This window comes from Prionailurus bengalensis, chromosome D3 (genome assembly GCF_016509475.1).
Source record: "Prionailurus bengalensis isolate Pbe53 chromosome D3, Fcat_Pben_1.1_paternal_pri, whole genome shotgun sequence".
In the NCBI taxonomy this organism is placed as follows: domain Eukaryota; kingdom Metazoa; phylum Chordata; class Mammalia; order Carnivora; family Felidae; genus Prionailurus; species Prionailurus bengalensis.
In genome coordinates this window covers 81,384,049-81,528,227 of record NC_057356.1, presented here as the reverse complement: position 1 = coordinate 81,528,227, position 144,179 = coordinate 81,384,049, and the positions used below count along the sequence as shown (strand labels likewise).

The 144,179-nt window shown below is 42.2% G+C and overlaps 3 protein-coding genes across 6 annotated transcripts; all 3 read right to left on the bottom strand.

Moving 5' to 3' along the window:
• Nucleotides 1–31,449: 31,449 nt before the first annotated feature.
• LOC122470845 (serpin B8) lies at nt 31,450–52,318 on the bottom strand. Of its 4 annotated transcripts, none has more exons than XM_043559053.1 (8): nt 51,995–52,318; nt 48,525–48,577; nt 43,992–44,169; nt 42,350–42,487; nt 40,790–40,907; nt 39,063–39,205; nt 37,550–37,702; nt 31,450–35,785 (listed from the first exon to the last, which is right to left on the bottom strand). In XM_043559053.1, exons 3-8 carry the CDS (start codon nt 44,157–44,159, stop codon nt 35,381–35,383), a joined length of 1,125 nt encoding a protein of 374 aa, XP_043414988.1. In that variant the 5' UTR covers nt 44,160–44,169; nt 48,525–48,577; nt 51,995–52,318; the 3' UTR covers nt 31,450–35,380. The 4 variants fall into 4 exon arrangements, with proteins under 4 accessions (XP_043414988.1, XP_043414987.1, XP_043414989.1 ...); XM_043559052.1 differs by having other exon boundaries at nt 48,525–48,683; nt 51,995–52,282; XM_043559054.1 differs by lacking the exons at nt 43,992–44,169; nt 48,525–48,577; nt 51,995–52,318 and adding an exon at nt 41,288–41,372 and having other exon boundaries at nt 42,350–42,463.
• A 5,190-nt stretch (nt 52,319–57,508) lies between these two features.
• SERPINB10 (serpin family B member 10) lies at nt 57,509–81,583 on the bottom strand. The gene is made up of 8 exons (XM_043559051.1): nt 81,481–81,583; nt 77,457–77,633; nt 75,324–75,386; nt 74,502–74,639; nt 72,658–72,775; nt 63,902–64,044; nt 60,828–60,983; nt 57,509–58,591 (listed from the first exon to the last, which is right to left on the bottom strand). Exons 2-8 carry the CDS (start codon nt 77,622–77,624, stop codon nt 58,187–58,189), a joined length of 1,191 nt encoding a protein of 396 aa, XP_043414986.1. The 5' UTR covers nt 77,625–77,633; nt 81,481–81,583; the 3' UTR covers nt 57,509–58,186.
• A 4,492-nt stretch (nt 81,584–86,075) lies between these two features.
• SERPINB2 (serpin family B member 2) lies at nt 86,076–101,908 on the bottom strand. Its single transcript, XM_043559050.1, has 8 exons — nt 101,794–101,908; nt 97,678–97,854; nt 93,496–93,615; nt 91,846–91,974; nt 91,220–91,337; nt 88,685–88,827; nt 87,650–87,814; nt 86,076–87,068 (listed from the first exon to the last, which is right to left on the bottom strand). Exons 2-8 carry the CDS (start codon nt 97,843–97,845, stop codon nt 86,664–86,666), a joined length of 1,248 nt encoding a protein of 415 aa, XP_043414985.1. The 5' UTR covers nt 97,846–97,854; nt 101,794–101,908; the 3' UTR covers nt 86,076–86,663.
• Nucleotides 101,909–144,179: the final 42,271 nt, after the last annotated feature.

Sequence of the window (144,179 nt, the reverse complement as noted above, 5' to 3'; positions counted from 1 at the left end):
AGCAATAAGAAATCAATAAGCAGTAAGAATTCTCAAACCACCTAGTTGGCTTCTCTAATTAGAAAAGTAGACAAAATACCACTATTTTGAAGAAAGGACAGTATTCTTGACAGAAAAAGAAAAAGAAAAAAATTCTAGGGGCACCTGGGTGGCTCAGTCGGTTAAGTATCCAACCCTTGATATCGGCTCAGGTCATGATCTGGCTGTTTGTGAGACTGAGCCCTACATCGGTCTCTGCACTGACAGTGCAGAGCCTGCTTGGGATTTTCTCTCTCCCTTTCTCTCTGCCCTTCCCCTGCTCACATTCTCTCTCTCAAAAACAAATTTTAAAAAAGAAAGAAAAAAGAAAAAATTCTATGTTACACACATGCTACACTGAAAAAAATGCACTGAAAACTTTTTGTCTTATTAAAGCAACTCTTGAAATCATTGAACATTCTTTGGCTTCCAGGCTTCTTTGCAAACGTTCCCCCTAGGGCTATGTCTCTGTCCCTACAAAGATCCCAATTCCTAAATAGCTGTTTCAGTCAGGGTTTATTTTTCTTAATGAGGCCCAACTCAGATGCAGTGCTCTCTACCCTACAGATCAGTCTTTACAGTAAATCCCTTTAACTTCCTTAAGTGTTTGCATGCCAGAAACTGACGTAGTTAGTGGCTCTCAAAAAGCACATTTAATACAACCCGAAATTTCACAAAAACATTAGCGCCATATTGTTTTGCTTCCCCCTTTTGTTTTCACGGGGGGGGGGGGGCAGGATGTCTACCGTCACTTTCTGGTAGTAGAGAAAGCAGAGAAGCCAAGGAGTCTACGTGATTACAGCAGATGATGGTTATCTTTCCAAGGGGGGAGCCCTGGGCGCAGAGGACAGCACACAAAGGTGAAAAATCAAAGCCCATCCTAGAACTCACCTTTCGTGGTCTTACACCATATGGCTGGACTCCTGATGTCAGAGGACTCACACCCGCATGGAGTGAAGAGTCCAGCTGGACAGAGTCAACATCTGGGCAGAAGACAATCAATCATGAAAAGGATGTTGAAACAAAGCACAGTCACCTACTCTGCTATTCTTTGCAGAGAAAGGTGAGCGTATGGGATGAGCACTAAATCATGTTCTTCCTTCTCCAAATAAGTAAATCCTGGAGCTTCACTGAACCCATAATTCATGCCCAGTGCTCTTCTTCACCAAGCTGGTGCCCGGCTTCATTCACTTCTACTCTTTGCTCACCCACCCTATTTGCACCCATCATTTTATAACTTTTTAAAAAAATGTACTTATTTATTTTTGAGAGCACTATAGACAGCATGAATAGGGGAGGGGCAGATAGAGGGGAGAGAGAGAATCCCAAGCAGGCTCTGCACTGTCAGCACAGAGCCCAATGCAGGGTTGGAACTCACAAAATCGGGAGATCATGACCTGAGTCAAAACCAAGAGTCAGATGCATAACTGACTGAACCACCGAGGAACCCCTAACACCCATCGTTTTAATCATCAAGCACTTAGAAAAATCATTGAAATCATGTAAGACAGTCTAGCTATCACCTCCTCTCCAAATCTTTCCATGTGATACTACCTTTTTTATTAAAAATTTTTTTTATTTTTATTTTAGAGAAAGAGAGAGCATGAGTGGGGGAGAGGGGCAGGGGGGAGAGAGAAAGAGAGACAGAGACTGAGAGAGACAGAGAGAGAGAGAATCCCAAGCAGCATCCATGCTCATCACAGAGCCCAGTGCGGGGCTCCATCCCATGATGCTGGGATCATGGCCTGGAAGGAAATCAAGAGTCAGATGCTCAACCAGCTGAGCCACGCAGGCACCCCACTACCTTTTGATTTTTTAATAACTTCCAGGAGTTTACTGCTTCCTGCCTTGCACTCACACGTGAGCCTCCCACCCACCAAGGTCCCCTTTTCTGTTCAGATCTACCCTGTAAGTGGCCTCTCTTCTCCTGGCTTCACTTTGTCAATCTATCAGCAATCCTGCAGCATTAGCGACTGTTGGAGATGGTAGGGTGACCTGTCACACATCCATGAATGAGGCCGGGAGCCATACACGGAGTCCAAATGAATTTAGACAGTTTATTAGCCATGGCACAGAAGACCTGGGCTTCATGTTTACACTGGTCCCCCTGGCACGCCAAGCCCCACGGGGGCAATGCAGAGGCAGCCCAGGTGAGCCTGCACACATAATAGACTGGTGTCACACTCGAGGAACTCCAGATAAGAACACCTCGATCTCATACAGGGCCCACAGGCAAACCTGCCACTCTTCCCCTCCCTATGAGAGACCTTAGCTTTATTCCCTGTAACACCGCTAGTGAGGGGACAGAGGCATCCCCAGAGAGAAAGTTCTCCGTGTCTCTGTGGGGAATCACTGCCTGTATCTTCCCCAAAGCTATCTTAATACGCAAAATCCTTGAGCAGAGTTCTCAACATCCTTTGCTCAGAAGAGTTCCAGCAAGGCCACATCATGGAGAGTCCTCTCCCAACATACTTCCATGTCCAGCTTAGACCCCGTGGTTTATCTAGCAGGACTTTTCTGGACAACATCCTCAGCTCCCTCTGCACCTGAACTACCACACACATCTTGCCAACCGTCCACACCTATTGTCTCGCAAGGTGCATTTTCACTCTTTCATTGAATTCCTTGAGCAGTGTTGGAGGGAGGAACGTCACAAGGGTACAGATTGATAACATTTCAAGTTAGTTATCTCAGATTTAGCTGGGTCCTCAAAACCCCACAGGGATACTTTTCTTTAAAATTTTTTTTTACATTTATTTATTTTTGAGAGACAGAGAGAAACAGAGCACACGTGGGGGAGAGTCAGAGAAGGAGACACAGAGCCCGAAGCAGGCTCCAGGCTCTGAGCTGTCAGCACAGAGCCCAATGCGGGGCTTGAACTCACAGACTATGAGATCAGGACCTAAGCTGAAGTTGGACACTTAACTGACTGAGCCACCCAGGTGCCCCACACAGGAAACCTCTCCTGTCACCTATCACTTCTTGCCCCTTCCCCACATGGCTATTTCAAACCTTCAGAACCTTCTAAGCCTTCATACCTCCCTGCAAATCAACCTGCCTCCAAACTGTGAACAGCTATCTACACCCCGCACCCAACCTAACTGCAAGGCCTGTCTTTTTTTTTTTTTTTATGTTTTATTTTATATTTGAGAGACAGAGCGCAAGCAGGGAAAGGGCAGAGAGATGGAGACAGAATCCGAAGCAGGCTCCAAGCTCTGAGCTGTCAGCACAGAGCCTGATGTGGGACTCGAACTCACAAACCAGGAGATCATGACCTGAGCCAAAGCTGGATGGAGGCTTAACCAACTGAGCTACCAGGCACCCCCAAATTTTGCAATTTTTAAAGTTGAATAGTTGAAATTTTGATGATGTCAACTAAAATGTAGAGTGAAACATTTTTAGAGGCAATGGTACATTCAGCTTTCTCACCTCTTGCCAATTTATTTTACATAAACTTCTTTTAGCTCCATGTTTTATTATGACTATTTTTAATGTTTATGTATTATTTTTAAGACAGAGAGAGAGAGAACACAAACGGGGGAGGGACAGAGAGAGACAGAGACACAGAATCTGAAGCAGGCTCCAGACTCCGAGCTGTCAGCACAGAGCCCGACACGAGGCTCAAACTCACAAACCATGAGATCATGACCTGAGCTGAAGTCAGACACTTAACCGACTGAGCCACCCAGGCACCCCAACTTTACATGACTCTTAAAAGTTGGGGTCTACTCATGACATTTACTCCTCTTAGTATTCACTCACTCTGCTGCCAGAGACTGAGTTACTACCTCTATTGCTTCTAATGCCATAATTTTTTTTTCTCATCTGCAGGTCTCCATGGATTTCTGATCATTACTGGACTTACGAATCCGCAAGTACCATAGCACCCCAAATCCAGCAAGTTTAAAATTTACCTTACAATACCTACACACCCCTAAGTTTCCTCCATTACCAATGTTTCCAAACATAGTGGTGCCACACTCTTCTCACTCGCTCAGGCCAGAACCATGGGACACACACATACACATATTTTCGGTAGGTCTCTTTGGACTCAGCCTACTGACCATCCTTCCATCCTGTCCCATTTCTATTGCACATGACTGTCGTAGTTGAGTCGATCATCGTTTATTGCTCGGAATATCACAACTGCTCTCCCTGTTCTTATCCATTGTCTACATAGCATCTAAGGTGATTGTTTTAATAAGACAAACTTAATTGGGTCAAAATTCAGCTTTAATTTCTCCCTACTGCATACAGAATACAGTGCAAACTCCTTAGCATGCACATGTGATCCTCCTTATGCTCTCGGCTACAATTCAGGTCAATTCTGCAAATTCATTCCATGAAAAGACTCACTAAATCATGTGGACTTCCCCTCATGCAATGACACTTTGCTTTGTTTTTATTCTCTTTACTTGCATACCTTCTTATCTTTGTGCGGTGAACTCTTACTCACACCCCAACTCAAAATGACACTATCATCCCTTCTGTGAATGGGCCACAAGAGACAGAAGCTCCCTTCTCCCTAATGCCTATTTTATTATAGATATACGTGATCACAGCAATGACTACTCTGTTTTGTAACTCTTTACGTATCTGCATCCCCCTTATGACCTGTTACCTTTGAAGGAAAGCAGATTTGGCTTCTACGTCTTTGCATGAGGAGTAGTGGGACACGGTGGAACATCTTTTGAGCCAAACAGATCAGAATTTATCTGCCTGCTCTTAAACAGCTCTGAATACTTGTATTAGAGACGTAATTTCTCCAATCCTCTGTTCTTTAACTGTAAAATGGGACCGGAACAAAAATGGAAAAAGCTTGGTCAGTGCCTGGCCCATTAAATGCTCTCAATGGATGGTAGTTACCATCTTTATTAGTATTATCGTTATTGTGATTGCTGGTTCCCCAGTGCTCTTCTCACTTTAGAAAAGAGGATACTCAGTAAGAGGATTACAAGTAAATAATTAATAGCTGTGATGTGTATATATGTATGAGGACTTTAAATGGCTGTCTTGTTGACAATGGCTTTATGTTATTTATTGTTTTTCCTCTAACAACTTCTAAAGTGATTTTTTCAAGTAGTTATTCATTAAATGTTTATTGACTGAATTTCTCAGGGGCCCGTTACTTCTGTGGGAAGAGAAAGAATAATTATATCTCTTCCTTTTTAGTTTTATATATTTGTCTTTATTCGATTTCTTCACCACTGGCATTCACAATTTTATAGACAGTAATAAGTTTATAAAGAGTCTATGTTTGGATTCAACTAAAATTTCCTTGCTATTTAAGAGACTTTCAAGAAGAAATTAAAGCTTGAACTTTTGGAAATAAGCCGAGTTTAATATACTCACACCTCACGATCACTTTTTAAAGCTCTCGAGAAACAGGCTGAAAATATCATATAGTATGTAGAGGCTAAGATTAAAGCCCCGGTGTTTCATTCTTGAACTCTCCTGGATTATAAAACATTCTAGATTTATTGATAAAAAGTAAGTGGCATATTTGAAAATTTAGTTAATTAAGAAAAAGATTATAAGAAGCCCTAAGTGTGCTAATATTGCTTTGTGTTTTGTAGATGTAGTGAAGTAACCATAATGCCCTCTAGGTTATTTGAGAGAACACATCAACATCCTCCTGTGGTTCTTATGGCATCTCCCACCATGCTGATTAACCAGTGCTGTGCTGGTACTTGCTATAGCTCCTGTACATGATAATGATGATGATCTCTTGGATGATTATCAGTAGACTCATACATCAAATTGTCAGACATTCTGAAAAATGCTCTTTTCTTTTTTTTTATTTTTTTAATATTTATTTATTTTTGAGACAGAGAGAGACAGAGCACGAACGGGGAAGGGTCAGAGAGAGGGAGACACAGAATCTGAAACAGGCTCCAGGCTCTGAGCTGTCAGCACAGAGCCCGATGTGGGGCTTGAACTCACTGACCACGAGATCATGACCTGAGCCGAAGTTGGCCACTTAACCGACTGAGCCACCCAGGTGCCCCCAAAAATGCTCTTTTCTAAATGCCTCACAAGTGCCCACTTTTGATCATAGTTTCCAAGCAAAGTCAGCCAAACAATGCCAAAAGACCTCTACTCACTCGAACAAAACCACCACAGACTTTAATGCCTGGAAACTGTTGAGGCCAACAATTTCAAAACCCACTCTTTTTTCTCTGGTTTTATAAAAGCCACTTTTTAAAAAAATGTTTATTTATTTTTAGAGAGAGAGAAAGAGAGAATGAGAGTGGGGGAGGAGCGGAGAGACTGAGAGAGAGAATTCCAAGCAGGTTCCATGCTGTGAGCCCAGAGCCCAATGCGGGGCTTGATCTCCTGAACCATGAGATCATGACCTTGAGCCAAACTCAAGAACCAGACGCTTAACCAACTGAGCCACCCAGATGCCCCTGAAATCCATTCCTTTTAAGGGCAACTTTTAAAAGTTGTATATCCTTCTAACCCCCAGGGCATCATCACAGTAATGAGCAAGAGTTAGAAAACTCAAAGTTAACTGATACTATTTCACCAGAAATAGTCAACAATTAGGGGAATGTGACTATCAGAAAATTTTATTAACAATATAGCTATTACTTTGAAGGTACAGATATTTTCTTTATTTTGCAACATGTAAAGAAAATACCCTTTATCTTTATGGCTTTCTGACATATTCATCGTTGTAATAGAACCCAAAGGACTCTGAGAAGAGAAACTTTGCACGTGGAGGTAACACCTGTCCTCTGAAGGGGAAACAACCCAGACTATTCACTCTGCCATTCATCGCACCGTTGTCCATTTTCGTGTCACACCAACTATATTCTCATCCCCTTCAGCTACACAATGGATGGCACTCAGAGTTTCCTAATTTCAAAGGCATATTGAGTAAATAAACCTTGACAGGCTTTCAGTGCTTTAGAAATAAGGCAAAAGATTGCTATTGTCAGAAGATTAATCTCATCCTATAGCTGGAGCTCAGATCCCATGTGCACTGGAGTCCCTGAATTTAAACCACGGGGAACATATATACAGTCAAACTTTGGTTTGCAAAAATAATTCATTCCAGAAACATACCAAAGCAATTTTTCCTATTAGAAATAATGGAGGGGCGCCTGGGTGGCTCAGTCGGTTGAGCGTCCAACTTCAGCTCAGGTCATGATCTCACAGTTCTTGAGTTCGAGCCCTGCGTCAGGGTCTGTGCTGACCGCTCAGAGACTGGGACCTGCTTCAGACTCTGTGTCTCCCTCTCTCTCTGCCCCTCCCCCACTCGTACTCTGTCTCTCTCTCTCTCTTTCTCTCTCTCAAAAATAAACATTAAAAAAATTTTAAAAAAAAGAAATGATGGAAACTCAGATGATTAGTTCCATAACCAAAAAACATTCATATAAAAATGATTACAATACTGTAATATAATAAAATAATAAGGAAAATACAAAATATGAAGAAAAACGAACAAATTAACCTGCGCGTACCTTTACAACCTTTGTGGCTGGTGTAAGGGAGGCAAGAGAGAGATGGGTTATTGTATAGGACGCCGTGCACTATCACTAATGGAATCACTGCTATCTATTGGCTCAACGGAATCTTCTTCTTTTTGTGCTTTAACAAGGAACCTATCCAATGACACTTGCTTTTGCCTCCTTTTGAGAATTTTGCAGAAATGTGACATTGCATTGTCGTTAAACAGATTCGTCGCTTGCACTGCTACAGTCTTATTTGGGTGGTGCTTTTTTTACAAAAGTTTGCACTGTTTCCCACGTTTTACACATCTCCCTAATCTCATTTGAAGTGAGGGATTCCTCTGCCTTTTTTTCCTCCTTCTTCTCTACAGACGAGATACAGATGTAGACTTCTTATAAAATCTTGCAATTTCAGCCACTCGCAAAACTCATTTGTATTTCTCGATTTCCATAACTTCCACTGTAATCATCTCCTTCTTCTTATCTCTTTTTTTTCAACCTTTTTCTGCATGGGGGCCATTGTCTACATTCACATGAATGTTCACTACAGTACAGTATTAACAAACTCTTGTCATATACGGTATTGAATGTAACTGGCAACAAGGCAGCAGAGGAAAGGGTCTGTATCTGCAGGCGGCCTGACCTAGAATGAAGCAAAGCATTCCTAAGCTTCCTCTTGTACCGAAATACAAAGGACAGTCCATAGGTGCTTTGAAGTGACAAAAAATATACCAGTGCCAGGTGTGGGCACCTCCCAACGTTCCGAAAAATCACTGATTTCTGCCAAACACCACAGCCTGAGACCCAGCATTCGAGAATGGGAGATGATCACCCACAATCCAGAGAGAGAGACAGAGGGAGAAGAACCATTGGCTAGTTGTGATCATGTGACGTTCCACATCACGTACTACTTGAATTGTAAGACATCACTCACTTATCAAGTTGAAATTTACTGGAAATATTTGCTCATCTTGCGGAACACTCCCAGAACAAGTTCCTCGCAATCCAAGGTTGTACTGTATATATTTGTAATGGTGACCTCTGGTGGTGATTTTATTTTACTATTTTTTTTGCTTGTCTTTTCTATATTTTATACTAATTATTTTTGCAATTACAAACACAAAAACATTTTTAAAGTCAGTCTGAATACCAAATAAGACCTTCAACTGTACACATGAAACTGGGACAGATGACCTGGCAACATACTGTCATTTGCTCCTTACTTAACCTCCAGCCACCCGCTAAAAGTATTTTTACTGTCTTTTAACTCTAATCACCATGCAAAAGATTATAACAGTGGATATTGATTATGCCCGGTGTGGCCCATTTAAGCATCTCCCATAATCATTTTAAAGCAGTTGATTCATGTCTATTTACCTATCCACAGATAGATTGCCATTAGTGAAATGTGTTTGTCAAGCATTTTCCTTCCCATTCATCTTTGAAACATTCTAACATTAAAATTGTGCCAGCTGGTAAAATCTGGTGACTACAAAATACATTTTGTTTGTTTGTTTGTTTGGGCATGCCAGTTAGAAAACACAGTCCCAATTTTCATATTAAGTTTACGTTTGAGGTATTAATCGAGTCTGTGTCCCATGGTTTGCAGAATATGAAACATAGTGTGAAATGCAAAGCTCTACCACCCATATTTAATGACAATTGGTGACCCCAGTGGCAGCTGCATTAGTAAATTTTCACTCAGCAAACCTGGAAGTGGGCCCTTCATACATTAAAGAAATAGAATAGTGTTAATCTATCTGAATCTAATCTTAAAACACACACACACACACACACAGAACCTCTAGGTTTTAATTTTTTTATTGGAAGAAGAGAGATTTTTCTCATATCAATTTTCTTTTTATTTTGAGGGCATTCTAATTTCTACTGTTTCAGTAATTTTGGACAAGTCACTAAACATCTGTAAGTCTTAGGGGTAAGAGATACAGAGTTCTTCCAGGTAAAAAGAGGTATGTTTTGGGCAGGAACTACCTTCCTAGTATTTAATATTTGTACAGAGACCAGAATGATGACAGAACCTAACCAAGGGGAGAGAAAGGAGAAAGGCCCAAGGCAGGATGTGTTATTAGGGGGCCAGTAGGTCAATGGCCTATAGCACAGGAATAAGAATGGTCAGGGAAGACATTGAAGAAGGAGGCAGGAGTCAGAACAGAAGAGTTTCTGTAGACCACACAAAGAGTTAGGATCTCATTCTAAGTTTAAAATGGAAGCCATTGGAGGGTTCGAAGCAAGGGAATCATGTGATCAGATATAATTTTTAAAGTTTCTATCCTGGAAGCAGGGAGGATGGTCAGGAGTTTACTGAGGTAGGTCAGTCAAGAGATGAGGGTGGCTTGATCTTAGCTGCCATGACATAATTAACAACTAAGTACGGTAAATAATTAATAGCCAAATTTAAAATTCATTTTCAAATGAATTACATTATTGCCTGCTCATCACAGTCCCAAAGCAAACTTCTCATATCATTCCCAGTTTTCAGATGACCAACCTAAAACTTAGATAGTATGCGATGTATCCAGTGTCACACAAGCATTTGGCTCAAGATTCAGAATTCAGATCTAGGCTTTACGGCTCCATGACTACTATACCTGTGGCTCTATAACAACACCTAATAGTATTGATTTAACATTATCAGGGGTCCTGGGTGGCTCAGTCGTTTGAGCGTCCGACTCCGACTCAGGTCACCATCTCACGGTCCATGAGTTCAAGCCTCACATCGGGCTCTGGGCTGACGGCTCGGAGCCTGGAGCCTGCTTCCAATTCTGTGTCTCCCTCTCTCTCTGCCCCTCCCCCATTCATCCTCTGTCTCTCTCTGTCTCAAAAATAAATAAACGTTAAAAAAAATTTTTTTAAAAACATTATCATTGGGCCATTGGTTGCTTTACAGAATTATATCATTTTTAGTTGGTAGGGACTTTTAAGACTGTCTCTTTTGACACTGACTCTACGGATTGAGGAAACCAAGAGTTTTTTTTCAAGTTTGCTCAACAAGTATCTGACAAGGATGGCAGTATGTTCAAGTATCTTGGTTCTTAGACTAACATTCTTTCCACAACAGAGTAATAAATCCACTCTAGGGTGCCTTCTGTGACAGGAAATAAATAGGAATTTTGAGAGTACAGAGAAGATTTCACTTAGTTCCCAGGTGTATCTGATCTACCTTGTTCATTTTTCATACATCTGTTGAATATCCATTCTAAAGCATTATAATAGATTATGGATATTTAGAAATTAATGTTACAGTCCCAGTTCTCCAGAAGATTATAATCAAAAAAGAAAGCCAGAAATAATGTAAAATATATTTCAATACAGCATGGTAAAGGCCAAAACACAAAAAGGGATAGAATTATGGGAGCACAGAAAATATAACAATGGATACTTGTGTCTGGAAGCATGAGGAAAGATTTAAAAAATGTAATTTCTTCTGAAACCTTCACCAATGAGCCAATGACAAGATTGGGAAGGGTGTTCTAGGTAGAAGAAAAAGCATGGACAAGGCTTGGATTTATGAAAGCAAGTAGAATGTCCAAGGGACAGTGAGCCTGTCAGTGAGGACCTGACTGGTGTATAAGGGTAAGAATGACAAGAAGTTGGGGTAGACTTTGCAGCTTTCTGTAACGAAGCCATGGGCTTTGATCTTGCCCTATGGGCAGTGGGTGCTGGAAAAACAAGAATAAATCCCCTCTCTTGACTTTCTCAAAATAGAAAAACAAAACTGCTTCCAAAAAAGTTGAAGGAATAAAGGAATAAAGCTTATCTAAAGCCTCTTCTACCAATCACATTGGAAGGTCATGACAGCAACCTTCTCAGGTTATATAATGGTAGCTCATTCTAGATTCTTTTGTGTGTTACACTGAAAGTAGCAACTTAAGAATTGTGGTTTGCATCCCCAAAGCTGTATCATTCTACAGTCAGTAGATACTTTTCTACCCTTGGAAATAAAACAACCTAAAAGTACATATGGACCAGTGAGTCCCTACTATTATTGACTATCGTTTGGTTCTCTTTTCTCCATTTTATCTCCTATCCCAGAAAAAGCCCACCCTTTCTCATTATTCCAACCCCACCTACACTACTAAATCTCAAATAGTATCTACAGGTAGACTTACTAGGGGAAGTCAGTTTCCTGTTGGGTGGCAGTGAGGAGTGTCCTTTCCCCTTGATTGCTATTTACAGACCTGATATCCAGAACTGGCCCAGAAAAAGCTAGTGCCTGAATTAGAATGTTCAAAACCAAAGAGTAGGCCAAATAACAAAGAAATCAAGCTATTAAACCAAAACAGAAAGCACGAATTACCTCCATGAGTGCATATAGAGTCTTCCAACATAACATCAGTCAAATTTTATTGCCTTTTCTATTTTACATGTGTCCTCCCTTGTCAGACTATTAGCTCATCGTGAGGAAGGAATATATCTTACTTATATCCCTAGTACTGCTTAGGCTAGGGCCTAGTAGACACACACACACACACACACACACACATACACACACACGCGCGCACGCACACACACACACACACACACACACTAAATGAATGAGTAGTATGTAAAAAATGCATCCTGAGGTTTTTGGCTCCTCCATGGCACCATTAAGTCTTAGCAGATTCATAGGATCTCTGAAGCATAGTGTCTTAGCACCAAGAGAGTTATTAAAAGTCTTTAAGTGTAACCCTGTGCAACAAAGGACTTCTTTCTTCCCTGTGCACCTGAAAACCTAGGATGATAGAAGATTCACTACCTTCTGAGACTGTTGTTCACTCTTTAAACAGCTTAAATTGTCGGTGAGTTGTTTCTTTTATTGAGCTGATATCTCTGGCTTCCTCCCACACATTCTAGTCGTGCCTTAGGGCTTTCAGTGAATACATATAATCTCTCAGAAGATTCTTTACCATTGATTTGAGAGCCATGTCTAGGTCATATATGATTTCAGACTGAACTTGTTATTAGTCTTAAGTATTTTCGTTCACAAATCCCAACAAAGGATTAATCGAAACCCAATTGAAATGTGCTCAGTGCAACAATAGCAAAGTGATGTCTTCTTTCTTAGGATCTTACCCTTGTTTAATAAAGAAGGGAGAAATGGCCTATAAACCAGTTAGTATCAACAATGCTCAGCGAGTTTCCACATTCTTCTTACTTCAACTCAACTTGCCTCACCAATTATGGTACAAATAGTATCATTATTCTCCTCTTACAGATATGCTAATAGATATTGTTAAGGGAGCCAATTGTCTCAGGTTCAAAAATATAATGATCTGTATTTGATTTTAGATAGATCTGACTGGAAAATTATCATAAATTAATGCGTTAATTTAAAAACATGAATCCATCATTGGCAGAGAAATTGCCTTCCTCTGAGTAGGCACCATGGATTTCAGAATCAAAGGGATCTTGGCTCCATTTCCTGGCTCTGCCTCTTCATAGCTAAGTAATCCGGAGCAAGATGTGTAACTTCTCTGGGATGTAGTATCCTCATCTGTGAAATGATGCTAATAACATCAACCTGGAAAGGTTGGAGTCGGGATACATTGGCACCATGTGTGTAAATGTTGAATACGATGCCCAGGATGTAGCAATGAAGATTATGATGAAGATAACGTCAAGATCCAGCTGAAGAAGAACCCATAAGTTTTCAGAGCTAGGTAGCACTTTAGCAATCACTTAGCCAAACTCTTTCTCTCTGTCTCTGTCTCTGTCTCTCTCTCTCTCTCTCTCTCTCTCTATATATATATATATACACACAAACATACATACATACGTATGTTTCTATACATTTCTAATAAATTTTAACTTGATAAACAAGCAACGTCTTGACACCGAATGGCTCATGATCAAAGTGAGCCAATGGTTCTTAAAATGTGCTTTGATATATGAGTGCTTTAGATTACAAGCATGTTTCTAGAATTAATTATGCTCACAAACCAAGGTTTCACTTGGAGATATATATATATATATATATATATATATATATATATATATATATAATGCAGGCTCCATTCAACGTCATTGAGCAAGTCAGTATGGGTTGCCTGTTCCCCAGATCTCTGCTCCTCCCTGTAGTCCACAGAGTCCCCAAGGCTTAGCATCTCCTCACTAAGTTAGGACAGAAGCCAGTCTGCAAGGCAGCCCCTGGCACTCAGCTTGTTCTCTAACCCTCGTGAGGGGTGCAGGAGAAAGAGAAGCCCGGCCTCCTCCCTTCCTCACACTCTTCCCGGTGTTCCTTTCATGTGTAATCACTAAAGACAGTCACATGAAAAATAAATCTTCATTTCTATGGGGTCCAGATGCCAGCTCATGAATGCATCTCAATTTTAAATGAACAGTCAAATAAAATGCTACCATCAAGGCTGTCTCACGGGGGGGTTAAAAGTCACAATGACGGAGCCCCTCCTGAGGCACCAAGCTGATGGCTCCCTCATGCTGCAGCCCTGCTCCTGTTAGCGAGAAGGGAAAAAGAGCCTGTCAAAGTTGCTTCCCCAGGACATGGGGCCCTCAGGCAGACAGATGTGCTGAGTCTGAAAAGTTTTCAAATGAATTCCTTGCTCCTAGCCTGGGGCAGAGCAAACAAGGCTGGGGAGCAACATTACCAGAGCTACTGGCCTCCAGGGCAGATGCCCCAGATCCTGGATTTTAACTTCGCCTTCTGACTTCCCCTGCTGCAGTTCATTTTGTTTATGTTTTTTGTATTACATTTTAATACATTTGTAAAATTATTTTTCTTGGATCCTCCCCATCAAACCTATGTGCGGCCATGACATAGAATCAAGAAGGTAGGCTCCAGTCTCATCATGACTGAGTGAAGAACACATAAGATTGGCAGGGAAGGGCTGGAAAGAGCTGAATCCTGGAAAGAGCTGGAAAGTAGCTCCCACTTTTCATTATACCACCATTTACTCTGCCCAATCTAAACAGCAGAGTGATGGGTGGAAATCATTCCTCTACTATTCTGAATTTTCTGTGGGAAACCACATCTCCCCCATTTCAACCCATTTTTAATGCTATGGTGGACAGGTGACTCACATCTGGCCCATCAGAACAGACAACGTGGGCACAGCAATGTGATCCAGTCACGATCCATTGGCCACACCAGGCTTGTTCTGAGACTATTGGAAAAGAATTCTGTTCCCACATCTACAAATTTTAATCTGAAAATGTATAAGCCTAGAAATGTTGGGAGCCACCACGAGAAATCAGAGAATGAAGGCTACTCAAGAGAAGTCAGAGCCCAGAAATGGAGAAAAAGTCTATTCTGATGAAGTCAATTGAAAGCCTAGATCAAACAACGATTGAAACTATGATTTTCCTTTTTGCCAGTTTCTGCATTCTGTCATTAGTGAGTGAAAGAAACCTGACTGATACTACTTCATTTGATAATCTACATTAATAAAGATTTTGGTAAGACAGGTGCAGTGTGAAGGTAGGTGAACTTGTTAGCACAAGATGTTGAAATAAAAACCTCATGGGTTACTTCCTAGCATAATCTGATTTCTCTGGCAAGCACAACACAAGAAGAAAAATATCCAGGGAAAAGTTTGTTTTAGTGATTTAGTCACTGATATGTCTTGAGCAGTACAATACAGTGCCCACCCATTTACTACTCTGATTAAATTTTCTGAACTCCAACTCCCACCTTATAACATGTCTTTCTTTCTTTCCTACACAGTTAGCACCTTCCTTGGGTTCCCTCAAATCCAGTGAGTCGATCTGACTGATGGTCCTCCAAGCAGAGAAAATGAACACATGCCCAGTGCCAGAGGATCATGTGTTCCCCAATTACAGCTGTCACCGACACATGGGGCTGGCAGTTTCAAGCCCTATAGGGACAGAAAGCCACCCTGCAACCTCTGGCTTGGGAACAGTTTCTCTAGATGTCAGAAGGAGAGAATGGTCTTTCTTCCTCCCATTGATGCTCAAATATGGCCACTGAATGCCAACATCGGCATGAGCTTCCCATGATAAAACATGCCAGAATCTTGATCCCCTTGGTGTACACATAGTCATTGTTTGAGGCACACCCAAGTTGCCAGGATGCCTGGATTAGATAGAATTTGACCACGAGACTCATATTGTGTCTAGAGATAACCCTCTTTTAAGATACACACACACACACACACAAGAGACAGAGAGAGAGAGAGAGAGACCTAGGGAGTGGGGGAGAAAGGTACTTTACTTGGTTCAAGAGGTCAGTTCTGGGTCCTCTCACTGATCACTGAAAGGACTGGAATTCTCTAGGCACATGGTGGGGTGACTGTGAATGGAGGGAGGCTGAGAGGTTCTGGGCAGCAAAAACAATACCTTTTCCAATACCCCCCCCCCCATACACTACCACACATTCTCATTCTAGCCTGACATATATATTTTTCCAAGGCAATTGTCTTAGAACTAATTCAAGTTCTTCTTATAACCGCCAGAGCAGGATATTATTTTCTATAAGGAGTCAGCTCTCTACCACACTATACACTGGTTTCCACTAACATTAGCCTCTGCATCTGGTGGTACTTTGTGCTTCATCACCAATAGTGCATTCCTATTTTAGAACAGCATTGACATCCAGGATGTGCATGAAAGTACCTAACCCACTTTCCACCCTGTGGTATCTATGGAAATAACACATCTGCCAACCACTCTAAGATATTAATAGCAATAAAAAAACATATCCCTGCATGCCACCCTAGGCATGCTATTTACAATAAAATAAGTATTCAAACTTTCCCAGACCACACAGTCCTTCCCCACTGTCAGGAAAGGACTGGGCTTGCCATGAATTGCTCTGATTCTATATGATAAACAGACACCCAAAGGGTCAAACCCCACTAACAACCAACTTGGATCAAAATAGCAAAACCTACATGCCCTAGAATGGGGGCAGTGGGAGTCACTGCCTCCACACCAAGGTTTTCTGAGCTCCCAGATGAAATGCTTCTGATATAGCATAAATGACTATAAAGTTTCACCCAGGATTCCTCATTCCACGTTTGGGAAGTAAATGGAGAACATGGATCTGACAACCAGGCAATAACCAGCCCTCAGCAGCAGTGGGACCATCACAGATTGGCCGACCCTGAGGAACTGCAGACCACTCGAAAGTATGAGGAGAAGGGAGAGAAAACAGCATAGGGCTGGCCACAGACCCAGGAAACCAGTGACAGAGAACTGAGAGTTGTCAAGGAAATCGGTGAGGGGAGCTGGCCATCGCTCCCTACCCAGTAACTTCTGCTTCTCTGTAGAAGTGACAGAAATACAAGAGCAAACAAGAGACACCCAGGGGCACAGAAACATATGCTCCATTCAGATGGCCTCACTCTGGACATCCCATGTGCCCTCAGGACTCTATGACTAAAGGTGTCCTTGAGACTGTGCCATCCTAAAGAATTGGATTGGAGAAATGGGTCAAAGGTGATTCTGGGACTATGGAAAAGGGGGGAAGGGTATGTGTTTAAATCACAGCAAAAAGTTGAGCGGCTGTCGAGTGAATGAGAAGACAGTGAGGGCTTCAAGTGTCCTCATCCCCGGCTAGGGGCGATGAGCGCACAGCCTGCAGGAGAAAACACAACGGGTCCAACATGCAGGAGAGGCTCGGGTATGTCCTGCGTGGTGCTCTATGAGGAGATGTATTTCGTGTGTGTTCATTTGTTTTGTTTTTAGTTTGGGGCTTTGTTTGTTTGTTTGTTTTTAGTGAAACTGACAATTCTCAGAGAAGCTGTGAGGGAAGCAGAATCTGGTCCTCCAGATGGAAAGGCAGGAGCCCGCACCAGGAGATGTGTGGGAGTGAGAAGAGAGGAACAAGGTGCAAGTTGGAGGGTGGGGGAGGCCAGATGGGCAAAAAGGACAGGTGTGTGCTGGAAATAGCCAGTACAAATAGAAATCAAGGGGTCCTGGGTGTTCTGGCGAAAGCACTGAGTAAGACCTACCTTTGACTTGTAGCAACAAGGAAAGTGAATCTGGGACCCCAAGATGGAAGGAGTCTTGTGCAGGAATGCAGAGCCTTCCACCCAGGCTTGAAATTGCAGGATGGAGACTGGTCCCAGCCTCCTCATTCATGGTCGATGCAACGTAAAAATAACAAAGGAAAAAAAATATCATTTTTAGCACTATTATAAACCTCATTGATTACACACCAAGACTTAATAGGGTTTTCTGGAGACAATTATTTGATGGATTTAGGTATTCAGACCTTGCCCCCCTACAATGTACAAACTATAAGAGAAGGTATTTTGCAAGGTATCTATCAAATTCAAAATATTCTCTTTTTTTCATATTAGAATGCATTCTGGATGCAAATATTAAAATAGAGACAGGGGCGCCTGGGTGGTTTGTGGGTTGGGGCCCTGCTGTGGGGCTCTGCACAGAAAACGGTAGAGCCTACTTAGGATTCTCTCTCCCTGTCTCTCTCTGCACTTCCCCACTTGCAAGCACTTTCTCTCTCAAAAGTAAGTAAATAAACCTCCTGGGTGGCTCTGTAGGTAAAGCGTCTGACTTCAGCTTGTGGATTCGAGCCCATAGCTTGTGGATTCGAGCCCCATGTCGGGCTCTGTGCTGACAGCTCAGAGACTGGAGCCTGCTTCGGATTCTGTGTCTCCGTCTCTCTGCCCTTCCCCCATATGACTCCATCTCCCAAAAATAAATAAATATATATTTTTTTTAATTTTTAAGTAAATAAACGTTTAAAATAAAAAAAGTAAAATAGAGACAAAGACGCAGATGAAAAAATTTTAAAACACCAAAGACCAAAAACTTTCCATGAAGACAAAAAAAAAAAAATTGTGAGTACTTTGCATTTGTTTGTTTGTTCTTTCTGTTTGCCTAAGTACTTTCAAAGCATTACAACATCATTACTCAGGACCACATTTTCTAGATGGGTGGTAAGAAAATCATCTAGTATGGAAGCTAGAGTAAACCATCTTGGTTTGATTGGTAGTAAGATATATTTAAAACAAAAGCTAGGTGAGTTACTTTTAGTTATTATATGTTATGCTAAATACACATAAAGTATTTTTTTTAGCTGTTCCCAAAACGAAAGGCAAAATATACTGGAATAACTTAATTCCTGCAATAAACAAAGGATATAAGATACAAAAACAACTCTAAAATAGCAGGGAAAATGAACTCATTTTAAAATAGGTCTTTAGCAGGTATAATGAAGAAGATAAATTTGAACAATTAGGAACTAATGCAGACTTTGTAAAAATTGCTATTTTCAAAGAGTAAGTGAAAAAATGGTTGGAAAACATGGACATATATTAAGCAATAGGTCTGAATGACAAATGCCCTAGGCTATTAAGGAAATTAGTCAAGAAACTTAATTAACTTACAATGATTTTTCAAAACTCTTATAATGGATTGGATACTGGCAACATGGTACCCATCTTCAGAAAAAGATGAAAACGAATGAGCTCAGAAATTAACGGGTGGTAATTTTTCCACTAATCATATTAATCACCAGTAAAATCATAGAATACAGCGCATGACAAAAAGATGTTGGCACCAGAATCATAACAATCATGAAATCCTGAAAAAGAAAACACAAAACAAAACAATCTTTAATCTTTTCCCCTCAATGCTACTGAAATACAGAGAGGGGAGAATGAAATTGACAGTGACTATTGAATATGTATTTTTTAAAATAATTTTGGAATGTGAGAAATCAAACATTCATCTGCCAAATGACTTTTAATTGACTTATTCAGAAGTTCAGCTATGTAAAATGAAATGTCATTGGTGAGGGAAACTGATCATTAATCTTCACATAAAAGAAGTCTCTAGGGAGGGGTCGCAATAGTTGACCAGTCTCTGCCCTATACTCAAGATGTCAAGACTGAACATTGTGAAATTTGGTTATGTCTCAACACTGAGAGCAATTTTCCGATTTAAACGTTCATTGCATTGGGAATTTGTGGCTAGCGTTGGTATGGGTGGAAAGAGAGTGAATCTAAAAACCTCAAAGCCAGGGGAAAAAATAGCTTTAAATGAGAAAATTGGAGACAAGTATTTGAGAGGAAACAAAGTCTTTAATGAAGATAAATGGGTGGATAAAAGCAAGTAATCAGTGAAAGAAGGATGTTCCCCAGCCAGTGGCAATCCTAATGAATTATTCACTAGAACCAGGCGAGGGCCTGCTGGGAGCTGTCCTCTCCTCACTATGTGGTTACCAGCAAAGGCAATGGCTGCACCGAGACCTGACTGCCTCCACGCGGGGCCCAGCCTTCAGGGGAGTCAGACTGTGGCAGCTTTGGGGGGATGACCTTCATGTCGTTGACGTAGACAGTAGCCTATGTCCACATACTTAACCAGAACATTAGACACAGATGGTCCGGACTGATAAACACAGTTTTAAATCACATCCTTGTGAGGTTCAAGACTAATAGTAACTTTCTTCCCATCTCCAAACAATACAAAGTAGACTCCACAAAACAAAACGAAACAAACCCCAGTTGCAAAATAGAGATGATTTTTTGCAAGACCTACTTAACACGGTGAGAAGATCAGTTACATAAGATAACATGTGCTAAAGTTATTCATAAATTTTTATGTGCCATATGCATCTGTTACGATCCCCACATTCTGGCTAGATCATATTTGTACCCGTCCCCAAAGTATGAACATGTACATGGACCCATTTAACAAACATTTATCGTGCCTCTCAATACTGTGCTACTATAACAGGTTCAAGGATAGCGTAATAAACAGTTCTCTGCCCTCTAACTTCCCAAGGGGGAGAGTGATATTGCAACACAGTGCAACAATGGATCTAATTAAAAAAAAAATAATTAATTGATTTTTGAGAGAGAGAGAGAGAGAGAGAGCAGCGGAGGGGCAGAGAGAGAGGGGGGGACAGAGGATCCGAAGCGGGCTCTGTGATGATAGCAGAGAGAGAAGTCGGATGCTTAACCGACAGAGCCACACAGGTGCCCTGAATTTTTTTAATGGGTGTCCATGGGAGGCACACTTATTCCAGTTTTGGGTCAAGGAAGATTTCCTGGAGGAAGTGATATCAAAGATAAGAATTAATGTACACATGAAATTTAGAGAAGTAAGAGGTTTTGAGGAAGGAGCATAACCCACCCAGAATAAACAACACATCAAAGACCTGGAGGAGACATTCGCTGAAGATTTCTAAAGCTGCACACAGTCCAGTTGAGATACACTGAATAGTGTAGCCCTGAATGTCAGGAGAGATGAGACTGGGAAAGTTTATAGAAACCAAATCTTGAATGGTCTTATACAGCATGCAACAGAATCTGGACTTTTCCCAGTGGGTGAAAGCAGGTGTTGAGGGTTTTAAGCAGGCTATGGCATGATCAGATTAGCAGTATTAAGGACTGGACTAAGGATTTAAATTAGAATTGTTGCAGTAACCCAGATGAAATATCAGAGCAAAATGTTCATAAAGTTTTACTGGAACACAACCACATTCACTTACATATTGCTTATGTCTGCTTCAGCACGACAATGTCAGGGCTGGATATCATGACAGAGACTGTTCGTCCCCCCAAACTGAAAATATTTACCATCAGATACTGACCAAACATCTTTGCCACCCTTTGATCTAAGGAAAAAAATGTTAGGAATGGAGAGAAGGAGAAGGCATTGCAGAAATAACAAAGAGCTAAAATTGATAGGTTGTAACTGATTAAACATGGAGCAGGAAGAAAAGTCAAAGATGTCTAATGTGGGTTGAGTGAATAGGTGATAAATAAATAAGCTATAGGGGCGCCTGGGTGGCTCAGTTGGTTGGGCGTCCGACTTCGGCTCAGATCATGATCTCACGGTTTGTGGGTTCGAGCCCCGCATCGGGCTCCGTGCTGACAGCTCGGAGCCTGAAGCCTGCTTTGGATTCTGTGTCTCCTTCTCTCTGCCCCTCCCCCACTCATGCTCTGTCTCTCTCTGTCTCTCAAAAATAAATCAATGTAAAATAAATAAATTAATTAAATGAGCTATATATAATAACATATTTATAAATGTTCAACTGTGAGGAAGGAATCATGCTCTCTGATAATCACACATCAGGGTAGAATACACATACTATAGAATCTTCAACCTACCAAAATGTCCATTCATATGGTTCAACACATAAATGTAATAGACCAGTATTTTATTTTGAATCAAAATTGGAATGAATATTATTTTCCAAATATAGATGAACTTGTGCTTTCAAACCTGATTTTGTTTTTCTTGATTGAGTCTCATAGCTATTTGTGGCATTAACTAGGCATCTTGGGCAAACCCTTTCAAGTCTCAGTGTTTTCATTTGGAAAATCACTACTTCTATTACCCTAACATCTAAAGGTTCACACATTAATGATTCTGTATCATGATGATTTTCGATTAATTTGCAACAGAGGAAAAGAGCCGAAAGATGGTTGAGGTGGCTGTAAATCTGAGAAATAAAACATTGAGAGAGGGAGCCATATTTGAAGGGAGAGATTACTGAGCTAAAAAGGGAAAGTTCCAGACTAGACGCTTGGGAGGCATGTGTCCAGTCTAGTCTTCCCCTGGACTGGATACAGGCAATGGTTAGCTGGTTTATACTTTTAAAAGGAAGAATATGGAAGCCTTTTTAGTGGCCTATTTCTGGACTTTCTAGTATTTCTAATGCCATGATGATTCATCTCTATTGAGAAACTGAGTATAATTACTGATTTGTTTCTCTGTCTTTATGGTGTAGAATCAGTCATTGTAGTTGTTTTGTCAACTAACTAAGGGGTATATTGGAAAGATTGAGTCAGTCCACTACGATATAAACCTTGGTAAGCCACTTTGCTTTTGGATGTTCTAGAGACACTTCTGAAAGTTTTCTCTGTCTTACTTTTTCCTTTGCAAGTCCTGATGGGAGGAAAGAGAAGGGAAGGATATGTTGTGGTATGATACATACGGTTGATTCCAAAGGCGGTATTTGTCTTTCAGAAGAGGAGATTGAAGTGAAAGTTGCATATACATAGTATAAGGGTTATAGTGTCTATTACTTCAGCACTTAGGCATTTGCATTTAAAACCAAGAGCACAAATATTCTGAGTCAGGATCAATTTTTCCGTGAATCGGTTGGGTAGATCCAGAGCCAAGACACTGGCAGCCAAGGTACCTGTTAAAGGAGATGATAAATTGAGTCCTTAAGTCCTTGGCAGAGGAGCTGACTTGGAGATAAGAGATAAGAAAATGAGTTTGCAATAGAATCTCTAATCGTTCGTTGGGATGGAAATCAGAAGGTCTTCTGTAGTCTTGATTACATTTTTTTTATGATCTTGGCAACTTATTTGGTACATCAGCATATTTTACAACTTCTCCCCCCTTGATCCCTTCAGGAACGTCTTTTGCTTGAACGAGCAGTAAATAACAAGGAGAACTAGGGACAATTAACTATTATTGTAGCCCTATGACTAATGAAAACTCGTACATTGCACTTTGGGGGGAAATGTACTTATTAACATGCCTGTGGGGGGTAGGTTAATGTTGCTCTTTTAACTTTGCTTAGGAGAAACCGAAGTAGAATAACTTGCCCAAGGTTAGCCGGCTGTGGCAGTCAGAATTCCTTGAGCAGGTTTCTTCCCAGCAATGGCCAGTGAAGAAAGTCAAGGGGACCCGCAGCATCCTCCGGCAACGCCCCATACTCGAGCCACAGGACTCATCTCTGCACCGCAAAACACCACTGGCTCACCAAAAAATGTACGTATAAACTAAAAGAAAGAAAAGAAAGAAATCACATCTTGACACTCCCAAATCTTTTCACATGCACTCACACATTGATTTAATCAATCATTTTTGAGGATTTTTGAACCCAAGAAAAACTCCACGACCCAAAGAAGAAAGTTTTAATAGTGATGTGCCAACTGGCAGGTTGGGGTGCGAGTCCATTGGCCATCAAATCGCGTAGTCAGTTATTCTTTATTAATTCGACCAAAATTGATCGAACACCTGCTGGGTAGCTCAGTGTTGCTATAGCGCAAACCTTAAGGGAGTCCTATGCTTACATGACATGGAAAAAAGGATTTCATTCTCTAGTTAAGGGTTAGCTACTAGAAAATCGGAACAGGGGTTTCACTTGATTAGATTTTCTTGACTGGTTCTGGCAATAATCTGAAGCGGAGAGGAGGGGAGAAGCTGGGTGAGTAGCCCTTTTCTGAGAGAGAGAGAGAGAGAGAGATGGTGAGAACTTGAACTTGGAGAGATGAAGACAGATTATGAGAGACATCAGTGTTCACAGGACTAGGAGGCAGGGAGGCCTGAGTGACAGGATGTGGGAGGCAAAAGAAAGAGGAGGTCTAGGGTGGCTTCTGGGTTTTCCAGCTTGGAGAACATGGTTGGAAGGTTGGTGCCATTTGGTGAGATTGGAATCACACGAGAGAAATCAGGTGAGTGCTGGGTGGGGTGCAGTAGATACAGGGATGGAAACGGCTTTACATTGAAATATGTGCAGTTTGGATAACTGCGGATGTCTAAGAAATAATTTCCAATAGGCAATTTGATATACGGGTCTAAACCCCAAGGCTCAATCTGTGTAACATAAAGATTTGATAGTCATGTGGGAGTGGGCACTCATGTACCGTGGCTGACCTTGATTCTTCACCCAGCCAGGACATGATCCTCAGTGAAGGTTATCATCTTTAGAACTGAAAAACTGAACATGGTCATTCATTCGCTCTTTGACTTTGTTTTTAATTTTTTTTTTTAAGCCATGAAGAAATTGAATGATCTTAGCAAGTACTGTGGAAAATACACAGTCAAATATCAAGATGTGCCTAATAAACTCTGATATATTTTTTATGTGTAACTTATAGATGCTTCCCGGTCTTTCCTCTATTTCTAATGGTTTCCCTGAGTATTTTGACATTTGCCCTCTGCCTCATGGGCATCGTTAAGATAAAGTGACTTGTAAGCTGCAGAGCGTTTACACGAAAGTAAAAAATTTGAATGGTTGTAATGATGAAGATGATGAGACTTTCTATACTTTATAGACTTCATAAATCATTTAACACAATGTCTTCACGCCACAAATATCCAGTCGATATTATTTGTCTTAACCCATTTCAATGGACCAAGTACTTACGGCATCTCCAGCACAACAAAACTAAACTGGCACTAATAATCAAATTACTAGTTGTAAGAAATCAATTCTAAAAATTCCATTCGCTTTGCATTGATTTGCCCTTGACAGTATTTTAAGGGTTTCCTTCTGGTGCCGTTTTTTCTGTTTAGTGCACCAAGATGAGGCTTTTTATTTTTAATACGAGACTTGTTGGTTGGAATTTGTCTACTGAAATGCACCCAAAGTCGCTTGATATTAAGTTTTGAAAAGTAAAATTAAAATGAAGAATTTAAGCTGAATTCTGATAGATCTCTTCCAGTTTAGCCCCAAAGTACTTCTTTAAGGTAAACAAGCTGTCATTTGTCTACAATTCAGAAAGAAACGGCAGTTCAGTCAACTACATACAAATAGCGACACCAAGTGGTGCCATTTGGGAAATGTTTTTAGACTGTTTTTTAAACATCTGAAATTGCCTGAGAAAATGGTTGTCAGTGACCAACTTAGTCTGTAATTTGGCTCTGAAATGGATGGAGTTTTTCAACTATAATTACAACCATTGCTTCTATATTGAAAATTTGTCTCCAGCCCAGACTCAGAGTCAAATAAAAAATTCCATATGGACAACCATGATTAAATGAGCATAATAATTAGTTCTGTTTGTCGTTTTGGAAATAAGGATGAGACAGGTGTTGTGCATTCTGCAGAGGTAGCTGCTGCCCCTAATGATGAGAGATACTGATGGGAAGGTTAATTGAGTAATGTCAAGTCCTTCTTTGCTGCCTATTAGGCATATGATTTGCAGCCCATTATTCAAAATCTCTCAGCGAGGTTTTCTCTCATCTCTAAAATGGGGATACCTAAACTTACTGGTATGAGGGGAGACTGGTTACAGAAGGATCTGTTATCACTATTAGATAGACGAGCTCCTCTCAGTACCTTTACCAGGGGACCCCCTGCAAACTCCTCCAGGTTGCAAGGTGCTCCCTGGGAGGGTAGGTGATGGCAAGAAGCCGAGCAGAAGCACCTGGGCGGGTTTGACCAATAGCCACAATGCGAACACGTGAAGCAGCAAGGAATAGAAATCAAACGACGGTCTCCACGATAGTCGAACTGTGATGTGCAAGTGAAAGGGAATGGGAAGCAAAGAGCATCAAGAGGCAGTGAGGGGACAGACCGTAAAAGGCCACGTCACTTGAACAAGGTCGGATTTTATCACGAAGGCACTGAAAAGTGGGGAACGGTATGAATGTATTTGCTTGCATAAATCATGACCCTAATAACAGTGTAAGGACTAGACTCAGGAGGGAGTGGATAGTAAGCCTGGAGCAGAGGAACCAGGGAAGGGTTGGGGGCGTGGCAGGTGTGCCTGGGCGGGGCGTTTAATTGATTGACCATGGGGGTAACCAGGGTGGGTAACCAGAGAGGTGGAAACCAGGGACGGTGCCCAGCTTTCTCCTGTTGTGCGTTGGCGGATGATATTCTATACCTGGGGAAGGAGGCGCCGAAATAGCTCTCTCTTGCTTTTTCTAAAGGCGAAAGTCTCAAGTCCTAGAGCAAGACTCAGAACGGGCCATGGGAACGGAGGGGCTGCGAGCGCCAGAGACTCTCCTGTAGCTCTCTGCCTTCCCATTCTTCCGCACCCAGAATTGAGGGGCTGTCCCCACTTACCCCAAAACTGTTTAATAAACTGCTCTAATGTGTAAGGCAATATGCTGGGTGCTGGGCAAGGCATACAAACTCTCCGGTCTCAGATTCCATAGAGCGGGGGTGGTGTTTTGAGTATTCCTAAAATCGCTCCCCATTCAAATACTGAATCTCTGTGATTGCCCAATAAATCCCTTCTTAAACACTTGTCACCCTTACCAATAACAAAATTTGTTTATTTCTTGCGCTCATCACCCATAGTATTTCTCTCCGCTATCTACCTACAGGTAAGAACATGATCCTTCCTTCAATCTCCCCTTCAGAGCAGAAGTATCAGAGGTTCTGGGTTTTCTAGAACAATCTTGATTTCAAACCTATTTCTCCGACAACACGCTTGCCCCGATTCAGGATCTAGGGGCAATGACCTAAGTGGAGGCAGTTAGAATGCTTTCCTTATGCACCTCCTGGAAGGCTCTGTGACCCACGGAGTCGGCAAGGCCTCTCCCCCCCACCACGCTCCACTGGCCAGCTGTGCCGCTCGGGAAGGGGTAACCGGGTCAGCTGTCCCTTCTGCCTCCAGGCCCGGGACCCCCAGGCCTCTATCGGGGAAGATACACGTCAGATCTGTTGAATATAAATAAGCTTACTTCCACACAGCAGCACTAAAGCAACAGCAGCCCCCGAGCCCCAGGCGGTTTTTCTCCTCCAAATCCTGGTCCTCTAATTGAACGCTGCTCTATTTATGGGGAAGAGGAGACTGCCCAGAGACCTTGATTAGCACGTGAGCAGGCTTGCCAGAACCTCCTTCTCTGTCAGGAGCAGCAGCCCCGGAGGACTGTTAGCAAAGGCCTTCATTCTGTTGAGAGAAACTTCAAAGGCCCCAAATGAGGAGAGATGTGTCACTGGAAAATGTCGAAATGACAAATAGCAATATTTCCGCTGACAAAAGATAAAGATGAAACAAATGTTAGAACAGAAAACATGATTTTATTTTGCCATGCTCTCACTGGAAACTGTCATCAAAGTCTTTAGCTGAAATGAAAAAGGTGTCGAAATAACAAGCACACCAGAGCCAACTTAGATTTCTAACCACGAGAAGTCATCTTCGAAATAACAAAAGCTTACAAAGTAATGAAAAATCTCAACGAAGAAAGTAAAGCTTACGGCCCCAAATAGTCTCGTGCTGCGCGTTTATTAGACAGCGCGAGAGCTGGGAGATACTTAGGGATCTTCTGGGCAAACCCTTTCTCGTTACCAAGGAGGAGACTCTGAACCCAAAGGCCTCTAAATAACTTGCTCAAGGTCGTGCAACTAGTTAGTGGCGTCCGAATTGCTAGCAACTGCTTCCTCTCCAAGCACACAGCCAATCTCTGAAGCCTTCTGGCTGCAAATCCAATCCATCGTTGCCCAGTTATTGAGGCGTCCCTGATCTGGGCTGAAGGTCAAGGTCACCAGACGCCGGGGCTTAGTATTGGTCTCACTGTCTTTGATCCACTCTGTACCGTGCTCGTTGAGCACAGACTTGCCCAGACAGACCCAGTATTCTGAGGCAGCAGATACTGAGAGAGGTGGTTCCCGCTGGCTCCCTCTCTCCCACCTTCTCGCTACAGGGTGATCGGCAATCTAGAACTGTCCTCTGGAGAATCACTAATAGTGTGAACTTTTTTGTAAAGAAATGTTTAAAATCTGGCCTGAGAGAGAAGAGGATTTTAGTATGGATACTAGAGTCCAAGAGCAGAATTCATCTTCGTCTGAGATTTGAGAGAGAATTAAGGTAGGAGGCAGGAGGGTAGAGTTGGTGGTTAACGGGGCAACCACGCCAAGCTTCTCTGCCTGTACGCCCTCTGGCACAGATGCAGGTTGACTTGCTTTTCCAGAAAACATGAGGCATCTCAATTAAGCATGCTTTTGGAAGGGAGGCCTATTGAGGAGATAGAGTTACCTATACCCATACACAATAGTAGAGATGATGTAAGTGAGTTGCCTACACCAATAATCGAAACTTTTCATTACTAGACAGGAATGGGCAAGCCTTACAAGGAGCTTTGGAGAATATCATTGGTTTACTCTCCAAAGAATGATACTGATACTCAGAAGAGTTGACCTGGAGGAAACAATTTAAGCAAGAACATTTAAAAATTCCAATTAGTATTCGTAGCTAACTCAAGAACTCATCATACACACTCACAAACACACACACCCACACACAGACTGATACAAAAAAGAAATAATCAAAAGGCAAGAAAGTATGCTTATGAAATTTAAGACATAATCCCCCCCCCCAAAAATTAAGAGAAGGACTAAGAGAAAATATTCAGGAGATCTCTCTGGATTTAAGAATGGAAAAGTTGAGCTGTCCGTGATCAATTCAGAGGGCTCAGCTGTAGATGCTCATACGCTCTAGCCAGTAAGATAGGAAAGGAAGAAATAATCAAATCAATTGTACCACATTTTGTCAATTCTAAAATGATCTCAGCTCTAAAACATTATTATTTCACGTATCGCCAAGGAAATAAAGGCTGTGCCAATTGCATTATGAGACAATACTTTATTTCACTTGAATTCTTATTTTATAAATATGTAAAGAGTTCTTTTAGCTGTACTTAGATGTATGTTTTATTATATTTTATTCTTTTTCATATGTAAAATTAAATATTTGCAAAATAAATTTCAAAATAACCTTGAAACCAGTTCAGAAACTGTCTCAATAGTTATGGGGCTGAAAAGCATAGATGTTCATGTTTTTTGTGGGGTTTTTTTTGTCCAAGTATTATTTATTGTGCCATCAGGAAATGTGGTATGTGGGCATTACCAGACATGTGAGCAGACAGAGCGCTAGTGTCTCTAGGAATTTTTTTGCAAACTGCTGGCACCCTTTCTGCAAGCTTTGATGCTGGTGAGTGATGGGTAATCCTACAGTATAGCTTCTTCTCAGGTTCTATAAATCATGGCTGGGGCTTTGCAACAGAATAGGAAATTTTACCCCTTCCTCTAAACCCAAGGATTTGCTTCTCTAAGATCAAATTTCACATCACTATTCTAGCTTAATAATTTTTGGCATTCACAATGTTTAGCGCCAAATGATAATATCTTCAAAAATTAATGGCAACTATAGTCAACATAAAGATGTACAAAAATGGGTCTTAGTGTGAAGTATGGTGTAATATTGAGCTTTTTCACTGAGTTTTTATTTTTTCCATGTTCATTTGTCCAGTAGTGAAAGGGGCACATTGAAAATATTTTTGTCTTTTAATAGGGAAGTTACGTTTAGTGCGATTATTAAATTTAACAGTATTTGGTCTTCTTTTTCTCAGCTTATTGTGGTTCTTATCACACCATACTCTACCATGATTTCTCCATTCTTGTGTCAAATTTCTTTTTATTGTGAAATGTATCAGGCATATAACACAATGGATATACCAATGGGTATAGTTAAATGTATATTTTTAAAGATTAATAGTAAATTTAATAAACATCAAATATCCACTACCCAGCTTAAGAAACTATCATGAATAACTCTGAAGCTTCCTGTTGGCCTAGCTGATCACATTCTTTTCCTGCCCTGGATTTAATAGTAGCTTGTATTTTGCATTAATAATTCCTGTATTTTTCTTATAGCTTTACTACACGTACACATCCTTCACAGCATAATGATCAGTCTGCTTACTGTTTAACTTGGTGCAAATGTAATTGACTCTTGCTATTTTTGTTCTACATTATGTTTTATGCTGATAGCCAGGATTAATTCACTTTCCCCAATATGTGGTATTCCATACAAATTTGTACAACTTCCAGAAGATACCACTCCATGACGATCTATATGAAAGGTGCTAACAATGTGAATAGCGCCCCAGAGCTCAGCAAGGTTATGACCCTGATTCTGCTAAATGCCTACAACAGAATTTATTCATTTTAATCAGTCAGCATTTTTCCTACAGGTTTTTTTTTTCAACATTTTTTCTTGCCATGAGGAACAATATTGCTATGAGCATTATTTCACAGGTCTCTCAAACATATAGCTGCTCTAGTGGCAAACTAGGAGTGGGATATCTGATCATAGTCTATACAAATGCATGCTGTAGTAAACTGTTTTCCTCTTGCTAATTTGTCTTCGTGCTAAAGGGTCTCAGTGAAAACCCAAGACGGGTAGAGGTAAAGTCTTCCTCCCCTACAAAAGCATTAGATGGACTGGACTGCCATTGCTGGCTTGGAAAATGGAAGAAGGAGGAGGCCAAGAAGCTGGGTAATGTCCCACTGACCGCTAACAAGGAAACACGAACTTGGTTCCACAAAGAGCTCAGTGTTGTGCTCAGTAACCTGAATGTCCCTGAAGTGTATTCTACTTTAGAGCCCCAGAAAGGAGGTGGGTAGTCCTGCCGGCACTCTGACTTTAACCTGGTAAGACTGGGGCAGGCAAGTCAAGTCTACTGACCTACCAAACTGCGAAATAACAAATCCACGTTGCGTGAGCCTCTGAATCTGGGGTCATCTGTCAAGGCAGCAACAGAAAACCAATACAGTAGGTGAACTTTGCTCGTGATAATGTTGTTGGTCCAAATGCTTTAATTTTTTTCTAATTTTTTAATGTTTATTTTTGAAAGAGACAGAGACAGAGAGTAAGCAGGGGAGGGGCAGAGAGAGAAGGAGACACAGAATCAGAAGCAGGTTCCAGGCTCTGAGCTGTCAGCCCAGAGCCCGATGCTGGGCTCGAATCCACAAACTGTAAGATCATGACCAGAGTGGAAGTTGGATCCTTAACCGACTGAGCCACCCAGGCATCCTGGTCCAAATGCTTTTACATAAATGGATCAATGTTCTTTTTAGTTAACCTTTTCTGGTTGTGTTTATCTTTGACTGACGGAAGGAAGCTCAATTAAGGCCAAAACAGGTTGAGTAGGATACAGACACTTGATGATCTTCCAAGCTTCATATTATAAAAACTTTTCTCTGGTTCATCCCTATGGTTTCCCAGGGAGGCAGGATGTCGGTACATCCTAGCCCCTTTGGCCTTGTTGTTCGTTCTAGGATAAGTAAGTTACAAAATGGCCAATCCAAGACAATGGTTGGTGGTTAGAGGGGTGAATATCCACCTCGAGTTCCGTGGGGAAAGAAAAGGAAGCTGACACTTAAGAAAAACAACAAAGCCAGAGATGGGGAGTGAGCCTAAGCCAAATGAGTCCACGGTCCTAGTTATTCCTCAGGTACTTTTCTAAGCTTGACATGGGATAATAAATTACTTTTTTCTTAAGTTAGACAGAAATGTGTTTCTGTCATTTGCAAAAGAAAAGCAACAGTATTGAATACTTTATTGATTTCTTGCTGATGCTGTGATAAATTATTACAAACTGCAAGATCTGAAACACGAATTCACTATGTCACAGTTCTGCTGGTCGGAAGTCCAAGGCAGGTAGGTCTCAGTGGGCTAGAACCAGGGTACCTGTGGGGCTATATGCTCCTCTCTGGAGGCTCTAGGGCAGAAACCATTTCCCTGTCTTCTTCAGCTTCTCCATCTACATTCTTTGGCTCGGTCCCCTCTCCTCCATCTTCAAAAGCCAAAAACATTACAACTCTCTGCCTTTCCTCCATGGCCCCACCTCCCTCTGACCTCTAATTCCTATTTTAATTTGCTTTCTTTCATTAATGACATTGAGCATCTTTTCATATGTTTATTGACCTTTTCTGTTTTCTCCTTTGTGACCATAGCGCTTCAAGTCTTTACCCATTTTTCCATTGGCTTACCATTTTCTTAGATTCTTTCATGAAAAGTAATTTATTTTGGTATTTCGCTTTTAATATCTTTTAAATGTGTTACACTATCATCTCCTGGTTTGAGCCTATGTTTTTTATAATTTTTACGATGTATTTTAAAGTACATTTTTTTAAGTAGGCTTCACACCTAGTGGAACCCAGTGAGGGGCTTGAACCCACGACCGTGAGATCAAGACCTCAACTTAGATCAAGAGTCAGATGCTTAACCGATTGAACCACCCCGGTGCCCCTAAAGTACATGTTTTATTGTAGCTGATTTTGTCAGTTGTTTGCCTTAATTGTTGCTTTTGTATATTGTTTAAGAAATCTATCCCTTCCTGAGAGTCATGAAATATTCTGCTATGTTTTCTTGAAAAGCTCACAAAATTTGGTTTTCGTATTTTGGTATTTAATCGCTCAGTAATCAATTTTGTTTTCTTTTATATAAGGAAGTTGTCCCAGCACATTATCTTGGGTTGGCATTTCCCTATTGCCCTCTAATGCCAGTTCTATCCCATTTCCATTTTCATATGTGAATATGCTTTCGAGCTCTATTCTGTACCATTAATCTCTTTGTCTATCCCCGTGTAAACACCACACGGAATTATTAAAACTTTATCATAAGCTACAATATCTGGTACAGCGGTGCTCTGCAACTTGATCTCTTTCTGCAGGAGGGTGCTGGGTATTTTTGGCCCTTTGCTTATTCATATAAATCTTTCAATGTACTCGTCAAGTTCCACAGAAAACATTGCTGGAATTTGGATTAGAATCACACAGGACAAGTGAGGGAAAACTGATGACTTTTCAACTCAAGGTCTTTCTATTCATGGTATGAAATCTCTCCATTTCTTTTGGTCATCTCTAATGACTTTCTATAGCATTTTTAAAAATATTTATTTATTTTTGAGATAGAGAGAGAAAGAGAGAGAGAGAGAGAAAAGAGAGAACGAGCATGGGAGGGGCAGAGAGACAGGGAAGCAGGCTGCAGGCTCTGAGCTGTCAGCACAGAACCCGACACGGGGCTCGAGCTCACCGACAGCAATATCATGACCCGAGCCTAACTCAGATGCTCAACTGACTGAGCCACCCAGGCGCCCCTCTCTAGCATTTCTTAATTTTCATTGTAACAGCCTTACTTATCTCGAATTAATTATTATTACTGAGAACACTATATTTTTTAGTGCAAAATTAACTACATTTCTAATTATTGCTTTTTAGATGCACAAAAATGCAAGTGAGACTTGTCTAATAATGAGTCACCAATTATATGCTGTGTCCAGAATACTATGCCAGGCATGGTTCCGACCTCTTTACATGCCCAGTAAGTTCTCTCAACAACTCTATGGAGTTGGATCCTGTTCTCATCATCACTTTTCATGTTAGTTCCTGGGTGTTATGCTTGGGACACAGAGGGGCCCTCCGAGGACCTCTGCAGTTTTGAGACCCCATCTGGGCCGGGTTTCAGCTATATGGAACATCAGCTGTATAGAACATTTCCACTTTACTAGAGAGAACTCCCAAGCTAACCCCTGCCCAGAGATTTGAGGCCACTGACCTCTGACCTTGACATCCTGCTTCTGTCCCCTCTGGGGACAGAAGAAGGATCTCAACCTGACCCCTACTCCGCTTTATTTGGAAAGCAAGGAGGTCTGGGTAAAAGTTGGCGAGTCTCCCTAAGTCACCTCCTGGCCCAGTCATAGGGACTGTCAGTGTGGAGACCTTAGAGGACTGCCTGACAGGCCTCCCCTGGCCTGGTACCTGGCCATTTGTTCATTGGTTCGGTTTCATGGGTACCTACATGTGTCAAAACCTATCAACCTGTACATTGTAAATATGTAAAGTTTATTCTGTGTAAATTGTACCTCAATAAAGGTTGCAGATTCTTTTAAATTAGAGGTGTAAATGAGGTTAAAACTAAAAGATGCAGGCCTTCTAGTCCCGTGGATTAACTTTCAACCGAGTCTTCTTTGGAAAGTATAGCCCCTAAAATGAATGTGACCTAACAGAGAACATATTCTAGCTTGATGAATCGTTAAGTAAGAACTATAATATGGATGGTTCACATTACAGTAACTGTGAACTGTGAATCCAAAACAGAAGTCAGGAATAACGAATCATTTTAAAAAAAGGAAGAGAAAATGGCCATCCACAGCTAGTGGTAGTGTAAATGGTGATGAACGGGGGGTTATAAATCCTTACGGCATTCTGGAGACTAATTTGGAAGAAGTCTCAAAATGTGCCCAGCTTTTATCTTGACAGTACTTTTTAGGAACATTTCTTCTAAAATATGAAGGATGTGAGCAAATATTTAGTATGTTCACATAAGAGTACGGTATACAACATAAATCATTTCAGTTATCTAAATTGTCTAAAAGCAGATCCAATAGAAGAAAATAGAGCCTTAGAATAGGACCCATGAAATTGATGACATAATTATCCTGAGGAAAGTTTATACCAAGTAAGGGTAGGAACAGCTACCAAAGCAGATGATTAACTTGTGCTAAGACGTTTCTAAATTTGCATTTGCATACACAGAACAGGGAAGGATATATGTCACTCATCGTGATTTAACAGTGCTGATTTAACAGTGGTGATTATGGGTGACTCCAGTTTTCTTTGGGACTTTTCAACAGCTTCCAAATTGCTACCATAATACAAATTTATTTTTTGAGTCAAAAGAATACTGCAGGGAGGCCCGTTTGTAAGCTAGATGTGCTGGAGACACATGTGAGCACAGGTGATGAACTAGAGGGACTCTGCTCCTGGCAGGTGCTTCCTGCGAAGGTCCCTGTGGGGCAGGGAGAGGCAGGGACGGTGCTTCAGAACGGAGAGGACCACACGGCACAGTCAGAGCTCTGCCTCCGAGCTCAGGCCTGAAGGGTTATGGCAAGAAGATCTGAAGGTGTTGCCTTCGTGAGGGACTGTGCGAGACCACAGGGTGGTCTGTGTGACGTTGGGGGAGAGACACTTCATCTCGGCTGCTTATCTGAGACTGGCTGGCTGCAGGGTTTCCTCTGTGGTGTTGGCCCCTGGCTGTGTGTGCAGCGGGGCTGGGCCCTGGCATCTCCACGTGGGCCCGGCAGCGAAGGTGGGCAGAGGTTCGAGGTCACTGAAGGACAGGAAAGCGTACGGAGGGCTGGTTTGGGAATCCTTAACACCCACAAACAGCGAGAGCAGACTGAGAGGAGCGGGCCGTCCTCCGATAAGCAGATGTGGGCAGAGTCACTGAGGAAGAGGAGCTCCCCGAACCCTCCAGAATAAGCATGGCCTTCTCAGACCCAAATGTCACACACCTGACGCCTCAGTTTTCCCAGTGACTGGGGAATATTCGGTAAGGACGTTCACACACTTCCCGGGTGCACGCACTTTATTTTGGCATTCAGAGCACCGTACCAATTGGGTCACAAGGAATCTGCTTAAAGCCAGGTGGGCAGAAGGGAAGACGTGTGCACACGGGAACCGCCCCTCCTTACGGAGAAGAGAACCGGCCGCAGAACAAGATGCTGTTGGTGCCGTGGTGCATGATGAAGAAAAGGAAAGGGTGGTCTGCACAAAATCTTGGTTCGATTCTGCAGCACCGGGCATTCCTGACCACGGCCGTGGCCGCGGCCGCCTCTGTGCCCTCCTCATTGACCTCTACGAAGCACTTGTGCGCGACCTTGGACACAGGCACATTCTTCTTTGCTGACATTCCCGAAAAGTCTGCCTTGGCTTCCTCAAACGCATCGGTCATACCTAAACCTCGAAGAAAAGACTCCAAGTCGTAACTCTCCGCCAGCTTCAATCGGGGAAGGAAAACCTGAACTTTTTCCTCAGTCATCTTTTCCGGATTTGTCCAGGCTCTGAACTTCTCGTATGTAAGTGTTTCTTCCACCTGAAATAATGAGGAGTCAAATCTTCAAATGTAAACACAACAGCCTGGTGCCCATGTCCCCACTCAGTTCCCCTCCCCGATGCCATGAGTTCTGGCCCAAGACAATCGACAGACATTTTCCTCTTGTAAACACACCAAGATTTCCCCTCAAATTCTCATCTTTTTCCCTGTTCTATGGATATAAGAGGAAAACAGCTAAAACAAAAAAAGAAACACTTGAAACAGGGGAGGTGTGTGGGGTTTTTTTAACTATCCGTACTAAACTCACTTCAAATATGTTTTCGTTTAGAAAGCTCTCATGACCAATCGATTGTACTCGTGCGATGCACACTACTGTGAACGAGAGAGACGGTCGGACAAAAAAGAGACAGAGCTTGGGTCGGAACTCTGACGGGTCAAAGAGGGGGAAACCGGGGACGATCTGAACAGGAAGGGAGACGCGGCTTCTGGGGAAGGGGAGCGCAGAAACGGAGAGTTCAAGACCGTTGCTTCTGGCATTCGTGTTTGTCTTCTTGCCTGCCCTGGGGTTCGTTTCCAAACCTCCAGCCTCATCACTCATTCTGTTTGTCCACGATGAAAAAAGAAACAGAGGAGAAGAGAGTGAGACTGGCTGGCTGCAGGGTTTCCTCTGTGGTGTTGGCCCCTGGCTGTGTGTGCAGCGGGGCTGGGCCCTGGCATCTCCGCGTGGGCCTGGCAGCGGAGGTGGGCAGAGCTTGTCCCCCTTCTCTTCACCACCTGGAGCCCAGGTGAGTGCCCCTCTCCAGTGATGGCTGTCTGGACATCAGCTCTGTTTCCCAGACTCTCCTAATTCTCTCCTTACGCGGCCACGACAGATCTCATCCGTGACAGACGCCACGGGAATCAGCAAGTGTTAGAAAGGAAGCCTTTCCCCAACCCCGGAGAGCTAGATAACACGCTCGCGACTGGTCCCGCACCTCCTTACAAATTGACTTTCTCCCATCCTGAACTGTGTTCCTTTTCTCTCATGGGAAGACGTCCCTCTCCTCCCGGCCAAGGGAAATTCTTCGCCTGTCCTTGAGACGCTTGCTACTCAAAGTGCGGTCCTTGACCAGCAGCATCGGGGACATCAGGAATCTTGTTAGAAATGCAAGATCTCAGGCCATGCCCCCCCCCCCCCCCGAGTCAAAATCTGCATTTTAGCAAGATCCCCAGGAGATTCCTATGCACATTAATGTTTGAGAAACACTGCCCAGATCAATCCTCCTCCTTTTCTAGTCCTTTTGTTCAGTAATTATTGGGACCTCCGGGGCGCCTGGGTGGCTCAGTCAGTTGAGCATCCGACTCGTGGTTTCGGCTCAGGTCATGATCCCGGGGCTGTGGTATCGAGCTCCGCTCTGGGCTCTGCGCTAAGCCCAGAGTCTGCTCGAGATTCTCTCTCTCTCCCTCTGCCCCTCTCCCCTGCTTGCACTCTCTCTCCCTCTAATAAAAAACATTAATTTAAAAAATTAAAAAAAAATTATTGAGACCTCAACCAGCCCCTCCCTTCAGAATAGAGAACAGGGCTCTTCTGGAACTCTCTCTTCTTAGCTTCATCAGAATGTGTCCTCACCAACCATTCCATTCCTAGGTAGATACTCAACAGAAAGGCCAACACATGTCCACCCAAGACCTGAGATGATGTTCGGCCACTCCTCATAACCCTACACTGGAAATTCCTCAAATGCTATCTGGTCGACGGACATAAAGACATGAGCGCCGGCTGCCTGCATGGACGCTCAGGCCCACTGGCAAGGGCTTCCTTACCACGGCGAGATCGGTGTTGTCATCTGGCAGCAGAACGACCAGGCACATCTCCTTCCCCGCGTAGGGCAGCTCCAGGACCTGCATGGGCACCTCGTCCACATAGCCCATTCTAAATTTAGCTTGCTTAAACATCATCTGCACGGTCTTTTTCTCCTAATGAAAATAGGAAATTTAAATCAGACTACTGAAAAAAAGGAGCACAGCTTACCAAAATAAGGGAAATCTAATTTGCAGAACCCCTAGGTACGTATAACAGGATTATGATTTCTGTGCATTATGCTGATAGATGGAAGATCTTCTTTATTACATATTAGTATTGAATACAACACGCTCTTGTCCCAGCAGGTCAAATATTACCAGGCGAGAGAGGATAAAATTGGCAAATAGAGAGACAGAAACATAAAACCCTACGTTATTTTTGGAAGAAGCCGTGTTTTTCTCTTCTGGGAAGATGCATTAGAGGAGCACTCCCAGTGACCTTATAATTAAGAATTATTTATCCAAGTTAAGGGGAGGATTAACTAATATTCAGGTTTGGGGGTTGAAGGATGTGGTTAGAAAAGATATAGAGGCCACAGAGAGTTATATTTTTATTCTGGAAAGTTGCTCACTTATATAATTGGCTTTATGGCTTTGGTTTTCTTGGAGAGGGACCTTGACAAGATTTTCAGTGTCCACCTCTTCTAAAGCTCGCATCAAATGTATTCCAGACTTTCAAATCTGTGTGCAATGTGCTATCACCAAGTGGATGCACGTCAAATTTTCAGCTAATTGCTCCTGACAGCCAGACATTATCAGGCTCAAAAGGGAATACGGCCAAAAAAATTTTTTAAGTTAGGCTTTCAGTCTGAAGATCTGATATGCGGCATGGTGGCTGCAGTTAATAATACTGTAGGGAATGCTGGAAATTTGCTAAGAGAGTAGGTTTCAGGTGCTCTCATCACAAAAATAATACGGTAACCATGTGAGGGAAGTGTATGTTACTTAGCTTGACTGTGGCACTTTTTTCACTATAATGCGTATATCAAAATCATCTCACACACCGTAAACATATACAATTTTTCTTTTTAAGAAGGTCCAAAAAATAATAAAGACAAAATCAGCCTGAACATCTGCTAACATTCTTTTTTCCTTGTGTTCGGAATTGTATGGCTCTGATTATAAGGCAACACACAGGCATAGTTCTCACTGATATTGCAAGAAGGTGTCTATGTAAATAGAGACGGTGACGGTCCAACACAAACATAACTCCAAGGGTCAGAAGAAATTTTCTTTCAATCCAAATTAATATGACCCAAGACAGAAGAATCAGTCTGACAAAGGAGGCAAACACAAAACTGTCAATATAAAAATGATTTCAGCTTTTCTCTTTCCCTGTCCAATAAAAGATACAAGGGGGCATGAAATTCATTCAGAAATATAGTATGAGATACATTATTTTTTTCCATTCAATCACAATCTTTCCCGGCGTATTATTTTAAGTCGTAGTACACCTGAAAATATATTTCCTTACCTGGTTGGTTTTAAAGGGCATTCCCCTTGTGTGCTTTCTGTCAAATTGCTCGTTCCACTTTCCTTTGAAATAGATGGCATTCACGAGAACCAGCTTCGTCAGTGGGTCAACTGTCCCAGGACCCAGTATCTCTGAAATCTTACCTGCAAAGAATACGAGAGAACTTGATCGCTATTGCGGGGAGAGGGGAGGGGAATAAACATTGTTTCCCACAATCCTCTTGACATACGAAGCCTGGCTTGGTTGACAGCCAGGCCGGAATCCTGTCTTCCTGGCCACCTGAGGGACAGGGCGACGCACTGCAGTGCTGTGCACATACACAGGGTATTGCTCGTCCTTAAACAACAATCTTGAAGCAGGCAGGCCGACTATCGTTTTACCCTCACAGTATAGATCGAGAAATTCAGGCCAGAGCATTTGCCTGACATCTGTGCCAAAGACCCACAGGTGGCAAGTGGCTGAGCTGAGAAAATAACCCAAGAGCCCTGAGTCTGACGGTAAGCTTCCCAGCCATGGCGCCATAATTTTTCAACCATGCCGCTACTAGCACGTAAAGCCAGATAATTCTTTGTGGTGGGGAGTGTCCTGTGCATTGTGGGATGTTAAGCCAAACAGCATTAACCCAACTGTAACAACCCAAGTATCTTCAGCCTTTGGCAGATGGTACCCAGGGGCTGATTCTGAGAATCACTGCTCTAGGCCAACCTTCAAATCTCATTTAGGTGGGGAGAAGCTTCCAAAGGATGAAGGAATACAGACCTGAAAATGGGTGAAAGCAGTCTTCCTGAAGGCATGCATGGGGTAAAGGAATTAAGGGGTGCAATACAGGGGCCCAAACCGAGTTATCCAATGAGACCGGGGACAAAGTGAACCCCAATGCCCCCTCTGGCTCTGGTATTTGGGGGAAACATATTGATGGTCAATGTGACGAAGGGGAAGTGAGTGGTGTAAGGAGAGTAGCGTATGGAGAACCTTCCAGCTTCCCCTCGTGACCCATTACTGCTGGATCAACTGGAGAGCAAGAGACCACTGCACATACAACGTAGGAAAATGTGAAACGCTCTGCCCTTCCGACGGTCATTATTTCATTGGCTTTCAGTGTAATCATGGCTGCCGCCTCACATGCGCTGGGCACACACCAGAAAGACTGAGCTCTGTACTCAGAGCTCTGTGGGCTCCGTGGGGACTGCACCTCCAGAGTCTGCAGTAAAGTGAGAAAAGGTCGCGCTCTGAAAGCAAACTCAGCCACAGTCACATCAGCCAGGGAGGGGAGGAATGCAGAAAAACGAGCTATGCTCACTACCACAGGGAGATCACGTGAAACGTGAAACGTTGCCCTATCTCAGCTGCCACCTACACGGAATGTCACTCTACCCTCAGGGCAAGGCAAGGGTCTCCCCCTCCCCAGAAGGAAGATTAACGGGGCCCCAAGGAGGAAGCAATTTTCGGCAATTTTCCAGCACAGTCCAGCGGGGAGAAGGTCTGAGATCCTTACACTAGGTTCACGTATTTTTTAGCAATCACCACTTCGTGATCTCATAAACCCAAGAAAACTATCAGAATTGCATTGCTGGCCTGGAAATCTGGCAAACACACACAAGAAGGTCACTGGTTGCGGGGCCCCCAGGGGGAGGGAGAGGCGGGGCAACACCATGGAGGCCACAACCCCGCCAATCTCACTCTCTTTCCTGCAAAATGCCAGGTGCACTGCGGTGAAAATCTCTCACCTTCGGTCTTTTCTGTCACCCAGTCGTTTATGTGTCTCCTGCATTCTTCGGTGTCCTCTGCGAAGGACAACTCCTCCAGTTGTGCCTGGTAGAACTTCTCGCAGGACTCCCTAAAGGCCTGCAAACACAGGACACCGCGTTCACCCTGTTCAGCAAAGTGCCCACGAGGGTGAACACATTTTTTCCTCTTAGCATATTTCCAGCATAAATTCCTGCACGGACCATCCTGCATCTTAAGACTCGTTCACGCAGTTGACAAAAATGTGTGGACCACCGGCTCCACGCCTCACCCTGTGCCAGCTGGCGGACATCAGGGGAACGACAAGACATCGGACCTGAAGCGGCTCACCGTCGGCTGGGAGAAACCACATCCACACACAGACGGTTACAAACGCTTCGAGAACACGGATGGCGGCAGGCATGCACAGAACTGCTGTAAGGTAAGGTCAGCTCAGGAAGAGCCTGTACCCAGTACATGAAAACCCAAAGATAACTCACCTCACAAAAACTTGGTTTCAGATATAATGTGCCTGCAATTGGCTCCCATCCTCCGCCCATCTCCTGTTCTCAACTATTTTAGCTTCTACAGAAGAAAGAAAACGTAGAGAGAAAGAGAAGCCAAGCAACTGAGGAAAGGGGAAGGCAGCTCCCTGTGTCCCCAGTATTCCCCAACGACAATACGCAAAGATCAGGCCAACATTCAACAATGAACACCAACTAGGGGATTCCTGGGATCATCGGTGCTTGTCCTAGAAGACCCAGAATTCTCTCCAATGATACTCAAGTCCAGAGCAGGCAACTTCCATGGGGTAGCACCCAACAGCAGCCAGGGCAGGGAGGTATCTGAGTCTCACAGAAGAATCCATAGAACTGCCAGCCAGTAAGATGGCCAGGTTTGCCTAGATCACTTCATTAATCTGAGGTAGCGTCAATCTGCATGGTGTGCGGCATAATTTTTTGGACCTCACTTACCGCATTATGGCAGGCTTTTCCTGGACTAAGGAACTTGGGAATTACATGCTTCAGAAAACAAGCACCACACGGATTTAAAAACCTGTTTTATGAGCCAATTTTCATTTTAGAAAGACTACTCTGTCAGGAATGTGGAAGAACCCAGCAGGACTTGGAGAGTTCCATAGGGAAGAATTAAAATAATGGTGCAGAAGATACAGTGAGAGTCCGCACCCAGGCAGTGGTGGTGGCGATTCAGAAGAGGGGACAAAGGTAAGAGGCCTTGAGAGACCAGGGGACAGCCTAACAACCAGGGGTGAGACTGGGGATAGGTGTGTAGGCACACAAGACAGTGTGGTCACCGAAGAGAGGAGTCAATGGGGATGCAGGAGGACGGACATACTGAGTTTGACATCCGGAAGGAATCTATCGAAAATAACTTTACAAAAGGACATAGTTCAGAGGCAAACATAAAATTCAAAATTACAATTACAGAAGTACAATTCTGAGCACATTTACAAGGCAAGAGAATTATACTTTATCTCTGTTCTTTCGTAGTTTCTATTTTATTTTCAATTTCTTTAACTTCGATGTGCAAGTACAACTTACTGGAAAGAAGTCACACGTCTTCTCTCCAAACAGTCTGTTGGCAGTTCTGAGCATGTACTGAGTGCCAGGTTTGTTCACCTCCGTGAGAAGTGCCTGGAAACCTTGGTGAATATCTCCACTTCCGTTCAAACAAAGAGCCTGGTAAGAGAAAACAAGGGCACAAACTTGTAACACTGCCGCCATCTTGGTCCCCCAAAGAGCAATCTCCACACAAACGCCTGCACTGAAAATCACAAAGGATCCTATCTTGAAAGGAGTTTGATTTAATCCTCACACAGTCCTTTTTCACCTGGGCACTACTGACTTTTGGGGCCAGATACTTGGTTGCTGCTCTGTGTAAGGTATTTTGCAGCATTTCTGGCCTCTACCCACTAGATGTCAGTAGCACCTCTCATTTAGGACAACCAAGCTGCCCAGACAGTGGTGAACATCCCCTGGAAGGCAAAATCGCCCCTAGGTGTGAACCACTGCCCTGGTAGATTTCTCCACTTAGAAACGTGGGTGTGATGGGGCCTGGGGGGCTCAGCCGGTTAACCCTCCGACTTTGGCTCCGGTCATGATCTCAAGGTTCGTGAATTCGAGCCCCACGTTGGACTCTATGCTGACAGCCCAGAGCCTGGAGCCTGCTTCGGATTCTGTGTCTCCCTCTCTCTCTGCACCTCCCCTGCTCATGCTCTGTCTCTCTCTCTCAAAAATAAACAAACATTAAAGAAGAATTTTTTTAATAAAAAAAATAAATAAGAAAGGCAGGTATGATAACTCAGGAGGGAATCAGAACAGAACAAATAGTAGCTGGAATGAATCCAGCACGACCCAGGGAATACAAGAATGAGCAGAAATCAACAGAAAATACTTCATCAGCAACTTCACAGAAGTTCTCCAGACCAGACTGTGACTTCCAAGTCAAGTCGTTCCTCTGTCTCCCAAGGGCCCGGGTCCAAAGCCCCCCTCCTCCAGTGAGCACTTCCAGAGAGTGCCCGCGCACCCCTGCTATTAATGGGAAAGCGGTGTGCATTGGCAATGTTCTGGGACACTCACAAGGTTGTCGAAGAAACTTAAGGTACAAAGAGGTTAAAGACTATTCCCCTCAAGTGTTTGCCACTACTTGGTTTGCAGCTCAGATCCCACAGAACCCAGTTCAGACCAATCAGATTCTATATTCCCTCTAAATAATTCCGGAGGTAGACGTCCATGTTTGTGTTACTTTCATCTTGCACTTGTGCACGCACAATCATACACTCTTAGAAAGAACCCATGTAACAGAAAGTTGATTCACACGGCTACAATTCAATCTGATACAAAACATTAGAAAAAATTTAAAATATAACAAAGTTGAAATCCTCGGACTTCTTGGGGGACGGAATTATAGCTTATCCTACTTATCAAAGTTTGCTGTAACATATTGATGCCCCTATCCAGTGCGAATGACATAATGACTTGATTTCTCCTGTAAACGCTAAGGGTAGACGGTGGGTCTTAAATAATTCCCATTTCTGCCCATGTCTGCTCTCTTTCCCTCACCACGGTGCCCCTCGCCACCGACCAGCCACACTGGCGGCCATCAGCTGCGGTGAGGTATGAAGAAAGCATCAGGAAGCAAAGAAGCAGCCCACCGCTCTTCCTTTGCGACAGGCAGGCATACCTGGGACATCTGGGTGGCAGTGTTTCCTTTGGCCCCCATGAAGACCATGGCCAGGGCAGACGAGATGCTCAGAGGGGAGCAGAACACGTTTCTCGAGCTGTCCTCTTTACCCAACATTTTTAATAAGTTGATGGCAAAACTGCCATTGGCTTCACAGAGATCATCCATCAGGAAAGGTCTGCACCAAAAAAAGCACAACACGGAGGCACATCAGCCCAGCCCACTAGATGACCTAGATGTTAGGTCATCTAGTCACAAGAGCCCATCAGAGGCCACTGGGTGTGGTCAGCAGAATATCCGCGCCCCCACACCCATCCACATGGTATCTCCCAGCCCTTCGTCATCTTCCATGGCATTAGGGACCTTGCAGATGTGATGGACTGAACCAAGGATCGTGAGATGGGGAGATTTCCTGCATTATCCGGTGTAACTACAGGGCCCTTACAAGAGGAAGGCAGGAGGTGAGAGACAGAGAAGGAGATGACACAAGAGAAGCAAAGGCCAGAAAGGACACGAGGCCATGGAGCATGGAATGCAGGCAGCCTGTAGGAGCTGCAAGAGGCCAGGAAACAATTCTGCCCTAGAGCCTCCAGGAAAACATGAAGCTCTGCGGACCTATATTGATGTAATTTCTTATGTCTGTCTGTCTGTCTGTGTGTCTGTTTAGAGCGTGAAAGCACAAGCCAGGAGGGGCACAGAGGGGAGAGAGACTCCCAAGCAGGCTCCACGCTGTCAGCAAAGAGCCCAACGCGGGCCCCATCTCACCAACCCGTGACGTCATGACCTGAGCCGAAGTCAGGACTCAGACACTTAACCAACTGAGTCACCCAGGCGCCCCTCTGTAGGCCTATTATGGACTTGTGACCTCTAGAGCTGTAAAATAATAAATTTTACTGTGTTCAGGCAGTAAATTTAGGGTAAGGCGTTACAGCATTAATAAGACACTAATACCCTGGTTTAGTCACAAAGCAGCCAATCGCAGGGCTGAAGGATGAATGCCACCCTCAGCAACAGGACCACGGCAGGGGCTCAGAGTCCCTTCGGGACCTGACGACTCCCTCCCTTCGTGTCACAAAGGCCAACGCGTCTCAGTGCCAGGTTCTCAGGTTTTACGGGAATCTCTTAATCCCAACAATACCTGAGGTCACTACAGTTGACCAACCCTAGAGCCAGGGAGCCTGGGCGACGGCCATGAGCCTCTTCCAGATCCCACAGACGGTCATCAAGCAATCTGGGTCGGAACCTGCGATCTCAACCCAGAGCCTGAATTCATCATTACACAAACCCCTTACTGCTTACAAGTTCTCCCTCAGTTTGGTCTCTCTAGTAGAATCTATAAACAGTGTTCTGTTATAAATAAGTCTTGGTAGGAGCCTGGGGGGTTCCGTCAGTGAAGCCTTTGACTCTGGATTTCGGCTCAGGTCACGATCTCACAGTTTGTGAGTTCAAGCCCCGTGCAGGGCTTTGCGCTGACAGCATGGAGCCCTACTGGGATTCTCTCCTTCTCTCGCTGCCTCTCCCTCTCTCTCTCTCTCCATCAGAATACATTTTAAAAAATAAAGATAAATAAATCTTTGTAAATAAATACATTTCTGTCACCATGTTGTGTGAAATCAACTGGATGGATTTCTTTTTATTTTTTTTTAACGTTTATTTATTTTTGAGAGACAGAGAGAGACAGAGTGTGAGCAGGGGAGGGGCAGAGAGAAAGACACAGAATCTGAAGAGGCTCCAGGCTCTGAGCCGTCAGCACAGAGCCCGATGCAGGGCTTGAACTCAAGGACCGTGAGATCATGACCTCACGTGTCGGACACAACCGACTGAGCCACCCAGGTGCTCCCCCTTTTTTTTTTAATTTTTAAAAAAAAGTTTTTTACATTTATTTATTTTTTAGAGACAGAGAGACAGAGCATGAGCAGGGAGGGGCAGAGAGAGAGGGAGACACAGAATCCGAAGCAGGCTCCAGGTTCTGAGCTGTCAGCACAGAACCGGATGCGGGGCTCAAACCCACAAACTGTGAGATCATGACCTGAGCCGAAGTCGGATGCTTAACCGACTGAGCCACCCAGGCGCCCCCCCTTTTTTAAAATTTTTTTTAATGTTTATTTATTTTTGAGAGACAGAGAGAGACAGAGTGTGGTGGGGGAGGGGCAGAGAGAGAGAGAGAGAAAAAGACACAGATCAACTGGATGGATTTCACAACATTTTAAGGGTGGGTTTAGGATGATCTGACCTAAAATAGGAGCTACTGGGAAGACAGAAAATTCACTCTGAATCAGCAAGACTCCAAAAGACACACTATTTTCCATGGACCATATCTGGTTTGAAATTGGGGGGCGTGGCAAGCACCCAGCAACAGAGCCCATACGCAGGGAAACAAAATATGAATCTAAATCTCAAGTCATTAGGTGAACACTCTGAGTCAGAAGCACCAAATCGGAGTCCAGCCTGACCAAGCCAGCCTTGACCTTCATCCCAGCTTACTCCTTCCTGCCTTTCTGCCTTCTCTCCCTTTCCTTAGAGCATTTACTTTAAACAATGGGTCACTGTAAATTGTTTCCCTGCTCTGTTGGGATAAAAATACAGTAAGACCTTGGATTGCGAGGAACTTGTTCTGCGAGTGTTCCGCAAGATGAGCAAACATTTCCAGTACATTTCGACTTGATAAATGAGTGATGTCTTGCAATTCGAGTAGTACATGATGCTGAATGTCACATGATCACACTGAGCCAATGGTTCCTTTCTCTCTCTCTCTCTCTCTCTCTCTCTCTCTCTCTCTGCGGGATTGTGGGTGATCGTCTCCCATGCTCAGGCAACGGCATCTGGCAGAAATCAGTGATTTTCAGAACGTTGGGAGGTGCCCACAACTGGCACTGGTATATTTTTTGTCACTTCAAAGCACCTATGGACAGTCCTTTGCTTTTCCATACAAGCTTTAGGAATGCTTTGCTTCATTCTAGGTCAGGCTGCCTGCAGATACAGACCCGTTCCTCTGCTGCCTTATTGCCAGTTACGTTAAATACAGTAAATGGCAAGAGTTTATTGAGAGCCGTCCTACGCAATAACCCTCCTTTCTCTTGCTTTCCTCACACCAGCCATGTAGGTTTTCAAAGGTAAGTGCAGGTTAATTTGTTCATTTTTCTTTCTATTTTCTACTCTCTTTATGGTTTAATATTATATTACAGCATTATAATAATTTTTATATGAATATTTTTGGGTTATGCAATGAATCATCTGAGTTTCCGTTATTTCTCCTGAGGAAATTCACTTTGATATACAAACGCTTTGGATTACATGCATGTTTCCAGAATGAATTATGCTCACAAACTGAGGTTTTATTGTATTTTTTAAAAGCCTCTTTCCTGTTTTAAACCCAAGACAGTCAGTCTTTCTCAATCCCTAGAAGGCATTCCTTTAAAAATGGAATTATCAAGGGGCTCCTGGGTGGCTCAGTCAGTTAAGTGTCCGACTTCAGTTCAGATCATAATCTCACACTTCCTGAGTTCGAGCCCCATGTCAGGCACTGTGCTGACTGCTCAGAACCTGGAGCCTGCTTTGGATTCTGTGTCTCCCTCTTTGTCTGCCCTTCCCCTGTTCATTCTCTCTTTCTTTCTCTCTCTCTCAAAAATAAATAAATATTTAAAAAATGGAATTAGCAGGGTGCCTGGGTAGCTCAGTTGGTTAGGCATCCAAGCCTTGATTTCAGCTCAGGTCATGATCTCGCAATTTTGTGAGTTCCAACCCTGCATGAGGCTCTGTGCTGACAAGGCAGGGCCTGCTTGGGATTCTCTCTCTCTCTCTCTCTCTCTCTCTCTCTCTCTCTCTCTCAAAATAATTAAATAAATTTTAAAAAAAAGAAAGACATTTTTAAAACATCAACCAAGAGAATACAATAATAACACAGCTTGCATGGCAGTATGCTATACTTATCAGGTCATTAGAGGACAGAAGTGAAAGTTTCCTTCCTCTGGAAGCCTCTCCAGAACCTTCAGCTGCACAGCTTGAACCCCAGGGCTGCAGACTTGGGGAAACCGACGTGTCTGCAGCAGGCGAGTCCCACAACAGATCAGGGCCCAGCCTCCCTGCAGGCCACTCCCGGCCCCACATTCCCTCACCTCAAATTTGAGGACTTTTCAGAAAATAAACAGCTAGAAGCCAAAGGGATAGGCGACCTTCACAGCACTGGGCCGCCAAAGAAGGTGGCGCTGAAGAGACCCAAAGGAGGAGAGCCTTTGGTAAACAGGAATGTGGATGTGATCCTACCTGAGCATAAGTGTAGGCTGGTGAGTGTGAGTGCGTGTGTGTGTGTGTGTGTGTGTGCGTGTGGTCCGGCCTGAACAGGCAAAGGAGTGAACTAGGATATCACAGCAATCCCAACTTTATGTTTTAACTGCACTTAATGGCAAATGCCTGCTTCTGGTTTCTTCCACCTTTCCTCTTCCTTCACTTGCACGCCATCAGGTGCTGGTCACCAGCAGAGTATTCACCATCAGTGTCTGCCCCACGGCAATGACTCACTGGGTGCACACTCACCGCAAGAGCACCTCCGGGGCGGGTCCCAGGTCACAGCGGTGAAGAGGCAGGAGCTGGAACAGGAGAACCGAATGATTCTTTCCCCCGCTGGCTCTCGGTGCCCCAACCTCAGGTGTCTATTAAGCCTTTGAGAGGGCTGGACTTCAACCAGAGTGGAACCTGCCCAATAAACATGAAAAGGACTGAATTTCAATACAACATGCCACGACACCTCTGGGTACCAGTGCCACCACGGAGTTCAGTGTTGTGTCATAAAAACACAACAATGTGGAAAGATTTCCAGGCTGTAACATAAGTGGGCATTAAGCTAGTTTTTCTTTGATGAACAGGGTCAGGGCAATTAAAGACTGTCCTCAAGGCTCACAGTAAGAGTAGCAGATTGGGCAGCAAGTACGAGGCGTCGCTCTCCCCCCCCCCCCCGCCGGGGGACCCTGAATGCCTGTGATCCCCTCGCTCCCTCCACCTCCCCACAGACACGTCCAAAAGTGGATTGAGGCAAACAGCATTTATGCAGAACTTTCCTTATGTGGTTTAGAGAGGAGAACGAGCAGTAGATGCCATAATTCCCGACCGGGAGCTCCCACCCTAGGGACACACACACACACACACACACACACACACACACACAGAAACGTGTGGTCTCAAGCCAGCTGTGTGCTCTGAAACCGGATATTTTACAAAGTGCTAAGGAAGCCCAGGGAGAAGTGGAATGAATTCTCTCTAGAAGCTCAGGAGAAGGTGCGGAGTAGCTGGCTCTAAGGGGCTGGGCAGGGGTCTCTGTGAGGCCGTGACAGGGGAGGTGACCGCTGAGGCCGCAGCCGGGGGTGGGGCTGGCTGGGGGAAAGACGGCAGCAGGTGCATGGTTCGTGCACGTGGGGCCCAGGGAGGGGGTCTTGGGTGACAGGCAGGGTGTGCTGGGGCAAGAAGTTTGCACTGGAAAAGCCAGGTATGGTATTTAAACGAATGTCGTACAGGCGTGCCCCGGGTTTTAGGAAACTGCAGTGGCCCACCGCTGAGCCTGGGGAAGCTGCCCACCCACCCCGGCCACAGACCAGCCGCTGCCAACCACCAGGAAACGCGAGCCCCAGAGAGCGGAAGGTGGCATTGCCAGGCTGGGTGACTGATCATACGAGGGACAGGGAGCAGGAAGGGTCAGGGCCTACGCCCAGGCTGGTTAGAAACAAGAGCACAGGCCCCACGTGGAGTTGCTTATGCTCAGCCCCAGATCCGGAGACTTAACCTAATTACATTCTGGCTCTCCCAGAATCGGAATCTTAAACCAGTCAGTCGGGAGCTGCCTGACCAGCTCCAGTGAGGTCAACGACCTGACAGACCCCTGCCATCCCCTAGGGGAACGGGGCTTTTGCGATATGTCTTCCCCGTGTAACTTCCTCGTTCCCAATCCCTTCTGCTTATAAATCTTTGCTTTTGCACAGCTCCTCAGAGCTCCTTTCCACCTGCTAGATTGGATGCTGCCCCATCCAAATTAATCTTGCTCAAATACACTTTTTTTTTTTAGAAAATACTTATTTACTTATTTTGAGAGAGAGAGAGAGAGAGAGAGAGGGTGCAAGCACATACTGGAGCAGGGGAGAGGCGGAGAGAGAGGGAGAGAGAATCCCAAGCATGTTCCACAATGTCAGCGTAGAGCCGGACATGGGGCTTGAACACAGGACACGAGATCACGACTTGAACCGAAATCAAGAGTGGGACCTTCAACCGTCTGAGCCACCCTGGCACCCCTAAACGTAACTTTTTTTTATTTTATTTTTTTTTCAACGTTTTTTTATTTATTTTTGGGACAGAGAGAGACAGAGCATGAACGGGGGAGGGGCAGAGAGAGAGGGAGACACAGAATCTGAAACAGGCTCCAGGCTCCGAGCCATCAGCCCAGAGCCTGACGCAGGGCTCGAACTCACGGACCGCGAGATCGTGACCTGGCTGAAGTCGGACGCTTAACCGACTGTGCCACCCTGGCACCCCTAAACGTAACTTTTTAATATGTCTCAGTTTATCTTTTAACGAACTTGCAGCTAATTTATGCTTAGGGTGAACCACGAACCATCGGAAATTTGTATGAGGAGCCAAATGGAATGAAAAAGGTGATCCATCCCGAGTCGGATGTGTGGAACGCACCATACTGAAGACGGCCACACGTCCCAGAGCGAGAGATTGGAGCCATCAGCGCTCAGACTGCCCAAGATTCTAGGCGAATGGGAAGAAATTACTTAGGACATACAGAGAAGGCATAGGAGAAGAAACTCACCCAGTTTTTAAGAATTGCCAGAGTTTGCAGGTAGAAAAAGGAGTCAGACAGGAGGACGACAACAGTCAGGGATGCCCCGGGAGACCTGGGAGGGTGCGACTGGGGGCCCAGGGAAACAGGACAGGAAGGCAGCACAGGGGGAGGGAGGCAAGGAGTGGGAAGGCAGCTGGGGAGCACCTGGGAAGTGGGGAGTCCATTAAATTAAGTACTGTGGCTGCAGATGAGGTGGAAACAGGCAAGGAAGCATTTTCTCAAGTTGAGGAAGAGCAGCCAAAGAACAGGTGAAAGATGTGAAAGGGGGCGCCTGGGTGGTTCAGTTGGCTGAGCGTCAGACTTCAGCTCAGGTCATGATCTCACAGGTCCCTGGGTTCCAGGCCCGCAGTTGGGCTCTGTGCTGACAGCTGGGGCCCTGGAGCCTACTCGAACTGTGTCTCCCCCTGTCTCCTCTGCCTCTCTCTCTCTCTCTCAAAACTAAATAAACATTTAAAAAAATTTTAATAGAAAAAGAAAGATGTGGAAGAAAGACAAAGAATATGGAAGAAAACAGGTAACAAGAAAGACAAAGGCTACGGCAGAAAACCAGAAAACAAGAAGGAAGGAGGGAAGCCCGGCAGGAGCGAGGAGGCAGAGAGGAGGCGGGAGGGACCGCGGAGCCCGCAGGCATTCCCCCGGGAGGTGGCGCTGACCCAGCACCTCCCCGGAGCTGGCCCCAGGCTCCATGAAACTCCAGGCCCGGCTGCCCCGGGCGCCCGGGTGTCCCTGCTGCACCCCTGCGGCGGTTCCCACGCACCCTCGCAGGGGCTCCCGCCGCGCCTTCTCCCGCAACAGCACCCCAGGCTTGGGGCACCGGCCTCCCGCTCCTGCTGGCAAATCGCGGCCCGGTGGCGTCAGGCGGCCCGGAGTCACTCCCACCCCGGGGACCCCCTCCTACCCCGGGCGCGTCTGCGCGCGGCGCTCCCGCGCTGGTGCCACGGCCCGCCTCGCCGACGCTCACCTTAGCGCCCCACGCGGCGACCCCGCGGCCGCCCGGTGCGATCGGGCCGCGCCGGCAGCCCCCCCTCCCCAGTCCTCTCCTACCCCTTCTCCTGCCCGCCCGCCTCCCTCCCTCCCCGCCCGGGTCCCGCGCCGCCGCGCTCCAGTCGGGGGGACCCGCGCCGGGGGAGGGGGGGGAACCGGGGCCCCGCGCGCCTCCCAGCCCCGGTACCTGGGCCGTTCCTGCTCCTGCTGCGGCTGCTCCTCTGGCCGGCTGCGCGCTTCCCGGCCGCTGAGATCTCGGGCGAGGCTTCCGGCGGGTGACTCAGAGCCGACCCGGATTGCAGGGCTCCGCGTGTTGTCCGCGGGAGGAGCCCCAGCCTCCCCCGCGGTCCTCGTGCCCGGGCCGGAGCGCACTTGGCCTCGCGGGGGAGGCTGGCGCCGGGGCTGGTGAAGGTGTTTGCAGAACGCGTCCTCGATTGAGGCTCGGTTCGTTCGCCTGGGTTGGTTGGCGCAGTATTCGTGGTGTGTGTGTGTGTGTGTGTGTGTGTGTGTGTGTGTGTGTGTTCGCGCGCGCGCTCAAGAGCAGTTTCAAATTTGGGACGTCGCCTTGGAAATTGACTAAAAGCAAGACCGGAGGTTAAAGGTTCTTAAAGCCAGTGGTTTCCAAACCTTTTCGGTAGGACACCCATCAAGAGAGTTTTTGAGCGTGCGTCTCTGGTATCCATATGAAGTTATATGTGCTAATGTGCTAAATAGTAACATATTATAAACGCTATAGAACATAAAAATTTCCAAAACTAAAAAAAGAAATTTTAGAATCTGAAGCAGGCTCCAGGCTCTGAGTTGTCAGCACAGAGTCCCAGGGATTGTGAGATCATGACCTGAGCTGAAATCCAGTGCTCAACCTACTAAGCCACCCAGGCACCCCAAGTTCAGTTTATTTCTAAATTGGGGTTGATAGCTGTCATAAGGACATGCTTCTCAGGAAATGGGTTGATTAAAATAGATAAAGGTTGGGGCGCCTGGGTGGCGCAGTTGGTTAAGCGTCCGACTTCAGCCAGGTCACGATCTCGCGCTCCGTGAGTTCGAGCCCCGCGTCGGGCTCTGCGCTGACGGCTCAGAACCTGGAGCCTGCTTCCGATTCTGTGTCTCCCTCTCTCTCTGCCCCTCCCCCATTCATGCTCTGTCTCTCTCTGTCCCAAAAATAAATAAAAACGTTGAAAAAAAAAAAGAAAAATTTAAAATAGATAAAGGCATCATTGTTTGTATTGACTAAACCTTGACACTTGGTTTTCATTCACATACTAACTGTGCAGATTCCTGGTTGAAGTCTAAATGTTAACAATCTGTTTATCCTCTTGAAAATCGTTTGCTTTTGCAAACCAAAATTTTGCAACCTTATACTTTCAATATGTGAACAGGTAGAAGCCCATCAAATCTTTTCTTTTGGGAAGATTTTTACGAAGTTTACAAATTATATTTGCAAGTTTTTTTTTAAGTGCCCATATTTGACAGTTTTAACATTATTTTAGTAATAAAATCAGGTATCAATGGAAAAACATCCAAATAGATGTTCTCAAAATGATCACTCAAAAGCAGTTGATTTCACATTCATAGATAAAACATGCCTTTACCTAAAGGCAGCTGTCAATCAGCAGTGTTTTTTTTTTTAAATACTTCCTAGATGTTTTACTAGTAACAGCCACTTATCACAGAAAAAGTCAGCACATTTGGAACACTAGACTTTTTTTAAAAAAATGCAAATAATTAATTAACCTCACACCAATGCCCTGTGTTGTGGAGAGCCCTTAAGTTTAAATGAGAAGAGGTGAATCGAAAGGCCCAATTGGTCAGAAAGTCTGTAAATGCAGAGAAAAATCCAGGTAGGTAAGTAGGTGAGCTCCGTGGGGAGCAGTACCTGTCTGCTCTGATATCTTTTATAAATATTTACAAAATTGAGATTTTACTGTGGTAGGGTCCCCTCCCTAAGGAAAGAAATCTCAAGGCCACTTGAAAACACCCCTCCTCAGGACCTTGTAACATGAGACCACTTAATCAGACCACCCCCCCTCCCGTGGGGGACTCAGTTCTTTGGGTATGAAACCAACTGAGCCTGGGTGCCCGCAGGAATATGCTGGCAGGAATAAAGTTGCTTCCTGGAAAGAAAAGCCTCGGGGTCACGACCCTCCGACCCTCACCCTCCGTGCAGAATCCTGCTACATTGTCAGTGAGGATTGTAACACATTCGCAATGAGTCATCACAAAAGGTCAATACATGTGACAAAAAGTATTTGATTTCCACGACAAAAAGATGCCATAAAACTAAAAGGTGAATAAGAGAATAAGAAAATGTTTTAAAAACTCTTTAAATGTCGCTTAAATAGCTCAAGAGAAAAGCTGATTTAAAAAAAAAAGACAACAGACCCTAGTAGAAATCCTGTGCCAGGGACATTAGCAAATTTGTGGCAAAGAAAAACAGTGGCTCTTGTACACCTGGAACTAATGTAACGGTTTGCCAACTACACTCAAATTAAATTAAAAAGGAAATAAAAAGAAAGCAATGGCTAATCATACAAAAAAGGGCTAACCTCGAAGAAAATAATAATTTTTGAGTACATACTATGTGCTAGACCCTAAACTAGAGCTTTTCTCGCAAGACTTCATTTAATCTGGACAACTCTGGGAGGTCAGTGCCATGAACGTCTGAGCAAAGCATCGAGCCTTAACTCTTTAAGTTGCTGGTCCCTGAAGTCACACGGCTCCAAGCAACAAAGGTTTCCACCTGGTTTCCAGGTCTGTGTGACTCTGGAGTTCACTGTTTCAATCAACTGCTACATGATGGCCTTCCAAAAAGAAAAAAGTAGGGGAGAGCAGATGAAGGTTGCCTTTTTAAAACATACAAATTTGCAAGTGTAATAACCATACATTTCCAATGCTGGTAAGATAAGATGGGTGTGACTTTTTATTTAAAAAAAAAAGTTCATTTATCATGAGAGAGAGAGAGAGAGAGAAGGAGCACGTGTGAGGGAGAGGCCAAGAGAGACGGAGAGAGAGAATCCCAAGCAGGCTCCCCATTGTCAGCACAGAGCCCGAAGCAGGGCTCGATCTCACGAACCGTGAGATCATGACCTGAGCCAAAATCGAGAGTCAGATGCGTAACCAACTGAGCCACCCAGGCATCCCATATGTGCATGACTTCTTACTCTCCATCAGCAATGCTGTCAATTGGATACCAGTTACTGATTTCGAATTTCGAATTGAATTTTTCAAAAAGAAAGAAAGAAAAGAAAAGAAGGATGGGTGAAATAAGAAAGAAGACATTGCCATGAAAACATTTATACCTTCTGAATCAAAACTGGCATTTCAAGGAATTTCACTGAAAGTAAAACTCAGAGATATGGAGTAGAATATTGTGCAGAATGATGACCACTTCATCTTTGACTTCTCACGCACAGAAAAAAACCTCCAAATGCCCAACAGAGAACAGATTAGATTCTATCACATCCATGGTAGGATACTAACGTATCTTGTAGAAAAAAAACAGTATTGCCATGGGAGTGACATTAAGTGTAAATTAGGAATACCGTTACATGTGAGCATAATTCTATAGACAGACTAGAAAGAAAGAAATTCTGTAGATCACCTGTTTCTGGGCAATGGGGAAATTTTATGTTATTTATGTTTATCTTAGGGTTTCTTAACTTTTTGACGGATTAATGTGCATACACTTAGCTGAAAAAGTACAGTGCTGGAGGAGATATTTGTAAAGACAATAAGTTCCTAGCCACCCCTCCCCACTCCCCAGAAGCAGGCACTCTCAAGTCATTTGTTCTTTCTCCTGGTATCTGCCTCCGTAATTCCAAATAATATGGATATATGACCATTTTTATCTAACAATTTTAGATATCTGTTGCCCTCCTAGTTTAGGGGGTGAGGATTCAGTCCTCGTACACCACTCACACTATCTCACTTTCCCTGTTTACTTTACCACAACTAAATAGTATTCATCGCTAAGTTAAACAGTGTCCTATGAATGCATTCCTTTTTCGTATAACACCATTCTTCCTTATTTTCATATTGCCTTCTTCCCCATTTCTTTAGTTTTCTAGGTTTTCTAGTTTTCTAGTTTTCTACGGCAAATGTGCCCCTCCTAAATGTTCTACAGATCAGGCAAACCTGGTGGATGTTTTCTCACATGCTCACTCCCATTTGAGAAACTCATGAACTCCAGTTTTCCCCTCCTGGTCTGCTACCCTGCTGGTGAGGAAGTCGTTCCTTAAAGTTTGTGGGATTTTCATTGGCAAGGTAGAATTTCAGAAGCAGGGAACAACTTTCCCTACCTTTATACCTAAGTTAACAGGCGACGTATTTTTTGTCGATCGAGTAAAAAAAATTTTTTTTCTCAAACATTAAGGCACACTACCTACACAGGAAATAAATCATTTTTTCTTAATGTTTAAGGATTGATGACATAATCTGTCAGATTTTTTTAAAACACCTTTAAAAATAAACTTACAAAGTTTCACAAACACACTTTTTAAAAATATTTATTTATTTTGAGAAAGAGAGAGCAGGGAGGGGCAGAGAGAGGGAAAGAGAGAATCCCAAGCAGCCTCCATACTCAGCATGGAGCCCCATGAGGAGTCAATCTTATGACTTTGAGATCAGGACCTGAGCCAATATCAAGAGTTGGACACTTAACCTACTGAGCCACCCAGGCACCCCACAAACACACTTTTACAAACATTTGAACTTCCGTAAATCTAATCAATCAGGACTTACAAATCTAGTGAACTAGACTTTTCCAAGATTCAAACATGTTTAAAAAACACACAAAACGGGGGCACCTGCGTGGCTCAGTCGGTTACGCGACTGACTCTGGCTCAGGTCATGATCTCATGGTTTGTGAGTTCGAGCCCTGCGTCGGGCTCACTGCTGTTAACACAGAGCCTGCTTCGGATTCTCTGACCACCCCTCTCTCTACACCCCCCCCCCAACTTTCACCTGCTCTATCTCTCTCTCAAAAATAAACATTTAAAAAATTAAGTAAATTTTTAAAAATACACAACATAGTACAGTGATTGCAAAACTTATCCTACTAATCTCGTGGTCACTCATCTGAAGTTTCTAGTATCATCCTTTTTTCCTTGTTGTTTGTTTGAAAAACATTGTGTTCAATATTCTCTGATTGTCAGTCTCTGAGAGTGTTATGATGGTCTCCCTTTATGATGTTTAAGGACTTTTGATTTACTAGAACACAGACACAAAGGCTTTGTTTTGCTGCTACTTAGTGTGAGATGGATAGAGGCAAAATGTTTCATAGACATATGATAAAATGTCATATATATTACAAATTCCTGTCTTTGGAGCTATGGCTTTTTTTTTTAATCCTATATACTGAACCAGGATTTTATATCAGAAAACACATTTTCTTATACTAATGTACAGAGCTGTTCATGACAGCTCTAGTCTTTCATTTTATTAGATGAATATAAGAAAGAAACCTGGAGTATATAATCACTCTCTAAAACGAGAATAACAGCTAATAGGCTGCCCATAAGCAGTTGTGTGAATGGCTTTTGACGACGTTGGAAAAACACGGCCAATTTTATGAAGATTTAGTGTGACTAAGAACATCTTCTTATAACTTACAATACATATTATATCAATTAGAAATTTGTTCTGCTTCATAAAAATGTTAAAAGCAGGGATGTTAGCATGACGACACTTTTACACGTGATAATTATTCTTCATGAAATGTTTATTTTTGAACACTTTTCCATTCACAGAAAAGTTGCAAAGATAATACAGGGAATTCTGTGTACTACTAACACCTTTTCCCCGGTACTAACACCTAACATTATCATTATACATTTGTTCATACTAAGACGGCAATTAATTGTTAATAACTAATCTCCATATTTCGTTTGGATTTCACTGGCTTTTCCATTAATGTCAACCTAAGTATTTTTTTCTTAAACACTCTGCAGAAAGGGTGGGAGCTTCATTTTACAGCAGTAGTTTCTGAACTATCAAAATTACACTCCTGAGAAAATTCTGGCTTATCCATATATCACCTTTGTGAAGATTTTTCTTCACTCAATGAGGCATGTGAACCATAAGTGACACTGATAATACAGTGACCAAGGAGTTCCGAAATGGTAAGACGCTCAATTGAATAACATAGCACTTCTGAAATGTAAATAAAAGTCACATCAAGACAAAATGTTAAGTGGTAAAAATGGCTGTATAGGTATGAAAAAATCACTAGAATGCATTATTTCAAGGCTTATCGGCTAACATTTGACTTGTGAAAAAGATCCGAGCTATAAGCTGATTTTTATTAGAATTGTGTTTTTTCCTCTTTTGGTGCACTTTCCGCACTGTAAAATGGTCTCATTTGGTGAGAGAGATACATGGTTTAGGGGGAGCAGAATCTCCCGTAAAAGAGGATGCTATTGGTTCTGTTGTGCCTGATGAAGAAGAGGAATGGGTGATTCGCATTAAATTCAACGGAGGGGAGTCTGCTTCGAAAACTCACCTCACTCCCGGTGCCGGCTGAAGCCTCTGTACCTTGTTCATTTATTTCTACAAAAGACTTGTGGAAAACATTGGACAGAAATAAGTTTCTGTCCATAGACATTCCTGAGAAATCAGCTTTGCCCTGGTTAAAGGCGTCGCTCATGCCCATACTGCTCAGGGTCGACTTGAGGTCATAGGTCTCTTGGAGCGTGAACTTGGGGAGATACAGCTGCACTTCACACAGCTCCATCATGTCTGCGCTGGTCCACCCGCTCAGCTTCTCATAGGTGATGGCTTTTTCCAGCTGCGGGTGTGGAACAAGAAGGAGAGAGTCAAAGTAGAGGGAGGAATATTGGGTGGGCGAGGCCTCAGGATAGAACAGACATGAATTACCATCACTCCCGTTACCCCGGGTAGCAGAGCACACACTTTTGAAAATTATTTCTGTAATGAAAAGCTTCACACTGTCGACCTACAGAATCTTTGTTTTGCAACTTAATAGTTCTCAGGATACAGGGGAACTAGACTTTGATTCAAAATGGCAGTACTTTTGCATCACCTGGGTGGCTTAGTAGGTTAAGCATCCGTCTCTTGATTTAGGCTCAGGTCATGATCTCACAGTTCGTGAGCCTGAGCCCCACATCAGGTTCAGTACTGACAGCATGGATCCTGCTTGGGATTCTCTGTCTCTCTCTCTCCCTCTCTCTCTCTCTCTCCCTCTCTCTCAAAATAAATAAATAAACATTTAAAACAATGGCAGCACTTCTATAACAGTAATGCAAGACATCAACTACACATGGAAATGCAGTAGAAATATTCATTTAGATTCTGTCTACGCAAAAGCATAACCTTTGGAAGAAATTGTGTGCCAGGGTACAAAAAAAAAAAACATATTTGTTACATTAACATGGGAGACAGTTCTTTGAAAACAAAATCTGAGATAAGATAAAATGTCACAACAATATGAAATTAGTCACTATAAGCTATGCAAAAAAGAAGTGAAGGAAAAGTAAAGAAAGGAAACTCTCCACATCTTAAGAGTAATGCCTTTTATAGTGTAGTTTTGAGAGTGTTTATCTCCTCTTTGTATTAAAAAATTTTTAAATAATAAATACATATACATCCATATGCATAAGGATATATCTAAAAAATGTGCTTTTTAAAAAATTTTTAAGTGTGTTTATTTATTTAGAGAGACAGAACACAAGCAGAGGAGGAGCAGAGAGAGGGACAGAGAGAATCCCAAGCAGGCTCTACCCTGCCAGCACAGAGCCCAGTTCAGGGCTTGAGTTCACAAACTGTGAGAACGTGACCTGAGCCGAGATCGGGAGTTGGATGTTTAACCGACTGCACCACATTTTTAAAAAATAGCATGTTTGGGGGCGCCTGGGTGGCGCAGTCGGTTGGGCGTCCGACTTCAGCCAGGTCACGATCTCGCGGTCCGTGAGTTCGAGCCCCGCATCGGGCTCTGGGCTGACGGCTCGGAGCCTGGGGCCTGTTTCCGATTCTGTGTCTCCCTCTCTCTCTGCCCCTCCCCCGTTCATGCTCTGTCTCTCTCTGTCCCAAAAATAAATAAACGTTGAAAAAAAAAATAGCATGTTTGTTTCAGAACACTTGCTTTTGCTGCTCTGAGAGTTTTCTACACCCAAGCATTGCTGTCAATTACATACTCGTAGATGGTGTACGTTGTTAATCTGACAGCATATTCAGCTCAGGAACCTGCACTCTTAGGAGGAAAGGCTTATCTTACAAGGGTGTGAGCCTAATGGCTTAGTGTCCACACTCGGTCTTATTTTTACCATCCTCTCTGGCTTCACAAATTTTATGATACAATTTGGAAATCTTTTCCACCTTCTTGCAGGACTGTGCAAACGTCTAAGTGTAAAGAATCTGGCACACATGAGAAGTTACGCGCTGTGCAAAGAAAGCCAGGCCACTCATTGCACGAGAGACTAACGTTCAATTTAAATTTACAAATGGCTCAGAAACATGGTCTGACCAAAGTTCTGTCCACCATAATAGAAATTTGGCTGATAAACAACTTAAATAATGGTTGAAGGTGGTCCTGATACAGACTATTTTTCCTGAAGACTATTTACATGATTAAAAAAAATTTTTTTTAAGTTTTGGCAGTCAGTATCTTGTTTAAAAATGTATATCTAAAGCTAGATAGATGCAAGGGATTTAAAAAAAAATTAGCCTCCAATTAGGTGGGCTTTACCAGAGGGAGAAGAAAGACCCAGACTGATTGAAAGATAGATCAATGCACACAGCTTTGTGACAGGCACTCTGTTGCTCGTGTGGCTGTTTGTTTAGCTACCCAATGCTAGAGCCTGTAGATTCCTAGCCTTTCTGAGGATAGTAATACCAAACTGACAGACTTTTAGAAAGCTTAAATGACACTGTGAAGGTAAAGTCCCTAGGGCTCCGATGTGTTGGTTGCCTTCCTCTACAGGAATCAAAGAACAAGGAGATTATGTCTTATATTTACCCCCAGAGCAGTGAACACTGAAACCACCTTCACATCAGACAGACTGTACCTGATCCAGTCCTTCGATATCTTCTGGCAACAGGATGAGCAGGCTAAGGTCACGGCTGTTATAGTAGAGTTGGAGGCCCATGGCCTGTGGCTCTTCAATGTGAAAAGCTTGGAGTTTTGTTTTCATGGACATCATTTGCACTGGTTTGCTTATACTCTATGGGAAGTAAGTAGCAAAGATTGGTGTTCCACCAAATCTTTAAATTATTTTTATCATAATTCGTGCCCAGTAGTCTGAGATACTGGTAAAACGTGATTTCTCTGCAAAATGCTGAATAAAGTTATTCAGACCTTGCTTTCTGGAAATATGTGTCCCAGTGGAAACCATTATCCATAAGTGGTGTGGAAGTTTCTTTTATAACACTATTGTGGCAACCTCTGTAAATCATAGCAAGATGGATCCTACTGAACACCTAAAAAACTATATAATCTTATGTAAACTATGTAAATGTCAACGATTCAGAAACTGAATAAGGTGTATTTCACATGCAAGCCATTTGAGAAAGTAGTTTCGTGTCATAAACACTGCAATTTACTAAGAGAATAAAAAGATAATAGACTAGGATGAAATATTTGCAAAACACATATCTGATAAAGAGCTGGTATCAAAACATACAAAGAACTTTTATAAAGTCGATGATAAAACAACCCAATTTTACAATATAGGCAAAAGACATGAACAGATACCTCACCAAAGGAAGACACATAGTCTTTGAAAAGATGCTCAACCATATGTCATTAGGTAATTGCAAATTAGAACAATGAGACACCACTACAGACCCTTTAGGATGGCTAAAAGTCCAAAACACGGACAATATCAACTGCTGGCAAGAATGTGGAGCAACATGAAATGTCTTTCTCTATCAGTGGGAATGAAAAGAGCAAACCCCTTCAGAAGACAGTTCTTTTGATAGGTTCTTACAAAGCTAAATGTAGTATTACCGTATGATCCAGGTGTGCTGGTATGAGTGAAAAACTTATGTCCACAAAGTCTTGTGCACAAATATTTATAGCAGCTTTATTTATAATTGCCAAAAACTTAAAGCAACCAAGATGTCCCTCAGAGGGCGAATGGCTAAGCAAACTGCAATACCTCCAGTCAGTGGAATACCATTCAACAATAAAGTGAAATGATCTATCAAGCCGTGGAAAGACAGGGAGAAAACTTAAATACATATCGCTTAGTGGAAGAAGCCAGTCTGAAAAGGCTACATACTATACAATTCCAATGATATGACACTCCAGAAAAAGTAAACCTGTAGAGACAGTAAGAAGATCAGTGGTTGCCAGGTATTTAGGAGGAGGGATGAGTAGGTGGAGTATAGGGCATTTTTAGGGCAGTTAAACTATTCCGTATGATATTATAATGACAGATCCATGACAAAAAGCATTAGTCAAAACCCATGGAACTGTACAAGACCAAGTGAATCCTAAATGTAAACTATGGACTTCAGTTAATGAAAAGATATCAATATTGGCTCATTAATTGTGACAAATGCACCACACTAAGGCAAAATGCTAATAATAAGAGAAATTATGTGAGTGGGGGGGGGTGTAAGGGAACACTACTTTGCTCTCAATTTTGCTATAAACCTAAAAATGCTCTTTAAAGTGTCCATTTTTAGTAAAGACAACGGTAAAACAAAAACAAAACCCTGCAATTCAGATATTGGGAAATATGTCATTTATCCATTCTATATGGAGCTAAATGGCAATCACAAAGCCCCACCCTTCTGCTAATGTAGCGGCCATATGACTAGAGCTGTTCGTTCAGGATACTTCATGATACAGTAATTGTTTTGGGGATGAGCACATGAATGGCACAAAATAGAGTCTTCCCTGGGAGCCTTCTGTTAGAGCTAGCAGCAGACTTTACCTACCAGGGTTTCGAAGCTAGAAGACTGACAAAGGGGCAACCATATTCCCAGGTCGTGTGGATAAATTGTATCTTCAGTATTAGACTCCCTGGACCTCTCAATTCCTCTCAGTTACACGAACTAATGCTAATACAATTCCCATTTCACCGGAGCTAGTTTGGAATGCTATTTTTATCACTTGCAACTGAAAATCCCTTGTGGATATACTAAGCCAGGTAACTATCCAGCTCATTTCTGGCTAGTCTATTTGATTACATGTTCAGTCCCTTCCCCATCTTTATCCCAGTGATTATGTAAGAACCATCTATTGTAACACATCCACGTGATTGCTGCAATAGGTCCCTGGCAACACTGTTTATGTGAGATGAGCCACTCCAGGACCAAACAGCTCCAAACAAATGTTGGATAATCAATTCCTTTCCTGGGAATTTAAAATGAGATCTATCAGAACGGTCTCTAAAACAGAGACAGTGTTGTGAGTAGACAGATTGTGCCATTGTGGATGGGGAAGAAGGGAAAGTTAGACTTTAGCATGGTGTAAGAATGATGGGAGAAATGGAGTTGAAAAGGTAGAGACTGAGTCTTGTTTCCACTCAAGTTCCAAGGCCCAGCCACATCCCAGCCCTTGGATTCTATGAGATCTATCTGTCACCTTATATTAGTCTCCCTTTTTGTTGCCATCGGTTCCTATCACGAAAATAAGCATGATGCATCCTAACGCTAGGAGAAAACTCAATGAAAGAGAGAATGATTTTAAATTTGTATTTCTTTTACTTTTGGAAGTGTAAGAGTTTGGTAGAAGAGAGTATTTCTCCGGTAGAACAAGAACAGAACTTATAGTGAAGAGTTGGGGTTACAGTTCTGGTAGGTTTCTGACTTAGACATGACTCCGGTCATGTGACTCCAGCCACTTAGCCACCTGGGAAATAAATATAATAACTACCTTATGTACTCTATCATAGATAGCCGTAGCAAGGACTGAGTGATAAATCTGTGAATAGTCTATTTTAAGAGAAAAAAAACAATGAAAGGGGAAATCCCAAGTGTGATGGATTTGGGAACTTTTAGTTCAGCCATCCCTGTCCTGGTAAGAAGCAGAGTTATAGGAACACATAGTCAGAAAGAAGAGTGAATTTGCACTAGAATCTCCTTCACAATGCCGTGTAAAAGCTCATGCTGATTATTAAGAGATTTCTACCTTGTTTATTCTGAAAGGCTTTTCTGTGGTATTTTGGACTAAGAATTGATGTTCCCAGATTCCTTTAAAGTACAGGGCGTTCACCAGAACCATTCTGGTTGCAGAATTCACAGCATCATCAGGTAGGAGATTCGCAATTTTTCCTAAAAGAGCAAGAGGACAGATTACAAATGGTATCATTGCATTCTGGCAATATGCCACACTTATAAAAATAATAATTATGGGATACTGTTAAGTGATAATATCTCATATCCACCAATGATCGAAACTGGGATGTTAGCACTGATATAATATTACTAACAGAGCCTATTTAAATTTCGTCTATTTTTTGAAGAAAGTCCTTCTTCTGGACCAAAAATCAATCCAAGATCTCAAGTGGTGTTTAAATGTCATTTCATCTTAATCCCTTTGAATCTGGGACAGTTCTCATTCATTCTTTGTCTTTCATGACTTTAACATTTTTGAAAAAAGTTTGGTAGCATGTCCCTCAATTCTAGTTCAGATTTGTCTGATGTTTCATCAATTGTTTCCACCGAGAAAGATACGTTAGTTCCTAACAGCCAATGCCTGTAAATGCAATCTTATTTGGAAACAGGGTCTTGACAGATCAAATCAAGTTAAAATGAGGTCATACTGGATTAGGATAGCTCCAATCCAATGACGGACGTCCTCACAAGAGGAGGAAAATTTGGACATAGACACAAAGAAAGGACAAGGCTTTGTGAAAACACAGACACGGGACAGACATAAAGAAAAAATTATGTGCCAACAGAGGCAGAGATTGGAGTGAAGTGTCCATAAACCAAGGAACTTTCAAGGATTGCCAGCAACCACCAGAAGCTAGGAGAGAGACATGGAACAATGCCTTCCCTACAGCATTTAGAGGAAGCATGACCCCGCTAACACCTTGATTTCGGACTTGCAGCCTCCAGAGCTACGGGAGAACACCCTTCTATTGTTTGAAACGAACCAGTGTGTGGTAATTTGTTATGGCAGCCCTGGGAAACCATCACAACCACGGAAGTGATGTTGTGTCTTTCTCAATGAATCATACCAGGAAATACATGATGTTCATATGTCCCATTAGTAGTGATATTAACCTTGATGATTTGATTTCTATAGGTTTCTCAGTGTAAAATTATGACGTCTTCCCTTTGTAATTAATAAGTATCATGTGGGGAGATACTTTGAGACCATACAAATTTCCTGTATTCACCAAACTTTTGCTCACTGATTTTAGCATTTATTGATGATCTTGACTGAAACAAGTATTACTGCAGTTTTTGCCAAATGGTGATTTTCAATTTCCACTATTCCTTCTACATTTATTAATTGGAATTCTACCACGAGGAAGAACTTTCCCATCTCCTTCTTTTACTTAGGTATTCAATAATTTATATCCCTATAGATGCATGCATATTTGTTTTACTCTGTGTCTTAAAATTTATTACTATCATTATTTATTTTGTTTCTCAAACTCTCCCATATTTGGCTATTGGGAACTTCCTCAGCTTGGCTCCTATGTCCATTAGACATGTTCCCAAATATTTTGAGCACTTCCCTACATTCTGGTACCACAGTATATCCTACGGTTTGTCTGGTGCTTTCTAGGAACCCTGGTTACTTTTTTGAAAGGATGGCTTTTAGAAACCAAGATGTGAATGTTAGCTATGCAGATTACTACTGGGGTGTCATTGCTCAGCAGAGAAAGCTAGGAAATACATATATTATACACACATCTGTAAATATTTTCATATCTATATAATTCTCTTTCTTCTGATCTGTTAAAGATGAGGAAGTCATATTGATATCACCTGTTTCAATCCAACACTGTGGGGTTTATGCTCACCTTTGCTTTTCCTTATTTGTAATTCCTTTCTCTGTCAACTAGAAACCTGGACCTTATTATTCCCAATATATTTACTTATTTGCTCAATCCTAGAATATACGTAAAATAGGTTCAGAATGGCTAATCCATTCTCCTATGGAAAACAAATTTGATAACTAGGATACAAGATTTGTATACAGTTCCCTTTTTTAAGCCTTAGATTGATTACGTAATGAAAATATTGTTTTCCTAGGACAAAGATTTGTTCAAAAGAATAATTCTGAAATGGGATTGTAAGCCAAGAAAAGATGCTATTGAAGGACCGGAAGTTTTGAAGAGAAAATACAGATGGATTAGACTGATAGGTGAAGCCACAGTGTGTATGTGCATACACACACACACACACACACACACACACGAGGACTACTGAGGAAGTCCAAGTGTTATCCAGGGAGTTGGAATCTCAAAGGCCACGAGCAATGGAGCTTGTTGGGAAAAGGGGAATGTCAATAAGATTGAGGGAATTATTTCATTTACAGCAATTTTTCTTAGCCTTGACTGTGAATTAGAATCACCTGAGGATTTAGAAATACTGATGCTTGAGCCTCACTTCCAGAGACCTGAATTAATTCACTTGGAATTGGGCTTAGGAATTATTAGATGTAGTTTCAGTAAATTTAGTTTCACCTATAGTGAGGACTGAGAGCCACCGGTTTGAAGACTTTTGGTCTATTGGCCTTTTATACCTCCCTGCGTGCCAGCAATGGGTAGCAAATATGTTAGCTTGCAGGTTAGTGCAGTGAGTAAGGATGCTCCCATCACAGTAGGGTTAGGACATAGAGGGATTGCTGAATTGCATCTTTAAAAAATAAGGATTATATGTAACACTTGTAATAAAAGTTTTAAAAGTAAAGAATAACTAAAATTAGGGGCATCTGGGTGGCTCAGTCAGTTAGGCGTCTGACTCTTGATCTGAGCTCAGGTCATGATCTAACAGTTCTCGAGTTCGAGCCCTGCGTTGGGCTCTGTGCTGTACAATGCAGAGCCTGCTTGGGATTCTCTCCCTCTCCCTCTCTCTCCCTGCTCCCCTCCCTCAAAATAAATAAATAAACTTCTAAAAATGTTTATGAAAGAACAACTAAAATTAGGTCTACTAAACTTCTCAGTTTCCCTTTACTTTTACAAATGAAAAGTAGGTCTGGAAAACGATAGTAAGTGAGTGAAATTTAATAAAGCAACAGTGAAACGAAATCCAGAGCTCTGGTCTTCCATTTCGAGTGGCTTGCTGGTCAACTGACTCCAGGTAGGGGTGGGAGAGAAGGAGACACCCGATTTGTAGCCCGTGTCTGTAGTGTCAATATTCTCACCATATTGATATCAAGCTACCAACGTGAAGTCACTGAAAGAGGGATTGGGAAGAGATGGGTACAGACCGCCAACGGGCTGCGCGAGCCTGAACTATGCCACATGCACCACCTGCTACAGTCCTCACAGGGGGCACATCAGAAGCACCTGTGTGGCTTTAAAAAAAAAACTTCTAGAGATTCCAGTAGATCTGAGGTACGACTTGGACATGTCTTTTCAAAACAAGACAAAACAACATCTCCCTCACCTATGAAACAGACATTTCGGTTTTAACAATTAAATTTGAATTCGATTTTAAATGATAATGTCAGAACTTTCTGAAACACGTTAGCATCTGTTTTTCTATCTTATGAAACACAGCATATTAAACTTAATTTAAAATGTCTTTGATGGTTCAGGATGGGGAGGCCATCTACATCCTTTTTTTTTTTTTAATCTCCATTTTTGCACAGAAGCTTTACATTTTAAAAGTTCTGGGTCATTTTTAACCAATTACTCTATCATGTGATAGAGCCGCGGGTGCAAATAGGGAACGTATCGAGGATTGGGTTTGCACAGACTTATCTCAAGTTGACCAAGATCCAGATGATGTAAGCTGTATTGCATTGTTCCCTGGGTTCATACGCTTTCAAGGAAACTAGCCTCTTGAAACCTCTAACCACGTGTTAGAACATGTACAATATAATTATTTTACAAAGGATGTAAAAAATGTAGTTAAATGCAACTTTAAAGTAACACACAGAGCCTAATTTGACCAGGATTTTCCTACACTCTCGAGAACTAACGTCCACCTACTGGCTCACTCATTGCACGTGTCCTTGGTAGTTTTAGGTATTGGGAAGGACAATCTTCGAAGATTTTCAGGGTTAAGTCCTGCTGGGCACCGAGTTATTAATGTGACGATAGAGTGCCCCGTGTGCCAAGCAGATGATAGATTTTGAGATTACAAACACGGAGACAAACATGGATCACCAACCCCCACTTTTAAGGAGTTTATAGACTATAGGGAAGACAAATCAGAAAACAATTGCAACATGTAACAACACTATCATTGAGTGATATGTGTGTGTCCAGCGTATGTCCCAGTGATATGTGTGTGCCGTGTATGGTCCAGCAGTCCATATGACTACTTGAAAGATGACCTATTTGAAAGCAGAAGGAAAGAAGCTTCCTTCAGGTGGCTCAGAGGGAACACAGTCATGCCAGAGTTTCTAGCAACTTTTCTTTACGGATGTGCAGAACTCTGCCTCAACAAAGTTCCTGCCTAGCTGGTTAATTCCTTACCTTATCTGATGTTGAATAGCCCTCAAATAGCAGATGTTTGTGTTCAATATGTAAAGAGAAAATATAGAAAGATTACAGCTTTCTTCCTCTTTAGAAGAGTCTGCTTCCCCTCTCCCTACCGGACCACATAATTGGCACTGGGTTAGGAATTTGAGACCTCAGATTTAGTTCAGCCCCAGACTATCCTTAGGCCCACTTCTGTCATATTGAGTGCTTTTGCCTATATAATCCCATGTGGTCCTCCTGCTAACTGAAACACTGCAAGTACTCAGTAAAGACTAGCTGACCTAGAATTCGAAAAACAGGCTTACTTCTGAATGAATCCAAATCAGATGTAAGTTAAGTAAAATGGTCACTCTTGCCTCACCATGGCTTTTGAGTCACTAATACAATGAAAAAGGAACTGAGAATTCAGGGCTGCCAACTTCCTCAGTTTAGTTCAACAAACAGTAACGTTCTGAACGACTGCTGTGGGTGGGCCTGTCGTGTGTTAGTGATTCACCTCGAATCAGGCAGCATCATTGCACTTGGGTCCTTCAGTCTAGTAGGGGAGGCCTCAGCAGTTAACTTCAATAACAATATGGCGCCTGTCAAGGTAAACTTTCGCACCGAGTACGATGCGAACAAAGAGGAAGACGCGTAGCCAGGCCTGGGAGCCAGCAGCTTCTTGGAGGATATTACACCTGAGGGAAGCCTGAGGGGTTATCCCATGCCAACAGAGGGGCTGGGAGTGGCAGGGCAGGGCAGGATGTTTCAGATAGAGGGAAGAGCTTACGCAAATGCACGGGGTCATGAGGTGGCACAGGGAGTTCTGGAGACTCTGTGGCACTTGGAATTTCTGAAGTACAAATTCTGAGTCAGAGAATGACAAGGGTTGAAGTGGGGAGACAAGCAGGGCTCTAGGGGCCTGCTGGGCCTTTTATGTCAGTTTAGGGAGCTTGAACTCATCCTGTGGGTCATGGGGCACCATGATGGTATCGGGTTCAAGAGTGACATTATCTCCCTGGTCTAATTCACATTATAGGTACATCATCTGGGTGGCTGACAGGAGATGAGATGTGAGGGAAGCAAGAATAGAGGCAGATTATTGTATTAGCACAGATAAAGGATAACCAAAGCCAAAAGCAGGGGAGGAAGAAACTGGAAGGAAAGGTGAACTGAGAAACATGTAGGAGAAGGCAAAGGAAAGGGGAGGGCTGAGAGCATCTGTCAGATTTCTGGTGTGAGCAAGAGTGTGCATGCCAGCACACACAATCACTGAGCTGGAGAACGAACACACGAGGAAGACGAGGTGTGGCAAAACCATTCTGAGGTGTGACTTCAGGTCTGTTGAGTTTGAAATATGTGGGGCCCTCAGCAGGCATGTCTGGCAGGTATATATAATGAGCACCGAAGTTCCAGGGGTACGCCTAAACATTCCACGTACTTGGATGCCATGCTAAGGCTTAATTATTAGTATTCATTAATAATTACATCTTTTGCATTTCTTTGTGAGATATAATGGACCGTCAACAGTTATATCGATTTAAAAGGCAGCTTAGTCTGTTGAAATGAGTTCAGACTTTGGAGGAAACTGACTTAGATTGGAATCTTATCTTGCTCTTATCTCTGAAGATTTAAACTCTGTGATCTTGGACAAATGAATTTCTCTAAAGCCTCAGCTTGCTAATTTCTAAGATAAGGATTACGGTAAAAGACTGCTAGGTTGTCTACGAGAGTCTTTCTACTATTTCCTTTCAGAAATAGAACGCTTGTGTTGTTAATTTTAGCCATGCTGACAGGTGTGAGGTGATATCTCATTGTAGTTTTCATTTGTATTTCCTTGATGATGAGTGATGTTGAGCATCTTTTCATGTGTCTGTTAGCCATCTGGAGGTCTTCTTTGGAAGAATGTCTGCTCTCGTCTTCTGCCCGTATTTAACTGGATTATTCATTGTTTGGGTGCTAAGTTTGATAAGTTCTTTATATATTTTGGATACTAACCCTTTCTCAGATAGGTCATTTGCAAATATCTTCTCCCATTCCGTAGGCTGCCTTTTAGTTTTGTTGATTGTTTCCTTCTCTGTGCAGAAGTATTTTGTTTTGATGAAGTCCCAATGGTTTATTTTTGCGTTTGTTTCCCTTGCCTCAGGAGACATACCTAGTAAGAAGTTGCCACATCCAATGTCAAACAGGTTACTGCTTGTAGGATTTTAATAGTTTCCTGTCTCGCTTCACACCAGTCAGAATGACTAAAAAATTAACAACACAGGAAACAACAGATTTGGGGGAGGAGGTGGAGAATGGGGAACCTCTTGCACTGCTGGTGGGAATGCAAACTGGTGCAGCCACTCTGGACAACAGTATGAAGATTCCTCAAAAAGTTAAAAAACAGAACTACCCTACAGTCTAGCAGTTGCATTACTGGGTATTTACCCTAGTAAATTTTTGAATAGAAAAATATAATTTGAAGGGATACATACACCCCAATGTTTATAGCAGCATTCTCAACAATAGCCAAATTATGGAAAGAGCCCAAATATCCATCAACTGATGAATGGATAAGGAAGTGACGGTATATATACACAACGGAATATTACTCAGCCATCAAAAAGAATGAAATCTTGCTATCTGCAACGAGTTGGATAGAGCTAGAGAGTATGCTAAGTGAACTAAGGATCAGAGAAAGACAAATACCATATGATTTCACTCAGATGTGGAATTTAAGAAACAAATGATAATAGGGGAAAAGATGAGAGAGGAAAACCAAGAAACAGACTCTTAACGATAGAGAACAAACCGATGGTGACAGAGGGGAGTTGGATGGGGGGGTGAGTTAAATGGGTGATGGGGATTAAGGAGAGCACTTGTTGTGGTGAGCACCGTGTGTTGTACGGAAGTGACGAATCACTAAATTTTACACCTGAAACTAATATTACACTATATGTTAGGCAACTGGGATTTAAATAAAAACTTAAAGTATTTAAAATTAAAATTAAAAAAGAAATAGAACACTCAAATTTTAGGTGAGCATGCGGCTACACATCTAAAAACGACATCTTAGGGGCGCCTGGGTGGTTCAGTCGGTTAAGTGTCTGGCTTCGGCTCAGGTCATGATCTCATGGTTTGTGAGTTCGAGCCCCACGTCAGGCTCTGTGCTGATGGCTCAGAGCCTGGAGCCTGCTTCGGATTCTGTGTCTCCCTTTGTCTCTGCCCCTCCCCTGCTCATGCTGTCTTTCTCTCTCTCTCTCTCAAAAATAAACATTAAAAAAAATTTTTTTTGTAAAGTTTATAAAAACGACATCTTATAGGGGCACTTGGGTGGCTCAGTTGGTTAAGCGTCCTACTGGCTCACATCATGATTACGCAGTTTGTGAGTTCGAGCACCACATCAGGCTCTCTGCTGACATTTTTTAAAATGACATCTTATAGATCTTTATTACAGCAAGTCTAGGGGGCCAACTATCCCAGTTCGCCTGGGACTGAGAGACCTTTAGGTGCTAAATCCAGGAAAATCTCAGGCAAATCAGCACAGGTTGGTTACCGAAGCATAATGTACGCCATGTGACTGACTTTGGGATATGAGTGAAACTGTTGTGTGAAACTCTCAGGTCATGTCCTTAAGAGCAAAGAGGCTTTTTTCTCCCCATTTCCTACTGACTATAAAATGACAGACATAAGAATCATCTTAGACGTAAATATGAAAGCCATGTTTTCAGCATGGCAGAGCTGACCCACTAGTCTGGGTCTCCGGATGGCCTCATGGAATAGACTGCTTCTTTCCATTTTGACTATTATGTGAAAGAAAAATGAGCTTCTATCCTATCATTAAGCTACTGTATTTCAGGTCTCTTTGCCACAGCAGCTTAGCGCTCACTCTAACACATGGCCTTATTTTGAAAATTACTTAAAATCACATGACATTTTTAAGGCCACAATTTTGTTATTAACTACTAGCTATTTTTCTTTAGAAATCACAAATGTAGCAGGGTCCTAAATTTCCTTTTTGCATTTTTCTACTTTTTACCCCTGGACTTCTCTTTAGATTTACTGGGATATAAGAATTCCTTGTCCACTTAGTAAAGGGGGAATCTTGACTTTTAAGTTTTGGAAAAGACTAATTGAGAAAGCTGTGGATCTCAAAATCATGGGCATGAATAGAAAGACATGTTCTGAATACGTAGAACGTGACCACAGTTCTACTTACGAAATACACATACTTACACTCAGTGCAAACTCAAAAAAAAATACAACAATGCTTGGAGAGAGTGCTCTGTCAAGCACCCTGGTGAAAGCTTACCCTCAGTCTGGCTTTCAACCCAAGAGTTGATCTCCTTTCGGATTTGTCCAGAAGCTCCCACAAAGTTAACAGACTGTGGCTCCGCACCAAAGTATGTTTTCATGTCTTCTAAATATTTCTGGAAGATATAGGTAATATCTCCATCTGTAGAGTTTATACGAAACTGAGAAATCAAGTCTACTGATGGACAGGTGCAAACCCCCACCTCGTTGCCCCTTTCTGTCTATCCATACTCCCATTTTGGTCGAAAACTGAATACTTCCTCTCTAAAACTAGATGGGCACTGACTCGCCAAGCAGAAGCCCAGATGGGGAGGGAGGCCTGCCTCCCACAGTTCCGGAGCGTCCATGCCCTGTATTTATTCATGCCTATGAAATGGGGCTGGAATGAAAAGAGACAGGATTCTAGGAATCCTAGGACTGACCGCAGTGAGCAAGAGTTTTTCACGGTTGCACTAGGCTTTCTGTAGCAGAGATGGAGCCTAAGTGAAGCCTGAAGGGTCTGGCAGCTGGCCCCTGGGACTCTGAGTGCCCATGAGCCCGTGATGGGCCCCTGAGGAAAACTCTACACTGCCGTGGAAATTGATCGGTAGGCATGGCCGGAGGTTCAGCGGGCTTTCTGAGGGAAGAAAGCTGGCCTTTCGGCCTTTGATGCCCACCCTGATGGCAGTCATATAAGTGGGCTGTAGGGTTGCTGCTTGTGGGAGCACCTGCCTCGGGAACACAATTTATTCCTCAGGACGGCTGTCATACTTCTTATTTTTATTACTTTATGTAGGAATCGTGTGCAGTAAAAAAAAATGAGTTAACGTAGCTTCCAGAAATCTAAATTCTGTAGAATTTATAATCTGGTAAAAAAAAAAAAAAATTGAAGAGTCACAAGGCACCATTCTTTGTCTTGACTCATGGCTTCTGATCAACCTGTGTGAGCACATCCAGGGCTGGTGGACACTTTAAAAGATGTATCATTTTGTATCTCTGTGTCCTTCTCATCTCTCAGTGCCCACCGGACTCAAGTATCTCCTGCTTCTGGATCAAACCCGAATGCACACGACTACCAGTAACAAATGTCTTTAAGACCTTGTTTGGATGCTCTCATGCCTTTCGTAAGAATAACAAAGCCCAAGTCCTGGACTTCCCAGAATGCACTGACTGTGGTCAGGGATAGCACTACTGGGTACCACAAGGTACTTCATCTCTTACATTGTTATCCCTCTACCCTATCTGATCTCCTTCCCGTTTGCCCACTGGGCACCCGCTCTCTTATGAGATGGGCTCTGAGGAGCCTTTGAATCTGAAGCAAGGATGAAATCATGGTCTGCATTGAGGGGTCTAGACCATCAGAGAAGGAGAGAAGTTGGTATTATTCTATATTAAGAGTGTTTCCTAAAGTCTCAAAAGTCATGCTGTGAAATGACTTGTCTGATCCCGAAGTCAGCTTTGCTCTTGAGGCCGCAGTCTGCAGTCATACGTCCAGGACGAGTACCTCCTTTTGTTTCTGCAGATTAAACCTCCTGAGTTACTCCACTTGTTTGTTCCACTTCCTGTGAAACAAATGCTAACCCAGAGATTAGACAAACCACGTTTCATGGTCACAGGCTGTTCCTCGAGTGTACCCCTTTATTCTAGACATAAAGATCTGATCGCTAGATCTGGTTTGAGACTGATTATTGGTTTCTGTTACAATTAGACACTTACGGGTGCTCCAAATGGTTGTTTACCAGAAATACTGACCACATTTGTTAACTTTGTCCCTGGGATCTCTAGAGAAACGTACAAAGAGTTTACTGATTGGTCTCGCATGGCTCTGTCTTTCCCATCAGCTTAAAACATGTTTGCACTTACGGTGTGAAATGGGTAAGTTTGCTCTCCATATATCGCATTGGCTGTTTTAAGAGTGTAAGCATTGCTGGGATTGTTGATTTCCGAGATGAGTGCCTGGAAGTGACAGTGTATTTCTTCAACCTTGCCCAAACCGAATTCCTTTAAAAGAAAAGGGATTAGTCAAATAAAAATGTCCAACAAAAACTGTCTATATGTGAACAACCTGTATTGAACTGAAATGATTTGGTGCACTGCATACAAAAGTTGAAATTGATTGCATGATGGACAAAAAATGTTTTCTTTAACGTTATCAGTGCAAGAATTTAAAAGTTTTTGGGGCTTTGTTTTCTTCGCATTTAGTTTGGAAAGGCAAGAACAAGTTTGAATATGGGGCAGTTTTGAAAGGGAAGAAAAAGGTGGAGAGAGAAAAAGGGAAAGACTATGACCCTTCCAAAAAGTGTACACATTTTTGTATTTTGGAAATTTTTCTATAATTTTCTGATATCTAAAAATTTTTAATATTTATTTTTGAGAAAGAGAGAAAGTGAGAGAAATATGAGTGGGAGAGGGGCAGAAAGAGAGGGAGACAGAGAATCCAAAGCAGGCTTTGCACTGTCAGCGCGAAGCCTGATGTGGGGCTCAAACCCATGAACAGTGAGTGAGATCATGATCTGAGCCAAAACCAAGAGTCAGACGCTTAACTAACTGAGCCACCCAGGCGCCCCTAAGCTACTTTCCTAAGAAAAGTTACCTATGAAAGGGTGTTGAAATTTGCCACAAAAAGACACGTGCTTCAAGTGTTTTCTCCTTGATCATAAAATAGATATTAAAAATAAGACATACCATCTTTCTTTTCTTTTCACTTTCAGGACAAGATTTGTTGTCCTGGTCTCTGAATTGAAGCACCTGTCATTTGAACAAAAAGGCAATATGTGAACACACTTTGCAAAGATGTAGTCAAATGAAATACTTATCAGTAAATACAAGTCAGTCATTCCCATCCATACAGAACATATAATTAATTAACCCGGGGAGGGGAGGGCTCTGATTTCAGTTAAATAATGGGAATGGATGAAGTCATCAGCGACTTTTAAATAGATTTTTGAAACGCCAGTTTAAGTAGCTAGTCTCTTTCTTCCAATACTCTTTATAGGACATTGGAGATGATGTTGGGAATACCCTTAGAGGTAACATTCCCTCGTATTCCATGTTTTATTTGTTTTATCTATGGCTGTTTTGAAAACTAGGTGTTCTGTTGAGAGCGTCATTTAGACAATTTCAGCAAAAGCAACCATCGCTCTAGTTATCTAGAAAACTGAGGGATTTTAGTTGTTTATTCTAGTTCAGTGTTTCGGTTCTCATTGTGTACCCCCCCCCTTTGACATTTATAGACACACTCTTTGTGTTCACCACAGCATTTCCTCTGGAAGTTAACAAGGAGGAGGTGCACATGCTTGTTTCCTCTGAAGTGTGCAACAGTAGAAAACAAGGTGATAATTCCATCTCTCACATCCTGGACCCAGCTTACACTAAGAAATAAAGTCTAGTTTACCAAAGGTTATGCTGACACAAAGTAACAGACAGGGTTACATGAACAATTCCATCTCCATTGCAAACTGAAGCTGTTGATATTTAACCAACATTTAAGTAAAGCAAGGGTGAGAAACACACAATAATATATTTACGTGAAATGGACCCAAACTGGAGTCCACCTAAGATTGCCTAGCACATTAATGGTTAAACCTTTTAACAATTACTAATGAGCAACAAGTCGTGAACGAGGATTTTGTTGTTGTGTTTAAACTATGCAATATCATGTGAACCAAAAGAATAAGAATGATATCCTTGGCTGAAACTGACAGAATATATATTCTGCCTGTTTTACTCAGGATTACTGGCTGTGCCCTTTTCCATATTTGGCACAGAGAAAACTACCTTGAGTGGAAATTCTGTCACTTGTCCTTTTGATTATTGCATGATTTAGGGCTGGATTTACTATTTTATATTTTTTTGTTTTAAAACACACACATATATTTGTATGTTTACACATTTGCGCACATAAACACATATATGGATTTTTAATTATATTTTTGCGATCTATGGCTATACTCACGGGTATACACACACACACACACTATGCCTGAAGATGCTTACAGCAAATCAATAGTTTATATGGTAATATTGTTTCATTATTTTAATGCTCTCAATGAGCTGTTTAGGATCATTCAGACAATGAGGGATTGAATGAAGACACAACCAAACAAATCACAAAGAATAGAATTCACTTGATTTTTCCATTTGTGTCTTCAAGAAAATCCTTCTGAGATCGGAAAGATGATGACAATATTTAAAATATGAGCCATTCAAATACCATATGATTTTGCTCATCTGTAGAATTTAAGCAGCAAAAAAAGGAACAAAGAAAAAAGAAGACAAAACAAAACAAAAAAACAAAAAACCAGTTCTCTTAACTATAGAGAACAAACTCGTAGCTGCCAGAGGGGAGGTGAGTGGAGGGATGGGTGAAATAAAAGAGATTAAGAGCTCATTTTGATGAGCAGTGAGTAATGTGTAGAATTGTTGAATCTGAAACTAATATAATACCATATGTTAACTTCGCTGGAACTAAAATTTTAAAATAAAATAAAATGAAGTAAGAGCCATAACTTCTTGAAATATATTAATAATCAAAACTAAATTGTTTTTGATGTTGAACCAAACTTGATAATGTTATCGTTTCTGTCTGATCTTGCTAAAAAACACAGGCTCTTACATGGTTTCTCAAGCAGCAGTTTTCTAAGCGATTCTCTTTCCAAGACTTCTTTTCATGGCCTAAGGAAACGTTTAAGCGTCTCTTTTGTTTTGAAGGATATGGCCGTACAATGGAAGCTATTTGGATTTCAGGAGGCAAATGATGATAAAGGTCAAAGAAAGCATTTGGTTTGAGGGCCACAGAGGATGGTCTCCCCTACTCACCTGGGCTATCTGGGCTGCAGTGGTACCCTGGGTGCCGAAATACACCATGGCCAAGGAGGTTGAGATGCCCCAAGGAGAAAAGAAAATATTTTTGCCCTCAGCAGATTCAGCTATCTTTTTGCTAAAATCCAGGGCAAATCGGTTGATTGATTTCACTAGAGAGTCCATTGGGAAAACCTAAGAAAAATAAAGTAGGGGTGGAAAACTTGTTAATCCTCGCCACTTCTTTTACTTCTGAAAAAAGGATTCGTTGGCAGACAAAATATCTCCCTTTAATCACCCCTTCCTGCAATGACAAAAATAAATATTATCGAATTCGATTTTATGTAGTATATAGAATGCATATGTTTCTATCCATTATGTACATACATGCTTCCATTCATCCTTATACGTGTACCTGTTCATGACAGCTGAATGAACTGTGGGAAAATTCCACACCAACACTATCCGTTTCCATACTAGAAAACTGAAGTCCAGGGGCACCTGGGTGGCTCAGTGGGTTAAGGTCAGGTCACGATCTTGTGCTTCGTGAGTTCAAGCCCCGCGTTGGGCTCTACGCTGACAGCAGGGAGCCTTGGGATTCTCTCTCTCTCTCCCTCTCTCTCTCCCCTTTCCCTACTCACGCTCTAAATAAATAAATAAATAAATAAACTTTAAAAAAAAAAAGAAACCTGGAGTCCAGAGAGTTTAAGGGAATTGCTCAAATTTTAGCATGAAGGCATAACAGAGAACAATAGGATGCTGTCAGTTGGCGGCTCCGTGTTAAGAAAACCACAACGAAAGAGGTAGTGGAACCAGGTCTCCGGCACTGTTAGCCCCGTCCTTCTTTTCAATGCACCACGTGACTGCTGACTTTCCGCAGTAGATGAGAAATCACTATACATCGTTCCAAGAAACTTTATGCTTTTTATCACTTACCTGTCGCCCATATTTGTACACGTTTTAACCCTATTTACTCATTCACGCCATTATGTTTGACATTCCCAGTTCCTGGAATGCCTTGACCCTCCTTGACTCTATTAAAATCCAATTCTGTTCGAAGTTTCTCTTTTTCTTCAGAAGCTTTAAGGGTATGTCCCACGACCTCATTTTTTGCCCCTTGCTTGACATTTCTCACACCACTAGCTCTGTCTTCGTATGTTCAGAGCTTTCCAACTCCGGAGGAAGTTCCTTGAGAGTGAAATTTTCTGTATGTCCAATGACACCTTGCTCTGGACTTCACACAAAATGGATGCTGACAAATACCTGTTTATTACTTCTTTACAATGTTTGTTGTTTGGCCTCCAGCCACCATACTTTCTTCATTTAAACTTGAAACCACACACAATTTAGTGGGAAATGCTCTTAGAGAAGTAAGGAACTCCAGGCTCTTTGCCTTTACTCCCACTCACTTGAGAGTCTCTGAAACTGGTCTTTTTGAACAAAAGAGCTCAGGTTTTCTCATTTTTTTTTAAATTACATTCAACCTCTAAATTTCACCTCGAATTACACTGACATTGTAAGTCTTTTAAGACTTGGGTTCTATCAAAGAAATAACTACTTCAATCTGTTGTCATTTTATAGCCAAATAATTTCTCAAACTGGTTAAGTGATGAAACATAAATCAAATTCCTAGACCTAGAAATTCCCAGTAGTGCCAATGACTGTATAGAACTTCATCTTACGCTAATATCACCTAGCCCTTGGAACTTCAGAAAGGCCAGGAGTTCTCTCTGGTCAAACAGCTGAATCAAGGGAGAGGCATGTGTAGGCAAAGTTTTGGTTTCATCATGAATTGGATTAATGGTGATCCCATTGAAATCCCTCCTAACCGTAGGCTTACATCTAATTCCAGACTCTAACTCCTGCCTCAGTTGTAGCTTCCGCTTACTGCTGAAGATGATGATAATCCTAGGCTAATATTACTTGACTAAAGAAAAAAAACCACAACCCGGGGGGTGCAGTAATTTGAAACTTGCCAATGTCTATTTTTTTCTTGATAGACCATTGCCATCTTGGAAATAACCTCCTTGGTCTCTTTACAGCTGTGTTCATTCAAATGATGCTCTGTTTACTGCCTCTATATCAAGCTTTATCTCTTCAAATCTCATGAATTACGTTCATATGAAAAATGCTTGAGTCTTCCAAAATGTACTGACCATGAAGGGAGGAGAGAGTAATATCTTTGGGCCTGAGATCTTTGTCTTTCTACCTATGGTTTACAGTTATTCTAGAGTTTAATTCTTTGCAACGAATTCCTGAAAACAATAATTTTCTCCAAGGAAAGAGCTAATTTCTCGTGCAAAGTTAATATCCAGTTATCTTCAGCGTCATTAATTCTCTTGTTAATATCATCATTAATATATGAGGTATAGCCCAGAACATAAAAGAACAATTCCTGCCATTTTTTTTTAACAAAAAACCTTGTAGAAGTGGTAATCCATTAATGAAATTTGACCCAAGAGTAGAAAGTACCTTCTGAAGGAGGCAGAATTTTAGGATGATATTTTACAGGAAATAATTGATCCATACAAGGGTTAGACAATGATTTTTTTCAGGGAAGAGTATAAATGTGTAGGTCGGAATCCTACTATGCTATTTTCAGAATAAATTATTCTTCTACAGTTTTCAAGAGTTATAGCTGTACCAGCTTACATGTATATAAATATATAAAAATGTAACACATACATTATATATGTTAAATATGTAAATTTCAACCTGTCAAGGGCTTAGAGAAGAAGCTGGAGAACTATGCAAATAATAAAAAGACAGTGTCATTCATCAAAATATCACATCATAGATACCCACAGTCCCAAAGAACCTCCCAGTCCCCTCTAATCCAATTGCCTTGTTTTATCTGCTAGGCAACTAAGGCCCAGAGAGGTTCAGTGTGCTGCCCCATATGCACAGCCAACTAAGAGCAAAGCTATCACTGCAACCCCATTCTCTGGACTCTGAATGCCATTGCTTTTGTCATCTCATTGTCTTTAAGATTTTAATGGTAAGGGGCACCTGGATGGTTCAGCGTCTGACTCTTGATTTCTGCTCAGGTCATGATCTCATAGTTCATGGGATCAAGCCCTTCGTCAGGCTCTGCGCTGATGGCGTCGAGCCTTCTTGGGGTTTTCTCTCTCCCTCTGTCTCTCTCTGTGTTCCTCCCCTGCTGTGCTTCTCTCTCTCTCTCTCAAAATAAATAAATAAACATTAAAAAAATATTTTAATGGTAAAAGGGAGAGATTGTGTGATGAAAGAAGGTGAACAGGAGGAGGAATAAAGGAGAGAAGATGGTGTGAAGGAGGACGGTGTGGGAAGGATCCTCGCCCTGTTTTCCATAAGAGGATACTCAACACTCCTTGCCTCCCCGGTGATACTGATGATACTGCCTACTTTGTGGGGCTGTGTCTACCAGAAGATAACATGTCCCTCCACCACTTCTATGTTCAACCAAAGCCATTTTCTAGGGGAAGCAATAGTTTGGGGTGTTTCACGATGAGTGCATAGTGGAAGATTGGGGCTTAGACTCTCCATGGAAGAGAAGGAAGCTAACAGTCCCTGGTGTGTGGTGATCAAGACGGGATGTCGGCTGGGAGATCAGGGACGAAAGCCAGACCGTTAGTTCCATACATTAATGAGTGGCCTCAAATACATGTTGCCAGGCCTCTCTTCTAGAAGGGTTAGAAGGGTTGGGGCTCAATTATTCTAACAGTACTCTATTTCTCTTTGCCTAGGTTGATGGATACGGAGGTCATCCATCTAGAAATGTGACTAAAGGAGATTCCGTTTACAGTTTCACCATTCCTGGTAAAACAGTAACTCCTTTTAAATGAATGCTCTCTCTCCCCCTTTGCCCTCTTTCCCCTACAAACTTTGAAGCAGATTGGGGTTAAATCTGTCTGACTCGCACAGAATTCTTGAGGGGATGAAGCTTTCTTTACTTACTATTTCTGTCTGAGGGAGCTCTTGATCATTTGTTACTCACCTAGGCACTTCAGCAAAGAAGGGGAAAATAAATAAACACTTTAAAACAAAGAAAGTTTTACCATACCTTGTTTTCTTCCACACGAGCAGAACTGGCAAGTGGCTCCTTCTGTAAGCGACTGTGGCTGAGTTAAGTAACTTATAACTGTAGAAATCTTCTTTAAAAATTCTAGCACCTCCCTTTTCTTAGCCCCACCCTCTGATTCACTCTCAGAAGCCCAGACACCCTTCCTTTCAAGTTTATCTTGGCCTAGAGCTCAAATAAAAAGAGCTAGATGATTATGGTTTTGCCTGAATTACTTAATTAGCCACATTTTCCACGTCTGTCCACATGTAGAGACCTGAACGCTGACAAATTGTAACCCACACTTTCCTTGCTTAATCTCTTCTCTAGGCTGCCAATTGGCAGCAATTAGAGTGGTTTTCCCCAGTAGTCTTCTTAACTAAAAAAAAAAAAAAAAAAAATAGAGGGGCACCTGGGTGGCTCAGTCCATTAAAAATCCGACTTCAGCTCAGGTCATGGTCTCACAGTTTATGAGTTTGAGCCCCACATCAGGTTCTCTGCTGTCAGCATGGAGTCCGCTTCAGATGCTCTGTCTCCCTCTCTCTCTCCCTGCCCCTCCCCGCTCACTCTCTCTCTCTCTCAAAAATAAATAAACATTTAAAAAATTGCAAGAATTAAAAGTTTTTTAAATAGAAAACTCCAAATTAGTGGAATGATAATGGGCAGTAAAACAGAAAATATTATGGGCGAAATATTTGCTGTTAAATCATCAAAGATGCTTTTTTTTTAAGGTGCCGTGTGTGAGAGGCATCCAAGGAACATTGGTCCTCTTCTCCCTTGGTGTGTTGGTGTGGAACCCGGGCATAACTCCAACACGTTGGATGTCCATTCTCCCACCCCAGGGACAAGGGGACTGGATCAATGTTTTAGACACAGTCACTGAGTCGGATGCTGGTTCATCATTTTTTGATTATCTTTTACTTCTTCCTATGAATGTCCCCTCACTCCTCCGTATTTATTCCACAGGGAAAACAATAGTTGTTTCATTTTCTACCGCTGTATGCCTGTGCTTGGCAAGGTGGTGAGAGGAATGGAGAGCAGGAAGGACAGGGGGAACATTCCAAAGGGATCGAAGGAGAGAAGGAGCCTCTCTACTTATGACAGATTTGGAACGTCTTTCATGCACTTTGCATTTGTATCTCCATGGGACACATGTCTTGTGGGAACCTGGCTCAGCGTGTGACATTTGAATGTTAGTGGGGAACCCAGCACCGAGTTTTTCTCTGGACTTCACTAGAGAATGTGACTTGCAGTGGGAAATTCCGTGGTGCCTGCCTGACATGTGCTGAGCAGATAGTAGTATCCACTGATGCCTCCAGACTATTTTCAGCTGAAAGTATCACATGGAGGCCGGAGATTAAGGGGGCTTCTTTATCTTGACTGACAGCGGTTCACCAAGGAGTGACTTGGGCTGCGTTAATGCACAGCGTGGAGACTGGCTGTAGTTCATGTTGCACTAAATGCATCAATGTGGATTTTGCCAAACTGGCCAAGAAATTGTTTCATCTTCAGTAAAAGTCACAGACTAAGTTTTGCTCATTTGTTTCCCCTAACCCCTCTCCAGATCCCTTTCCCACTTGCCTCTCAAAGTTCATATAGGTATACTCTCCCTGTCATTAAAATAATGGTTGTGCGTTATTCTGATGCCTGTTTGGGGGTGGGAAGGGAGAGAAAAAGAGGTAATAGTCTCCTTAGTTAACCATACAATATTATTAACCCAATTTTGTTTGTTGTTATTTATGGCCTGCCCTATGTATATGTGACGACACGTACAGACATTTCTAGTAGGGATGGAGAATAGGAACCATATGAATGGGGAACAAGAGTGAGAGGGATAGTTTTTGCTCTGGGATTCTTATGATATTTGGCATTTAGACCATATGAATGTATTAGATATTCCAAATAATTTTGAAACAGAAAGAACTCCAGATGCATCAATATTCTTCTTTCTTTTAATGTTTATTTATTTTTGAGAGACAGCGTGAGCGGGGGAAGGGCAGAGAGAGAGGGAGACAGAGGATCTGAAGGGGCTCTGTGCTGACAGCAGCAAGCCTGATGTGGGGCTCGAACTCTCTACCTGTCAGAGCATGACGTGAGCCAAAGTCAGACACTCAACCGCCTGAGCCACCCCAGATGCCTCAATATTACTCAGATAGGAATCCAGGAAGAGCACAGATAGAGTGGGCAGAGACAATGGGTGGATAATAGCTATACTATTCCCTTTGCTTTGCTCTAAGAGAATAGTATAAAGACCGGGTGGCTTAAACAACAAACATCTTTTTTCACTTTTCCCACTTTCTGAAGGCTGGAAGTCTGAGATCAGGATGACAACATGGTTGGGTTCTTGGTAAGGGCTCTCTTCTTGATGGCTGTCTACTCTCTGTGTCCTCATATGGTGGAGAAAGGAAGCTCTGATCCCTTCATCTCCTCATAAGGACACCAATTACATCATGGGACTCCACCCTCATGACCTAATCTAACCATAACCACTTCCCAAAGGCCCCATCTCAAATACCATTACATTAGGAATTAGGGTTTTAATATATGTAAGTGGGGGTGTGGTGGGACACAAACATTCGGTCCATAGCAATGGCTGAGAGTTTTCCAGAACTGATACAAGACACGAGTTTCCAGATGAAAAAAAAAAATATGCTGATGAACAAGACAAAATTTTGAGAACAATTTTTTAAAATATTCATAATGCAATGAAATATCAAGAACATCGTCAGAAACAGAAAGAAAGTGATGAAAACTACAAGGAACAAGAATAATCTTGACATCAACTCTCCCATCAGCAAATCTGGTTCTAGAAGACAATAAAAATCACACCCTTAAAGTGCTGAAGAGGGCTTTGAACCTAGAATTTTATGTCCATATTCTAACTTAATAATGAGAGTGAAACCTGAAGACACAGTGATTCAGAAAGCTACTGCTTTCTTGCTGAATTATCGGAAGCACACAAAAGAATGAACTTCAGGGGCGCCTGGGTGGCGCAGTCGGTTAAGTGTCCGACTTCAGCCAGGTCACGATCTCGAGGTCTGTGAGTTCGAGCCCTGGCGTCAGGCTCTGGGCTGATGGCTCAGAGGCTGGAGCCTGTTTCCGCTTCTGTGTCTCCCTCTCTCTCTGCCCCTCCCCCGTTCATGCTCTGTCTCTCTCTGTCCCAAAAATAAATAAACGTTGAAAAAAAAAATTTTTAAAAAAAAGAATGAACTTCAGTGTAAGAGAATGCAAGAGGCAAGAACCTTTAATTTTCTTTTTTTTTTAAACGTTTATTTATTTTTTTGAGACAGAGAGAGACAGAGCATGAATGGGGGAGGGTCAGAGAGAGAGGGCGACACAGAATCCGAAACGGGCTCCAGGCTCTGAGCTGTCTGCACAGAGCCCGACACAGGGCTCGAACTCACGGACCGTGAGATCGTGACCTGAGCTGAAGTCGGACGCTCAACCGACTGAGCCACCCAGGTGCCCCAAGAGTGCTTAATTTTCAATAATGTCTGATTTAGAGGAAGTAAACCACTGTTCAAGCCTTTAAAACTTAATTTTTTATAATTTTCTGGGATTCTACATTTTAAAAATTATTTTACTGTATTTAAGTAATCTCCACACCCAACATGGGGCTCAAACTCACGACCCCAAAATCAAGAGTTACACGTTCTACTGACTGAGCCAGCCAAGCGCCCCTGGGATTCTACTTCTGACAAGCTGACAGTGTAACAGTTTTATTTCTGACAAAGGTAATGATCACCAACACTAGTATTTATTAAACACTGTACGCGATCTACATTCTTTTAATTGCTTATGATGGATGAATTCATTTAACCATCATGGCAACCTTATGGGAAAGCCTTACTTTTTCTAGTTGACAAGGAAAGAAAACCAAGGTATACAGAAGCACTATTCCAGGCCCATGGTTAGATGAGTCATAAGTGCCAATACTGAGATTTTAGGTGTGGACAGTCAAGGGCCTGAGGTAACCTGTTTAGCCACCATGTTCCAGTGGGTCATCGGTCCCTGTCTTCAACACAGGCAGGGGGCTGCCTGGGAAACATTCCCAGGATCCAGCCACGCTCCTGCAGCCAGACTCTGCCACCAGCTCGGACTCCCCAAACTAGACCTGCCTTAGTTCTCAGGACTTCGAATACATTCTGTTCTAAGACCTGCTCAAAAGCTTTCAGGGCTATTTTGAAACAAACACCCCTAAAAGAAGCCATTTGTATTTCTCCTCCAGCCCATTTCCCCTCCTCTGAACTCTCAGCTCAATGACCTTGACCTTGGTTCTATGTCTGAACCACTGGACTTGGTGTTTATTCCTGATATCCTTGAGTTTAAATGTGAGTGTCCCCTAAGCACCAAGCCTCAAACTCTTCTGAATCACTGTGCCTTTGACTGCTATGAGAAGGCATCTCAAAACCATTTTTCACACGATCCCACCCCATTCCCAACAGTGGGGCTCCTTGCAGGATCAATTCTCCCCTTGTCTCCTTTATTGTGTGGGGTTTTTTGGTCCCCCAAAATGAGACATGATGCTTGATTCCTGGGAATTGAGGTATAACGGTCTTATGGTCTAAAAACCTAGTGGAAGGACAACAAACAAATGGTTGTGTGGAGACATGTTTATTTTTTATATATTTGCAATTTCACATAACATAAGTTATAGACACAACCATGTGATACATTAAGGGTGGAAATGCACATAACATACATTTTCCTGTCGTTCACTGCTTTCTTCTGGGTATTTGTTATAAAGGGCATGGAAGGACAACTACTCATTCTTCATCATACAAATGAGCAAATGCATTTTTTTAGGTAGAAAAGTAACTGATCACCTGCTTCTCTAACTATATCAGCTTCAGCAACTGGCGGTGAACAATAACAAAAACCATTATATAAAATAATAAATAATACAGTAAAAGTCAACGCTACAAAATAAACTAAATAGTAAGGAAGAACTAAATGGAACATCCTTCCACTTACAGACCAAATGGTTAACAGGGTTGCAGAGTTATGGTTGACAGTGGTCTAGTTATTTCTGTACTTATCATTAGCATGTAGTAGAAGTTGTTCAGAGGGGAAAAAAAAAAACAGAAATAGGTAGAAAAAGTCTCTAAATGTTTCGCAACTAACAGCAATTCTGAGGCTTACAGTTCATACTACAAAATCCTGTGCAGAAACGGAACTTTTCCACTTTAGGGTGAGACAAACCTGCCAAAAAAGAGAATGTTCTTAGTGATTTTGTGCAGGATAAAGAAGAGAAAAGGATGATCCGCCACAAACTGTGGGCCACCGTGGCCAGTTCTCCCTGACATCGTGGCCCCGGTGCCAGCGGCTGCCTCAGTGCCCTCCTCGTTCACATCCACAGTGGCCTGATGGAACACTTTGGACAGAAACAGGTCATTCCTTTCGGACATTCCGGAGAAATTGGCCTGGCTCTTGCTGAAGGCATCCTCTAGGCCCATGCTCCTGAGAATGGACTGGAGCTCATAACGCTCTTCTAATTTGAACTGGGGCAGGTACACTTCCACATCATCTTCGGCCATCGTGTCTTTGCTGGTCCACTTAATGAATTTATCATAGGTTATTTCCCTTTCGAGCTACAAATCCACACATTAAAAAAAAAAAAAAGTCAGTAAGTGCTCGCAAAAGAAGGAAAACAACTTAAAAGTCTAATGTTAAAAATCAATGACTTTAGGGCACCTGGGTGGCTCATTGGTTAAGAGTCTGACTTTGGCTCAGGTCATGATCTCGTGGTTCATGAGTTCAAGCCACACTTTGGGCTCAGCTCAGAGCCTGGAGCCTGCTTGGGATTCTGTGTCTCCCTCTCTCTCTGCCACCCCCCCCCCCCTCCGGCTCATGCTCTGTCTCTGTCTGTCTGTCTGTCTCTCTCTCTCTCTCAAAAATAAACAAACATTTTTAAAAAAAAATCAATGACTTTAACTTTACCACATTGTGGGTGATATAAAAATTCAATACACTGGTAACATTTTTGCAGGAAGTTAGCCTGTGTGACATATTTTAATGCTCTGAATGAAAGTTTGTGACGTGCACCTTTATTACTAACCAATTTATGTGTCTGTGAGAAACTGTATACCACTTTCTAAGGTGCAGACGTGTTTATCAGGGAAAGTGAGTTTAGCTCCAGAGGTTTAAACCGATACAAGCTGGAACAGCTTACCAACTCCAAGCCAGTAGACATAGTCCCAATTTCATCTGGAAGCAACAGGAACATGCTAACATCTCCAGTGTATGGGAGTTCTAGAATCTGAGTCTTTAGGTCCCCTATGTATCCAATGTTCAGGTCTTCACGCAGGTACATCATCTGAACAGGTGTGCGCTGAGTCTAAAATTATTAAAAAGTAAAATAAGGAAGTTGATATTAAGATGTCAAGAATTTTACAATTAGACATAAAAGAGAATAGATTCGGCTTAGGTGTTGAGGAGATATATTCTTAAAAGTCAACAAAACAAATTATTTGTATGCCCTTATAGTTATTTTTAAGATGGACAATAATAATAATTATAATAACACTAAAATATTTGTTTAGTACCTGCCGTGGGCCAAGAATTCCTTGAAATCTCATTGAAACCTTACGATGGCCAAGTGTTATTGATCACAAAAATGGAACACATGGAAGATAAATAAGGTCTTGGCTGGTTACTAGTAGAACCCTAGTGGTGGAGCCTACATCAACATCCACGATTATATAATTATAAAGCCCATGATCTCCACCACTATTCATATGGCCTCTCGGAAAATTACTGAGTGATACTCAGTAGTTTGAAAGAGTCAACCCACTGTCCAATGTGCATAATGTATGATGAGCAAGTCAGTGTCATGTGACCAGCTTCCAAATGTCCACTCAATATATCCCCCAGGCATCACCGTTCTTGGCTACTACTGAAAACTGCCAAGGCTTCACTTAACTTTGTGACATAAATGACAGAATGAATGTGGTCATTAACAAATAAACAGAGAATTCCCTCAAATTATTATAAAATTGGGTAAAAAAAAAAAATCAGCCTGAAGGATGGCTTGGCATTGTGACAACATAATTCCTAGATTCACAGCCACTGAAGGCAATACTTGAAGAGAAAGAGTTCATGCAGACCATTCAGTTCCTGCATGGTCTTTAACTTTTCTTCCTCTGTCTTGGCTAAGATCCTAAAACATATTTCAGGAAAATTCATAATTCGTCTTGTTGTCTCATACCGCATTCACACGGAAAGGATAAAGCCCGTTTAATTTCTTCTCAAACGGAGTTTTCCACTTTCCTTTGAAGTAGACAGCATTCACCAGGACCATCTTGGTGTCCCTGTCTACAGAACCTTCAGGTAACAAGTCTGGGATTTTGCCTATGGAAAACATGACACATGTTAGGTTTCATGACCAAGAAGCGTGACCTTACTATAATTTGAAATCCTTGGAGTCACCATCAAACTCGTCATCTACAATTGTCAAACTCTGCAGAGGTGATGGCCTCAAGCTCAAGTTTTTCTCCCAATTTATTCAAAGCATAAATAAAGCAGACCACATTTCTCAAAAGGTTTGCAAATTCCAAGAGAAAATGGAGGAGTAATGCATCGAAAATTTAGAATGACCATCAAACTTGGAAAGACTTTCATCTCCTTTGTTTTCTCAAAGTCTCTCAAAGTTTGGTGCTCCTTCTAGATCTGGTCCAGACAATCAATGGGTCTGATCCATGGATCCATTCAAAAACTTTTTTTTTTTTAAGTCCTGCTAGACCTTCACTAGGAGTCATACAGAAACAAGAGGAGGAAAAGGAAATACTGCCCTGGTGGGGCTGAGAATATTGGAAGAGGCATACAAAACCAGCTGTCAAACAATGTGTAAGAAACTATGAGATTGCAAAGTCCCATGGCAATGCAGACAAGGGAATACAAGAGTGTGTCAGGGAAGGGAGGTTCTCAGAAATTGGAACATACAAGGATGGCTTGGCATTGTGAAAATGTAATTCCTAGATTCACAGCCACTGAAGGCAATACTTGAAGAGAAACGGTTCGCGCTCTTCCAAAAAAGCAAAACTTCCACATGTCTCCTGAATTCTGCAGTTTTTACTTTCATTTCTGTTAATCTTCACGTTCTCTGCTTCCTGTGTGTCCCCAGTTCATCACTATTTTAGAATAGTAATTTCAAAATCCACAACAGAAATGAATAACAGAAGTAGATGGACTATTTTCAGAGAAACAAAAATATTTTTGAAATTCTACAGGGCTTAATTCATATGCTTTTTCCCAGTATGGGAGCCGGGAAATCCAGCCACGCCAAACTATTGCTGGAAATAATGTTTTACACACAAGTGTCACGTGAAAAGTTGTTTTTTGCCTAAGTTACCAAACAAACTCTTTAAACATCCAAATGAAGAATTCCAGAATGAGACTAGGGATCAAATAAGAGGAACCCCCAGCTTCACCACTCACTGATAGTGAAATCTTGAATGAGTTGATTAACGTCTCAGGGGCCTGGAGTCTACAACCCTAAAGGGGTAAATTTGGATAAGTTATCTCCAAGGACCTTTCCAGTCCTAACAGCTCATTAATCTATGAAATACCAAAACAGCTCTGCCTTCATAATAATCTCTGTTTTTCTTCTTAGAAACCCATCTATGTGTTGCTATTCAGTAATTATTTGTTTAAGACCTATAATTCTACATGGAAATTTGGAAGAAGGAAGGCTTTCCATTATCAGCCAAAGACTGTGCTAATTTTTGCGGGGACACAGAAGAGGTGGACATATTGGCCCTCCCCGCAAGTATGGTGGTCTATGTGGGATGGCAAAGTTAACAAAATCAAATCCATTCAGTAACAGTTCAAGGCTGTACAAGACAAACCTTAATAGGCATCACGAAGCTGACAAAGCACCAAAGGAGTGGAGAAGAGGGGGAGATGAGAACGTGGCTGGGAGATGCCTCTAGGAAAGTCTAGGACTTTGGTTTGCCACTTAAACTCTGAAGTTAAGGAACGCATAAAAAGTAAGCATGGCGGTTAGGAATGAGCTTGAGAGCCAAGAGTGGTGAAGCACAGGCTGTTGGATTAAACTAGAGTCTGGGTTCTGTTTCATTTGCCATTTTCATCCTCCTTCGCATGTTCAGTGCCTGGCACATAATATGTGATGGATAAATACCATTGTTGACTGAAGGATTGAATTCAGGAACGGACGGAAGGTTTAATTACGTTTGAGTCCTTGTGACGAATACAAAGTGAGGCAGGAGCCTATGAAAGAATTGGGGGCTTGAGCTGCAACAGCAGAAGTAGTTTATCAGGGACCAAAGGAACTTCATGGCAGATGGACTCTGAATGGTGAAAAACAGTTAAAATAGTTTTCTGGCCCCTCTCTTTCTACTGCCGATGGTCTCACACCGGTTACTCACTGGAGGGTCATGTCTCTTTTCTTTGTTTTTGTCCACAGTGGACACAGAGCACAATGATTTCAGTTCTGATTATTTCCTACATTGGAAAACATGTCTGTCTGCTGTCACAGTCCATCCCAAGGTCACATCCAAAATCAGATTAAGTACCGAACTTACGTCTTCCATTAGTTAGACCTCAACTATTTTTCTCACTTAAAACGCCACTCAGCTAAACAAGAAAAAGATCACATTAACCAAATAACTAAGATTGGGTGAATTTTAAGGGAGTTAGGGCTAAGTATAGGAATGATTTTTTTTTTTATAAATAGATCAGAGTTTTATAAGAGAAGAACAGAAAATAATTGCTTTGGTTTTACCTTTGGTTTGAGTCTTGACCCAGAAATTAATCTCTTTTCTGGCTTCTTCTGCACATTCTAGGAAGTCAAGCGCCTGGGGTTCCGTAGAGTAGTATTTATTGGAGAGTTGTATATATTCCTTTAAAACAAGAAATGGGCCAAAGGTTACATCGAATATATACCGAACAAGTCTTAGTATAATTGTAAATCACGAGCTCTCCTATCAAGACTCAGGGTCCTGAGTAGGTAGGGGTAGGGGTGGAGGGGGATGGGGGGTTGGGGGGCTGGAAGAGGAAATGGTGTGGATTATAAGTGCTCTGTTGACCCTCTTCCCCACACTCATTTGCCCCCCTGCACTGTGCGTTACAGACACTAGGTAGGAGGGAAAGGTTGGGCTTGTGGTAGCAGCTCTGGAAATCACTGTCCCTCTATATTTAGGACTCATTCTGCACACGAGGCTTTTGCAGCCATGGGAAGGGTCATCCAACAAGGGGAGCCTGCCACGACCAAGGGCGTTCAGGAGCCTTAGGGAGCTTGCGTGGAACTCTGATTCTCTCCACGACTACAGATTCTCTCAGACTACAGCTTTGAAAGTGACCTCATGGCACGTTGGGGGCCCTGCAATTTCAATTACAGCTTTCACTTACTTCCTTGAATCTCGCAGACTTCTCTCCAAACAGCTTATTGACAGTCTCCAATAAATACCCCCCTGTGGATGCGTTGATTGCAGAGCTGAGCGAATGGAAAGACGAATGGATTTTATCTCCAGCTTGTGCCTTAAACAGAAAAGAGGGACTCTATTTATATAACACAGGACGACTAAACAAGTTATTTCTTAAGCAAACATTTTTTTTCAATGCAACAATAAAGTGCTGTATTAAGGTATACTTTTTTCTGATGCTTTAAAGGAATCTCTGAGGAAATACTTTTGATGTAGTGCATTAAAACTAATGAGGTAATGTTTCACTTGTTTCAAATTTTGCTGTGCCTACAGATTGTACTTAACCGTGAAGTGACCGACATCTTAAAGAAAGTGAGGCTTCTTTTATGATTTCCTAAACTTCCAGGTCTCTAAAGAATTTTGTTACATTAAAATTTAAAATCTAGGGGCGCCTGGGTGGCGCAGTCGGTTAAGCGTCCGACTTCAGCCAGGTCACGATCTCGCGGTCCGTGAGTTCGAGCCCCACGTCAGGCTCTGGGCTGATGGCTCGGAGCCTGGAGCCTGTTTCCGATTCTGTGTCTCCCTCTCTCTCTGCCCCTCCCCCATTCATGCTCTGTCTCTCTCTGTCCCAAAAATAAATAAACGTTGAAAAAAAAAATTAAAAAAAAAAATCTAGAGGGGATCTAGAAAAAGTTCATATAATGCCTGAAAGTACCCAGTTTACAATTAAAGGGCAGTTTGTGCAGTGGAAAATCTGGGTTTTAGGAAGCCTTGAAAACAAAGAGGAATTCTGATCCTCAACCCCGAGTTTGTAAGCATGATGATAGACAACGGGGCTTAGTCGCTGCAGCAGCCAAGCCCGGAACCCTGCAGATGGACTGTCCCAGGCGTCACGGGAGACCTGGCTGAGTCTCCATATTGAAGGGGGTCTCTCCACTGCCTCTAGCCCATAATTCCTTGGGCAGTGGACAGATGGAGTACCATTCCCAAGAAGGAAGCTATGGGAGGTATCTCCCCCACCTAACTCACAAGCGTGATTATGGAAGTTTTTATTCAATAGGAGCACAGCTATGCCCAGTTCTTGTAAGTTAGCTGGATAGCTTGTGTTTAAGGAAATAGAGTACTGAGAAAAGATATTAGTCTGAGATAGACAATGGTAAATAGATACACACACACACACACACATTACACACGTGGACAGATGATAGATAGAGGGGTCTGGAGGGAGAACTAAGTGTTGATGGTCTCTCACAAAATCATCGGGCACGACCTACCCCACTCCTCAAGTTTTGGTCACTCCTTACCTTCTCCTACCTGGAACTCTGCGTCCGTGCATGTGTATTCTAGGAGTTGCTACCACAGTTTCAGAATAAATTACACATGCCCAGCTCCGGGTGTGATCAAATTTAGACTCAGTCTTGGCCTGAAAGTCATAAAGTATAGCTTCTACCCCGGCCCTGCCCGTGCTTCGCGGTGTGCCCGTAGGATATTTATTTAAGGGTTCTGAGTCTTAGTTTTCTTTCGATGAACAGGGGAAGTTGTACTAGTTTCTTTCCTTGTCTAACATTGTGACTTTAAGACAAGAAGATTCCAGAAATAAAATACAAAAGAAATTAGGAACCAGTGAGTCAGATACCTGCAAAATAGCCTCAGGATAAGGGCCTTTCTGGATCTGCTGCATGAGTTCACAGCCCGTGAACTTCTCCGGGGTCACTGCGGGGACTTCATGGACTCCAACTTTGTTAAATTGAAACACCTACAATTGGAATTGGAATAGATTTATGAGTATATTTTCCTGCTAGATTACTTGACCTGTAAACCAGGGGCAATCAAGTACCTCTTAGTGGTCCTGTCTGTTTCCCTGCCTTTGCGTCGGAGAACGAGCACAGATACTCTTTATACAAAATATACAAGAATATATATTGTATTATAATATAAAAATAATATATATTTTTACATAATATATAAGAAATTTCCCTCATAGAAAACAGCCTGAGTTATTTTATATTAATCCATATGCTGGCCATTTTGACAACAATTTGTTATTGTGGAGATGATTTATAACCTCTTCACTAAAATCATCTAAATTATCATCCAGCCCATAAGTTGCCTTGATAAAAAAAATGCCAGTATTTTGAAGAAAGTAATAAAGTTAATTCGTGACCTCCCTTTTCAACGGCCTTATGTATTACATACTTTTAATCTGTCAAAAACTACAAGACAAAGTCAGTTTGAGCATAAAAACAGCTAATCTTAACAGGTATCGCCTGAAATGCTTGCACATACCATATTACACATAGAAATGAACATCCAGGTGGGGGGCAGGTGACAGGGGTCAGTTGACACTATGAATCTCTTTATGTTGTAGGTGGCAGATCCAGATATCACAGTGACGCTGGCAGGTGCAGCCTGGCCCTCTATGAAGCTGCCTCAGACTCCTTCCCAGCATTACAACTTCCCAGCCTGGCCTCTCCAGTCTCAGCACCCCCAGGCTGGCCCTGTACCCAGGCCTCCCGCCAGCCTCCAACAGCCCTTGGGTCCCACTGGCCCTGAGGCACATCCCTTGTGGGGCCCAAGGGATGTGCCCATAGGAGCACACGGTGAGGAGGAACTCGTCTGGTAAACAGACTGATGGTGGGGACCCGGCTACCAAAGGAAAGGCAGGCTTATCCAGCCGGGGGGTGAGTGTCTGGGTTGGAAGCAAAGGTGGCAGGGGTTGTGGGATCTTTCTCTGCTCCTCAGATTCTACACCATAAGTCCTAGCTGACCTTCTGAAGAGAAGTGGTCCTACTCTGTCCCTGAAACAGCATTTCTGGTTTTCATCCCTCCTAGGGAGGTTGATGCTTAAATCAGGAGTCTCCTGGGCAGCACTATAGCCTTCCTGAGACACTGCAAAGCCTTCCTGAATCATTGCAAAAGCCCCTGCAGAAACTGGGAAACGGGAGGGGGGACCCTGGGCCATGCTGAGTCATGGAGTAAATAGGGAGGCAGGCACACTGCCCAGATAGGCAGCTGAGCCGGGGCAGGTCTGTGGCCTTATCCTGAACAGAAGAGCTGGAAGAGAGGCACCTGGGTGGCTCAGTCAGTAGAGCGTTCCAACTTCAGCTCAGGTCATGATCTCACAGTTCATGGGTTTGAGCCCCGTGTCGGGGTCTGTGCCGCCAGCTCAGAGCCCAGAGCCTGCTTCCGATTCTGTGTCTCCCTCTCTCTCTCCTCCTCCCCCACTCATGCTCTATGGCTCTCTCTCTCAAAAATAAGTAAACATTACAAAAAAAGTAAAAAATAAAAAGAGCTAGAAGAAACATTCCTTGCTTGCATGCCGGTCTCACATAGATGTGTGCTACCAGAGTTCATCCTTTCGATGTCTTCCTTTCTTCCCACTACAACACCGTCGTCTTTACCAGCCGCACTAATTCTCAACAATGCAGCCTCTTCCTGCCCCTGCTTCCTTATCTGCAAAATGAGTATGGTGACCATAGCCTCTGCCTCATAGGATTGTGTAGCATGGGGCAAATTCATAAAACGCTCCTAGAAACGTGCCTCGCTAAGGCACTAATAAAGCATTAGCTGTTAGATCAAGGACTGCCAGCAGCCGCTTTTCATGTTATCTCGAATCTGCACAACTGTCTTGCAGGCTGGGTATTTCCATTCTCATACCGTAGATGAGAAAACTGAGGTGCAGGGACTTTCAATGCCTTTCCTCACACACCTCATAAAGAGTGGCAAAGCCACCGCTCAAATCCAACCTGGCCTGTCCCCCAAGTCCTTGCTTCCTCCTCCAAGCCAACCAGCCTATTTTTCTTTTTAGTAGAGAATTAACCAAATTTGCCTTTAAAGTTTAAAATCCGTGCATGCAGCGGAGTTACAGGAAAACAGCATAAAATCCTTGCATAGACCCACGAGCTTAAAGCTCTTTCCCAATAGGGAAAAGCTGTACTGTGCCCAGAGTGACCAGCAAGTTCATTTTCCTTTGGGATCAAAATCTATTTTTCCATTTTAACAACGTAGAGTACTTCACTTATCATTTTCCCTCAAAACATATTGCTTCTGATCCCTTCTTCATTAAAAAAAAATTGAGACCCAGGGCGCCTAGGTGGCTCAGTCGGTTAAGCGTCCGACTTCAGCTCAGGTCATGATCTCGTGGTCCATGAGTTCGAGCCCTGCGTCGGGCTCTGGGCTGACAGCTCAGAGCCTGGAGCCTGCTTCGGCTTCTGTGTGTGTCTCCCTCTCTCTCTCTGTCCTCCCCAACTCGTGCTCTGTCTCTCAAAAAAAAATAGACATTAAAAAAAATTTTTTTTTAATTGAGACCCCGCCGTTTTCTAAAGTTTGCAACACAGCTCACGGTTTTTCTTTTTTCAAGGGGAAGAAAATTAAGAGGAAGAGGTGTTGCCAAATGTTGCTGGTATCAGAGTTGAGCAACCAAATTTTGTCGAAAGTCTTGATGGCTAAACTACCAAACACACACAGGGAGTGATGGTTTTTTTCTTCCTTTTCTCCTGCAGTGAGATTGGCTAACACTCTTTCTGTGAACCACCTCAACCAAGGCCCAAGGTAAATGGGTCACTGTGCACCAGAGGACACATCTGCACTCAGCCACGGTTCTCATGGGAAACGCGAACGTGGCCAGGGGCACTTTGGTGTGACTCAAACACAGTCCGTGCTTGTGAGAAAGTGGAGCCTGGATTTCAAGCACACAATGTCAAGGTTTGTGTGTCTGTGAATCTGAAAGAATCTTAATTGCGTGATGACTGTATCTGGCTCACGGACCGAGGACGTCTCAGGAACATGTGCCTTTTTAAATGTACCGAATTCATCCCGTGGGAGCGCCGTGGTGCGGGGTTCAATGTATTTCCAAGGCCCTTGACTCAGCGAAAGTGTCCCCTGACTGAGCTTATGTCCCTTCGCCAAGGACTAAAGCCAGCGGCCTTGACGTAAATACCTCACAATGCTGCTGCACACCCTGCGGACCTCGATTTGGAAAACGGGGCCATCGTACCACACCCCATTTTGTTGACATGACCCCACCGGGTGGATAACATGGCCGAGGCCCTGTGACGTCACACGGTCCCCTTGTTTCTCCAACAGTGTGGTGACCAACTCTTCATGACACTCTCTTAAAACCACTGGAGGGATTCTTTGTGTGAGGAGCGGACACATCACAGTGGTAGAGCCATTGAAAGAGCCTGACCTAGGGGCGCTTGGGCGGCTCAGTCAGTTAAGCCTCTGAATCTCATTTTCAGCTCTGGTCACCATCTCATGGTTTCATCAGTTCGAGCCCCGCATCGGGCTGTGGGCTGACAGCGTGGAGTCTGCTCGGGATTCTCTCTCTCTCCCTCTCGCTCCCTGCCCCTCCCCCGCTCGCACTGTCTCTGTCCGTCACGAAACAAATGAACAAACTTAAAAACAAAACAAAAACCAGAGCCTGATCTAGGAGTGAAGAAACCGCAGGAGACCCTGGGAGCTGCTGGGCTCACACTGCCTTGTCTTCCATCTGTAAAATGACACTTGTCTTAAAGCCAAATGAGATAAAGCACGCAAGATGCTTTGGAAAGTATAAACATTATGTTATAAGACACCGGATGTTGTCACTGTTTCCGGCCTTGCACGAGCAGAAACTCTGGTGCACCCTCTGCACTCGACTCGACAGTTGTGAGTTTCTGTGGTTTAGTGGTTCTGCAGATTTGAATCTAGGCCACTTGTGTCGTAAGGGCACATGACAATTGTTGGAGTCAAGCTGCCTCCGAACCATGATATTGCGATTCTATCATTCCACTCAGGAATGACCCAGTCCTGGTTTGGGGCTTTCACAAACACTTACCCTGGCCATCTGGTCTGCAGTGTTGCCCCTGGCACCCAGGTAGACCATGGCCATGGTGGATGAGATACTCCAGGGGGAGAAGAAGAGATTCGGGGTGGTGCTGGTGTTTGCCAGATGCTTGAAAAAATTGAGGGCGAAGATCGTGTTTGCCACATAAAGGTCTTCCATTGTTTCAGCCTAGAAGGAAAGTGAGGAAGAAAAAAAAAACCAGCTCTAAAAGGTGACTCAATATTTTGGGTGATATCAGCAGAGAAGTACAGGGTGTACTCTGCACGGGACAGGGGCTCCCTCTCTGTTCTTCCTTTATGGAACCACATGAAGTAGAGGCCGGAGGGCGTCATGCTCGTGTGACCTGTGCAGCCACAAAGGGCTCCATGCTTGGTGAGATGCTCTGCTTTCACCAGCTTGAGTAACTTACTCATAAAATAATGAAACTTAGTCATTTTAAACAGGGGGTTCTGCATTTTCTTTTTGCATTGGATCCTGGGGATTATGTGGCCGATCCTGAGATGTAGTGAACAGTTAAATGATGAGTAGTGATACTCCACACAGTAATGATAACAATAATAACAATAAACAGCGTCCATTAGATTCTTACTATACAACTGATGCTGTCCTAAACATTTTACCAACCATTTAATTCTTGCCAAACCCCGTTGAGTAAGGCGTTGCTATTCATGTTTTACAAAGGAAGAAACTGCTGCCCAGAGCATCAGAGAAGTGACCAGCGTCCCTCACCTGGGAGGGGCAGGACTAGACATTGAAGCCAGGTGGAGTGGCCTCCACGGTCATGCTCTCAAGCTCTGAGCTGCATCCACAAATATACAGCACGCACAGAAGCAAACACACACATATTCAAACGTGTGCCACATGCACACTTATTCTTGTTGGCCCGGGGTTGAGACTGTCAATCTTCTTTCAGATTCCCTGCTTCTAGAAGCGGCTTAGAGTCATTGTTTGACAGTTGGTATTTTCACCTGCTGATTTACACTAGCTGATGAACCAGCTCCTACCTCCCGTCCCCCCGACCCTCACCACACGCACACCTACATCTGCAGCCGGCTATGAAACAGCTCCCTCTGCTAGGGAGTTCAGTATGGGGGTGCTGGAATGGCCACCTGCTTCTCCCGACACCCCCTAGCAGGAAAGACCATTGTAGGCAAAACCACAGAGATCATCCTGGGAGCATGAAACACGCACGTGCACGCGCGCACACGCGCACACACACACACACACACACCCTATCACCACCTGAAGATAAAGGACAGACACACCTTCCGTGACCCAAGTCTCCATGTGCAGCGGAATGCATGGACACACCCGAGGTGTGTAGGTATCTGTTAGTACTGGCCAGTGATCATTTCTCGACTGTGTATTATGCTCTCACGGTGGCTTAAAACACACCCTATAATTAACCAAAATATATAAATCTACCACATGACGCTGACACTCATGATCCCACAGGAAATCTTCTTGTGACAATGGCTTCTAGGAGCTGAGGCGGGGCTGAGGGTGGGCCCCAAGGTGAAGGACATCCTGCATCTGTAGGCTTGGCTCACTCAGCAGGCTTCCGAACAAGGGCCAGCACTCACTTTCCTCCCCATCCGTGGCTGTCTTAGGCGACCACTTGGGTCACGAACCCTTCTTTTTAAGAAAAGTATTGCCATTTTGTTTCAAGGTTTATTCTCATTTGGAATACCACCCGGTTGTATTATATCAGGACACAGTTGTAAATTGAGCAAAAGTTGTCCCTGAAACTGTCACCTCTTCTCATTCAATCCTCACAGGATCTGCAAAAGGTACTTTGCCTTATAGGTTACCTCCTGATGCGGAGAGAGGTTAAGAAACTTGCATAAGGTACTTGCAGTGGTGCAGGGATTCAAGCCTAGGTCTGCTTCAGACACCCACTCGAGCCAATGCCCCCCACTGCCTGTCCTGCTGGTGATGAACTGCACTGCTGTGTGTAAGAGTTTGGGCAAGTTACTAGCTTGAGAAATGCTAGAGAAAGGAAATGAAAATAGGAAAGTAGTGAGTCTGTTATGCTCCTAGAAGGAGTATTAAGTTAAAAAAAGAAAAAAGAAAGAAAGAAAGAAGGAAAGAAAGAGAAAAACAAAACAAAAAACCTCACTTTTGTTTTTTCTTGCTTCATCACTGAGATTAGATTAATTTGGGTGACTCGGAAATTTGTTTCCTCTTCCTTCTACTGATGTAAAACCATCTGTAAGTTTATTAGGCTTATTGGGCAGATGATTTTTGTAAATTATATCAATAATATTTTGGAAACAAACTGAGAATTAGCATAAGAAATAAAATATTTCTCTAACCTCGTATGAAAAATGTAAATAAGCCCCCAGAGCCAGAAAAAAGAACTGTAGGCTTCTCCTAGACCGAAATCTTCATAGTCTCCTGTGTAGTAGGTCACTTTGACACTAACAAAACTTAAGTGTAAGTTTAAGTGTCGAGACAAACTATCGGAGAGGCTTTTAATGCCAAGTTAGATTTCTGGAGACTTTATAAAGAAAAAAAAAAGTAAATGAGGACAAAATTAAATTGTCCCATATGCATTTGCTTCTTTTAAAAAGTCTAGCTTTTATTTTTTAGATAAAGTGCAATTAACCGCACGTAACATTAAACAGTAATATGTCACGTCTATACTGCCGTTACTAAATTCCTTCAGAAACGTTGTTTTGTTTAATTTATGTAATCACTGGCCCAGGAGAATCTAGTAATATCTAGTTACCAAAGGATAAACATGCAGTTTGCCCAGCTAGTGAGCTCCGAAGCCACGAATCTCAGTCTTCTGATTCCGAGCCTGGTGCTTTTCAAATGGGGTTTGAGAAGCTTTTAGCCTTCCGAATCTGTCAAGGCTTACGGAGAGTGCGTTTCCTCTCAGACAAGTCCACGGCTCACATTTGGGAGGGAATCTGCCCAAGACAATGTCAAACTGACATCCCAGAATGACATCAAATAGCATAATTGCCCCAAACAGGTAACACCTGTTGGGATTTCTTAACTCCCACAATTTACAGTTTCATTACCTTCCAAATATCATGCCGCTAATTAAGGTTTAATATTATCACGGAGAAGAATAAATGGAGAGCATATGTGGGGCTGGGCTCCGTGACATCTGTGTCACTTCCTGCAACACACGTTGACAAGTGTGCACTGGAACTCGGCACACGAACCAAGAGGTGGGGAGGGGCCCCCAGGCACACCATCACAGCCCTCTTCCCACGGACACTGGATGCGAGATCTGAGTTTGCTGTGGCTTGTGAAACAATTTGTTTTGCGACTACAGGGTGGGAGTACTTAGCAATTGACCACAAACATCAATGAAAACAAAGAGAAAACAGTAACTTTCAGGAAACCTCCCACCCAAACTTACACATTCCCTTCCCAACAAAATCAAAAGCAATTCCTGTTGTTTGGTGACTTTCATAATGAATGTCTGCTTATGGGTATTAAATTATTTATGAAACTATTACTTCCACCAATCCAACAACTAGTTTGGCTAATTCTTCTCTTTCACTAAATTGACCAATTATAAACTAAACTTCAATAGATAACACTCTGGTGTTAAACTGACCCAACCCAGGTTGCTTCATTTCTGGTTTCTGATCGTTATAAAGACCGTCATCTTTTTTTTTTAATTTTTTATGATATTTATATACAATTTATAGTTTACCTTCCTTGCCTAAATGAATATATGTTAATCAACCTAACTCTTTCCATCAAATTCAGTGCCAAAACCCTACTTAGTCAAGAACATCCATATTCTAACCTGTTCGATGAATTTGGCATCATCACCTGCATGTGCACTTTGGTTCGGTTAATGCTACACAGGCATTTGCTGGCTCCTGAGATTCAGGACTAAGTCTTAATTTAGTGCCATATTAAATGTCAGTTTGGTTCAATATTAAATGTAAATTTAGTTCAAATCTTAAGTGACAATATTTTCACTTAAAAAAATCTAACCAAGAGGCACGCCCCTACATTTTTACTCTTTTTCTAAAGACATCCCACACTTTAATTTTCATTATATTAGTAATAGCAGCAGGAAAGAAGAAGCAATGAAACCATATTTCATGGAGATGGCCATGAAAATCAGTGAGATACCTGGTTATTCCCGGAGGCACTCCCGACAGGAAACAGTCCTCAGCCAGCTGTCTGAGTACACACATGGAGAAGGCTGGTTTTATAAAGCTCTGCCCCTCCCACGGAACATTTTTTTTTTTTTTCCCTCTCTCTCCCTTTCTAATCTGTATCCTTTGAGTGATTCAACATTTTACTCAGAAAGACATCACTATTATAAAAATGCTTGTTTGCTAAGGCATCCTTTAAGAAATTTGTTCTAGAGGATGACGTCATTCAGAAACTTAAGAATTTTGCAATACCTACACATGCCTGTTAAAATTAGCTGAAGTCTGTCAGCCTCAGGTTCAAGTGTCCCCCTCTACACACGCGCCCAAGGACAGTGCCGAATTCTACAACGTCCCTCTTATCTCTGTGCAGGAAAGGCTGGTGGGTCTTTGCAACAGTTAAAGACAATGCAATCCTTTTTCTCTCTCGAGTGTAAGCAGCCCCCAAGCGACTCTTGGGCATGGAAAGGAAAAGAAAAACCACTATTTTTCCTCCTTGGAGCTTATTTTAAACTGTCTTAAATTTCTCCAACTGTAATTTCCTAAATGATTCTGGTTCCACCCTAATCCCCTGTCACCAGCCACACCCAAAGAACTTTCTATTTGCCCATCTTTCCAACGCAGATCTTATCTTCTATTATACAGATAAAATCCACTGTGTACTTGAAATTGACTTTTAACTGTAGAATCACGATGTTGAAAACTTGATTGAAGAAAATCACTAGGTGTTTCGATACAGCCAAAGGAATTTGAGGAACAGAAACAGATAAAAGACATAGTGAAAGATAATTTGGGTCTAAAACTGTTCGTAGTGCTGTAGCTTTTTGAAAAGTGCAACACACTGTGAAGGCGGCTTCTCTTCTCTTTGCTTTCCTGTTACGTATGGAAATCCCCAAGAGGGGATGAGTGGAAGTAAAATCATATCTCTTCTCCGCTGCTATGGGGAGCTCCATGGCCACGCGTGGGAGCTGGGTCGACAACCTGCATGTCGATGAAACCAAGACTATGGGTTTGAGCCCCGTGTGAGCTGCTTATCTTGGCTGTGGTTCACAGAACCAGATCGACCCTCACCTCATCTTGCTCCTTTGAGTCTCTGGCCATAATGAGTGGAGGTGCCTTAACCCAAGCCCCTCGTTATTATCAGAGGGACAATGGGATAGGCGTGTTCTTCAGAATCTGTGTCTGGCAGCCAAAAGCCAAATTATGTGAAATTTTTTTTTAATTGCTGGAAGATCTCCGGTCACATGAAAAAAAAGCTGGAATCCCACACTCAACAATGATCTTTCAACTCCTAAGTGCTCCCGTTACATCAAATGAAATTTTCGGGGAGCCGTTGACACTTCTCCAAGTTATTCTTCTCAACAGGAATGCCTCCTCCCTTCTCCCCACTGACCCACATCTGTGAGGTTCTACGCACATCCCAGAGATTCCATGAAATCCAGTTTGATTTCTACAATCTTCAGTGAGCTCATGCTATGCAGAACTGTACCTCTCAGAGCTACAACATGAAAATGTATTATTCATTGATTCACCACCTAATCGTATGTGTTCTAAGTATTTTATTTGAGTGAACTTCTATTCCTCAGTAGATTCCACACTGGATTCCCCTTTAGCAGCGAGAACCGTGCTGAGCGTCGTCGGTACTTACAAAATATCTTTTGACTGGGTGAAATGTCAAAATTTTCGAGAAAAGCCCTTTAGTGTAGTGAACAATGATAGGGATCCTGAGAGACTCAGAAAGCTCTAATTTGAATTTTCTTTCTGCCACTTATTGGTTGTATAATCTTGCACAAATTTCTTTCTCAACCTCTCTGAGCTTCAATCTCCTAATAATGCTGGTACTGTTCATTGCCTACACAGAAGCAATCCTTTTTGCTATTCTTCTCCCTGATTTTGTTTAGGTGTCAAGAGATTCCTTTATCTCGGGGACTAGTTGTCGGCCAAGGGGGTAGATATATAACCACATTCTGGTCAGTGAGGCTTGGGAGAAATCTGCTGGGGAGTGTCTAGGCACATTTTTCCTTCCTGGTAAGAGGGAGGCATGCAAAGAGATTTTCCCTATCCTATCACATCCCCTTCTACCTGACTTTGAGCCTGACTGTACGAGGATGTGATGCCAGGAGATGCTCCCGCCATACATCAGCTACACAGGAAGGCCAAGAGGTTTGCAGAGATGCCAAAGCAGAGTCTTAACACCAGAGCACTCCCAAGTCAATTCTGGAAATGACCTACCTCTAGTCTTCATTCTTGTTGTTATTGTTACAGGAGATGATAAATAATAAGTCTATATTATTTAAGCATTCCTAAATGGCATAGACTTCTGTGAAGAATCAACGAGATCATGTCTGTCAGATGCTTAGCGTATTATCGTTCACACAGTAAGTGTTCCACAGGGTTAGCTAGTATAATGGAGTGATTGTTGGTGGCCAGATTTGGAAGTTGCCTTCCTGCCTAGATTAGAGAAATTTTATGAGCTCAGTATAAACAGAAACTATGGTCACACATCAAACCGCTGGAGGAAGCATAAAAGGCAATTTGTGATAAAAAGCCAAACTGAGTGGCGGAAGGATTGATAAATGTGTGTGAGGGCCTCAAGGAAACAATAAAGAGAAATGAAAAAAAAAAATGAAGATTGAAAGGGGAAGGCACTAGAATTGCAGAAGTGGGAAGCGAAGACCGTTGAGCAGTTGTCTGAGATCTGCTTGGTGCAGCCGGTGTTGTAGGGGAAGGAGAGAGAGGAGAGGGGACCTGATATCAGACTGAGCTGAGATCTAATCTAAAGACATCCCGCGTAAACTCTGGGGAAGGGAAGTTGCTTGTAAAAAGTGGAAGAAGAAGAAGAAGAAGGAGGAGGAGAAGGAGAAAAAGAATCTGAAAAGTCTAGAAGAGGGAGAACCAGAAGGCTGAGACCCCTACCAGGAGACCACTGAAATAGTCCAATCAGTAAGTGGTTTAGAAGACCAGAGCTACGACACAGTGACTCTTACCATCATAAAATAAACAAGGTGAAGTCTCTCGAACCTGAAATAGTACTTGCAGCAGCTGTATGTCAGATCACTTCTGTGGAAGTTGGGAATAAGGAAACAGCAAGGGCCCCACCTTCTCCTTATCTTATCCTCCAGGAAAATGTGTGAGAGCATCATATGGGGAAAATAGGATACAACATTATACATGCAGTACAACTTCAGCTATAGAAATAAAATATGTGCAGGGGCGCCTGGGTGGCGCAGTCGGTTGAGCGTCCGACTTCAGCCAGGTCACGATCTCGCGGTCCGTGAGTTCGAGCCCCGCGTCAGGCTCTGGGCTGATGGCTCGGAGCCTGGAGCCTGTTTCCGATTCTGTGTCTCCCTCTCTCTCTGCCCCTCCCCTGTTCATGCTCTGTTTCTCTCTGTCCCAAAAATAAAATAAATGTTGAAAAAAAAAAATTAAAAAAAAAAAGAAATAAAATATGTGCAGAAAGAGGACCTGAAGGGAGTGTGCCAAAATATAAAGTGACTCTAGTAAGTTTAGAGATGTTTGCCAATTTTTTTTTACTTTAAACAATTCCCCCCATTTTCCACAATAGGCGTGCATTACTTTGACAACCAGAAATACGTGATCAAAGTGTCTATATCAAGGTGTATCTTTTCTTCCCGGGAGCACTACAGTGAAACATGCAGAAAGGACAGATAAGATCCAAAATAAGAAAACAACTGTTTAATAAAGTTCTAATGTTCTACTTTGGAGATTACAGGCACTGTGTTTTTTGCTCGGAAGCACCTGTCCAACTGTGACTGAGGGAGCTGCCCTTAACCACCACTCAGTGTCTGTCTCCCCGTACGTGGTAAGTACCATGACTCTATAACCATGACCGTCTTCCCCAGTGACGGAGATGGGCACTTGGCTCAAATTAGAGTGCTCACTAGGTGTTTGCTGAATGACTTCTTCATGCCCAGCACCTTGCAATGTTACTTCTTTTCTCTTTTCCACTTTGAATGAACAACCACTGGTGCTTCCACAGTCACCCTTCCCGTGTGATTTGCCGGTTGCTGGGAACTATCTCTCCATGAGCAGCAATGTCACCACTGAAATGATCCAAAGCATGATACGATCGCAGGCCAAAAGGGAAGTCCCATTTTGACATAAAATTCCATCTAAGAATCTTATCTTACCAGTGACTTTCCATGAAATGTCTTGAAACACTGTTTTTACAACGAAGATCGTTAACATTAATCCGCCCTAGTATTTCAATAGCATGGTGCACCCTAGAAACTTCAGTAGCTGTCACTGTAAGCAGGAGCAAATGAACGTGAGAGTAGCCACTTCTTTGGTGTTACTTTGGGGCCACCTTGACTACGACATCGTGCGGCATATACTTTTTGAAATACCTTTGTCAGAGAATGAACACCTCCTTCTACAATTAGCAATAAAATTCGTCTTGGCTCTAGGAGAAATAATACATGTTTCTAAATTCCTGCAGAAAGCGTTTTGACAGAGTGGGGAGAGGTGGCCGGGAAAAGGAGTTTCGGGCTGTGTGAGGAAGAGAAGCAAAAGACCGAGGTGGCTTTGAATGAGTGAGCCAAAGCCACAGAAAGGGACAGTATCATCATCCAAGGCAACAGAAAGCAAACCTTGCCTATTTTAAGGCATTGCCCTGGGCTAGCCACGAGTGTGAGAAAGTCTGCACATGAGACAAGTTCTGTTAGGGAGTGTAACACTTCAGTCAGGGTATTTATCTTGTTGCCAAGTGATAACCCCAACATAGATGCCACGGCTGGCGGGCTGTGGGAACAAATATCCAGTGTTCTGTGATTCAGCTACTTGAGAAAAGCATAACCTTCCTACAACCTGTCATGCCAAAAGCATGCAGAGAGAGATCAAATTTCCAGAGCAGCCCCCGAATGCATTGAGTCATGAATTCACTCATTCTACACACCAGATGAAACTCTGTGCTTGTGGTGATGCATTTCCGTCAAGGATCTAATGATACAACACTGGATCCGTGTAACCGCAATTGCATGCATCCTTTGGCTCTCTGTTACCCTTGTGGATTATTTTGGATAAGTGGATTATTTATATTACCTAACAAGTCTTAATTTAGTCTCTTTTATCTAGTGTGTGCTGAGTACATCTAGGCCAGTACTGTATGCCTAGGAAAAGTAACACATTGTTTTTTAAAGATACCTTAAAGTTTATTTATTTTTGACAGAGAGAGAGAGAGAGAGAGAGAGAGAGCATGAGTGGGGGAGGGGCAGAGAGAGGGAGACACAGAATCTGAGGCAGGCTCCAGGCTCTGAGCGGTCAGCACAGAGCTGGATGCAGGGCTCGAACTCTAGGACCGCGAGATCATGACCTGAGCCAAAGTTGGACGCTCAACCGACTGAGCCACCCAGGCGCCCTGGAAAAGTAAGACATTTTAATGGTAATTTTCATAAAACATACTTAGAAGGTAAAAAATAATAATAATAATAAGGACATAATCAGAAAATGCATTCAAAATCCAGATGTTGATTACTTTTGTTTTACCCTCTTTATGAATTTGCGTATCTTGTTTTCTCCCCCATTAAGAGTAGATAAAAAGACCAGAGACCAATTGACACTACTAACATACATAAATGATTTACACACAGATTTCAGATTTGATCCCATATAAAATGACTGGGAGAATCCCTGATTTCTAGAAAGGAACTGCCAAAAAAAAAAAAAAAAGTAGATATACGGGGGCACAGTGATGCATCTTATCACGGGGTGGGGTCAGAGTACCTACGTTGCCTTCAAATGAAGACAGCCTTATTTAGACTTGTGTCAAAGTGAGGAGAAGGAGGGGAAATGATTGCTCAGTTCTCCCTCTGTTAATTAGTCATAATTCACGGAACGCGTGGACAGGAATACGGGAATGTAAGTGGGATGCATGGGTGACGAGAGCAGAAGGGGTGGAAAGGAGACAACAAAGGCTCCTGAAACTCTGTCTTCAACCTCAACCTCTCCCGGGATCCCGAGATGGCCGAATGAAGACTCCTAGTGGACACCCGCCCTTGAACGCCTGTCTTTGTCCATCCCTCCCTGTTCCTCCTGTCCCCCTGTTCCTCCTCACCTGCTTCCCATCTGCCTATCAGACACCCAAGCCAAAATTGAAGCAACATCCTTGATTCTTTTCTTCATATCCACTTTCACATATATCATTTAACTAGTCCACTAATTTTAGTTTTGAATATTTCTTGAGTTGATGTGCTCTTCTTTTTTCTCTGAAACTATTACTCTTTGGTCTCCATCATCTCCGCGTCTCTAGCGTCTTGTCGCTTAAGCCGTAAGCCATATCTATTTAATGTAAATCCGACCTAGCTATGACTCTTCTGAAAATTCTTCATCGGGTCCTCAGTAAACACAAGACAAAGTCCAGTCAGAGTCCAAGTCCATCTGTGATCTGGCCTCTGCCTTCTTTTCCAATAACATTAATTTCAATACTGTGAAATAAGTCTTTAATACCTGGCACTTAACGCTCAAATTTGTTAGCATTAGTGATCCGCTTTATTGCTGTACTTAGAAAACTCTTAAGTTCTATCTTTACACATTTGTTTCCCTGGTAAGGCTCTTACGAACAGAAACTGTGTATCTCAGTTTCTATTCCCACAATTTTAGTATAATATGTGCTCACTTAATGTTTTTGAACTGAATTGAAGACAAACTTTATTCTAAGTTTGATCCTCCTTAGCACTACTGAGATAGCCTCAAAGTGTGGCCTTCCTTCTTTTCCTTCCTCCTTTGCTATGAAGATAGAAAACTTTATCTTCTGGGACAGGGAGCCATTAAGGGTGAATCCCATCAAATGATGTGAGTAGAATGTGAGGATCCTGGGTCTAGGAGTTTGGAGAACTTCAGCGGCAGGTGCTGAGATAGGACTCCATCAGCAAAAGAATAGAGACCTTGATCGTGACTGGCTACAATAGACACAGAGAGGGTCATGCCTGTGGCAAGGAAAGTACCTCGTCTACTCCAGGGTTCAGGTGAAGGCATCTTAGGAGTTGGGGCCCCAGGAGCTGTAAGCAGTGCTCAAGTATCAAGCACTAGGAAAGGAGACTAAAAGCTAAGAGAAAATGAGGGTGGGGATGGGGGTGGTTAAGGACACACGGGAAGAAGACTACTTCATTTGCCTCAGTTTTCTAAGTTTTGGACATTTGACTACAAACAGAAATGTATAAACTTTCAATGGGAAAAAATTTTTGAAGATGTTGCTAATCACCATGCTACTAATAGAGTTGCAAGAGTATTGACTTCAGGGAAAGAAATGATTTAAATGATTTATGTATTTGACATTGAAGTGAGTAGGCTAATGAGATCATACAAAGATCAGAACATCTCAGATTTCCATCAGGTCAGGGCTTGTGATGGCTGTGTGTGTGTGTGTGTGTGTGTGTGTGAGAGAGAGAGAGAGAGAGAGAGAGAGACAGAGAGAGAGAGAGGGAGAGAAAGAGAGAGAGAGAGAGAGAGAAAGAGAGAGAGAAAGAGAGAGAGATTTCATTCCAGACTTAATCTATCCTTTTACAGTGTTTGTTTTATCTGAAGTCTGAGTCAGATGAATTATCTGAATGAATTATCTCCCAAAGTATATCATTTCTCGGTGAGTTTTGCCCTTACCATGCTTCCAGCACTGTTTCAATCATACTTCTTAGTCATTTCAATATTTTTACCCATACGCTTGTTGCCTTAATATGAAAGTGCTTCTGTCTCTTTTCATACACAGGCAGGGTGTAGTATTGTGTTCCAATTTAATTTTTCTATAGTAGTGACTTCTTAGAGTGCAGAGGCTCTTTGATTTACCATAACTCGCTGTGGACAGTATCAGTCTCATATTTCATCAAGTGATGCTAAGAAACCCAAATATGTGGAGGGATAAAGAATCAATCCATACCATTTATTCAAGGAAAGTTCTAGACTTTTCCACAACACTCAAGGACGCATATCTTTGTGGCCAATTCCTAGGGTTACAAATGTTTAACAACTCTTACTCCATAACAAGTTCCTGTTTTCCTGGACATGAGCACATAAAGCCCATTTCAAAATTTTTTGGAAAACTTTACCATCAAGGAGGAATCTTTGGTCATCACACTTTTTTAATGAAGAGTCATGAGCATTTAGCCTGACTCAAATTGAAATTACGCTGCATGATATTCAAATATAGCATCATGATCTCGAAGCATAAGATCCTCTTTCTTATATTAATGTAGACAGTTAAGCATATATCCTGCATTTCCAAAATTTCTGCTATAGTCGTATAGAATATAATAATGTTCATGAATTCCGTCAGCTCTGGATAAAACTGAGAGATATAAAAGGAGTCTCGCCTTCTATGTGAAAGACTAAAATATTTTTTGTTATAAATGAAATAATGTAGAAAAAGTGAAAGGCAGAATGTCTAATCATAATAAGCAATCGATATTATTATTATTATCATTATTTTTACTGCTGAAGTGCTGTTGGTAATTATCTCCACTTGAATGTTATACTGACATCTGATAATACCCAATATGATCTTGGGTGGGTCATTTCACTTTTGGGGGCTTCCTTTCCTTTTGGGCTCCCCACATTATGATGGTCCCATACAGCTTATAAAATATTTCAATGCACATTATCTTATTTAATATTTTCAGTGATTGTTTAAGTAGGATAAGTCATTGTCTCACAGGTAATAAAACAGAACAGTAGTCAAGTGATTTGCCTCAGTGTTAATAAATGGCAAGAATTAAATTAAACCCAAATGTTGTAGGTCGATGTTTGTTCCACTGACAATAACTTTGATGTTCTTTCCAGTTTTGAAATGTATCATTCTATGTTCCTGTGGTTGTTTAAGAAGCTATTAGAAACTCAAGGACAGAGACAATGTCATATTCCCTCTTGAGTTGCCCAGTGCTTCGCAATGTAAAACTGGATCCTCCTTTGTTCACGCTGCCTATGACAAGGCATCATCCAGCATCCCACCTTAATGATGGCTGGGCTTTGCTCTGCATTGGATGCTGTCAGAAAAGGGAGGAGGTGTAATTCCTTGATTGGTATCTCCATAAATCTTATTTATAGGGAAGATAAAACTGTATATGGTAAAGAAGTAGCAATCAATCATTTTTGGACGAGAGACAGGTGTGTTTGCTATTTAATGGACAGCCGAGTGAACCTGGTTTTGCCTGTACTTGAACAAAATTATGACATGGGCTTATGTTGTCTCATTTTTGCGTGGTCTCAGAGTAACTTGTCTGAGGCTGGGATTCTGTGACAAGGTTTATGTCTAATAGAATGACATGACCTGGCTGCTGTGTCAGACCAGTTTCTGAGTGTCAGAGAAGAGGGTGCTTTTTCCCCCCACTTTCTGACTGCCAAACAACACTCATTTCTGGAAGAACAGCTTCACATGAATGGAAAGATTGTGTAATGTGCTGAAGACGTTACAAAAAAAAAAAGCATCTCATCCTCGTAGATTCAAGCTGACTTGTTTAATTAATTTCTTTTAAGGGAGAGGCCAATTCCAGATATCGCTGTATTTTCTTGGTTAGTTGGGTAAACTGGGAAGGGATGATCCTATTTAATACATCAGATTTTGGTCTATGGTGTCATTTTTGAAACTTATTTTTTAAATTTTAATTAAAAGCATACATAATTTTTCTTCTCGGATTTCTCACTCCAGAAAGGAATTATTTTTAACTCCTTTAGCTAATTCTTTTGGTATTTTCCTCCATATAGCTCCTAAAACTGTTTAAGAAGTAGCCATATAAGCATGGTCTTTAGAGATACACATGTGCACATTTCCCATCCTGCCATATATAATAATATCTAAATTTTTGTTACATTAATATTTGCTTTTTAATTATTATGACTATGTGCATGGAATTCAAGTTGGGCCATATTCTATAATTGTACTTTTTGCACGTTTTGTTTTTCTAGAGTTCTTAATTATCTTGTCTTTTAAATGTATCTAGGGGCGGCTGGGTAGCTCAGTTGGTTAAGCGTCTGACTCTTGATTTGGACTCAGGTTATGATCTCACAATGCTGAGACTGAGCCCCATGTAGGGCTCCATACTGAGTGTGGAGACTTCTTGGGATTCTGTCTCTGTCTCTGCCCCTCCCCCACTCACACACACTCTCTCTCTCTCTCTCTCTCTCTCTCCCTCTTGCTCTCAAAATAAATAAATAAACATTTTTTAATGTATTTAGTTTATATATACTTATTATTAACTAAACCACAAATCTCTCCCAACAAGATAAATCTTATGTTACGCATTTAATGAGACAAGAAAAAAAAAAGCAGGAGATATCACACTCCCAATTACAAGCTACGTTATAAAACTGTAGTCATCAAAACACTTTGACACTAGCATAAAACCAGACAAACATATCAATGGAACAGAATCAAGAGCCCAGAAATAAACACAATAATATTTGACAAGGGAGCCAAGAATACTCAATGGAGAAGAGACAGTCCCTTCGATAAATGGAAAATTGGATAGTCACGTGTAAAAGACTGAAATGACCCACAGTTTATACCACTCACAAAAATTAACTCAAAATTGATTAAAGACTTAAATAGAAGACCTAAAACCATGAAACCTCTAGAAAAAAAACATAGGAACAAAGCTCCTAGACAAGGATCTTGGTAATGATTTTCTGGATATGACACCTAAAGTACAGGCAGCAAAATAAAAAATAAACAAATTGGACTACATCAAACTCAAAAGCTTCTGTACAGCAAAAGAAACCATCAACAAAGTGGAAACACAACCTACATAATGGGAAACAGTATTTGCAAACCATATATCTGATAAGAGTTAATATCCAAAATATATAAAGAACTAATGACACTCGATAGCAAAAAAACAAATAAATAAATAAAAATAAATAACCCAATTTAAAATGGGCAAAGGGCATGAAGAGACATTACTCCAAAGATGTATGAAAGATATATGAAAGGCAGATACATGGACAGATGTTCAACATCACTAGTCATTAGCTGTGCGCAAATTAAACCTGCAGTGGGGGGCGCCTGGGTGGCTCAGTCGGTTAAGCGTCTGACTTCGGCTCAGGTCACGATCTCTCGGTCCGTGAGTTCGAGCCCCGCGTCGGGCTCTGGGCTGATGGCTCAGAGCCTGGAGCCTGCTTCCAATTCTGTGTCTCCCTCTCTCTCTGCCCCTCCCCCGTTCATGCTCTGTCTCTCTCTGTCTCAAAAATAAATAAAAACGTTAAAAAAATTTTTTTTAAACTGCAGTGGATACTACCTCATGCCCGTTACATGGCCATCAAAAGACAAGAGATAACAAAGGTTGGTGTAGATGTGAAGATAAGGGAGCCCTTGTCCACTGCTGGTGGGATTGTAAATTGGTGAAGCCACCATGGATAATAGTATCGAGTTCCTCAAAAAATTAAATATAGAACTACCATATGATCCAGTAAATCCACTTCTGGGAATATATCCAAAGGTAATGAAAACACTAAATCGAAAAGACATCTGCACCCCCATGTTCATAGCAACATTATTTACAACAGCCAAGACATGGAAATCACTTAAATGCCCACTGGTGGATAACTGGATAAAGAAGTTGCGTATGTATATAATGAAATATCATTTAGCCATAAAATAGGAGGAATGGCAGGAATGTTGCAATATGGATGGACGCACAGGACACCAGGCTAAGTGAAATGAGTTAGATAGAAAAAGGGAAACACTATATCATCTCACTTATACATGGAATCTTTAAAAAAAAGAAAGAAAAAACTCATAGGAAAGGCTATCAGACTTGGGTTTACCAGAGACGAGGGTTGGGGAGAAGAAGGACTTGAAACATGGTCAAAAGGCACACACTTCCAGTTGTAAGACAAATGAGTACTATATGTAATGCACGTGAGGTATCTAATCAATTTCATTTTCTTAAAATAACGATGCTCAGAGCCTCTGATCTGGTCCAGACCAAATAGTTGGTCTCAAGGCTCCTGAAAGTCTGTCCTCTTGTGATGACCTAGAATCTGAGGATTGTGGGTTTTTCTGTTGTTCTTTTTTTTTTGTTTTTTTGTTTTTTGTTTTTTTATGTCTCTCTGGGATTGGATTCTCTTTATCCTACATTCTTCATCATCTTTCTCTTGGTTCCCTGACCCAATGTTGTCGAGCACATGCTCCAGTAACAACTTGAAAAAAGTGGCATAGGGAGTAACTTTTTAGATCTCAAATACTTCAAAATGCCTTTTCCTTCCCCTTTGCTAAATTATTAGTTTGGTGTTGTATAGGATTCTAGGCTAAAAAATATTTTCCCTCTGAAATACCAATAGGCATTTTCTGTCATATTCTAGTATTTAGCCTTGCTAGTAAAAACTCAAAAGTTGTTCTAATTTCTGATCTTTTGTCTATGACGTTAACTTTGATCTCTGGAAGCTTACGGAATTTCTGTCTGCAATGTCCTGAAATTTCATAATGGTGGACTTACTCTTGTACAATTCTACTGGTACTCAGGCTCTTTTAATCTGGAAGCCTTTGTCATTCCGTCCTAAGAAATTTTTCTGGAATTATTATTTTGGTTTTTTAAATTTACTTTTTGTTATATTTCTAATACAATATTTAATGCATAGAAGGAATAGTGCCATTAACTTCTGTTTACTATGTATGTCTCCCCATTCCATCCTCTACCTTCTGATTCCTACATGAAGAAAACACTATTCTGAATTTTTATTCAACATTCCCTGGTTTTATTTGTATATCCTTATCATGAAAATATGAGAAAACAATAGGTTGTTTATTTTTGCTTCTGTGTGAGCTTTGGTAAAATTTGGCACTATCTAGGGGAGGCTGGGTGGCTCAGTCAGTTAAGCGTCAGCCTTTGGCTCAGGTCATGATCTAGCGGTTTGTGAGTTTGAGCCCTGCGTCAGGCTCTGTGCTGACAGCTCAGAGCCTGGAGCCTGCTTCAGATTCTGTGTCTCCCCCATTCTCTGCCCCTTCCCTGATCACTCTGTGTCTCTCTGTCCCTCAATAATAAATAAATGTTAAAAAAAAAATTGGCACTATCTTACACGTACTGTAGCATAGTAGGGGGCAGCAAATGTGTTTGGTAAAGGGCCAGGTAGTAAATATTTTAGTCTTTGTGGGCCATCTGGTCTCTATTACCGTTACTCTGTCACTGTGGTGGGGAAACAGAAATGAACAAATGGGTGCGGCTGTATTCAAATACAATTTTACTTGCAAAAGCATGTGGTGGGCCATATGCTGTAATTCACTGACCCCCGCCCTAGAGAGACTCTGCATAGGTATACGGATAATGCAAGAGTTTCTCCAGGGTATGTACAATACAATGCCAAATTGTTTATTAAAATTCTACATATTCTGTAGTCTTCTGGATCTCGGTTGTTCCATTCTACATTATGTTTCTAAAACTCAGGTTGTTTCTAGGTATAGTTCTTTTCTTTTTTAATGTTTATTTATTTTTGGAAGAGAGAGAGAGAGAGCGTGAGCTGGGGAGAGGCAGAGAGAGGGGGACAGAAGATCCAAATCGGGCTCTGTGCTGACAGCAAACAGCTTGATGCAGGGCTTGAACTCATGAACCGCGAGATCATGCCCTGAGCTGAAGTCCAACGCTTAATCAACTGAGCCACGCAGGCATCCCAGTATAGTTCATTTTTTCCATGGAATAGCAATGAGTTGAATGAATTAAAATATTACAAATTATTTACGCATTCGCCAGTTTTCTAATATATATTCTCAACAGCACTATACAAAGACATCCCCGTCACGCACCTCTCCAGCGCTTGATATTGTCAGATTTCTTGACTTTTGACCATTGAGCACGGTTAAAATGGTATGTCATAATTTGCATTTCCCTGATTGCCAAAGAGATTGAACATTCTTTCATAAGACTGTGACGATGTGGATTTCCTCTCTTGTGAATGTGAAATCCTTATTTGAAATTTATTTTCATCAAGGAAAGTTTGGAGAAACATTTTTTTTTCTAATTGATTTATTGGAGTTCCTTCTATATACTGTTGATTATATACATTGCCAAAATACTCTAATTTGGCATTTAAAAGTGTTTAAGATATGTCTTGATACTGTTAAATATATCTGTATTCTCCTTACGTGCTTAACATTTTGCATCTTTTTAAGGAAATTTTTTCCATCTCGTAGTCGGAAAGATATTCTCCTGTAGTAACTTCTAAAACTTTTGTTGCTAGAGACAACTAGGGCTACTTAAAAAAATACACTAAAACCTTGGATTCCGAGTAACTTGTTATGCGAGTATTCCTCAAGATGAGCAAACGTTTCTAATAAATTTCAACTTAATAAGTGAGCTATGTCTTGCAATATAAGGAAGACACGGCACTCAACATCACATGGTCGCAACGGAGCCAATGGTTCTTGAAACCAACCCGTGTTGATATACAAGTGCTTTGGATTACAAGGCATGTTTCCAGAATGAATTATGCTCGCAAACCAAGGTTTTACTGTCACTGATTCTAACCCCGGGGCCGGAAATACAGGGTGAATATGAGTGTCTTGTTACGGCAGAAAGCAAAGAGGCCATTAAAGACTACTGGGGTCATGTCAAAAGGACCCAGAAGCCAACGTGAAAAAGTTCCCACTGACCAAAAATAAGGCAATTTGAGCATGAAAGAAAAATTAAAATGGAAATGAATTTAAACATTTCAAATACATTAAAATTTATGAGTTAAAATGATACTTAGAGGAATTATATATATGTATATATACATATGTATATATATATGGTGGACTTACTTGAATTAACCAACTACAAAAGGAGAAAATTCTAAATCAAGTAGAGAAATTTAAAGAATGTTGGGTTTTTTTTAATGATATGGAGAAGTTATTTTTTTACTTATGATAAAAGGTATTGTGTTATGATTTTAAAGACCCAGCACCTTTAGTAAGAGACACTTAAGTATTTGTGGGTAACATGAGATGATGCCTAGAATTTGCTTCAAAGCCATCAAAGTTGAGGGAGAAAGAGAATAGAAGAATGGGTGAGCCAAGAGAGGCCATGGGTGACAATAACCAAAGCTAGCTGGTGAGTATATGGAGGCTCATTAAACTGTTCTCTCTGCTTTTGTATACATTTGGCATTTTCTGTAATCACAGGAAAATAAAAATCAATAGCTTCATGCCCTAAAAGGCTGCTTTCAAATCCTCCAGAGGCCCATGTGAACCAGTGGGTAGAGGGTGAACCGTCTGCTCTGTGTGATCATTCTCAGGCCTGGGTGTAGTATCTTGTGTTATCTGGCAAAAGAGCCTAAGGCAAAGCTCGCATGTTAATGGGTCTTGTACGGTGCAATTCTGGGGCATCCAGGGGGAAAGAGAAGGAAAGTCATACAGAGGAAGAAGGGAAGCTAACTTCCTCGCTGGCCAGAGCTTACAAACCCAACCAGCTACTCATCCACCCAACGTATTCATCGCAGAGAAGCCGTATGGAAATAGCATACCGTGGGACAGTCCTTCAAAGTGAACAGAGAGGGATTCCTCTATGGGTTTATCTCTTCTCCTGTCCTGTCTCTGGTCCAAGTTGTTCTGTGGAACATTAACTCTTTTAGCTTCTGAACTGTTTTCCAGCCCCCCTGGACAGCTGCTGGGAGAAGCATCTGAAGCGTGGAAAATGCTTTGATGTTCTTTCATTATTAGATACCGCAGGAAGGGGCTTGATCTTACCCTGCTTAGCTCCCTTGATTGTAAGGTCTGTCTCCAGTCTCACCGAGGCTACGGTTAAGAAAAAAGGCCACTCATGTAATGATGTTATGGAAATATAGACCTCTAAACGAACATGATGCGCTTTGACCCAAAATAGAGGGGTCCGAGCATCAAAGGCGGGGGGGGGGGGGGGGATGTGGTAGGGTCCCCTCCCTAAGGATAGAGGAAAAAAGGGAGAGAAAACTTCAAGATAACCTGGCTGTGCGCCTACGTGACAACATCCCTCATGACCTTGTAAACGGAGACCACTTAATCAGACTGCATGTTATGTGTGTTACCATTTGCGGGAGACAAAGAAATAGAAAATGTATACAAAAAACTATGCCACGTGACGTTCGGTGCTCAGTTCTTTGGGTATGAACCCAACTGAGCGGTGCCGGCACGAATAAAAGTTTCTTGCTGGAAATGAAAAGGCCTCGGTGTCACGACCATCTGTGCGAGAATCCTGCTACATCGCTTGTAGATACCTGCTAGTCTCCTCCTGGTTCAGAATGGAACATCAAAAAGCTAACCGGAAACTCTGCTCGGAAGGGAGCCTGGCCGAAAGGGAGAAAAGTGTGGAATGTAGGGTGATCAATCTGGGCTGTGTCTTTGGGAGATCCCCAATATTACTATCTTTCAATGCCTGGAGAAAACTGTTCTGATCTCCTAGCTGCCAGCTAATGGCTGTGGGATTTCTGGGTCCTACGGAGACCTATCCAATTCAAAATTTAAACTTTTCCTTACTCTTCTCTTTTCATTATGGCAGCCTTGATCTTAGCTGTGTCTGGCGTTCGGCTATGTACAGGCTGCCATCTGTTTTTCTGTCTCTGGAGAATCAACTCCCAGTCACCTGCCTTCCTTACTGGAGGGGGAGGGGCGGCATGCTGATGCATGGACCCTGGGAGAGGATCCGAATGCCAAACTGAATCTTCAGCAGACTACCAATCGGTCCACTGGTCTATTTTTGGCTCAAGCTTCCATCCCTAAGGTACCTGGTGCTGCTAATTCTTCAGCCTTTAGAGACATGCCGTAGATACATTAAATTTATTATCAGCCTTCCTGATTGCTCACTTTCTAGGATTCAGGTCTCTTGGTTCTCCTAAGTCAACTACCGCCCACAATAAGCAACCTACTTTTTGCCTCCTAAAAGTTACTGCTGTTACATTCTCTTCAATTCCCTTTGTCTTCCTAGTTCACTGCTTCAAATCAACAGCAGTCAAAACTACGATTTTCGTGTGTTATTTTAGAAATATCCTGAGGTTAAACGACTGTGTGTCATCTGAGTCTTTAGCCAGATGGCCTCAAACTGTGCTGCAAGCAGCCCTCCAGAGATGGTGTCCCCTCGGAGATGGTGTCAGCTGACCGACTACAGTGTGACTTTAATGGCAGGAAGTTTCAATGTTGCGGAAGAGACATTTTTGTCCTGTTGGGGGCCTCCTGGTGACCAACATATTTTACCCCAGAGTTTTCTCCTCATGCATGACTTGTGCCATGACTCCTTTAATGATGCATAACTGAGTCAAGTGATTTACCTGCTGTGACTTTTCAATATGCTTTTCAGGCTTAAATTGTGGAGTCAACTCTAAATCTTGCATTATTTTATATTTTTCTCTTTCCTCTGTCAGTGCCCAAACCTTTCCTCCTCATCCTCTCCCCACTTCCCTCCCCAAAAGATCCTAGTTCCTGCTGAAATAATGGAGACTGAAGAGTCTGGAAATTTGGGACCTGCAAGCCTGGTGTGATAGAGCTCCAGGTAGGGAAGCGAGCACTGCCCTGCCCGCAGTCAGGAACGCGTTCTCTTGTCCCTGGTTTCAGCTGCTAGGCCAGAGGGCCTTCAGACTAAGAACTTTCTAAGCCCACCATGTTGCAGCCCAGATCGTGATGCTTATTCCTGCCAGTTTAGGAGGTCTGTAGATCATCTTTTCTAACATTCTGGAGCCAAGACCATTGGAAGTTAATGTGCATACCTATCTCCCGGAGATCTTATTAATATTTGGTTTCTGATTAACTAGTCTTCCATGGGGCCTAAGTCTCCACGTTTCTAACAAGTTCCTTGTTGGTGGATCCCATGAGGCCAAATGCTGTTGGTCTGAGGCCACAGTTTGAGTAGCAAGGTTCGGGGTGCTTTTTTCTTCTTTATGACCTGTCTACCACCTCCCCCGCTGGTGGGTGGGGGACACTGTGGGTACCTTGCCCGCCTGCTCATCCTCTAGCTTCTGTCCACTTGCTGATACAGGCTTGCAATGGAACATTCAGAAAATTTCCAGTGGGTGGTAAAGCCATGTCTCCAGTAATGAGAGCTGGAAGTGCCTGTGAGTTTTACATCTCCCATGGGAGGCCCATAGCCAATAGCTGCCGGATGTGAGAATACAGAAGCCCAGCTCCTGTGTCCTGAGTGTTATGTTCTAGAGCTCCCCTCGGGATCAGGTGAGTCTGGGACTTCCCCTGAAACTCCACCCTGGTGTGGCTTCTTCTCCTTCTTCATCCTGCCTCCCCTGAGCCCTTCCTGGTTTCCCCTGGAGGTCTCTCCTTAAATAAATTAGCTCTCCAGGAATCCTAGGCTTAAGGTCTCCTTCTGAGAGAATGCAACCTAAAACAGGTGGCCTCTCCAAGAGAGAGATTAATAAGAGAAAAACTCCACTTTAAGAAACTGTGTGCTGCTCTGTCCCGGCACCCAGCCTAGCACCCAGCATGTAGGAAATGCTTCATCCATTTTAGTTTGATAAAGTTCATTTATATATCTTGACCCACAAGATGGGAGTCCCTAGCCACTGACCTGGCCCACATCGCAAGGTAAACCAAAGTCAACCTGCACTTACAGGAAATGCCTATCAAGGAAACCTAACCCAGACCAATCACGATGCTGCCATTCAGCTCTAGGTAGCTTACTTTACCCTAGAAAATCCCCTTATAAGGAAATCCCCAGCTTCCTAGCCAATCATGTCCTGTTTCCACATTGCCTCTTCTAATGCTCCACAAAACTCACTCTTGCCCCCGCTCCAGAATGGCCCCCCACTGCCTGTGATCCATACACTGGTTCCCTTGAATGAAGGACATCAAATCTTTCCTCGATTGTTTTCGTGTTGCTTTTGGTAAGCTGAATGATTTGCATGATTGAGTCAACTTTCTCAATAAAGTTGATTTAAAACCTTACGTGACTTTCTGATCCTGTGGTCATGGCAGAGCCTGAGCCCTCCTCCTACAGGAATACCTGCCCAGACAGGGTTGGCCCATTTACTCCCACACCTCTAAACCTCTCAAACACTACTGGGATCTCCAGCGGTATAGAAGCTTCAGCCACAAATGTCCCCAGATCCCACTCTTTTTACATAGACCTGTACTGAAGACCTTGGTCGTTGGCAAGCCTGCCTCAACCATTTCGCTCCAGCCTTCACGCCCGCTCCAGAAAAGAACCCCAGGATATCTAGTAAGTTGCCACATCAACGCAGAGCTGCTGACCCAGCACTCCTCCTTGATAATATGGCTTTCTAATCATGAAGAAACACAGGAAGATCACTCCACACGCAAACCCATTTCCTGCATGTTTGTCATGGCAGCACATCATGCAGCTGCTGAATCGTGTGGCAACCCCACGGTGCACGTATTCTTGCAACATGTTTGGAATGCAGACCAAGCAAACACGCACGTGGAAGGAAACATCGTCATTCTAAGGACAATGAATCTACATGGAAAGTTTTCAAGCAGATGTTCACAAAATCTTCTATTTTTTATGGTCCCTTCAAGTTACTGCATAGCTTAAGAAATGAAGCAGAAAGTCGACGCGTATCATGGCCCATGTGGACACAATGCGAAAAATACAATTATAGAGGTAGTTGGCCACAGAAACACCCAAACATAAAAAGGCAGAACAAATGGTTTCTCAGGTAACAATCTCCATCTCCGAGGAGAGGTTTGAAGCATTTTATTTTGGCTTACAAAAGAGTGAAGTCTGGGCGCCTGGGTGGCTCAGTTTGTTAAGCGTCCAACTTTGGCTCAGGTCACGATCTCGCGGTCTGTGAGTTCGAGCCCAGCATGGAGCTTTCTGCTGTCCGCTCAGAGCCTGCAGCCTGTTTCCAATTCTGTATCTCCCTCTCTCTCTGCCCCTCCCCTGCTCATGCTCTGTCTCTCTCTCACACACACGCGCAAATAAACATTAAAAAAAATTTTTTTTAATGAGTGAAATCAGTGTCAAAGGATGTTTGCCTAAAACACTCTCCCACACACCTGTGTGGCAAGTGATTCTCTCTGTCTTACATTTTGCATTACTGTTCATTCTTGGCTCTTCATGCAGTTTTCTCATTTAATGTTTTTTGGGTTTTGGTGGTGTTTATTTGTTTTATTTGTTTTTTTGTTTTGTTTTGTTTTGTTTTTGTTTTTGTTTTTTCGGTAGCCTTGGCCAACATTAGTTCATTTCTAATTATTCTTTCACGCTTTTATAATAGACTATGAAACCTCGTTGGTGTGGAAACAAACAAAAAAAAACCTGACACCGTTCCCTGCTTCCAGTGGGATTCAACACCTTGCATACAAGGATAAACAGATGGCATCCTGAGATCATTAATAACACGCTCAGATCTGGCGATGGTCCCTCAAAGAATAAAACCCTGAATAAACCTGGACCCCCTTAAGAGAACTTTGCTATGTTGACACTTGAAGCCCTGCTCATGAATAGGACAGGTGTATGAATGTGGTTTCCTCACCGTGAGTGGATTCACATAAATTCAGAAAACGTGGTGAGTTTGCACATTATTTCCTTGGGAAGCTTAAAGCTAACTTTTTCTCTCCCTTTCTGAATGTCTCTGTGCTCTGGTCATTTCCTGAGGTTCCACCCAAAGCTGACCTGAGTTAAACACTTAACGCCAGGAACATGTGGTTCATGGCGTGCCTTGTGCCGACAGTGCAGAGACCAGAAATAACCAATTCCACCCTTTACTTCCATCTCCTGGGAGAATATTAAAGGGTTTCCAGTTGGGAAGCCAGAACATGACCTGGTAAGTCCCTTTGCCACTCTTTTTTTTTATGTTCCTTTACTTTTGGGTGGGCAGAAGGGGCAGAGAGAGAGGGGGACAGAGGTTCTGAAGTAGGCTCTGTGCCAACGGGAGAGAGCCTGAGCCCCGTGTGGGGCTCGAACTCACTAACAGAACAGTGAGATCATGACCCGAGCAGAAGTCAGATGCTTAACCAACTAAGCCACTCAGGCGCTCCTGCCATGATTTTCCCAGCCCAGTCCCCTCTTCGCCCAAGCTCCCCGCTCTGCTGTCCTTCCTTCAGCCCGGACCTCTCGCTGGACAACAATTCATTCGGCCCCTGTCCTCACCTCTCTTTTGTCAGCCCTAAAGGACTGTATAGGTTCATTTACCCTCTGGCCTCTTTTCGTTTCCTCTTTGTGATATGCATTACTCAGCTTCTCCTGCCTGGAAGCGAATCTGTGAAGCAAGAAAGCTCCCCACCTAACAGAAACAGAGAGAATAGAGGGAAACAGGGGTGGAGGGAAGTTGTGAACACTCATTCACTGACAATTTATTGTTGTAATTAGTATTAAATTTTTGTTGCTTTATTTATTATTTAATTTATGCATTTGATTCAATAAATCAAAAGTTTTTAATCCGATTTACAATGAGGGTTTACATTATCTTTATTGGAGAGTGTTTTATTACTGTCTTAAAACTCAGCCAAGGGCACACACAGCTGTGTAAAGTATCTGCCACTCCCGACTCCCCACCTCACCCCACCCAGCTACTCTCACTCGTTCAAACATGTTGATTCGTTCCTGACTCTCAGTTTCTGCCTCCGTATCCCAGTTTTTTATCATTGCTTTGGGCCTCCGTTGGCTTTGGCAATCCTTAAAGTTCCTTTTTTGCTTTTTTGGGTGGGGAGGGGTGTAAAAAGTTGCACGTCTGACTTCTAGTGCGTCTTGCTCCTTGTTCTTGCTATAACCATTTCCGGGGCTGAGAACTTCCCCTAACCCTTCCGCACATACCTGGTTCCTTTCCCCCCCCACCAAATTCCAACAGGCAATGGTTTACTTGTCTGTCTTGCCCTCTTGGCCATGATTTTACAGTGTATCATATTTATCTTTGCTTCGAGTAAAGCAAGCATTCGGTGACTGTTGAGTGAATTTAATTCAACTGAGCTATTTTTCATGGTCCTCACTCAAGCCCCCCCCAGCCACCCAAAGCCACCCTCCACATCCTTTGCACCACCATTCCGGCACCTTCTCTGTGAGCCCTCCAGGAACCACTGCTTCCTCCTTCCCACCTCCACCCACAACCCCCTTCCATCAATGCTGGGCTGAAGGACCCACCTCATTTCTGCTTCCCCTACTTTTGTACTTATATACAGACAATATGTTTTTCCAGTGAAAAGAGCACCAGCTTCGATGTAATTAATAACAATAACAATAATACCACAGTGACAAATAACAGTTGTAGAGTAGCTACCGTATGCATTCACTGTACTGAGTGATTTACATGTGATCTAATTTAATTTATACAGTAATCAATGCATTTAGTACTATTGTTACTCTGTTTCAGAGGAGAAAACAAGTTCAAAAGACATTAAGGCTACACAGATAGTAAGGATCAGAGCTGGAACTCTAATAGTCTCTGGGCACAAAGTTAGAGGTGTTCAGATGCCTGGATCTGGGTTTTGGGGGGTGGTAGGTGTTAGGAGACACCCCTGAGAGCCCAAGATCAGCAGGGGATGTGCATCCAAGCCCCAAGAGCATAACACACCATCTAGTTCCACACTGCTCTACTCTGTTGACTACACCACCTTTAGTTAAGTCTCGTTAACTCCACTGAAAATCCACCATCAACGCAATGATAAAAGAACAGCATGATAGCTAAACCCACAGGCTACAGAGGTAGATAGTGGATTCCAAGCCTGGTTTTGCCACTTACTAGCTGTGTGACTTTGGGCAAGCTACTTAAACTTTGGGGTACCTGGATGGCCCAGACAGTGAAGTAACCGATTCTCGATTTCAGCTCAGGTCATGATCTCATAGTTTGTAGGATCGAGCCCCACACTGGGCTCTGCACTGACAGTGCAGAGTCTGCTTGGGATTCAGTTAGGTCTTGAACCCAGTTGGAATTTATTTTTGCGTATAGTGTAAGGAAGTGGTCCGGTTTCATTCTTTTGCGTGTTACTGTCCAGTTTTCTCAACACCATTTGTTGAAAAGACTGTCTTTTTCCAATTGGATATTCTTTCCTGCTTTGTTGGACATTAATTGACTTTATAGTTGTGGGTTCATTTCAGTTTCATTGATCTATGTGTCTATCTTTGTGCTAGTACCATACTGTTTTGATTACTATAGCTTTGTAATATACCTTGAAGTCCAGAACTGTGATGCCTCCAGCTTTGCTTTTCTTTTTCAAGGATGCTTTGGCTATTTAGGGTTTTTGTGGTTCCATACAAATTTAGTGTTATTTTTTTCTAGCTCTGTGAAAAATGCTGCTGGTATTTTGATAGGAGTTACATTAAATGTGTAGATTGCTTTGGATAGTATAGACATTTTAACACTATTTATTCTTCTAATCCATGGGCATGGAATGTCTAAAGGAGTTCATGACCTGTAAACCATCCCTACAAGAAACATTAAAGGGGCCTCTTAGAGTAGAAAGGAGAAACTGAAAGTGACAGAGACAAGAAAGGATCAGAGAAAATCTCCAAAAACGGTGACAAAACAAGTAACAAAATGGCAATAAATACATATTAATTATTACTCCAAATTACTCTATTAATAATTACTCCAAATGTAAATGGACTAAATGCTCCGGTCAAAAGACATAGGGTGTCAGAATGAATAAAAAATCAAGACCCATCTACATTCTGCCTACAAGAGGCTCATTTTAGACCTAAAGACACCTGAAGATTGAAAGTGTGGGGACAGAGTAATATTTATCAGGTAAATGGATGTCGAAAAAAGTTGGAATAGCAATATACATATCAGACAAGCTAGATTTTAAAACAAAAACTGTAAGAGATAAAGAAGGGCACTATATCATAATAAAGGGGACAATCCAACAAGAAGATCTAACAATTGGAAATATTTATGCACCCAAAATGAAAGCACCCAAATATATAAAACAATAACAGACATAAAGGAACTAATTGGTAATAATACAATAATAGTAGAAGACTTTAACATCCCACTGACATCAATGGACAGATTATCTAATAGAAAATCAACAAAGAAACAATGGCTTTGAATGACATACTGGACCAGATGGACTTAACAGACATATACAGAACATTCCATCCTAAAACAACAGAATACACATTCTTTTCAAGCGCACGTGGGACATTCTCTAGAATAGACCAATACTAGGTCACAAATCAGGCCTCAACAAATACAGAAAGATTGAAATCATACCATGCATCTTTTCTGAACACAACGTTATGAAACCTGAAGTCAACCACAAGAAAATTTGGAAAGATCACAAATACATGAAGGTTGAAAAACATGCTACTAAACAACAAATAGGTCAACCAGGAAATCAAAGAAGACATTTTAAAAATACATGGAAACAAATGAAAATGAAAACACAATGGTCCAAAACCTTTGGGATGCAGCAAAAGGAGTCTTAAGAGAGAAGTATAGAGCAATACAGACCCACCTTAAGAAGCGAGAAAATTTCAATAAAAAGCCTAAGCTTACACCTAACGGAACTAGATGAGGAACGACAAATTAAGCCTAAATCCAGCAGGAGGGAAGAAATAATGAATATTAAAGCAAAAATAAATGATATATAAACTAAAAAATAAAATAAAACAAAACAAAGCAAAAACCCCAGTAGAACAGATCAATAAAACCAGGAGCTGGTGCTTTGAAAAAGTTAATAAAATTGATAAACTTCTAGCCGGACTTATTAAAAATAAAAGAGAAAGGATGCACACAAAATCACAAATGAGAAAGGAGAAATAACAATCAACACCACAGAAATACAATTATAAGAGAACATTATGAAAAACTATATGCCAACAAATTGGACAATCTGAAAGAAATGAATAAATCCCCAAAACTATAAACTACCAAAAGTGAAACAGGAAGAAATAGAAAACTTGAACAGATCAATAACCAGCAAAAAAAATTGAATCACTATTCAAAAAACTCCTAACAGACAAGAGTCCAGGGCCAGATGGCTTCAAAGGTGAATTCTACCAAACATTTAAAGAAGAGTTAATACCTATTGTTCTCAAACTATTCTAAAAAACAGAAAAGGAAGAAAAATTTCCAAACTTATTCCACAAGGCCAACATTACCCTGATACAAAAACTAGATGAAGATTCCACTAAAAAATAGAACTACAGGCCAATCTCCCTGATGAACATGGATGTACAACTCTCAATAAAATACTAACAAACTGAATCCAACAATATATTTTAAAAAATCACTCACCACAATGAAGTGGGATTTATTCCTGGGTTGCAAGTGTGGTTCAATTATTTTAAATCAGCAACATGATACACAACATTAATAAAAGAAAGGATAAGAACGATATGATCATTTCAGGAGATGGAGAAAAAGCATTTAACAAAGTAAAACACCCATTCACGATTAAAAAAAAACAACAACACCTCAACAAAGTAGGTTTAGGTTTACAGGGAACATACCTCAACATAAAAAAGTCAGAGATGAAAAGCCTGCAGCTAATATCATCCTCAGTGGGGAAAAACTGAGAGTTTTTCCTCTACAGTCAGGAACAAGACAGGGATGTCCGCTCTCACAACTGTTATTTTTTTTTTTACGTTTATTTATTTTTGAGACAGAGAGAGACAAAGCATGAACGGGGGAGGGTCAGAGAGAGAGGGAGACACAGAATCCGAAACAGGCTCCAGGCTCTGAGCTGTCAGCACAGAGCCCGACGCAGGGCTCGAACTCACGGACTGTGAGATTATGACCTGAGCTGAAGTCGGCCCCCAACCAACTGAGCCACCCAGGCGCCCCTCACAACTGTTATTTAACATAGTACTGGAAGTGCTAGCTACAGCGATCAGACAACAAAAAGAAATAAAAGGCATCCAAATCACCAGGGGAGAAGTAAAATTTCTCTAGTTACAGATGACATGATACTGTATGTAGAGAACCCAAAGACTCCACCAGAAAATTGGCCGAACTGATACACGAATTCAGGAAGGTCACAGCATACCAAATCAACATACAGAATTCTCATCCATGTCTATACTCCAATAATGAAGCAACAGAAAGAGAAATTAAGGAATTGATCCCATTTACAACTGCACCAAAACCAATAAGATACCTAGAAATAAGACTAACCGAGGTGAAAGACCTGTGCTCTGAAAACTATAAAACACTGGCGAAAGGAATTGAAGATGACACAGAGACATGGAAAGACATTCCATGCTCATGGATTCGAAGAACAAATATTGTTAAAATGCAGCTTATTGTACAGAACATGCCAATAAGTTCGTAAAAAGTATACACTGGAGATCAAGGAGATATGAAAATTTTCTCATTAGTTAGTGCGGAAGATCCCCACTCATACCCTGCCAGTTCCAGCATCTGTCTGCCTCCCTCTACCACCTCCATACTCTGTAACTTACTAGTAGCTGACATTGGCTCTCGGTAGTTTAAGTGCAACACCTGTCCTCTAGGGGTCAGTCTTGTTCCAGAAAAATAATTCAAACTAGTAAATGCGCTACCTCACTTTGTGGGAAAGTAGCCTTAAGATGTATTGGAGGGTGTGTGTGTGTGTGTGTGTGTGTTTAGTTTTGCATCAAATAAAAAGACTGGCGTGTTTTAGTATGATAGCCTCCTGCCCTACCATTCTCAAAAAAAAAAAAAAAAAAAAAGCATTCCCCTAGAGTGAATATGGTGACAGTTAGCATTTGATGGGAGAACTCTTTAGAGAAGTCTAAGAAGCATATAAAATTAGGAACTCCTGGTTCTATGCAGGTGTTAAACCAGAAGTACTTTGGAAAAAGCAGGCACACGTAGTTATTCAGGTTATTTTCTGCCAGAAGGGAATGTTGGAACAACTTAGTAAAGAACAAGCATTCATTGAGGGTCAACCGTGTATTGGGACAGTGATAGGTACATTATACGTGCCACCATGTTAATCCTTACAACAGTGCTCCAAAGCTGGCACTAGTCTTTCCTATTTTCACTGGAGAAACAGAGAGCCAGAGAGGCAAAGTAAGTCTCCAAATTCCCATGGCACTGGAGCCTGGCTTCAATCCCTGGTCCTCCTACCTTCAAAACTTAATTGATTACCACTAAAAGATATTACGTTTTAATTTTAACAAATCTTCTCAGGCATTAACCCAAACGTATTGTTCATTAATATAAATTTCCAGCCATAGCTGAAGTTTTTGGCCACAGGGTTTTTAAGGGCTACTGGTATCCCCCTAAAGGGCAAACAGAGTCATCGGATATGTTGTTTAATGACTACCAAAGGCAGTGATGACCAGTTGTTTGAATTCGTAGATGACAAGAATCTAAGAGGAAATATGTTCCTCTTCTGTAGGTAAGATAATAAATACATTCAGAATATATCAAATCCAAAAATATAAAATTTAATAGGGATAGATTTTTGAAAAACCTGGCAGAGATTTGCAAGAGCAATATAGAGGGGAGGATTTAAGCATTTGAACATGGGGCAATATTTATGAAGGTGTGGGTCTGCAATTCCCACATCCTATAGGAGATCGCCCCAGACTAGAAAGGGGTTTACCCATGACTCCCAATGAAGCTATTTGGAGGAAGCTATTTGGAGGAAAAGGGGTAATTCAGAGCAAATATTCTCTATGACTTCCCTCCTACATAGATACCCAGGACAAGTGATGGAATTTGGAACCAACTGAGACCCTGCTCAACCAACTGAGACCCACATCAACACAGAGGGCTAATCAATAAAGGCATCCAGGATCCTAGAATGCTTATTTCTTAGTTCTTCATGAAGCCAAGATGATGTCAAATTGCCAGTTCACTTAGTTAATCAGCTCCATATACTTTATACAGTGTAGGATCATAATGCTCAGGGAATCTGGTCATAGTATCTAACTCTTCCCAGGTCAATCTACAGATAGCATGTTCTAGTCAAGAAAAGCCCCTTATTGGATCAGCCTAGCCTCTAAAATCCTCATTCCTGAGTTGAGGGCTTTGCCCTCAATGATCTTAATCTCTTTATTCTTTTTTTTTTTTCTTTTTTTTGAATCCTCAAACTTGGCAGGATTTCCATTCCTTCTCTGAGGCAAAGATAGTATTTCGGTCAACTAGAAAATTAAGAACAGTAGGGGTTGTTAGCAATGTCTGGAGACATTTTTGACTGTCACAACTTGGGAGGAAGTGGTGCTATTCGATTATGTAGAGGCGACGGCTGCTACTAAATCTATGTAGCTCTCAATGTGCAGGACAGTCAACCACAACAAAAATTCCTCTGGCAGAAAATGCCATTAATGTTGAGGGCGAAAAAACCAGAGGTAGAACCGGCAACCCTTGATGGAGAACCATTTGAGAAACTACAGAAGCAGCAAAGAAAAACACTAGGGGTCAGTAAGAACTCACGAAATGTCCCTTCCTAAGTAACCTTCAGCCTGTTAACAAGAGTTTCAAACTGATTCCAAAACATTTTTGTATGTATTATAGGAAGTAAGTAAATATATTGATGTTTCTGAGAAGCAGGTCTTTCACTGTGGGAGAGCGATTTGCAAATAAAACATGGAGCAGGGTGAAGACAAACCCTGCAGGGCTGGATTTGACACGTGGCTACCAGTGTAAATACACATTATGATATGACATGATACGCTACGCTATTAATTATATTTGTTATTACATTTGTTACATATCATATCACTTCATGGTACTTTTCTCTCTCTGCCTACAGAAATGTCTTAGAAATGAAGATACCCATAAAGCAAGGAGCACTTCTGGCACCCAAATCTTGTTTTCGAAATACCATTCTCTAATAAAAGGAACTAGAGCTTCTCAAAGAATTGGCTGATTTGGGAAATTAGACGGGGAAAGTACAGAGTAGTCCTGGGATATCTTGTAGGACCAACGAGTAAGGAAGTGCTCCAAACATGATGAAAACATGTCGCAATAACTTGGGATCTGCCTTGAGGGGGCTTCAAGTGGCAGATTTAGGGCAGTTTGTGCCTGATAAAGAACAAGCTAAGGTATATAATATCTAAACTAATTTAAATGTGGTACAAATTAATGAAAGAGAGACAATATTATCATAAGGAAAGTAACTCCTTTTAAAAAATATTTGTTGGTGTGCCTGGGTGGCTCAGTCAGTTAAACATCTGACTTTGGCTCAGATCATGATCTCACGGTTCATGGGTTCGAGTCCTGCATCCATTGGGTGAGCTCTAGCCCTGCTTCAGGTAAACACAAGCCCTGCTTGGAGTAAGCCCCACTTCTCTCTCTCTCTCTCTCTCTCTCTTTCTCTTTCTGCCACCTTGCTCATTTGTGCTCTCTCTCTCAAAAAAAAATTTTTTTTGTAGAAGAGTCATAGGGGTAGAGGGAGGGCTCTTTTCTAGAAAATTATATATATTTCAATCAGGAAAAATAAGATATTGTACAAGTTATAGTCCATAGCTTTCATGGTTCTTTGTTTAGAAACATTTCCTAAATAGCACACTTGTTAAATTATATTTCTCAAATATTATTCTCCATATGGAAGTATATGGTTTTCTGCTCTGAAATTTTAATTACTCCCATAAAATTATTTACAAGTGTTTACTCCTGATCCTTTGGCCTAGATGTCTTGGTCTAAGATAGAGCCAGGTGAAGCTTATTTTAAGTGTTCAACTTAATGATTTATTCATCATTTTGACAGATTTTCTCCCTTCATTCCTTGTTCTCAATTTTTCAATGTCAAGATCAAGGAGATTAATTCATAAGACATTTCATTTCAAATTTTATCTTTAATCTCATGCCAAATTTTTCTTAAAACAGCAGTACCTATCTGCTAGAACAGAGTTGCACAGGGAACACCCCTCAGGCATTCTAGAAGGAGAGCTGTGTGAGGGAGCTGAGGTTTTCTTGTGCAATGGAGTCTCCTTGTTGCTATGTTGAAGGTGGAAGGAGAAATCTTTGGGTGGCGCCATGTTCCCTAATGTTCAAGCTACAGGTGGTGGCTGGCTTATTGACTCAACTTCATGAATATTCTCAATTCATGTATAGATCTAAGTATAGCTTCCCAAGGTGAAGCATAGAAGATATAAATTTCGATGAAGAGAAATGAAATATTTTCATCAAGTATGAAGTAAGGAATTCCTCTGAACCCATTGTTTGTGCTATCATGGAGCTCCATGGTCACTTTTGCCTGTCTGTGTATATTCCACACACATTCCAGACTCTTTTGAAACAGACCTTCTTTAGTTGATGTAAAGGCATTTTTCTTCAATCCATCTTATCTACCAGAAACCATTGTTAGTTTTTTCAAAGCACTTATTTTCAAAAATAAATGCTTACTAAAAGTAATTCTAAATAATATTTAGGTTTCTAATTTTAAAAAACTAGTAATTGATTTATGGATGTATTCTTTTTTCTTTTACACAGATATTTTCTCCTCTTAATGGGTACATGAATTTCTGTTTTATTTTGACTTGTCCTCATGAGGCAGCTGGGATTCACATAATTCTATTTACAATTGCCATCTTTGGATATTAAGAAATTTAGTGTACCCATGCGTGGTAGTTTCTGTATATGATTCTTGGTGTGTCCTGTATGCAACATGCTTATCTATTTATATCTCTTTCCAGGAAATAGAAATTGTGATCTAATTTTTAAAACAAATTTAAGTTTATTTATTTTTGAGAGAGATAGCGACAGCCAAATGGGGGAGGGGCAGAGAGAGAAGGAGACAGAATCTCAAGCAGACTCTGCCCTGTCAGCACGGATCCCGATGCGGGGATTGAACTCACAAAACTATGAGATCATGACCCGAGTGGAAACCAAGAGCCAGACGCTTAACTGACTGAGCCATCCACGCTCCCCGCGATCTAATTTTGACTGCATTGTGTTTCCTTCTATCAAATGGATGTTATCCTGTTTAAAATAAAATATATTCATCAAAGGTGTCAAACTACTTCTATATCCAGTAATGATTTTATGATTAAAGTTAAGCTCTCGCACATGATAGTGGAAAGAAAAACGTCTTATTCTCGTATTATGTTTGACATCAATTAGTATCAGTGTGGGGAGAGAGTTAAGCTATAAGGGAATTAGTAATACTCTAGTAAACCCAGAAAAAATTTACTTCCCCAAAAGAAAAAACAGAAAGAAACATGCTGACAGAATAAAAATGGAAGAGCAGAAAATGGCAAAGAATCTCATGAGACGAAGAGTATGGAAATGTGTGTGTGTGTGAGGGTTGCAACGACGTAGTTTGGAGGGAGAAGGCAGAGGAATTTGAGGTATAAAATAATGAGTGTACAGAAAAGACACAATTACAGCCCCCCATTATCCAATCAATGTCGAAATGCAAGTCTAGTGAAAAAAGTCAAAATGGTTTGAATTTGAAGAGAAAAAAACATCAATGAACCAGGACACCTGGTCAGGTAAGTGACGATATAAGCCAATGTAGAATTTAGAAAGTATAATCAATGGAACCATTTGTGGACAAATCCACGCACTCAGTAAATTCATTTATGAGAGAGATACTAAAATGATTTAGATGTCTCTTCTTTTTATCACAAACACTTTTTCATTGAGCAGAACCAAAGTCACCATATTAAAAAAATGGCCAGTTAAGCTTCTTGATTCCATTTGTTGGGAGAGGAAGGGTTGGCATTCCATAACCAGAGGGCTCCCTCAGCAGAACTGGCTGCTACACACTCCAGAAGCATATCCCTGGCAAGAAAAGGCTTCAGGAGGGGGAACTGATTGTCTTGTTTCCATTAGAGATACAATGGCTTAATACTCAGCCTCTGTACATTCTGTTTGAACTAAAGATTAGGCTCCTAGAATGTTAGAATGTTATGTTCGTAGAAAACAGTTCACAAAACTGTGTGAGTCCGTCTTTCCCCCAATTACATTTTTTCTTTTCTTTTTCCTTTTCTTTTTTCTCGTCTTTTTTTTTCTTCTCTTCTTTCTTTTCTCTTCTCTTTTCTTTCTTTCCCCTGCATAACTGATTAGGGGTGAGGATATGAAAGTTGAAAAGGAAGAAAACCCCACAGCATTAAAATGAAAAAACCCCATAGTTAAAATGTTCCAACATACTGTATGCTTTTCTCCCCACCTTTTATTTTTTACTTCCTTGGCTTCTCTGGCATTAATTGTCTTCTTGTATCTCTTTGGCTGCCTCCAACAGCACTTCACATGGAAACTATGAGGACTCAAAGGTCAGCTGAGACAATGGAAGCTATTTACAACAAACTCTGGCAATGTGTTATTAGCGTGAACCAACCCACATGGGTTGTGCAAAGTGACTCACTGGAAAACACTCTACACAACAGTAAACTTTTAATAGCGCAGCATCACCAATATTTCCTCAGTGGTTGTATGTTGCAGAATTTTATTCAGTCCTGTGAAAATATAATTGCTATATCCAACCTAAAGCAATTAAAATCTAAATTGTGAGGTAGTGGAGATTGGGAAACAATCTCATTACAATGAATCCACATCACTGGAATGACTCACCTGATTCAGAGTTACCCATCAAATGAGTTAAGGGAAGTGGTTAATATTAGATTTATTATATCAGCAAGTTTAAAGGTAAATGGCAAAATGAAAAAAATAATGTTCTGTCATAAACAAAGGGATTGAACTAGTTGTGAGTTGGAATGTGTCCTCAACTCACTTAAAAAGAGAGATACAATTCGAATTTTAAAAATCTGAGAAAAGTGCTCAAAACTGTTTCTCTGAATCATTCCCACCAGACAAAACTAGAAATTCAGAATGACTGCAAAATGACACCACTAGGGTAAGTAAGGAATTGGCATTAGATAATCAAGCCTGCAGACAACATGGAGAAGGAATAAGCAGAGAGAGAAGTAAGGAGAGACACAACAAAAGAAAGCATGACCCAAAGAGCATTCTTTGGGGCCCTTGCGCAGGGCCCCAGATAGCTGTGCATTTTGGCAGCCTGTAATTTTTTTTTATTATTTACAATAGAATTATTTATTTATTTTATTTTTTAAATTTAAATCCAGGTTAGTTAACATATAGTGTAATAATGATTTCAGGAGTAATTTAGTGATTCATCACTTACATATAATACCCAGTGTTCATCCCAAGTGCCCTCCTTAATGCCCATCGTCCATTTAACCCATCCCCCTACCCAACACCCTGCCAGCAATCCTCAGTTTGTTCTCTGGATTTATGGTTTGCCTTCCTCTCTGTTTTAGTCTTATTTTTCCACCCCTTCCCCTATGTTCATCTGTTTTGGTTCTTAAATTCCACATATGAGTAAAATCATATGATACTTGTCTTTCTCTAACTGACTTATTATTGCTTAGCATAATATATTCTAGTTCCACCCACGCTGTTGCAAATGGTAAGATTTCATTCTTTTTGATTGCCTAGTAGTATTCCATTCTGTATAGTATATATTCTATATATACCACATCTTCTTAATCCACTTATTAGTCAATGGACGTTTGGGCTCTTTCCATAATTTGGCTATTGTTGATAGTGCTGGTATAAACATTGGGGTGTGTGTGCCCCTTCAAATCAGCACTTTTGTATCCTTTGGATAAATACCTACTAGTGCAATTGCTGGGTCATGGGGTAGTTCTGTTTTTAATTTTTTGAGGAACCTGTTTTCCAGAGTGTTTTCCAGAATGGCTGTTTTCCGGAGTGGCTGCACCAGTTTGCATTCCCACCAGCAGTGCAAAAGTGTTCCCATTTCTCTGCATTTTCCCCAACATCTGTTGTTGTTCAACACCTGAGTTGTTCATTTTAGCCATTCTGAAAGGTGTGAGGTGGTATCTCATTGTGGTTTTGATTTGTATTTCCCTGATGAGGAGTGATGTTGAGCATATTTTCATATGTCTGTTAGCCATCTGGATGTCTTCTTTGGAAAAGTGTCTGTTCATGTCTTTTGCCCACTTCTTGACTGGATTATTTGTTTATTAGGTGTTGAGTTTAAAGTTAACAGCTTATCAAGCCCTTCCTTTTGAATCTCCCCAGCAGCCTAGTGAAGGAGGCCAACTTGGAATGTGCATTCTGCACAGGAAGGAGACTGAACTCTGAGAGGCAGATGCCTTCCCCCCAAGCCCATCAGCTTCTAGGTGCACAGAATCAGGATTTCAACTGAGATCTCCCGACACCAAATCCAGGGCTCTTTCCATTCCATTCTGGAGAGGGACTTGCGACAATGAGCCCCTAAATGCCAGAAGAAAGAAGAGTGTGATGAAGAGGAAGTGAGAGGTAAGAACTGCAGTTACACACAGAAAAAAAGAATGCACATAAAATAAAGCACACTCGCCCATGAAATTATTTCAAGTATGAGACTTCTTTGGAAGCTTGCAAATCTTCCATAAATGTTATTTCTAAACTGTGCCCATTCCTGCATGAAGGAAAGGAGGAATACGACTTCTTTTTTTTTTCCTTTCTGCTTCATTTTGTGCCACAGAGGCCCCAGTTCTGAGTCCCACAACACAAAGCAGTAAATAGGGCAGGGTTTATCATGGTCAAGGGCTGAGGTCTTGTATCAAACTCTCTGGGTCTGAAAATCCAGTCTGTCGCTTTTCACTTGTGTGTTAAATTACTAAGCCTAAGCCTCAGTTTCCCATCTGTAAAATGCAGAAAATATGGCTCAGTCGTTTAGGTGTCTGACTTCGACTTGATCTCATGGTTTGTGAATTGGAGCCCTGCATCAGGCTCTCTGCTGTCAGCACAGAGCCTGCTTTGGATCCTCTGTCCCCCTCTGTCTCTGTCTCTCTCTCTCAAAAATAAATAAACATGTAAAAACATTTTAAGTGGAGAAAATAATTCCTTCCTCTCAGAGTTTTGCTCTGTGCCGGGTACGTACCCACGCCCAGCGAAGGTTAGCTCCTCACTGATACCATAGTTCAGCTGCAGGTGAGGGAAACAAGTTTTGAAAAACTACCTTGGTAATATAATCACACTGAACAACATTGTTTCTTTGAAAAAAGGCATTCTGAGTTTTAGCAACCTATAAACGAGGTTCTGAGTAAGTTGAAGGCTATCAAAGAAAAGAAATGGTGTTGATCATAATTTTTTAATAAGTACAATTATTGGTGGGGCACCTGGGTGGCTTAGTTGGTTAAGCGACAGACTTCGGCTCAGGTCATGATCTCACGACATGTGAATTCAAGCCCCACGTTGGGCTCTGTGCTGACAGCTCAGAACCTGGAGCCTGCTTCGGATTCTGTGTCTCTCTCTCTCTGCCCCTCCCTTGTGCTCTCTCTCTTTCTCTCTCTCTCTCAAAAATGAATAAATAAACTTAAAAAAAATAAGTACAATTAACGGCATGCTGTAATTTGTTTAATCAGTGTAAGCCAAACCAAGGAAGAATGGGTTGGGTATTCTACATGAGATAGCTGAAAGAAAAACATTGCTAAGGAGTATGGTTTATCTGTTTCAGTTGCAACTATGTTAAATGCTTTCTTCCAGTTCGTACAATCCAGCTAATTTAAAGAATCAGTTATTTGAGTATAAATTCATTATCCCTTCCTTAAGCGGTGGAGAGTCTGCCAAAGAAGAGAATCATCTTAGTTTCCTTGTGTAAGACGAAGGGGAGGAAAGGCCAGTCCACCTTGAAGATTTCAGGATTTTCCACTTTGCTTGTTTGGTTGGTAAATGTTCACTCTGAACCACCCTCAGTGACCTCTAGCACGACCTTATCGATGATCTTGGAGGCCACAGGGCCTCCTCCTGCAATTACACCAGCCAAGTTAGCCCTTGAGGGGGTCAAAGACATCAGTCATTCCCAAAGCCGCCCATGTGCAAGTTACACCCTCGTGACACCTGTCAAGTCTGAGCTGGGGCAGAGGCAGACCACCGCAGTCTCTTTCACGGTCACTGAAACTATTAAGTGTTTCTGTTTCTCCTAAGTGATTTCCATGGTAACCTATGGGAAAGAATGCAGGAAGCAAAATGTGAAAAATTGTGTTTAGACAAAAACTGTACCCGAATGTGAAGCATTCTAAGGGCTGGATGTGAGGCCATGAAGAGGCAAGGCTACTTTCCCTAGCCATTTTGGAAAACAGGTTCTATGAGAACAAGAGGGAGAAGGGCAGCCGTGTGCACGAGCTGCAACTGAAAGCCCTGGAACCTATGCCTAGACACATCGTCCAGGACTCACTTGGGGAAAAAAAAAAAAAAAACAACTAAATCATCATAGGGAATTCCTACTTTCTTCCTTTTGTGATCGCTCTATAACGAGCACAACATGTATTATAATTGTACACTTTCTGTAAGTGCCTACCGTTTTCCTTCATCCACATTCAGAGACATCTTTGGAAGCCGAGATCTTCCAGTGTTGACAACACCAATTCGAATTCTAGACTGGCCGACTTACGTTTCTACCTCAACTCAAACCAACATTCTCATTAGTCAGGCATCCATAGAGACTGAATTTAAATCACAGTAACATCGGTAAAGGATTAGAATCAAATAATCTGAAATTTGAAAAAGACCGTCAAGGAGCGCTTCCCACAGCATTAGTGACACCAATCAGCACCCACCGGGGAAGCCCTTGTGTCGGTGGTCCTCCCCTTTAGAAAACAGCCAGGCTCCATGGTGGCACAGCTCAGCCCTTAAGAAAGGCCCTTCCCATTTGGACCATAAACCTTCTTCCTTGTAATTCCCACCTATTCGTTTTGGTTTTCCCTCGGGAGCCGCACATTATCCATTCCTTCTTCCAGAGAGGCAGGAGATACTGTGACACAATGAACACACTCCCGAACAAAGTGCCCCTTTCTTCATTCATTCTTAACAGAGCACCTTCTCTGGCTTGTCCTCATTCCAGTTGTCTTTACTAGGAGGAGGCTTAAGTGTTCCATGACTCATCTAGACTATGTTGGGGATGGAGTCTATCAGGAAGTAGGCAGACCAGACACTAAACAATGCAATCTCAAGCAGAAAAAAAAAAATTTTTGTTCTGCAACTCACACTCATTTAAGAAACCAGGGCTGACTGTCCATATCCACAAAGATGCATCAATGTTAGGTACCATAACAGGAAAAAATTGTTTGACTATAAAGACCAACTAATTCCACCCCCATTCCCTCTTTAAGATCATTTTATCCAACTGCGATTGTGCCTCCGAATCTGCTTCCATCTCAGAGCTCTTAACGTTATTCTAAAATGTTCCAATGTTACGACCCAGGTCAAGGATACTGAAGTACACCACAAAGCATTGTCAATGTAATTGTGCACCTTATATTAGATGGATGCCATTTCACTGACCTTTCATAAGATTATCAAATTGAAGAGCTCAGAGGAACCATAGGAATAATTTACTGGACTGTCTTCATGGTGTGAATAAATCAAGGTTTGGAGAGGTTAAATGACCATCTCACAGCTCGATAGTGAGTTTGTGGCAAAACTATAGTCAGATTCCAATGTTGCCACCTATAAATTCAGCATTTGTTTTATTTTCAATCCATGAGTTAATCTGCATTCTGGCTTCTACTAAGTTATTTTTGAAATCCAAAATTTCATGTTTCAATTTATATAATTGTTCAATGCGGTCTAAATATTCCTATTAAGTGAGCATAGAAAAAGAAGAGATTTGGTAAATAAATTATGAGTTTAATCCATTTAGACCATACATGGTAGAAATCATATGTAAATAGAGGCAGAACTATACAAAATGCAAGTATGCAGGACTAGGACCAACTAAAAACGATATACATTTGTCATATTTGAGGCATATTTTGAAGTAAAATGAACAAATTATTATAGGATGTTATTTCAATGACAAAGGACATTTATCTTTCTTTTCAGCCTCTGAGGGTGTACTTTATACCATAACTACATAATTAGGATAATCTGACATAAAAATTAATGCCATCAGTAATTAGTGTCAGATATCTTGGGTTCCAAGATACCAATTCCTTTTTTATTACCGATATCAAAATTTCATTAGTGTTGTCGCTTTTAATCATAAACTATGTAAAATGTATTCTTTTTATGCTTCAACCAGGCTCATCTGAAACGTGACTGAACATGTCACAAATTAACATTTGAAAATTAGAAGCCTAAACCCTTGTGTATGAAATAAACTCATATATAAAATATATTGTATGTTCTCCATATAGCAATATCTATCTCAATATATACATTATCTTTTGTTTATTTTCCTACAGTTTTGATAATACAAACAATGCTAGAATAAATTAAATGAAGGAAGGAAGGAAAGGCTTCTCTACCTTCCTTCTGCAAACATGCTTTGTTTTAACTCAGAGGCATGGATGGGCTCCTTCTGCCAATAGTCCACTTGCCGTGTGGACTTGACTGGACATATTGATTTCTGACAGAAGTGTTTGAATGTGTAAATGGACCCCTGTTTCTTGTTCACACTAGGGTGAAATTAGAAAACACTTGAAAACAGGGGCCATATCATCCCCACTTAAGTATCAGCTGAGGTCTGGGGCGCCTGGGTGGCGCAGTCGGTTAAGCGTCCGACTTCAGCCAGGTCACGATCTCGGGGTCCGTGAGTTCGAGCCCCGCATCAGGCTATGGGCTGACGGCTCGGAGCCTGGAGCCTGTTTCTGATTCTGTGTCTCCCTCTCTCTCTGCCCCTCCCCCGTTCATGCTCTGTCTCTCTCTGTCCCAAAAATAAAATAAACGTTGAAAAAAAAAAAGAAAGAAATTAAAAAAAAAGTATCAGCTGAGGTTAGACGGGAGGGTCTTGGGTTTGCATTGGACATGCAATTTCAGAAAAACAAACAAACAAAAAGATTCAAAGACTACTTGTTCCACCATTTGGATAAATTGAAGTTTTTGCCTTTCACTGACTCTGACAATGAGACCATGGTCAGAGAGCAGGTGCCACAGCGTGTCACAATCACCCCATGGGTGTGCGGGACAATGGCGCAGTCCATGCCCTGGTCGGAGCTTGCCCTGTCTCTGCCACAAGATGGCCCTGAGCACACATTCATACAGACATACTAATTTTAGTATAGTTGGCATCAGAAAAAAATGTGTTTGCTATATTTTGTAATAAATAAGAATTCTGGGCAATGAAGTTGGGTCTTAGTAGCCCACCGTAGCTAACAGTGGTCTAGAAGGTCACATCTTCTAGAAAGTTATAGACCCCCTTCCATAAATGAAGGAATGTATTACATTGTTTCTGTAGAAATTACCAATAAGAAAAAGGCATTTAACAATAAATCTCATAAAGATAAGCCATCTTCAGTTACCTTCTCAAAAAATAGTATATTTACATATTTTGAGCACTGACTATGGTCCAGGCACTTCTACTGTCTGGGTAGCTTTTGGATTCCATTATGAAGTCAGTCTGACACTAATCTCCCCTCGGTACTTATTGTTCAAGGAAGGGAATAACCTTTCTTCTTGAAGACTAATTGTCTCTTTCTCAACTTTTTTGACAGTGTCCATTTCATCATCTCGTTTGTCCAAACCTCAATGTGATCATTTTAAAACAGCATGTACAGGAGTTTCACTATCTAGATCTATATTCTAGACTGAAAGGGCATGTGAAATAAATACCCTGTTTTATTGCCTTAAACTTTTAGCCCTCCTCCTCGTGGACTAAACATGAACCACCATTAAAAAAAAAAATGAAAAGAGAAGTAGGAACTATGCATACCTTTGTGTTTAAGGAATTTGCAGTTCTTGTTAATTCATTCAAGTGAAGCATCTACAGTGGGAAACAAAGAATTATTTACAAAGGTTGTTCAAATGCTGCTCCAACAGACCAGATGGTGATACAGGAAATCAATTTCTTGCCATAAATGTTAAGCTGTTTAGGGGCGCCTGGGTGGCGCAGTCGGTTAAGCGTCCGACTTCAGCCAGGTCACGATCTCGCAGTCCGTGAGTTCGAGCCCCGCGTCAGGCTCTGGGCTGATGGCTCGGAGCCTGGAGGCTGTTTCTGATTCTGTGTCTCCCTCTCTCTCTGCCCCTCCCCCGTTCATGCTCTGTCTCTCTCTGTCACCCCAAAAAATAAATAAACATTGAAAAAAAATGTTAAGCTGTTTACATTTTTATGAACTTTCTTTTCTTCATCACCTCTTTCTTTTATCTGTTTCTTAGTCTTGTTCCTCATGGGGGAAAAGAGGTATTATTTCAAAGAGGAAAGGAGTTTGGAAAACAAAACCTTTCATGTACTCTGAAACAGGAGTGAATGTTACTGTGTTAGAGATGTGTTGTAGGCACTTACGTGTGTGTGTGTGTGTGTGTGTGTGTGTACCTTTATAATCCCTGTGATAGAATGCAAGATGAAGATTTTTTAAAAAGTTTTAGTAAAGTGTTTAAAAATCATTTCGGCCTTGGGGCGCCTGGGTGGCGCAGTCGGTTAAGCGTCCGACTTCAGCCAGGTCACGATCTCGCGGTCCGTCAGTTTGAGCCCCGCGTCGGGCTCTGGGCTGATGGCTCAGAGCCTGGAGCCTGTTTCCAGTTCTGTGTCTCCCTCTCTCTCTGCCCCTCGCCCGTTCATGCTCTGTCTCTCTCTGTCCCCAAAATAAATAAACGTTGAAAAAAAAAATTTTTTTAAAAAAAATCATTTCGGCCTTATTCATTTGTGTTGTCACTTAACTGTGTTCATGCCTACATTCCCAGTTGTGAAACATAGTAGGAATCCCATAAGTATTTGCTGAGTGAAGAATGAAATGATTGTGTGAATTAATGAAGGGATCTTAACATCATTTGCGGGCAGTTAATATCATTGGTTACTCACCAAGCATGCAAAGATGATGATTAAATTAATACAATAGGTAATTATTGTCAAATTATTTTCACAAACTGTATCTGATTTTATGATCACAGTATCCTTTGGAGATTCTGGTAGCTTGTATCATTTTCCCCACAAAGGTAAGTTTCTTACAGTCCTACTGACTAACCCAAGGTGTAATTGTAGTTTCCTAAGACCTTTATCAGAAGACAGCTGAAATAAACCATTGGAATGCTCTTCATATATTTAAAAGGTTAGTAGAAATGTGATAAAGAGGCAGTTGATATAAGACAAATATTTCAACTTTCTTAAAATACACACTGAAGAGGATATAATTTTTGTGCATGTCTTTAAGACAGGAAAATGAGCCAGTAAAGGACCAATGGTAATGGAGAGGTAGACTTTAGCTGAAGGCAAGGAAGAACTTTCTACAATGTGGAATTTTCTGGATGTTTGTTAAAAAGCTACCTCACACTATTAAGCTCTGCCTTGTTGGAGGACTTCAAAGAAAAGAGCCACCTCTTGCCTGCTGGCTTCCAGATGGAAGCATAGAGTGGAGAGTGGGGGCGGAATGACTCCTGGTTCTGAGCTTGCCTGTCAGTGTCCGACATCATAGGACATACTATTGCATAACTCATGGACTCTGCGTGAATGGCGCCCCCTGGTGTAGCTTCAGTGCCCAGCATCCTCCGACTCCTCAAAAGAAAGCACGATTGTTGAACCTGGAACTCTTGAGCGTCCGTCTCTGTCTTTGAATGTTGTAAGAGAGAATCATTAAGAGGATGAAAATATGAGGGATTTTCCTCCATTCTGTATGTGAAGCAGCAAGAAAAAAAATGTGAATTCTTTAGTTCTCTGCTAACTCGGGCTGCTTGGCAGAAGAGGCAATGGATTATTTCTGCTCCAGACTCTGCCTGACCTGCACCCTCAGCACAGTGGGCCAGGCCGTCTCCGGTTGCAAAACCTGAAGCAAGAACAAGGGCAGATGAAGCCGCCGGCGAGCAGGCTATCCTTCATGTTAAAGGAGGGGTGACAGGAAGAGGTGACTCTGCACATACTCATCCCATGACGACTTGTGAAGAGCCCTCAGCATCCTCAGGCACAACTATTTCTCCCTGTCCACAAACAAGTATTGACTGAACATCTATGGTGGGTAAGACAGTTGGGACCTAGTCTTCCAATGCACAGAAACAGAACAAAATTGAACACGAGAGCTTTTACAGGTAATTTTCTGGAGTTGAAAGTTCATTAAATTCAGAATTTGACTCCAGCTTTTAAAATCCATTTCCACTTGAAATCCTGACTGGGGAGAAGCTTTGTTAATCATTTGAGGTAATCATTCCCTCTGTAATAAGCAGAGAGATGATTAAGGCATGTTGACCGAGGCCTACTAAGAAATGTTTCTTCCAGTCACCCCAAACTATTGGTTGAATTAAGGCGCTCGTGATTGCTCTGAAAATTTCATGGCATAGATTATAAATCCTTGAAAATGTTCTTTATGTGAACCTCAACAGGAAGGGCCTGTTGGGTGGGTGGGGGTTGAGGTGTGGGGACTCTCGGTTCTGTAATGGCTCAGGCTTACCTGGCTCAGTGTGCCCGTTTGGCCTCAGCTGCGTTCCCTTACCCCTGGCCCCTCAGAACAGAGCTGTGGAAAACCTTACCTTCTGAACCCTTTTTGAAAGAGCCAATTTGATAGATAACCTGAAATGAAGGTGGACATGTTTACAGAGTGGGGCAGCTATGAAATCTCCTGACAAGTGCTTGATATCCTCCCATGATTTTCTTCTAGACACGGCTGAACGTGCCTTTGCGACATAACCTCTTCCAACTGCCATGCTTCATGGCCTCCGGCCCCAAAGAGCACTGCAGCCAGGATGGAGAGGAGA

What these genes read in the sequence shown, in the direction of transcription:
- LOC122470845 (XM_043559053.1), bottom strand. Translation starts at nt 44,159, where the DNA reads ATGGATGATCTCTGTGAAGCCAATGGCAGTTTTGCCATCAACTTATTA. An exon ending in CTGCCACCCAGATGTCCCAG is followed by an intron (nt 42,488 to 43,991) that starts GTATGCCTGCCT and finishes TTCTCTTACCAG; the next exon opens with GCTCTTTGTTTGAACGGAAG. An exon ending in ACAACACCGATCTCGCCGTG is followed by an intron (nt 35,786 to 37,549) that starts GTAAGGAAGCCC and finishes TCATTATTTCAG; the next exon opens with GTGGAAGAAACACTTACATA.
- SERPINB10 (XM_043559051.1), bottom strand. Translation starts at nt 77,624, where the DNA reads ATGGACTCTCTAGTGAAATCAATCAACCGATTTGCCCTGGATTTTAGC. An exon ending in CTGCAGCCCAGATAGCCCAG is followed by an intron (nt 75,387 to 77,456) that starts GTGAGTAGGGGA and finishes TTCAAATGACAG; the next exon opens with GTGCTTCAATTCAGAGACCA. An exon ending in GTGAAAAGAAAAGAAAGATG is followed by an intron (nt 74,640 to 75,323) that starts GTATGTCTTATT and finishes TTTCTTTTAAAG; the next exon opens with GAATTCGGTTTGGGCAAGGT.
- SERPINB2 (XM_043559050.1), bottom strand. Translation starts at nt 97,845, where the DNA reads ATGGAAGACCTTTATGTGGCAAACACGATCTTCGCCCTCAATTTTTTC. An exon ending in ATCCTGAGGCTATTTTGCAG is followed by an intron (nt 91,975 to 93,495) that starts GTATCTGACTCA and finishes TTTCTGTTTAAG; the next exon opens with GCACAAGCTGGAGATAAAAT. An exon ending in TGTCTACTGGCTTGGAGTTG is followed by an intron (nt 87,069 to 87,649) that starts GTAAGCTGTTCC and finishes GTGGATTTGTAG; the next exon opens with CTCGAAAGGGAAATAACCTA.